General features: G+C 42.7%; 2 protein-coding genes and 2 pseudogenes across 2 annotated transcripts; 2 read left to right on the top strand and 2 right to left on the bottom strand.

The window, feature by feature from the left end:
• Positions 1-2,743: 2,743 nt before the first annotated feature.
• LOC127207841 (uncharacterized) lies at positions 2,744-2,866 on the bottom strand (annotated as a pseudogene).
• A 15,610-nt stretch (positions 2,867-18,476) lies between these two features.
• On the top strand, positions 18,477-19,000 carry LOC127201396 (60S ribosomal protein L29-like; annotated as a pseudogene).
• A 5,319-nt stretch (positions 19,001-24,319) lies between these two features.
• Nsmaf (neutral sphingomyelinase activation associated factor) lies at positions 24,320-81,291 on the top strand. Its single transcript, XM_051159943.1, has 31 exons — positions 24,320-24,630; positions 36,466-36,555; positions 39,664-39,742; positions 39,890-39,957; positions 40,041-40,077; positions 43,168-43,218; positions 45,486-45,557; positions 45,906-45,953; positions 46,050-46,102; positions 51,597-51,726; positions 53,609-53,680; positions 55,915-56,023; positions 57,250-57,426; positions 59,034-59,113; positions 59,554-59,644; positions 59,754-59,817; positions 61,019-61,070; positions 61,164-61,284; positions 61,879-62,010; positions 62,533-62,575; positions 63,066-63,229; positions 65,400-65,508; positions 67,423-67,481; positions 72,268-72,335; positions 73,054-73,121; positions 73,506-73,629; positions 75,389-75,472; positions 78,787-78,937; positions 79,483-79,585; positions 79,705-79,814; positions 80,996-81,291. Exons 1-31 carry the CDS (start codon positions 24,572-24,574, stop codon positions 81,088-81,090), a joined length of 2,763 nt encoding a protein of 920 aa, XP_051015900.1. The 5' UTR covers positions 24,320-24,571; the 3' UTR covers positions 81,091-81,291.
• An 858-nt stretch (positions 81,292-82,149) lies between these two features.
• Sdcbp (syndecan binding protein) lies at positions 82,150-109,727 on the bottom strand. The gene is made up of 9 exons (XM_051159932.1): positions 109,675-109,727; positions 100,111-100,176; positions 96,960-97,038; positions 95,336-95,445; positions 91,107-91,268; positions 89,187-89,362; positions 84,918-85,089; positions 84,175-84,266; positions 82,150-83,250 (listed from the first exon to the last, which is right to left on the bottom strand). The coding sequence occupies exons 2-9, from the start codon at positions 100,159-100,161 to the stop codon at positions 83,196-83,198; spliced, it is 897 nt and encodes a 298-aa protein (XP_051015889.1). The 5' UTR covers positions 100,162-100,176; positions 109,675-109,727; the 3' UTR covers positions 82,150-83,195.
• Positions 109,728-144,179: the final 34,452 nt, after the last annotated feature.

Raw genomic sequence — 144,179 nt, 5'->3', positions numbered from 1 at the left:
TACCTACATGTATATGTGCATACACACACACAAACACTCTCTTTCTCTCTCTCTCTCTCTCTCTCTCTCTCTCTCTCTCTCTCTCTCTCTCTCTCTCTCTCTGTCTCTCTCTGTGACACACACACACACACACACACACATATACACACAGGCATGCACATACATATTTAAAAATCTGACCAGTTGTGTGGATAACAAAGACTGGTTTTAGAACTGTGATTTTCTTTAATTATATATGTTTTTATTGATTTAGTTGTTTATTTAACTTACACTCCAATTGCAGCTCCCTCTCATTCCCCCTCTCCTCCCAGTCTCTCCCTGAGTCCTCTCCTCCCTCTCTCTCTCCTCCCCCTCCCCCTCCTTCCCTCCTCCTTAGAAAAGGGGAGGCCTCTATTGAGGCTATGCAAGGCAGCCCAGTTATGGGAAAGGGATCCAAAGGCAGGCAATATAGTCAGAGATAGCCTCTGCTCCTGCTTTAGGAAGCCCACCTGAAGACCCAGCTGCACAACGGATACACATGTGCAGAGAGCCTAGGGCATCCCATGCGTGCTCTCTGGTTGGCGTTTCAGGACTGTGAGAGGTTTTTTGTTTTTGTTTTTGTTTTTGTTTTTGTTTTTTAATTTCTTCCTGAAATGGTAAACATGTCAGAATGCGGAGGCTTTTCTCCATCCGTTTGCCTGAAGCTTCTAGATCATAAAACTTCCTTGTGGATTTGAGCGCTCAGCACTTCTCAAACTTCTGAAGCTCTCTTGAATCCATTATATTTAAAACTGACTGAGAACTTTTTTTAAAACTTTGTGTCAGTTCTTTGTGAGTTTCACAACATGCATCCCAATCCCACTCGTCTCCCTCTACACACATACCTGCCCTCCACCCTTGCATCCTCCCCCGCAACAGAGTGGAAAAAAAAATCTCATTGTGGAAGCTGTAGTATGGTACAGTGTGTCCCACAGGACACCCTTTTCTCCATATTTCTCTACTTGCAAAGGTTCACTGCAATGATTCACTGGTCTGTATGAGGCCTCTGGCTTCTGCTGCTCTGTCAGTACTGAAACCTCACTGGGGCTCCTCTCAGATCCTGTCATTGCCCTGTGTCATGGAGATCCTGTAGTTTTGAATCTGTAGGACTGGCCCCTTTATGCACTCCAGCAGTACATTGATGGGTTAGATGTTGGGGTGGGCCAACTCAAAGCCCTGGATCTGGGCCTGACAGGTTTCCGAACTGGCCAGCTCTGATGGCCTTGGGGCCAGCTCACCAGCAACCGCCTCCCTCCAAACAAGGCCTGCTCTACCTTGCTGCCCAGGCGAGGCACAGGGCCTGCTCTCCTGAGGATTGCAGATGGTGAAGGACATGGCTAATTCTCTCACTCTCTTGACTCTCGGGCCACCTCTCTCACCGGTCATAGGAGTTGAGGGATAAGAGAAGGGAGAAGGGCATCTCTCCCTCATCTGAGCCATCACAAGCATCCTTCGTGCTGTTGGGACCAGCTCATCTACAACCCTCACACCCAGGTCCAACTCTACTGTGCTACCCAGGTGATGTTCTGGATCCCAATCTCCTGAGTGCTGCTTCTGTTGAGGGGCAGGACCAGCTCTCCTGCTCTCATGGCCCCATCAGGGCCTGCTCTCCTGTCTGCTATAGGTGGCAAAGGGTGAGGATGGGGCATATCTCTACCTAGGCCAAGCCATCGCTCAACAGACAAGTTGTGGGGCCAGCTCTCCCGTATTCACACCCTGGGGTTGGCTTCCACATGCCCTTACCACAAAGATCAACTCTGCTCTGCTGCCCAGGCATGGTGCAGAAAGGGACCATTCTCCTGCATGCTGCAAGGGGTAAGGAGTAGGACCAGCTCTCCTTCTTTCATGACCTCGGGGCCAAGTCTCCTGCCTGCCACAGGTAGTGAGGGGTAAGCAGAGAGGAGAGTATCTCTCCTTCATCTATGGGAAATGAGTGGTAGGGTCAGCTCTCCCACACACCCATCTTGGAGGCCAGCTCACCTGCAACTCCTGCAATTTGCAAGGCCCAATATCCAGAATCCTGCAGCTAGCTAGGGGTAGGGTCAGCTCTTCTGCTCCCATGCCCCCAGGGCCAGCTCCCCCACAATGCCCAGGTAATAGGTGGGGGTAGTTCTGCATAGCACGCAGACATCAGCATGACTGTGGGCAGCATCCCAGACCAGGGATGTCCACCTGGCCTCCGGTGGAAACAGACCCCTGCTTCTGCAGGGCTACTGACCCAGATGTAGCCTCCGGTGCTAACACAAGCTGGGACCATGGTCCAGTTCTGCTTTTCTTCATTGTGTTCATATCATTCTGTTTCTCTTTTGCTTCTATTCCTCTACCACTTACTTGCTCCTCTTAGTGGTACCTGGAGTCTCTGAGTGTCTGGGGTCAGGTAGTCTCAGGAATGCTATGCCCCACACATGCTTTATGGCACCAGGCAGGGGTTAGCTCAGGCATGGTCTTCCCTGCCTTCTTGGTGCCAGTCTGATGGTCGTCCCAGGCTAGCTCCCTGTCCAAGCCCCATGGCATTGGTCTGGTGGTTATCTCAGGCTCACTCCTTGCCCTGCCCACTGGAATGGCCCCACAAGACGGCCATCTGTCTGAGGCTCACTCCCACTTGGGGCCAATGGTTCCAGATGGGGTTCTTCTAGTGTCCTGTTTGCTCTGCATCCTGGGAGCCCATCAGGGCCTTTGGGGCACTGGACTGGTGGTCGCCTCAGGCTCATTTTTTTTTTAATGGAAAGTTAGACTTCTAATCATTCAGATGTCCATATCAGAACACTGAGTGAAGACATAGCGTCTCTGTCATTTACTGATGCACATGTGACACAGCAGCCACACCTGCAAGGCTTCTAGGGGCAGGTGACCAAGAGCTTTTTAAAGTGTGTAACATCTGTTGACACTTATGTGAGAAACAGTGAGAATTTAAAAATGGTATCTGTAAATGGCATTGGTTAAAATAAATATTTGTATTAATGTATCTAGACGTGTGTATACATATACATATATATGTAACAACAACTAAATGAAAGAGGCCATGAATTTGAAAGAAAGCAAGGAGTACATGGGATGTTTTGGAGAAAGGAAAAGCAAGGGTAAATGATGTAATTATATTATAATCTCAAAAACATTTAAAAATAAAAACAAATACATAATATATTAACATTAAGCACATGCTTCTAAAACAAAAGGAACTGGGAGAAAAGAATGTATAAATTTACTTCCTGGGTATTATTTAAGTCTGTCTTTAGAGAAGAAAACTGGATTTTCACAATTTGCTTCTGATATATAGAGTTTTGGTTGGGGAACAAGAAGAAAACCCAATTACATATGAATATTTAGTTAGAAAAAAGTGAAGTCTTTTTTACAGTCTTCCCAGCTAACTGGGCATTCTTCTTCTGTCACATTGCAGCTCAACTACTGGTAACTTCCAAAAGAGTGGTTGCAGTGAGGAAGTCAAAACTAGTCTCCGTTCTCTCTGTATGAAAATCCATTAGCCAATGTCGCACTTTAGATCCATGCATGAGTTCATAACTGCCTTGTTGGCAGATCAGATTAGAACAGTGTCAAAAATAACACGAGTTAAAATGCGTGTTAGTCTCACCTGCATTCTTTTATCCGGGACAACTAAAAAGCTCATGGTGGCAAATAAAGCATTTTCTATTTTTAATATTTCCTTATATCTGTGTGCATGCATGCACATGTGTGTGCCCATGTGTTTATGTATGTGTGCGCATGTGTGTTCAGAAGTTGCTATCTCAGAGTGCTTAAGGAAGAATTTCCTACTGATTATTCCATGTGTTGATTCCCACTATGGTTAACCTTTGAACCAGATCTTTTTTTTTTTTTCAGATAAATCATTCTTTTTTGTTTATTCCTCTTTTTACACAAAATAGTTTGCTATTATAAATCAGATGTGGCGTGTGTGTGTGTGTGTGTGTGTGTGTGTGTGTGTGTGTGTGTGTGTACTAGAGACATATCTCAGAGGTTAAGAGCACTGCCTGCCTATCCAGAGGATCCAGATTCAGTTCCCAATACCCACATGGAGTCTCACAACCAACCTTCTGTAACTCCAGTTCCAGGGTATCCAATGCCCTGTTCTGACTTCTATATGATGTACAGAAATACAAGCAGTCGAAACACCCATACACATAAAATAAAAATAGTTGATAGTTGTTAACAAACCAAAATTATGTGACATATGTTCACTGTATAAAAGCTAGGAAATAATGAAAAATCTATAATCCTAAGAGAAGTTAGATCTTTTCTGTTTTCTCCCTATTTTGCTTTACACAGCCATCACTCGGGCCTTCCTAGGAAGAGTGTAGGCCAAGATAATGCTCTAAAATTAGTTTACATGTTCCATCCTGATTGAAACTTTTAGTCAGTGGTTCTTTCTCTCTCTGGAGCAGTTCCATTACCTCTTTCATACTGGCCTATAATAGTTTCTTAAGGCTAACATACCAATCATCCAATTTTTAAAAGAATATCATTTGCAACTGGAGAGATGGCCCAAGGAGCGCTTTCTGTGCAAACACAAGGACCAGAGTTCATATCTTCAGAACCCACTGAAATATGAGGTGTGCACGGTGGCTCATTAGCAATTCCAGTCTCAGAAAGCAAAGATGGGATACCAGAGCAAACTGTGTATGTAGACTAGCCGTATATGTGAGCTCTGGGGTCAACTGAGAGACCCTGCCTCATTAGATAGAGTAGAAGATGATTGTCAACATTAACCTCCTGTCTCCCCGTGTATAAACACCTACAAGTGCATGCCTATGCACATGCAAACATGTATGCACAACACAAATGCACGCCACACACACAGACACAAAAAGGGCGGAAGTAAAAGCCACCTTTGTATAGGGTCTTCCTGAGCAAGGCTAGCAGGGCTGCTTCCCTTTCTGGAGGGTCTTAGGTACTAACTTTAGTCCATACTAGGTCTCGGCTTGAAGAGACTTCTTAAAGAATGGTTGCAGTGAAAAATTTGAAACTGTGTTGGGAGAGTTTCCTTCCTCTTTATATTAAGCTAAGGCTCTACTTGGTTTTCTCTCCTGACCTACAGAGGCTGCGTATGTCCATTGGCTCCTTTGCCATCAAAACCAGCTCAGATGGGGCACATCATAATGACACTAGCCTCTTGGGATTTTTCTCTCCATAATCTTTCCCCTTTCTGACCACAGACAGTGTGGGAGAGGGTACGCCGAGGGGGGGGACCCTCCTGATAAGGTCATGAAGATGGGTAAGGTTTGAATATGAAGTGCTCCCCAGAAGCTCATGAGTCGAACATTTATTCCCCAGTTGTGTTCTTTGTAATGTTTCAGCAACTTTATGAGGGGAAGTCTGCAGCCTACCTGAAAGGAATATTCTGTATTCTCTCCCTCTCTCCCTCTCTCCCTCCCTCCCTTCCTTCTCAATCTCTCACTTGTGCTTCTCAATCTCTCACTTGTGCTTTCTCCTTCCTGTCTTCTGTGCAGTAAACCACCCACATGTTCCTGCAGCCATGATGTTCTTGCTGACTATAGGCAACAGATATGGTGTCAATTAATTATGGACAAAAATGTTGTGAAGCTGTGAGTTAAAAATCATTCTTTCCTCTGTTAAGTTTTTCTCATGAGTATTTTGCTCACAGCTACACAAAAGTACCTAACTCACAGATATCTCTGGGTGATTTCCCTATATTAAACTCCTCAATTTAACCACATCTTCTAATTATTTCCTGTCCATATAAAGAAAATATTCACAGGCTATGACAGTTCCGACATTGACATTTGAGAAGCTATTATTCTGCCTTCTACAATTACTGGCTGAAGCCGGAGACAGCTTCACTGTTCTTGAAAGCAATTCAAAAAAGTCATATTTTATATTGGATAGTCTTCACCGGTACTTATTTATGAACCAGTAATAATTACATTTAAATGTCTGTTTCTGTCCTAAAGATGAATTAGGCCTTTGTTCTAATTTCTAGACCCTTGAGGTATCCAAAGACAGGTAGCATTTCATTTATCATCATGGTGTACCTACTATTGGCCAATTGCTTTTAGATGAATGAATATATTGAATATGTATCTTTATTAATAAAAAAGTATAGTTTAATATGCAACTAAAGTGCCCCAAACATTAGATAGATTATTGTTTCTCATCAACACAGCAACAAGAAAATCTGTTTCAAGACAGATTCATCTCAAAACCTATGAAAATGGTGAGAAACAAATGACGTGGTCAAACACATAATAAACGTATCCTATTAGCCGTTTTAAGTATATAGTTAGCCAATTGAAATGCATCCCATAATGTAATACAATCACTACCGTCACCCATCTCTAGAAGTCTGTCCGTCTAGTAAACAGGATAATCCATTCCCAGTAAGCACTCCTTACTCTGGCCTTTGTAGTTTCCAGTACAAATCCTGACCCTATTCTTTTGTTTATGCTCCATAGTGTATGTAAGTAGAAGCACTCACTGTCTTTCTGTGTCAGGCATAATTTATTTTGTATAACGCCTATCATGTTCTGACGTGTGCTGGAATTCCATGTGGCGGGATTACAATGCATGAATTATAATCATACAATTACAAATGTTGCCACATAACTCTAATATAGTGAATACTATATAAGAAACATGAGGAACACTCATCCTGTATTTGACAATGATTTCCTAGAGAAGACATGAAAAACAAAAACAACAAAAGACATATAAATTGGACTTCATGGAAATTAATAACCGTTTGCATCAAAAAGGCAACAGAATGAAAAGGAATCCACAGACTATAAGAAAATATCTTGTATAGAAAAGGGCAACAATAGTGGCTGGCCAGAGGAGGGAGAAATGGTATTGACAGAATAAATCACAAAATGTGGTCACCTTGATGTGTCGGGGTACAGACTGAAGAGACATCCTATACACGTATGCACCCTAACTCACTGTACAGGCTTAACTGGATCTGTTCATTGACCTGCTCCTGGACTGCTTTTGATGATTAGCTGCTATATAAAAATGTAAATGAAATAAACTCTTTCCTTTCCAATTTGCTTTTGGTCACAGTGTTTCATCGCCACAAAAGAAATACTAATTAAGACAATGACCTTGAAGTCCAGATGTTCTGGCCTCCCACTCCTGAGTGCTGCAATTAGAGATACGTACTACCCGCTTTGTGCACAGCTGGCTATTGGGCACAGGGCTTAGAGTGAGCTAGGCAAGAACTCTTGACTAGTGAGTTACATTCCAAGCCCTAGTACTTTAGGTTCTCATAGAAACCACGCCTTTTGATGTTCATTTTCTTATAAATAATCAAAAATGGCTTCCCTCCCAGCCAGCCCCATTGAGGCATGCAGGGACCTAATGCTCTCCCACACTTCTGAAAGCAGGAGGTTTTCTTTTTGATCCCACTGATGAATGCTGTACAAAGTTCTCAGGGTTCCTGACAGCACTCCTTTCTGCAGCAGTGTCGAAGTTTGCAGGAGGGAAATTTAAGGTTCTTAAAGTAACATGTATAATTATTCCCAATGTTGGGGTATGAATAAACCCTGCACAGCCTTGTGGGAATGTTCTCAGTAGCACAGCTCAGCTTTCCATCCTTCCTAGAGACTAGCCGGAAATTACTGTCTGCTGGGTGCTCATTTACCCTTTCAGAATAAATACTGGTATTTGTTGCTGCTGTAAACTTGAAATGCAGTACTTACAGCGCAATGACAACACCAGGAATCACCTAAACAAGGAGAGTTGACTCTTTTCCCTTCTTGTTCATCCTTTTCGTGCAAATAGGGAATGCCTCACTAGACATAGACGGCTTAGCTGTGACAAGTGGACCCGCCCTCTAAAAACACAAAAACAACCTGGCGTGGTGGAGCACACCTTTAATCCCAGCACTCAGGAGGCAGAGGCAGGCAGATCTTTGTGAGCTTAAGGCCAGCCTGGTCTACAGAGCGAATCTAGGACAGCCAAGGCTAACACAGAGACCCTGTCTGGAAAAGAAACAAAAAACAAAAACCTAAAGGGCAAGTCTGATAATTCTTTCCAAGAACACTTGGGAAATTAAAATTCCTGGATTCAGATGTATTTTCTGAGTTTGAAATACAAAAGGCTCATAGACCATAGAAGCAGTTGGCTTGAAGCTTCTGATGGGTGAGCCCAAGGTCAGGTTTTAAATTACAATTTGTGATCAAGGTAAGAGGTATCTCAGTGAAGAGTGAAATTTTACACAAAGATAGAAATTGAATTGTAGTATCTAACCATTATGTGTATAAGTTAAAATTTTGCAACAAATAGCTTTGAGAGTAGTGAACTTGTGAAATAAAGCGTCTGTCATGGTGGGAATTGGCAGCACCCTTATCCTTACCTGAGTTACACACTTTTATCTTATTTCAGCGTCTAAGAAAAATCTTTTTTTTTTTTTTTTTTTTTTTGAGTAGCATAGGAAAGCACAGCTGCAGAGAAGAGCCAAAGCTCCAAGAAACGCTGAAGAAACAGAAAAATCTGAAACTGGCTCTCAGAAGAGCAGGCCTTGCACCTCGCCGGCCACAGCACTCCGGAGCCCGGAGCCAAGCTTCACCTGTGCAGCACAATTGTGCTGACCCAGGTGGCACGAGCACAGGAGAGCTGGTGAGCTGACCAACTCCGCCCCTACCCAGGCCCGGATCCCGAGCTCTATCCACCCCATCTATAAACTCCTGGACCAGATGAAGGGACCAGTCCTGCAGATCCAAAGCGGCAGACCCTCCACGACCCAGGGCAGCAACAGGATATCCAAGAGCAGTCCCAGCGAGGATCCAGCATTGATAAAGCAGCAGAAGCCAGAGGCCTCGAACCAGACCAGTGACTCTCACTGCAATGAACATTTGCAAGTCAAGGCAAAAGGGCGTACTGTGTGACACACCATGACTCGCTGCAGTTTCCACAGGAAGATATTTTTTTCTCCTTGTTTTCTTTTGACGGGGAGGTTGTAAGAGCAAAAAGCGGATATGAAGGAATGAGAAGATGAATGGGATTGGGGTGCATGATGTGAAATTCACAGAGAATCAATAAAAAGTTTTTTAAAAAACCAAATAAAGTAAAATAAAAGGAGCCAGGCTCTTTCCAGGAGAAGAACAAAAGACAAGAGTGAAGAGGCGCGAACAGCTGGGAGTGCTGCAAGAGAAGCCACCTAGAGGACCAAGTGGCCCCAGAATTGGATCAGACTGACAGGGAAAAGAGTACAGGCACAAGATCAGAAGGTAACCAGAGAAAGCAGTGCAGGCCTTATCAACACACACATTTCAAAACGCCTCCCTGGCCATCTACAGAAAGATTCATGTAAGAAAAGATTTCAGGGCCCGAGAGATGGAGGGAAGACTCACTCAGTGGGTAAAGGCATTTGCCTTGTCAGACTGACAAGTGGAGAACCCACACGGAAGGCAAGAAGCAACTCCGCCAAGTCATCTTCCGACCTCGCAGGTACACACTCCTCGGTGCACACCCCACTTCTTATTTGCCCTCGTAAAGGAATTCACTGGCCTTGCTCATCTTGCAGGGTAAAGTAATGGCTGACGGTAACTGAGAGCTGGACAGCTCTGGTTTTTTTAAAAATATTTTTTATTTTTACGTATCCATTTATATTGTTACACATATATACAATAAACTACCTACAGCAAGAAGAACCATGGCACAATCAGGAATTATATAAATGTTACATTCTTAGTGTTTTGGCTATTTGTATTTGACAGCCTTGAAGAAGACATCTTTCCTACCTTGGTGTGTCTAAAATTCTGAATGTAAATCAGTATCTACCATACCTGGTCATAATCAACTTAAAACACCTATCTAGACCTAAAAACATTTTAAGCCCTAGACAACTAAGCTTAATTGTAAAACTAAACTATCTGGTCTTCAACCCCATCAGAGACTTGAGAAGGAACAAAATTGATTACATAAGTATACCTGGAGTGCAGGTTAGTAGCTTTCCAAATGAGAAGACAACAGAGATAGTTTGCTACCTGAAGAGTTATGCAAACTCTCTATAATGACAGCTCTATTTTTTCTTTATGTTTTTATTTAATTAATTTATTCAGATTACAACTCAATTGTTATCTCATCACTTGTACCCTCCCTCCTGCTTTTACCCTATTCCCCTCCCCTAGGTCTATGACAGAGGGGGACCTCCTCCCCCACTATATGGGCATAGGCTATCAAGTCTCATCTTGGTAGCCTGCGTATTCTTTCTCTGAGTGCCACCAGGCCTCCCCACCAAGGGGAAGTGGTCAAATATGGGGCACCAGAGTTCATGTCCAAATCAGTCCCCGCTCTCCACACAACTGTGGAGAATGTCCTATCTATTGGCTATATCTGAGTAGGGGTTTGATATTTACTGCATGTATTGTCCTTGGTTGGTTCAGTAGTTTGAGCAAATCCCCCTAGACCCAGATCCACCCGTCATGATGTTCTGCTTGTAAGTTTCTAGGACCATCTGGATCTTTCTATTTCCCCATTCTCCTTCACTGTTCTCACTTAGAGTCCCAATAGGATGTCCTCACATCTATCCCAATCTCCTGGTAAGTGAAGACTTCCATGGGACATGCCTTTTGGACTATAATTGGACACTAGTCCAATTATAAGTGAGTATATACCATGTGAGTCTTTTTGCTTCTGGGTTAACTCACTCAGCATGATCATTTCTAGTTCCATCCATTTGTCCACAAATTTCGGGATTTCCTTGTTTTTAATAGTGGAATAGTATTCCAGAGTGTAAATGTACCACAGTTTCTTTATCCATTCATCAACTGAGGGACATTTAGGCTGTTTCCAGGTTCTGGCTATTACGAATAAGGCTGCTTTGAACATGGTTGAGCATATGTCCTTGTTGCGTGGTGGAGTATCTTCTGGGTATATTCCAAGGAGTGGAATAGCTGGGTCTTAAGGAAGCCGTATTTCCAGTTTTACAACAGCTCTATTTTAAAGGGTGAGCTCTTTAAGGCAAGAATTCTGGCTGCCAGACTCTTCCTAGTTTCAATACATTGCTGAATTTATGAATAAAGTCTTCAGGGCCATTATTTATTTATTTATTGATGTATTTATTTATTTTGTAATCTCAGATGTTTCACTGTCTTCCCTACCACAGGGTTTTGGCTCACTGGGCAGCAGTTTGTAAAAAGTTTGACTCAGCATCTGAAGGGTTATGTTAATAGCATAAGGAATTGACATTGTTCATAGATTAGCTAAGTGCCTGCCCAGGTTCTGGATTACGGAGAGAATGTGCGGCTCATGCTTGCCAGAATTGTGTTTGGGATAAAAGTTTAATGTGTTGGCATCCTACTCCTTGTAAAATTAAGCCTCTGTTGACCAAAAACTTTTAAATACTTCTTGATTCTTATTTTTCTTTTCTTTCCTTTCTTTCTTTTTGTAAATTAAAATTATTCTTTCATTGTGCTCTTAGTATAAAAAAATATGCATGCTGTTCATTGTAATGTTTATACAATCCTGCAATATAAAGTGATTTACTTAACACAGCTGTTCTTTGATGTGAAAATATGTAGTCTTCAAAATACTTTACCCAATAACTAAATAATTGGTATTAAATAATTTTGTCATCGGTAAGCTCTTTGTGCATAAAGTTTTAATTATTGTGAATAATTTAAATTCTCATAATTAATACCTTAGGAAAATACATTTTGTTTTACTGAAAACCATGTCCACCTCCACTTTGCTTTTATACCTGTTAACCTGCATACTTATTAAGTCAATTCTTTTAAAATGCTATTTTAAAAAAAAATGTGATGATGATTAAAAGTTTTAAGTCATGAAAAATAAACATATACTTCCAATTGTCCATTATTATAAAGAAGAAGAGACCTTCAGGAGGTCCCAGACCTGAAGAGTGACCAGAGTGAACTAAGAAATTTAACATGGATTTCTGAAAAGTGTCCCAGGCTCTTGCTCACTGAGTCTGGAGCTTGAAGGTGGAGTCTCTGTAAACAGTTGCAGTGGCTTCTGTGCAGGCCGCTTGAGGGCTGAGCCAGGTCAGCCTTTCCACAGCAGAGAGCAGAAGGAGGGTTAGGGTCAAAGTTCACAGAGCATGCTCTGGACTCTTGAACAGCCACTGCTTGATTCTGGAATAGCCTGACCAGATGCAAAGACGACACCAGTCAGGTGGGGCTGAAACGTTGTCTTTAAAGTTCCAGTCAGTGGCCATGTAGATGCTTCATTCTTTGGTTTTATTATTAGAAAGAGAAGTCACCTGAAGGGAAACTCCCTAGCCCAGATGCCGTGTGGGTTGCTGAGATGGCTCAGCGAGTAAAGGTGGTTACAAGCCTTACACCCAGTCTGTCCATCCCTGGAACCCACATGGTAGAAGGAGAGAATTGACCATACACAACGTATGGTATAAAATACATCTAGAAAATAATGTTTAAAAGTATGTTAACTTACTATCAGTGTGTAGAAGAACTTAATTAATAATTTAATCACTAAAACAATGTTAAATTATTCCCACTTAGGAGCAGCTTTATTCACAATATCTAAAACAACAGACACAGCCTAGAGACATAAACTGTTGAAGAGAGAAACTTGGTTTGTGATGGCTAAAGAAGCTCCATTTTGTTCCAGACACCCTCTGCAGTAGACATTGGCCTTGGAACTGAATTTCTGAAAGATGAGCACCTGTCGACCTGCCCCTTCCCCAGGATGTGTAACTGCTTTGAAATGATTTAGAGCTTGTCTGGCTTCTGTGAACTCACTCTCACCGTGAGGCAGTAATGGAGAGTGAGCTGCAAACTCTACAAAAATGAAGTAATTGTCTTCACTTTTAAAAGCCCTAACCTTACCTGCTCCTGCATTGAATGTCTCTGATTTGGCTTGGAGACTATAACCCTGCTAACAGTTTTAATAAATTTGACCAATTATAATCTGTATTAAGTCTGGTGGTCTTTTCCTGGTTGTCTTGAACTTCCTAACACTTGGAGTGTCATTTCCAGCAATAAAAACCAACATACCTGTGTCCCACATTCCAACTGTGTGAAAATCTGCAAAAACAAGATGACCCTGATGGAAAGCAGGCCCAAGATGGCAGGGATTCCTTGCTGTAGGGCCCAAGGACACTTGCTGTGTATCACACTTGTGCTAGTTATAAGACTAAACACATCTACCAAAACCCATCCAGTTTACAATTAAAATTGGTAAAACTTCATTGTAAATTATGGCCCAGTAAACCTAATAAAATGGATTTGCAGGAGCTGGAGAAATGGATGGCTCAGCAGTTGAGCACTGGGCCTCTTTGAAGTTCAGTTCCCAGCATCCACATGGCAACTCACAACTTTCTCTAACTCCAGAGCCCCTCTGAAGATCCAGTGCCCTCTTCTGGTATTGTGGGTACAAGAAACACACAGGATACACAGATATACATGCAGACGAAACACCCATACACACATAAAATCTTATAAATGGATCTGCAAGCACAAAAGTATTCTAAATGGTTACTACAAGAAGCTCACAGCAAGAAAATATTCGGATTCATATCACAAATTAGAGCCTGCACTGTGCTGTCTCTCTTTCTTTTGGGGCTACTGTTTCCCAGAAGATATTTAAGATGAGAAAGAATAGGCTCCTACTCACAAGTTATTGAGACTTCCCTCAAACACACAGACAAAAGTCGTACATTCTCCTCATCCCCCAGGAGGCCCCTGAGTGTCTTACTGTAAGCAATAAATTCTGATTATCATCAGACTCTTTTAACCTCCGAACTGCTGCTACAAACAATAAAAGACCATGGGTTTGGCAGTCCTGGATCAAATAACATCGCTGCCACTTACTAACTGTAGACCTGTTATTAAACTCACAAAGCCTGAGTTGGCAACTTCTGATGACTGGAAATAACCACATGATTTCACAAAGTGACCTTAAGGAGTTGCCAACAAGCCAAGCCATTGCTAAGGAGCAGCCGGTGACAGGTGTTAGGGTAGCTGGTGAGAAGACTGTGGGTTTAAACCGATTTAGACCATCAGTGGCTTCTGGCAGACCAGGCATCAAAAACAACTTCCCTCAAAAAGTCAGCTTCTCTTGCCTCTTGGTGTATTGGTTTCCTATGACAAAAGCAAGTTAAGGAGGAGGGGAGGGTAGTGTTATTTTGTATCACAGTTCATCACATGCAGAAACACATGGCTGCAGAAGCTGGAAGCAGCTGGTCTCATTGTGTCTTCATTAGGAAGCATAGAGAGGTGACCCCTGGTTCTTGGCTTACTGTCTTCCTTTTATTCAATCCAGCTCTCCAACCTATGGAATGCTCGGCCCACATTTAGAGTAGGGTCTCTACTTACATCCATTAATCTAGTCTAGAAAATTCTTACAGACATGCCCAGAGACTTGTTCCTATGGTGATTCTAAATCCGATCAGTATGACAATCAAGATTAACTTGACAATCAAGATTATCCAGACACTCGAGTATCATGAGGTAAAATAGGTGCATCCTATGCACCTGATCTTGCCATGCCTAAGAGATGCCAAGGTTAAGAAAGCCTGACCTATGGAGAAGCTGCTGCCAAACTGCCCGCTGTGCCCTAAGGTACTGTGACCTTAGGGAAGAAGTATTGTATGTGTTACTTGGGATGTTAGCCAATGTCCCATGACAGCTGACATTTTCATCTTTGCTACCCTAAAATACAAGAAGGGAGAGAAAGAGTGATGGTGGGAGGGAGGGACGGATGGAGAGAGAAAGGGGAGGGGATGCAGAGGATACAGATGGGGACAGAGAGAGAGTGGGAGAGGGAGGGGAGAAAGTAGACTGGGAGAAAGAGAGGGACGCACCTGGAATATTAGTGAATCTGTACAAATTGTTGATATTTAGTCATGGAGACTCTGGGAATATTCTCACACCAGGATTAAAGGAGAAACAAATGAATGCAAACTATTGATCTCAATGGGTGCCAAAAAAAATATAATAGTAATTCCTGGGTAAATTCTGGTAGCACTGATGTTGATAATTACGAAACAGCTGCAAATAGGGGCATATCTTTTAAAACCTTGGGCCAGCAATCCTTTAAAGAGGCTCTTAGACTGATCCCATTGCTATAGCAGACTGCTTCTGGCTGGACAAATGACAGCAGCTTCTGGGACTCAAAGGATGGAGTAGAGCCCAGGCCTGGCTAGTGACCACTAACACCACTACCACCATGAGGTAGCCTCTATTAGGGGCTATGTCACAGGGGTTAATGCATTTCCTGTAATAACCATTCTATGATCTGGGTACTTTTATCCCTATCTTATAACTAAGAAAACTGAACAGAGTCATGAATCTGATGAGGAAAAAGTTATGGCTGGAACCAGGTGTATTTGGATCCAGAACCCAGTCCTTTAGAGACTGTAGCATGACCCTCCTGAAAACAGCACAGAGATTAAATGAATGGCGCTTTCCCTTTCTCCCTCAGTCTTGCAGAGTAAAAATTACAACATCCTTCTGCACTCTGCCTTTGATGCCATCAGTGCACCCAGGTGGGCATTTTCATTCTTTGTAGTCCTTGCTTACCACATAGAGATACCAACAAACTAAGAACACTTAAAATAGCTAGATCTGGTATGTCAAACGGAAAATTTTTGATCACTGAGAAATGGTCATCAGATTTACACAGCATTAGGACGGCTTAGCCCTTGAAGTGAATAACTATTCCCTGGTAGTTTCTCAGAGCCATGCCTGTTGAACTTCTTGCTGCATTATTGCTATTGCTGCTATGCCTAGATCTTAATGTACACCAGAGGCCATGTGCTGGATGCCTAGCCCTCAGTATGTACAGGAACAGTGTTAATGGTCGTTAGGGGAGGGAGACACATTTTTCTTTAGTGGTGTAGCCTTTGGTACCTTCTCCGCGCTCCTGTAAATGACCCTAACTAAACCCAGTGGGTCAGAAAACAGAAGAGAAGAAGGAGAAGGATCAAGATGACTGACAGTGAGAGGGGCGCAGTTAGGAAGAGGAAGGCAATCAGATGACGTGGAGAGGAACAGAACCCATTATGTCACATATGGAAGAAAAGACGTGAGACTGAGTGGCAGAGAGTTAGGTCACTGAGGACCTGCCCTGGAGGAGGAGAGATTGGAACCCTGGCGCCTTCTGCCTTCTCTTCCCAGTTACCACGAAGTGAGCAACTGGCATTCTCTCTCCTCACTCTGCAGCGTCTGGCGGGGTCACATATCCCAAAGCAATGCCCAATGGAGTATGGAGTGAAGCTTCTAAACCCAGAAGACAAAAATAAAACTTTTTGTCCTTAGAAGTTGGTTCTCTTGGGTATTTTTGTCTCAGTGACAGAAACCTGGCTAGCAGGATGGCCCACATGAGCTGGGTCCTTCCGTTCTAGCGCCCTCCCTGACTTACACACAGAACTGCATCTAGGGCTCATGGAAATCAGTGCTTTTCAACAGAGCCCTCACTTCTGCGAGACCTTCCTTTTGCATGACTCCTTCCCTCTTGAGGTCCTTACACACACACACACACACACACACACACACACACACACACGAATCCTATGTTCTCATAATGTGTGGGCTCCTCCCTAATCTCCCAGTGAAACAGGTTCTGCAAGATGGCTGTAAACCCAGGCTGGAATAGTATCTGTGCATACTGTATCCAAAAAAATCAACAAAGCAATTACTCTTTTACTCTCCCCATCTATCACCAAGGCTTCCTCATATTGTCTTCCCAGGAGTCCAGATCACATCTCTCGGTCTCCTCTCTCTCTCTCTCTCTCTCTCTCTCTCTCTCTCTCTCTCTCTCTCTCTCTCCTCTTTTTCCCCATCCCCTCCTTTTCTTTAGAGTGGTCACCTCACATTTTAGTCCACTCAGAATTCCTGCAGGGATGGTTCACATACAGATCACTGGGCATTATCACACAGCCTCTGGTTTAGAAGGACTGAGCGGGGCATGACACTTTTCCTTTCTTGTAGTTTTGAGAGAGGGTCTCATGTAGCTCATGCTGGCCTCAAACTCACTGCATAGCGAAGGCCGACCTTGAACTCTGAGCTCATCTTCCTTCTACCTCAGTGTTAGGGTTACAGATGTACACTGCCTGGCTATGATCTGCATTCCTATAAAGTGTCCAGGTGACTCTGAGACTAGTCTTGAGACCACATTTTAAAGAGTACTGCCTCGGAATGGAACTCAGGAAGACAGTGTCTGCCCAGCATCCGCAAGGCCCTGGATTTGAACTCCATGCCTGGACACTAAAATAAGACTCTCCTGCTGGGTCTCTGCTGCTTGCTATTGAAATGGGCAAGATTATGCAACCTGGGAAAGTGGTACTGGTCCTGGCTGAACACTACTCAGGACACAAAACTGTCATCATGAAGAACACTGATGATGGCACCTCAGGCTACCCGCATAGCTGGAGGCTGCAATTGACCACTATCCCCAAAAAGTGACAGGGCTGTGGACAAGAAGAAAATTGTCAAGAGATCAAAGATCAAGTCCTTTGTGAAAGTGTATGACTACAGTTACCTCATGCCTACAGGATACTCTTGGACAAAACTGTCTTTGGCTCTAGGTATACTTTTGTTTGTGATAGGATTGTGAGTTCTAGGCCAGCCTTGGCTAAAATACAAGTCCTTGTCATAAAAACAAACAAAACAATAAAGCAAAACCCACACCCTTTAGAACAAGAAAGTATTCTCCAAGTCTTAAAGATAGCAGCTCCCTTCCCTTTAGTATTGATATCAACCTAAGAGAGCTCTCCTTATACTGTTAGTGCTTAGCAACATTTGCCGTTTGCCGCAGTCTTCCCACCAGACCTTTTGTTGGAATCTAACTTCCATTGCTGCAACACTAAGAGGTGTGACCTTTAAGAGGTAATACGGTCTGTTCTTGTGGATGGATTACACGGGGGTGGATCAGTTTTGTGGGAGCTGATAGCTGATAAAAAGCATGGGCTTGTCACACTTGTATTGCTAGGTGCTGGTGCTGTATTCTTGAACTTTCCAAGTCCCAGGCCTCAGAAGGAAAAAAGATATCATGTGTCAATGTGTTGTGGAAAATAATGTAAAGAGAAGAACTTAGCCAAGCTAGGAGAAGCAAACTGTAAGGGATATGGCAAGTGCTGGAAATCACAAGACTGCAGAAGCCAAGCTGAATCCTCAAGCCCATAGAGGGAGAATCAGAGACACAAACATGTTAGAATGACCCTGAGGCACGGTAGTAACCATTGTGTGAGGGATTATCTGGAACCGTGAAGAAAAGAACAGAAGTTAAAGAAACACATTCAAGGGCTGGAAACTGACCAGAGAAAAATGGGTAGAACACACTGGTCACCACTACCACCAAATCGCTAATTTCCTGCACAGCAAAATGAGTGATAAATTCCCAAATCAGAAAAATACATAGTCTCGTGAAAATACATTGAAGAATAATAGAAATAACACAAAACCTTAATATTTCCATTCAAAGACAATTATTAAAAAAACATTTGCTAGCTTTCTCTTTCTCTTCCGGTCCCAGGCACTGTGGGAGCCGCGGGTTCCGGTGCAGACATGGCCAAGTCCAAGAACCACGCCACACACAACCAGTTCCACAAATAGCACAGAAATGGCACCAAGAAACCCCGGTCACAAAGATACAAATCTCTTAAGGGGGTTGACCCTAAGTTCCTGAGGAACATGCGTTTTGCCAAGAAGCACGATAAGAAAGGCCTGAAGAAGATGCAGGCAAACAACGCAAAGGCCGTGCAGAGGCCATTAAGGCCCTTGTGAAGCGTAAGGCCGTTAAGCCCAAGATGCCAAAGGGCCCCAGCCGCAAACTCAGCCGGCTTGCTTCCATCCCTCATCCCAAGCTTGGGAAGAAGATTCGAAGCTACATGAACTAGGGTAGTAGGCTCTACGAACCACAGCCCAAGGTTCAAACCAAGGCAGAGGCCACAACTCCAGCTAAGGCCCAGGCTTCAGCCCCAGCTCAGGCTCCCAAAGGTGCCCAGGCCCCTATGAAGGCCCCATAGAAAAGGCTTCTGCCTATGTGAAGACAGATGGACTGGTGTGACACACCTACCTACACACTATTTACAGATGACCAATGTCCTATGCTGTTTTTTACAAATAAACCTGAGGCAAGCTAAAAAAAAAAATTGCTATATTTTATCTATTTTTAAACTAGATTGATGGTATTATATAAAATAAGTGATGTCATGATTTTTCACAAATGCACAAATGCAGTCATTTGCTTAGGTAATTAAATCTTCATTAGAAAGAGACCTTTTTTAAAGTGGTCATATAACAAATATCCTATTGAATAGGTCATCAATAATTTACTTAACCATTGGTCTTTTATTAGATACTAGATCACTGTTAATTTTTCACACATCAAAAATAAAATGATAATGGATGCTTTGGTTCATAAATATTGGTGCTGATGAATATTTCATCAAGAATACATTTCTATACATTGCTTTGGGAGGCACAATACATTGATTATCATCTTGACAGAATATAAAATCATCTAAGAGACAAATCTGTAAGCATGTCTGTGAGGTATTTTCTAGGTTGTATTAATTTAAGGTGGAAGGTGGTTCACTCCTTGCACAATATCTCACTTGGGTTCTCAGGTTTATGTGACAAGGGGGTGAGCCATCTAACTGATGCTAAGTGTCTGTATTCGGAAAGATGCACCATATACCTTAAAAACTTCATTTATTTACATTTTATTTTATGGGTGTTTTGCCTGCACAAAAATCTGTGCACCATGTGCATGCCTGGTGCCTGTGGAGGCCAGGAAAGGGTGTTATACCCCCAGGAACTATAGTTACAGATGGCTAATGAGCTACCACAAACCCAGGGCCTCAGCAAGAACAGTAACTGCTCTTAACCACTGAACCATCTTTCCAGACCCCCAGTGTTTCATTTATAGTTTCCTTATTTTCTAACTTGTGCTAATCTCTAGTGAGCAATGTGCCTGTTTAAAAAATATTCTGGATTTATAAAGTACAAGGGCGAAGATCAGAAATGAAATATGATTCCAGAAAATGCACTAATGTTTGTTCTTGTGAGGAAGACAAGTTGTACAGATGACAGATACTAGGCATCTCTGACACCATATGTAATTCAAGGATTAAGGGTGGTGTGAAACGGACTCAGCACCCTATCCGCTCATCGATTGGTGAGCATCTAGGATAATCCCAGTTCTTTGTTATAGTGAAGAAAGCAACAACAAACACAGAGTGTAAATATCTCTATGGTAGTTTATGGGTATATGCTAGGAGTGAAATAGTAGGGTTATTTGTATTTCTATTTTTAAGTTTGTGAGCAACCTCTAAACTTATTTCTACAATCTCTGTATTAATTTGTACCCCACCAACTGTGAATGAGGGTGCATCTCTCTTAAGTTTTGAACTTAGGTTTTGAAAACTGATAATATGCATAAAGTTCCAAAAAGACTTGACCTATGGGTTGAATATAATACATTGCTAACAATGAGGCCTGCTTTAACTTTTTGTATAACTGCAGCCTGTCCTTTAAGACCTACTTTAGTATTTAACATAACTGTAGCTCCCCTGTTAACACCTGCTTTCATCTATAGCATAATTGAACCCATTTTATCTTTAGTCTCATTTTGACCAATTTGAACTCGGAAGTGAGTTCGAGTTCTCAGGCTCAGCCTGCCTGACACAATAGCCTTTTACTTATAAGTCAATACTTGCTACATAAAATAAAGCAATAGATGATAATGCGTGTTCTGTTTGAGTTAAAGATAACTATCTGTTCTGTTAGAGTTAAACTGTAACAACCTGCTATGCCCCTTTCTCCCAAAAAATTGGAAAGTCCCCAAAAGTTCCTCTACCCTAAATCCCAGCCAATCAGCTTAAAATGCTTTGTATAGCTACCTGGAATAGAATTAATTCTCCTTGCTTGGCTAGACACAGTGTACCTGGAATAGGATTGATTCTTCCTGCTATGTTATGGTCTTTTTCTTTTAAAAATGCTACTGAGAATGGCTCAGCTTCACAGTCCTGGTTCCTGAATCCGGACTGTGCCCCTCACTGGTAACACTTTGCTAAGTGTTCAATAAACTTCCATCTATTTGAGTCTGGTGTCTGAGTGGTCAGTGTGCAGCTATTCCTGGGCCCCAACATGAGGCGCTCCAAATGTACTCAGCAACTGTGCAACTCCCCAGAGAGCAGCAACCAGCATCTGTGGTAATAGTAGCTCAAACTGTAGTTGCCTACCATTAAAGATAAAGATAAGACTGAGGTAAACCTTTGCTTAGCCTTAGGAATTCATTTGTTTGTTTTGTTTTTGAGGCAGGGTTTCCCTGTGTAGCCTTGGCTGTCCTGGACTTGATTTGGAGATCCGCCTGCCTCTGCTCTTCGTACTGAGATTTCTCCTTGTGTGTGACCTGATAGCTAGGTATCCATGACAAAACCTTCATCTGTAGCCATTCAGTTTACTTTAGACAGTTAGCCAGCTTTCTGCTCTTGTAATAAAATACCTGAGGGAAGATCAACCTAAAGAGAAACAGAGCTCCTTTGTTTTAGAGTTTCAGTTCTGTGGCTTAGGGTCCTGTGGAAAGGCATCCATTGTAAGAGGAAGGAGAGAATGTTTCAGTATCCTTTCAAAGGCATCCCACTGTCTAGGCCCCACCTTCTACTGGTTCTACCACCTCCCAGTAATGCCATCAGCTGGGGACCAAACCTTTCCTAACCAAGACACACACACACACACACACACACACACACACACACACACACACACACACACACACCTCTTAAACAGACTTAGCCAAATCTTTTGAGATGTTTAACCTGAGTCAAAACAAACAGTCTAAGACTAGCAGATTTTCTGTCTTCAACAGCCCTTCTGTTCCTGTGTTACAGAACTGGTTAAGTTACCTGGTCACTGACAACAAATTAATCAACACTATGAAATCCAGCATGGGGGTGGGGCAAGCAAAGGGACCAAGCAATAGAAAATAAGGCAGGAGAAAAGCAAGGAAACCATGGGAGCTTGGAAGTAATGGAGTGATGTAGTCCAGACAGGAGGGAGGTTGAATTCCATTTCAGCTACACTGGCTTCTGCTGAGAGTTCAGAAAAGATGAAGCTGAAAGGGACCAGTGAATGTGGAGATTTGACAAGGAAGCATTGTAGAGCAGAGGCAGAAGCCCAGTCAAAATAGACTGAACAGACTGCAAAGAGAAAACTATGGCGACAGTATGTGCAGGTAAGATATGTCTAGGGGTTCTGTCAGAAATGAGATCCTAGAAGGAAATGCAGGATGAGTAAGCTTAGCTTTAAAAATCCACTACCCTCCCCTCAGAGCTCAGGAAACCCAGCTAAAGAGGGGGAAGGAAGTGTGTAAGAGCCAGAGGGAATGGAGGACACCAGGAGATCAAGGCTCTCTAAATCAGCTAAGCCCATAAGAGCTCACAGTGACTCTTTTTTTTTTTTTTTTTAAGACAGGGTCTCTCACTGAACCCAGCAGTCACTGATCGCCTAGAAAGGCTAGCCAGTTTGTGTTGAGAACTCATTGTCTCTGACTCCCCAATGCTGGGGTTACAGGCCAGATCTGCCATTCCTTTTGCCCCCCCACCCACCCACCTCCACCTTGGATCCTGGGATGTGTACTCAGATCTCCATGCTTATGTGCCACACACTTTGCTGACAGCTATCTCCCCAGTCCCATGAGGCCATGAGCCATCTTCAGCAAGTGCTTCAGCCTATGTAGATAGAGGACCAAAACAGTCAGTTAGTTCTCTCAACAGGTTTGAACAGGTCCTAAAAGGGGCTTAGGGCCATCCGAGGGAACCTTTAGAAATGATGTCAGCGCTTAAGCCTTTTAACGTGGAGAGGGTTCACGCTGGAAGTCCACAGGTTTTGTAAACCAAGGTCAAAGCCTACTTAAGAGGATTTGAAGGAACCCGGGTAGAATTTGGTCAAGGGGATACTCTTTCTTTACTCTCAAGCTACCAGGGCCACGTCTTTCTTCAACATTTCATTGAAAGACACGTTATAGTCTGGTCTATTTTTTTTTTCCTCACCTTATTCCAGCCAAATCAATCTCTCTCCTCTGACTTCATAGTATCTACTGTATTATTTCTCCTACAGAATTTTTTCAGGTGGTACCTCAGCAATTCTCATAACCTTATTCCATGGTGCACACATGCACACAATTACACTTCCCCAAGGGACCCACTGAGCCAGCGTCTCCCAGTTACAGGATCCATGCAGCAGTGGGGTACAAGGAAGAGATTCAGTGACACGGGGTTCAGGGATCTCTTCATTTATTATCCCCATCTCCTACCCCCCCCCCCCACACACACATTGACACTGACTAAAGCTAGGCAGCACTGCTACTTTGCCCACCATTGTTTGGTTTTGTTTTTTAACCCTGCAGAACCTGTTTCTTAAGTCAATGGTAGGAGTGTTTCACCACAGCTACAATTTGGAGGCTTACTGTCTGAGAGTCCCTCAAAGGTAAGCAATATCCAGTTTATTCTCAGGGTATTGAGAAATCATAGCCCCTAGGAAATATGAGTCGTAGTTGGTGGGATAGATTTAATACAAAAGATAATCAGTATTGTTGAAGATCAGAACCTTTCTTCACTGCTCGTGAGAGTTAAGTGGTGCAGCTACTCTGAAAGCACTATGACAGTTTCTCAAAGTTCAGGGTGGAGTCATTAGACAGTCTAGCATCTCCACTCCCTGATTTCAACGTCACTCAACAGAAATGAAAGCACCCACACACAAAAACGGGCACATGAATGCTTGTAGCTGTGTTATCCTTAGTAGCCAAGAGGTGGAAACACTGGCATGCCTGGCAAATGCTAAATGTTAATGGAAACGTAGTATGGAACACAATGGAATACACTTCAGTGATGAAAGGAGATGTAATGTTGACTTATGCTGTCTCTCAGATGAACCTTGAAAGCGTTATACAAAATGAAAGAAATCAGACACAAAAGATCACATATTGTATGGCTGTTTTGATTCGAAATGTCCTGGCTAGGCAAATTCACAGGGACAGAAAGTTAAGTAGTGTTTTCTAGAGTAAAGGTTTGTGGGGAGGCAGGTAGGAGAGTGATTGCTAAAACGTAAAAGTTTCTTTTTGAGAGGGCAAAAATATACTAGTACTGTGCTAATGTTGCACTTATCTGTGACTCTTCTTCCTAAGAACCATTAACTGCTACCTTATGAATTGTTTGGTGCTTGGATTATACCTCACTAATGCTTTTATTTTAAATAAGATAGAATGCCATCAATTATTTCAGCGACCGGAATTTGGAACTGAAAACCCCAAATTTCAAATCCCCGCCGCCAATAAACTGGATGGGGTCGGGTGGGGGTGCTCCCGGGCTAGCCTGGCATGTGAGGTATCCTCGCCGCCCGCCGCAGCAGCAGCAGCAGCGCTGCAGAGGTTAGTCGGGGACTGTGTAGGACGCGGCTCTCGCGGCCTCAGGTCACCGCGCGCCCCTCCTCCGGGCCTGAGTCACGGCGTCGTCCGAGTCCCCACGCGAGGATGCAGCGGTGAGCGCCGGTCCGGACGCCGCGGGCCCTGGGGCGCAGCGTGGGGGCTCTCGGCCGCCCCGGCGCCGCCGCTGGGGAACTGCTCGGGACAGTCGGCCGCCTGCGCGCCCCGGGCCTCCATGGCGTTCACCCGGAAGAGGCAGCGCGAGCAGCAGCTGCAGCTCTACTCCAAGGAGAGGTGCGCGGGGCGGGAGGCCGGGCCGGGCGGCCAGCACCGGGGCGCTCTCCCGCAGGCCGTGGCCGCCTCCCGGGGTCCCCAGAGCCGCGGGGTGGACCCGGGTGGCTGGGGTGTGCGAGACCCCGGGACGCGGAGGCAGGGCCGGCCCGGCGTGGGAGCGAGCAGCCGGCGGCGTCTCCCCTCCCCCGGCGCCCCGCAGCCGGCCTGCGTGGGAGGCTGTTGGAGAAGCGCGTGCGGCCGGACGGTCGCGGTCACCCGAGGCCCACGGAGGACGTGGGTAAAGCTCCGGCCTCGCTCTGCTCCCGTGCCCTTGCTGGAGAGCGCACTTCCGCCCTGTGTGTCCTTCCCAGCGCGTTTTCCTGTGGCCCACACGCCTGCGGGGAACCCAGCTGTGCTTCCAACGGGAGGGAATGAATGCGGGCTAAATCGGTTGCGCAAACACCGGGTTTGTTTGTAGGAGCCGCAGTAGGACTGTCACATTGTCGTTCAGTGGTTCCAGCAAAGCAGGCTATACCTGGAAACGCAAGTGCGGCTTTTAAATCTGGGTGGATTTGAGGAGTCTACACCTGTAGCTACTGCTCGACCCGCATGCTTCCTTCATCCATTCATCTCTCTTTAATGTGTAATGGGCTGGCCAGGTGTTCCGTTCTGAAATTGCTTTTTCTTCCTGAGTTTAAATGGGATTTCTTTGTCTGGCACCAACGACTTGTTGGTGCTCTATATTACATCCACACCAACGTTTTAAACGCTTAAATTGTTGTGTTCTAGGACTTAATAGCCATTTGTAACAATCCTGTGGCTTCAGTGATGAACAGGAAAATCGGGAAGGCGGTGTTTTGTCTTTTAGGTTCTGATTTATTTTAATCCTCCTACACTGTTTTGTAAAATTAGGGGGAATCTGCCCTTGTTACTGTTTTATTTACTTACTAATTAGGCTCGCAGTACCCCAAGGTAAGAGTTGTCCTAGCCCAAGCATTTATCAGCTCTCAGCATCAACTATTTCCTACTACTTCCTGATCACCCTAAATTTTTAATGTCTCTGCCAAATGGTTTTGCAATCTTAGGGTACACTTCATAGATATATATGAATTAGAGGGGGCATTTCTGACTGTGAGATTTGAACTTAAACCAAGCAGTTCTTTAAAAATCGTAGAATTCATTAAAAAAAAATAAACCGACCAACTTTTAAAAGTTAACCTTGGAAAACCCAACCTTATTGAGACGGAAATTTACCATTTCTGCACACGTGGTGTCTCTCGGCTTATCTGTTATTTGGCAACGTTGAGAACAACTGGGCAAGATGATAAAGGCTGCCAGCTCCAGCTATCTCAGAGAACTGTTCCTTCTTCCCCCCCACCCCCACCCCCCACTCCCCGGGGGATGGGGAGCCCGGAGGCTAGCTTCAGCAATAACCACAGGCCCTCACTGGCCCCTCTCATACTGAATTAGGGACTCGTAGATTTCAAGGCCAGCAAACAGTGACCTCAGAGAACTGAGAGAAACTGGAATTAACCTACTATGTTCCTCTGATTGCTGGTTCCACTGTGGTTCGAATACATTATATTTTCCATCAAAGTAGATGTAGCCCCTGACTGGGAGATTCTGCAAGGGCACTTTGTTTGGTGGGATGGAGGTGACGGGTTGGTGATACTGTGTATGGCATTTAAGAGGACTAAAGGAAGAAGGTCACTGTGATTGTTAGGTACAATATGAGACACTCGGTTAGATATTAATTTCATGGTTTTTTAGCATATGTCCCATGTAGATTTGGGAACATATTATACCAAAAATTAGTATAGACTAAGTATATTGTCTATCTAAAATTCAGCTTTACCTGGACATCGTGTACTGGAATTTGCCAAGCCACACAGCAATACACTCAGACTTCTGATTTGAGTAAGCAGGCACTGGTGCTGTTTGCTGAAGTTTATAGAAAAAAATGGTTTAGTCATTTTCAGGAGTAGAGAGCAAATGGATGGTTAGTTCAAATTAAATGGTCTTGTAGCCCTAATATTATATCCGGAGTCGTATTAATTTTACTGGTTATTTTAAATGCCATGACAAGATGTTGATGAAGGCAAATGAAAAAAGTAAAGAGACAATTCACATATTTGAAATAGTTGGGCCTGAAAGAAATGGTCAGTGGGTAAGCAAATGAGGAGGTTCTACAAACTGCCACTGATGTTACTTCTATTTATGAATATTGCTATTTAAATTTTTGTCTTCGAAACTCTTTTCATCTTAGGTGACGTAGCAGTTTAGATAGCCGAGACACCACATGCCTCGAAAGGGAGAGCTGTAGTTCTGTTTCTATAATGTAATAGAGTGAACAGCTTTGTGATTTGTAAGCTGTCATTTCAGGCTAAAACATTAGTGAGTCCTAATCTTCTGTTGTATGCCTAGATGCTACCTTAATCATTCACAGGCCTTCCAGACACTTCCACTTCCACACTGCTCCAGGTAGTGTGTGGATACATAATTCCTTGGTTATGCTGACACTGATTTTATTTTACTCAGCGTATTTGGTTATCAATTGAGTTTGAATTTATTAAAAAATACTTTTTCATAATACTAAGAGATTTGCTATTCTCCTGTGTGATCTTCCACTTCCAATGTGGAGCATCCAGCCTTCTATTTCCCTCTCATAGGCTATGCCAGGTATTGGGAAAGAAGAGACATTCCAGAACCAGCACCCAGTCAGTGGGGAATGCTAACGGATCACAAAAATTGTGCCTTTAAAGAAATTGGCTCATCTTTCCCGCATACAAGTCAATGAGAGAGAAAATGGACATTGCAAATATTTTTGCTAGCTTAGAATTTACATTGGCTTCATCAAAAATGTATAGGACCCCATCTCCTTATATCGTTATTATGTCAAATTAACTTATTCCGAAACGAGAACCTACCCACAAGTGGAACTTGGGGTTTGTGCTGCATGTTTGCGCCAGCTCTGTCTTTAAAGTGGGTTATAAATAGGAGTAGACGTGTAAGGACTCAGTGCTTCATTTTAGTTTCTTTCCCTCCATGCCGTCCTCCCGACCCCCAGCCCTATTCTTCTGAGAGATCGGGTCATCTATAGTGCAGGCTGGACTTGAGTTATTGGTCCTCCTGCCAGCACTTCCCAAGTACTGTGATTACAAGCGTGCATCGTACCCAATATTGTATTAACCACGGCACAGTGGTGCTTCCCTTTGTTGCTATGGTTGGTGTACTGGGGATGGAACTCAGGGCTGCATGCATGGTAGATAAACAACTTACCTCTGAGTTATATCTTAGGCCTGGGTTCTTTTAAATAGCACCATGGTCCCAGTTTTTACTGCCAGACAATCTAGAAATTGTGCTGACATTTAACTTGAAAGATTTTGGGAAAAATTTTTTTTTACTTATTTTTTTCACTAGTGCTAAGGATTGAGCACAGTGACTTGTAGGTGATAGGCACATATTCTATCCAGTCCTGTACTTACTATTAATTAGTATCTTAAGAGAAACTTTGAATTGTTATCTTTTTCCCCGAGTGAATCTTTTAGGAACATTTAATAACCTCACTGTTTCTAGTAATATTTTTTGGTCTGATATTAACATGGCTATGTTAAGGGGTTTCAAGTGATTTTCATTACACAAAATTTCCCATTTTTTAATTACTTCTATAACCTTGTTTTGTATATATTTCCTGTGAATAGTGTATTCTCTAACTTTAAACTTAAAAAATTACATTCTGTTTATTTATTTTGTGCACAGGTATGTGAGCACATGTGTGTGCATGTGTTTATGTGTGTATTAATGTGTATATGTATGCATGTGTGTATGTGTACTTTCATGTGTATCTGTGTGTGTGCATGTGTATATATGTGTGTGCGTGTGCATATATGTGTATCTGAGTGTGGATGCAGGTGTGAGTGGAGGTCAGCTGCAGGAGTCAGTTCTCTTTCTACCATGTGGGTCCTGGAGCTCAACCTTAGGCTGTCAGGCTTGGCAGCAAACACTGAGCCATTTGCTGGCCCCTTGTTGAGCTTTTTAGTAGTTCATCTCCAACCTTTGTCTTAAGAAATGTTCACTTATTATTGCTATAGATGTATCTCTGCTGTCTTCTTTGGCTTCCTCCCTTCCCTCGGCCCCTTCCTTTGGATTAAATGAAGTCCCTCTGTTCTCTTTTAATTTTTCTGCAGAGTATGGGCTTCTATATTCTAATTTCATCTTTGTTTTTTTGGTGCAGATGCTTGGAATTTTAATATTTAATTTGATACCTGAACCTAATCATTCTCCTTGCCTTCTCATCAGTCAATGTGCAGGCCTTGGAATAATTACTCCTGTTGTTCCCTACTAAATTATAGTCCACTGTTGTTCAGTTATACGTACACATTAGGCATTATGCTTGCCTGATTAATAATGGTGTAGCCTTATGTGCGTACTTGCTACTGTCTTTGATGGGTTTTCCTTCTTGCGTGTCATGTCTTCCTTATGGAAATTTTCTTTCTTAATAATATCCTGGAAAAGTTCCTCTGAGCAGGGTCTGATGACAATGAACTGCCTTTGTTTTTGCATGTCTAAACGTATCCTTATTTTGCCCTTGCTTTGAGAACAGTCCTGCTAAATGTATCGTTCCCTTAGCATTTTGAAAATTCTAAACAAAGACAGATGGACAAGGGATAGCCCCGGACTTGCTGGAGTGTCAGTAGGTCATGCTACTACTAGCAGAGACACGGTGTGGCACAGGTGTGCCCTGCTCTCTTCCACAGCACTGAGGTACCCCACTTTAGCACTTGAGATAGGGAGAAACTTGAACCTTGCAGAATGACCAGGGAGCAAGATGCAGCAGGTCATGCTTAGTCTCCTCAGGCAGCCCAGAATTTGTGGCTGTCTTTACCCTCACTGGGGACTGCCTAAATCTGTAAGATCTGGCAGGCTTTGGGGTATCCCTGGCTATAGTCGTCAAGCATGAGCATGTTCCCTGGCATCATCTGGGGGCCTAGGGTCTAACCCTGTGGACACCAGCATTGATGGCCTTAAACCCAAAGCCATAGCTGGAGTCTTGGCAGCTTTTTCATCTGCTACAGACCAGTAGTGCTGCTATTAAACTATTTATAAGCAGAATGTCTTCTCTGGATGCTTTGGAGGCCGCCTCTCTGTGGTGTTTGCTGCCTTATCCAGCCCTGCTGATTTCTTTAAACTCAGATTTACTTGGCCTGTTTTCTAAATGAGATCATCTAGTCAATATCCCCACTACATTTTGTAGTTGAACTTAAGTAATTAAGTAAATGATTTGACAAGATCTCATAGCTTAGTCGTGTGTGGTGGTTAATGTTGCTGCCTTGATTGCATTGGGAAGCCTCTGTGGACTCGTCTCTAAGCATGTCTGAGGACGTTCCCAGAGAAGATCAACAGAGAGCAAGATGCATCCAGAATGTGAACGGGCTTTATGTGGTGAAAGAGGAAAAGGAAAGGGCCTGTTAGTACAGGGGTTTTCGCTCTGGGTCCTCGAGCATTGATGCTAACTGCTGCTGCTGCCTCCCTGCTAAGGTAGACTAATACCTGTGAAGCCCTGTGTCACACGAGCGAAACTAACACACCAGGACTGAGTGCAAACTAGCATTAGCACCAAATCCTTGGGCCCACATTCAGCCTTTGTCCACTGTGACTTACTGATTCTGTTTTAAATTCAGCGCATGCGAACTGCTGGGCAACACCTACTGTTTTGGTCTCTGAAGTTTAAAATGAGTTGGGATCTTAGTCTCACTTCGCCCCACAGGTCATCAGCATGAGCATGCCTGGAGCTCGCTAGCCAGGAAGAGGTATGCGCGCCATCCCTGGTGCACATCAGAATCTCCATTTACCAATCCTTAGATGATTGTGTGCACTTGAAGGTGGGAGACGATCAAGATAGTGTCCCTTTGGCATCCAGGCTTTCTGTCCATTAGCTTGTTCTTTCCAACTATTTCTTTACCTCTATGATATCCTGAAGGCCCCTGAGATATGGCGGGGTGTGTGTGTGTGTGTGTGTGCGCGCGCGCGCAGATTGCGTACAGGGCCCCAAATATGCCAGGTAAGCACTCCACCCCAGAGCTCTATTGGCCAGCCCACAGGCCTGAGTCTTGATGAATGAGAAAGCTGAAGACTTCTAAACGCACTGGTAATACATCTACCTTTATCCTCACAGGTTGTGGAGACTTGAAATTAAAAGCACCAGGCTTTATGGGTAGCGTCAATGGAAGGGGTCATGTTAACTGGGCTGGGTTGGAGGTAGTTATGTCACCCATTGAGAAGAGAGTATCATTTGCTAGAGTCCAGTAAGGCATGGAGCGTTAGCCATGCTCTGCAGGGGAAGGGCAGCAAAAGTCAGCTGAAACAGTGAAATTGGTTTTGCTAGGGAACCACAGCTTCTGCGGAGGAAGAGGGACGGTAATTTACGTGGGGCAGTGGGTACTGGAACTAGACATACTGTTTCATCTCTCAGATATTTCTATGCAAATTTGTAGAGCATGGATAGCTCGACACTAATTAGAGACACCTGGGAAGAGGGTGCCTCAATCCAGGAAGTGCCTCCATCAGATTGGCCTGTGAGCATTTTCTTGCTCGCTAATTAGTGGGGGGTGGGGGGGCCTAGCCCACCGTGGGTGATGGTACCCAGGACAAGTGGTTCTGGGTTGTACAAGAAAGGTGGTTTTACATGAACCTGGAAGCAAGCTAGTGAGCAGTGTTCCTCCGAGGTGTTTCTTGATTTCCTGCCATCAGGTTTCTGCCTTGAGTTTCTACCCTGGTTTCTCTAAATTAGTGGTTCTCAACCTTCCTAATGCTGCAGCCCTTTAATACAGCTCCTTATGTTGTAGTGACCCCAACCATAAAGTTATTTTCATGGCTGCTTCATAACTGTGAGTTTGTTCTCATTATGAATAGCAGTGTAAGTATCTGTGCTTTCCAATGGTCTTTTATTAAAAATAAAGAAAAGAGGTCATTCAACCCTTAAGGGGAGCCTCACCCAGAGGTTAAGAACAATTGCTCTAGGTGAGCTGAGCAATCAGAAATAAAAATTTTCCTCCCTAAGTTGTTTTTGGTCTTGGTGTTTATCACAGCAACAGAAAGCGGTGAGTTCTGAGCACCAAGAAGCACAATCCCTGTCAGTCTGTGGATTCAGGACCAGAGTGGGTGGGGCCCACACAGAGAGGACCTTTTGGAAAGAGGAACAGACATAGCACACTTAAATTCATTCATTGCCGACCATGTCAGTGGATGGAAAAAAGTGACAGATGTGTACCTGGGGCAGAGCAGAAGACAGGAAGTGGCAATACTGACAAATGCCGAGAAGCTTCGTTGAGCTAATTACAGCACCTCACTTCCCCTTTTACAGTTTTAACTTATCCCTATGCAGAGAGCTTGGGAGGTTCACTTAAATCTGAACATTAAAGAGAAATTAATGAACCAACTAACAATGAAGAAACCTTCAAAAAAAGCAGTGATGCAAGGCTACCCATTTGATTCAAGGGATGGAGGCCTTACCTAAACCTAGATTGTAAAGAAAGTAGCACTGAAAGCTTCAAGTAAAAAAAAAAAGTGTGTGTGTGTGTGTGTGTGTGTGTGTGTGTGTGTGTGTACATATACATATATGTCCATTATTACTGGACAGTTCTGGAAAACATTTTCACCCAAGAAGTATGCACTATCATCAAAAATATAATTCAGTCCCTCTAGTCCAAATTACCTTTGCTGGAGAGTTGTAGAAAGCAAGGCAAGCAAACACAGAATGGCTTTATAATAAATAGTGTCCCTCCAAGCTGTTTTGCAGATCTGAGTCCAGAAGTTACAACCGGCTTCAAGAAAGTTGGGGGCTCCCCTGAATGGAGGCTTTAAAAAACTTTTGTAGGTTAAAAAAAAAAACAAAAACATTTCTTGAAGTTGTGTTTGAAATGAGAACGTATGTAGCTATTGGGCAGGACAGAGAAAATGGCTCTTCTTTTGTACTCTTTTCATGCCAATGGCCTTCATCTAAAGGAGACTTTCATAAGATGTGGAGGAGGAGGGTGCAGAGGACGCCGGGGTCTGCTGCCATAAGAGTGCAGGAGAGTTTGAGGCTAGGATTGCAGTTGACTGGGAACGTTGAGAGGCGCTGGAAGAGCGAGTGTGCATGCACTAGCTGGTGTTGGTTCTAGATGGACAGATTGGTCACACACCACAGAAAGAGGAAGCTGTCACTAATCTCCAGCATGAATTACCAGTGAAGTCCTGCCCTGGCACTCTAATCTCTGTTGGCAGAGTTCTGATTGGTAGGTAAAAAATGAAGTAGATTTCCATCACCTTCACTTGGGCCGAGGATAAAGTGTTTCCATTTTGTTGTTTATTTTTTTAGTGTGTGTGTGTGTGTGTGTGTGTGTGTGTGTGTGTGTGTGTGTGTGTGTGTGTGTATCTACAAAATTAAGATGGAAGATTTGTGTTCATATAGTTAGATGGAATCTAATTTAGGTAACTATTGAGAGTCTGAAAAGAATTCTGCAGAATATGGTCTTAGCATGCTGGGTGCTCTGAGCTAAGGAGCGGGATAGGCCTCAGAAGTGAGACCTCTGACCTCCTGCCTCTGTGCCCTTCTCTTCTGAAGTGAGTCATGACTCCAGAACTCCCCTTCCCCATGCTGTCTCTCAGTACCTAAAGCCCTTCTCCCTTAGCCAGCCACAGAAACTAGAAAGGCCAATTTCTGTTCCTCTCTTGAAGACTTTCCCTGTGAGGGTCCTGACTGTACACGCAGAGGCCAAGAGGACTCTGAGCAGAGCTGTTGTTGAGTTCCCTTTCCTGCTAGGACCCCTTTGTCCTTCGCCTTTCTGCACAGCTGTCTTCCTTGTCATGTCTCATGGACTTTACCATAAACGGGAGGCAGCTTTCCCTAGATCTTTGGAAGGCTCTCCTGTCATGTAAAACTTTGATTAAATAAAGTTGCCGCACTCTTCTCTCACATACCTGACTTTGTTATGGAGTGTTGAGTGTGACTATTAGGATGGACAAGGACAGATTTTTGGCTGTTTCTGCCCCTGTGACTCTCTTCAGACTTTGCTAATGTTTGGGGGTGCAATAGCATATCCAGTGTGCTGTCACCAACTGTACTCTTGCTTTGTATGTCTGCCTGTTTTCTTAATCTCCTCCTTACTTCAGAATCTAAGAAGGGTTTTGCTGTTTTGTTTTGTTTTAACAGCCAGTTCATTCACCCACCTCTCTAGTAGGAATAAGGAGTGAGTTTGGGTATTCAGGGTAAGGTTGGCAAATCCCGGACAGTGTGGCTTTCCTGTGTCCTCTGCGGTGCCACCCAGGCGTCAAAGCACTTTTTCCATTGAACTTGTGCTAGATTTACATGTGTGACCTAGATACAGATCTAACTAGTAAACACGTGGACCCACTATCAGCACGATTGGGAATAACTGTGGAGCCGCTGTGCGTGCCACGACTCACATCCCTCTGCCTGTCTGAAGTAAAGTGACTGGTCAAGTGTTAAGCATATGAATATGTCTTAAATTTCAGGTGATGTGAGGATGGAATGACATGTGTTTGTATATAATATATAATATGTTATATGTAATACATATATAATATATAATATATTATATGTAATACATATATAATATATATAATGACTTGCTAAATGAGGAAATGTATCTAGAAAATGGCCTATATTCTATAAAGATGGGCTACACTAATATTATCCATGGCCATGGGCGCAAGTCTCCTAGAGAATCTATGGTTTGCTATAATACCAATGTGCTAGAGCACAGAATCATGAAACTGCAAAAGAGTGACTTTAAGGTGTTTTAAGCGTTAGGTTTTTTACTTCATAGCATATTGTTTAGAAATTATAGTTGAAAGTTAATTGAAATAATTTTCACATAGGAAGTACTTAAAGCAGATACCAGTAAATACTTCAGGGAAAAACAGCAGCTCTTTAAACCAATAAAAGCAGTATGCTTTGGTTACATTCCTTCTCTGTAAGTTTGCATTTCTTGCAAACTGTAAGTATTGATAAAGGAAGAAAACCTTTAACTTATGATAGATTTAGTGCTAAAAAATGGATATGCATATCCATTAATTACTATGTGGGAGAAGAACTGTTTTGGAAGTACTCTCTTCCCTAGCCAAAAAATTATGCGTGTGTCTTGTTGAAGAACACGTACTCTGCTTTCCGCTTTCAGTGGGAGGAATGGGGACAAGAGGGGACAAAAGGACAGACTGCAGACCAGCCCAGTGGGTGCAGCCACAACTGTAGTGAGTTAGCTCCTGCCTAGTGCCTTCCTGGACCTTACCTGACACATCAAAGGAAGCCCCCCCCCACTCCTGAATCCCATGACTGTATTGAATCAGATGGACCAGGAGCATTTCTGCCCTATGTTCCATCAAGTTAAGCTTATGACTAATTTTTTTTAATAAACTGGAGACTAAACTGAATTTATGACTAATTCTTGTTCAGAAATTTTTAAATGGAGACCAGATCAATAAAACTTAGATGGTAAAATTAGCTCCTGCACTTAGTAGTTGTAATCTCACAAGTCAGTCTTATGGGTCAGGTTATCACTCAAGGATGTTGATTAGAGTGCTCTGACTTCTGTTCCTCGTGTTGTCTCAGCCCTTCAAGTATTATGTCTTTCCTACGTGTTTGGTTGTCACTCTGTCATGGCTTGTATTCATTACGTCTTGACCTTTCCTCAGACCCCGCATTGTCTCTGGTAACTTTGATTTGTATTCTTCTGCTGGTTTCCATCTTGTTCTTTCACGTTCGAAGCTACCGATCTGGGAGTGGCTTTTCCAGCTGACACCTGCAGGTACTGGATTTGAGGGAGTCCCGTGCTTGCACTGGATTTCTGATGTGTGGAACCATCTTGTGAGGCTTCTGCGCCGATTTCCGTGTGCAGCTAGGTCTCCCATCTGCTTCTGGCCTCCCACAGATTGGCTCCCATCACTTCCTTGCTTTGATATGTCTCTAGTTTGCTGTCCTCTTTGGGTTGTTTTGTTTAAAAGTGCTGTATTCACATTTTGATTTTGTTCCAGGAGGAAGCAAAATCAACAATATTCAGTGTAATCTACATTTAATATGGGCATCTTCCCCCAGGACAGCAGAACCTCTTATCTCTCTGAAGTCTGATGCTGTCAGAAAGTTTTCTCCGTGACCCTAGTTTCTTTCAGGGTGTCCTCCCCACACTCTGCAGCTTCTTTTCACTCTTTGGCCTTATGCTTATTTCTGTGGCAGTTCAACTAAATTATTACTTGAATATTTTAGCTGTGTGTGTGCTTGTGCACACCGTAGTGCGAGGGTGGACAGCTCTCAGGAGTAAGTTCTTTCCTTCCACGGGGGTTCCAGGGATCACTCAGGCTTGAGCAGCAATCACCCTTATGTGAAACATCTCACCACTTTACGTTTCTGCCATGTCTTCCTGTTAAAGTTCAAAGCACTTACAACTTAGGAACTGTACAATTCAGCCTATTTGTTTTATTTTACTTATTAGACATGAGGTGCCTAAAACATCGGGTTGGCTATCACCATCCTCACTCGTGTCTCCTAGAGCTCATTGCCTCACAGGGGTCATAAGAGCTGAAGTCAGTGTGGGGCATGGTGTCAGGGAAGTAGGGGCAGGGAAACCTGGCTTGTGCCATGGGGGAAGGGGGAAAGGGGTAGTGACGTGAAAATTCCATGGGGAGGAAAGCAAGGTCTTCAAAAACAATTTCACACAGTTAGGAACTTGTGTAAGGAGAAAGCATGTAGTTTGTGAAGGACTCCATGTGGGGATGTGGGGATGTGGGGATGTGGGGATGTGGGTGCGTTTTGTGCGCAAAGTCTTCTGCATCTTCTGTATCTTCCTCTTCCACGTTTAGGTTTTCCTTACTGCTGCTCAACTTGGAGGAGTACTACTTTGAGCAGCACACAGCTTCCCACGTCCAGCACCAGGGCAGCCATGAGGAAAGGTGAGCGACCTCACACAGCTCTGTGTGAAGGGTGACATGTTTAAGATGAACACAGGGTTGCATGGGGAGAGGGAGGGGGCCCCTCTCTCTCTCTTTAGATGGGAAGTGAGATGGTGGTATGACTTACAGTGGCTCCTTTGAGGCTATCACATCACTTTGCTCCTGTGTCCCTTTTGTCACCGGGTTGCAGTAATTATAAAAAAACCATGTGGCAGAGCAGTAAGGAGTAGCAGCCTCTTCACAATGAAGTAACAAACTACAGTGGGAGCCAGAGCACAGTCTGCTTTCTCTGTAACTACTAATTCCTCCTTTAAAAGCACAGAGTTGTGCATCAACGCACGTTTTGTCTTTGGATTTTTGTTTTCCTTATACAAATTGTACTTCAGTGTCACTAAATTGATGATTAATATGCTATGAAATTATTCTTGGGCTGGAGAGATGGCTCAGAGGTTAAGGGCACTGCCTGCTCTTCCAAGGGTCCTGATTTTAATTCCCAGCAACCACATGGTGGCTCACAACCATCTATAATGAAATCTGGCTCCCTCTTCTGGTATGCAGGTGTACATGCAAACAGGACACTGTATACATAATAATAAATAAATCTTAAAAAAAAAAAAGAAATTATTCTTAGTTGAAACGTTCTAGCTGGTAAATACAATGGAGTGATAGATTTTAAACCCCTGCTGAGGCAACGGATCTACGTGAGAGGGTCAGCAGACTACGTGCAGCCTTTGGGCCCAGTGAATGGTTTGTTTGGAGCAGGCACAGCCATTTGTTTCCGTGTAGCCCAGGTTTGATCACCCTGTGGCTGCCTCATCTATAAAGACATCTCTGTCTGGCTCTTCAGAGAGACTACACCGTAATCATGTGGTGCATCATAATCTTCAGGGGCTGCTAAAAACCATTAGATGGAAGGTTACCGGGAAGCTCTGTAATGGGCATGTCAGGATGCATCTCACCTCAAGTCCCTAGTGTCTGCTAATGTGACCGTGTCTCCCTGCCACGAGGTTTTCTCAGATAAGGCAGCAGAATCTGATCTAATCTCAGAGATAATGTAAAGGCACACCTTTAATTCCAGCACTTGGGGAGGCAGAAGCAGGCATATCTCTGTCAGTTCTAGACCAGCCTGGTCTAACAAAGTGGTCCAGGACAGCCAAGGCTACACAGAGAAACCCTGTCTTTGGTCTAGAGAGATGGCTGACAGCTTAAGAGTACTGACTGCTCTTCCAAAGGACCCAGGTTCAATTCCTACAACCCACATGGCAGCTCACAACCTTCTGCAACTTCAAGATCAGACACTCTCACACATACATGCAGGCAAAAACACCAATGCACATTTTTTTTTATTTAGAAAAAAAAAGAAACTCTGTCTCTGTTCCCCCTTCCCCCTTCCAAAAGTGAGTATACCAATCAAATGTAATGTGGACTCTGGATTTTGATTTGAGTAAACAAACATCAAAATACATTTTTGAAGTAAAAAACATTTTAGTGATAGACCCATTATTAAAAGAGTGCTTCCTGCTTCTATGACAACCCCTACCCCTCCAGCCCCCAAAAGTAACAGCCTAGACATGTAGTAGTTGCTTGCCACCTTCAAGCGTCTCCCTGTGTACCTACCACATCCGATCACGTTCAGCACTGAGCCTGGCTGCTTACATAATGCTTCACCCTCACGTACTGAGCACAGTGCTTGACGCACAGCAGGTCGTAGTTTTGTTTTTGGAACTTTCTAAAATAAAAAAAAAAAATCTGATTTGGTTGAATTTATAGAGACAGAACCTTGGATATACCAGGGGCAGCAGCAGTTTCCTCAGTTAAAATAGGGTGTTTAGCCCTGGCTAAACAAAGTGAAAACATTCACCCAGAGACCAACCAAGGACTAGAGGGGTGTCGACATGCCACTGAAATGATTTTAAAGGAAGCAAGGGCGGGGCAGATGGCTCAGTGGTAAAAGTGCTCAACGTGCCCTCATGAGGCCTAGAGTTCAGACCCTCAGAACTATGTAAAATACTGGCTGAGAGTGGCACTCTGCGTGCAACTCTGTCCCCGGAAGACAGGAGAGAGGGCTTCCCGACAGCAAGCTGGCTAGTGGGACTAGCCATAGCCATGAGCTTGGGATGCTGTTGGGAGATCCACCTCAAAGAGGAACATGCAACACCACCCATGTGGAGACATGCATGTGCACACATGGATCTGCACGCATGCAAACATGGCCACATACTCACATGCACATACACATGAAAATGGGAGAAAAAGGATGTGAGATCATAAAAATTGTACTTATATATAAATGTGCTTTTGGAAATTAGGGTAATTTCTCGTAGTTACATTCGGCATTCCGTTGTCTGTGTCAGACTTCCTAGTAAGCTGTGGTCTTGGTTTCATCACTGATAAAGTAAAGGTGATGCAAATTAACCCAACTCAACAACAGCCTCTGAGACACTTGCATTTTTTTTCAAAACTTACTAAAGCCATGTAAATGTCCTAGGAAACTGAGGATGTGGTCAGCCCCACAGCTGATTATATGGCATCACATTCACACAGTCTTTAATGTTGCTTATTGCCATGAAATAGATTTTCCCTGAATATCTCAAAATCATTGTTTATGGAATTTTGTATGTAAAATTCAAACTTTATTTTTCTGTGCTTTTAAAAAGCAAAAAAAAAAAAGGAAAAGAAAAGAAAAATGCATTTAGTTAATTAATTGTACCTGTTTTGTGTTGTCTCCTGAGCAGATTCTGAGAAGGAAAAGCCAGTTGAATTTGCTGAAAACATCACAGACTCAGTGTGTGTTGGTGCTTCTGCCCCTTACTTTCTTTGGAGAGCAGTTGTGAAGACTCAAAATAATAATATCATGACGATAATAACAATTAGTGGGGTTATGGGGCTGCACTCAGCAAGCGATGCCCTAACTTGAGCCTGTGCAGTTTCTGCAGCCCCCTGAGAGTGCAGATAAAGGGTCACAGTGGCTTCATCCTGCTACGCCCTTTCTCCAGTCCCCAAGCTTCTGTTAGCTGACCCCCTAACAATCCAGGTTCTAGTTAAAATAAATCACTTTTGTGATTGTCCTGCTGCTCATCAAATAATCTCTTCTCCTCTGGCTCCTAGGAAAATCAGAGGCTCCTTAAAAATATGTTCAAAATCGGTGATTTTTGAACCAGATGCTATATCTCAGCCCATTCTTAAGGTAAGGGTGTTTAAATGTGAGCAGAAACAGTCGTGTGTGTGTGTGTGTGTGTGTGTGTGTGTGTGTGTGTGTGCGCGCGCGCGCGTGTGCACGCGCTTGCTTTTATCTTTACGTATTTTCCTAATATTCCCTCTCAATTTTATCCAGATTCCTTTGAGAGACTGTTTAAAAATAGGAAAACATGGAGAAAACGGAGCCAATAGACACTTTGAAAAGTATGTCATTTTTCACTCTTAATTTTACTTCAACAGCAACAACAAAAAGTTGTATGCCTAAAGGCTTTCAATCTATATTTCAGGGCAAAACCTTGTGGCATTTCACTCATTTTCAGTCAGGTAAGTAAAAATATTTCCTGAAAGTGTCGGTTATGTATCTTTCCAAACTTGAGTGAAGATTTTTGTGCACGAATGGGTTTGATTGTTTTTGCGTGATGATATCAATCTCGTATATAAATCCCAACTGAAAGCTGTTGGAATAGATGTTTAAATGCCTTGAGAATTTAGTCATCGAGAATAGCCTTTTTTAAAAGATAAGATTTTCACACAGGACCCTCCCAATTCACTAAGTATAGGAACTGAGTTTATCTTCAAGAGCTCAATATGGGAAGGTTGAAATGAAAGCACAGCGCTTTATTCTGTGGCCTCCCGCTGCTAAAGACAGGAAGGTAGCACCAGGCCACATGTGTGACCTGAGGCAGGAGAGTCCCTCCCACCAGGAATGACCTGAGCTGTTGTGCTTTGTTCATTCCAGATACATGCGATATGCATTTATACATTCACAGCTGTACCAAATTCAGTATTGGCATCACGTGACAAATTAAAATGGAGTTTTTCTGCTGGCATCTCATTAATTAGTTTGTAGATTAAAAACAAACAAATGAACAGTTGAATAAAGAGCAGAGGTCTATCTTGGTTCTTTGGGTTTGCAATTTCAAGTTCTCATCTGCCAAAGGCCGTGTTATCTGGGTTGCCTGAACTCTGCAGAGCTCTAGTTCTGCATACTGTCAGGTTGTCCAGAGAATGCTGTGACTGCAGAAAGCTGCAGGAACAGGACAGCACTTGAGCTTAGGGCAGTGCCGGGAGCATGGGGGAGCTGAGTGGGAGGAGGCAGGAGTGACTCCTGCTGTCATATCACCCAACCCTTCGTTCATAGAACTGCTTAACATGCATTGACATTTATCTTATGAAGTCTGTGAGATTTTTGATTAAGTAACTTTCTGTTAGTACCTTTGTACTTTCGATTTTAAAAAAGAAAAGAATCATGAACTATCTTCAGCCCCATATTTTTTTTTAAAAAGAAAAGATTCATGAACTGTCTTCAACATCATATTTAATGTGCCAGATGAAAGCAGGAACTGCCTGCTTGTGAAGAGCACTGTTGTTGACCGTAGCCCTGTGCACGTGTATTTCTTACCACATCGTGAGCTTATCGAAGGCCACCCATATCTTGGAAGGGTTACTTGTTTTAGTTCAAAGTAGCATTTCCTTCAGAGGACTACCCATCGCATTACAGTTTTAATAGCTTAGTTTTCGAAGTAAAGCTCCAAACCCTTCCTCCTTAAATAACTTTAGGAAGAGATCTCAGACCCCACCAATTCAAAATCAAGGGTACCAAGATGCAAGCTACTCTTTCAAGCAGTATTTTAAGCTTCATATGTCAAGACTTTTACCAAGTCTCAGAAATAGGTTTTGGTACAGAGTTTTGCGTTCAGACTTTTTGGTTGTTGCTGCTATTAGAATAACATGTTTGTACGTGTGTTTGTGTGTTTGTGTAAATATTAGTTTGCAGCCGTATGTTCAGTAGGGGAGATGGAAAAAAATTCTCTCCTCCAGTATCAGTTAGTGAAGAAACTTGTGGGGCACATTAGGGAGCACAACTGTGCTGCCTTAGACAGAGGGAATCGGACAGGCTCATGGAGAAAGAGCCAGCAATAATATGAGAGGTAGGAGTTGAGCTATGTCACGACAGAAGGTTCAGGTCAGAGCACATGCTACAGGAATGCTGGTGTAGGGGCAGGGATGCTGTTGTGATGGCTTCTGAACCATGGTAAGGCTTTAGAGTAAAGGGCAGATGTGGAAAGCCACTGGGGGAGCTACATGATCGGATTTGTATGTCTTTGAGATCTTTCTGGTGAGGGTCACAGAGGAGACCCAAAGGGCATCCGTAAGCCCTGGTGCTTTGCATCAGCATGGAGAGCGCTCACCACTGTCCAGGTACATTCTGAGGAAAGCCTATGTGTGTGCTGACGACTCAGCTGCAGTGTACAAAGGAGAACAACTCAGAAAGACCTCCAACTAGCTGCACTGTGGTGCCTTTTACTGAAATAAAAAGTGGGGTGAGGGGCCGACAGGGAGGATTGAGAATGTGAGGTGCGGGCTGCTGTAGACCTCCCAGAGGCATGGCACGGACGCCAGGGTGCTCTTGTCTACGATTCAGGAGCCTGAGGCTAGAAAGACAAGTGGGAGACCTAGAGTGTGCAATGAATTGTTGAGCCCGAGGACTGGATAGAGCCCGCCCCAGGTATTGGAGGTTATGGACAGAGAGGTCTTAAAGCAAGACCCTGGCTTTTTAGTGTTGGAGACTGGGAAGAAAACCAGCTCCAGAAGGAAGGCAGAAGGCACAGGAGGGCAGTGAGGCACGTGGACAACGTGTCTGTCACCGCCGGCAGCTTTGTCACAGGCTCTGAGGACAGGGAAGGAGGCCTCCTGTGACCCAGAGGAGTAGCTTCAGTAGTTTAGTGGGAAGAGGGCCTGTTCAGGAAGTCACACATAGCTCTGTCAAGTTGTCTTGCTACAGAAAGGTCATACAAATGGCCAGCAGAGGGTGTGAGACAACAGGGTGGCTACCAGTGGCTAGTGTGAAACAGAAGAGCAGTTGGTGAAGCCTCACAGGGAGGGTGGGCTCTGCATTCTGAACCCTGACAGAGAAGCGCCCATGTGGTGATGCGGGCAGGGGTGGGGCGTCCATTGTGAGGGAAAGGCAGCTGATGCACTCTGGCAGATGGTAGTGTTGATTCTGCATGGCTGTTAACATGCAGATGGGATGGTGGCCTCATGTAAACACCATGTGGGGCAACGTCTCTTGATGCCATTGAATGGATCATACCACTGTGCATTTGCTTTTCCCATTTGTTAGGAAACTGGCTTCTAAACTGACAACTCTCCTTCCCTCACCTGATTGGCTACTTGACACAAATGATAACATTCACACACATCTTGTGCTCCACTTACTGATGATTTTCCTTTTAATGTAACATTTGTTATTTAAATGTCATTCTTTAAAACCAAAGTAATATAAATATGGGTATCTTTGCAAATAGAGATTGTGTAACAACAATTTCAACGCTGAGTTCATAGTATCTTTATAGGAATTCTTTACAGGGAGAACTTTTCCTTATTATTTTGGTATTGACTTGTCTTTCTCAGGTATATTTCATTAAAGAACACAATATTGTGGCACCATATAAGATAGAACGGGTAAGTAAAGTTTTTCACCTATTATTGGAAATTTATATGGTGATTTTGGGCAGTAAGATTTTTATGAGTCTGTTAATATCTTTAATCAAATAATTCAAAGTTTATTAACAGTTATTGCAAAAGTACCCAAATGACCCATACACCTTAGCAACAGTTTAGAGATGATATTATAAGTGGGAGAAATTAAGTGGTGGATCAGGGATTAAGCACTGGCGGAGAGGACCAGGGTTTATTGCCTACATGGCACCTAAAAACCATTTGTAACCCATGCTAGAGGATCTGGTGCCCTCTTCTGGCCTCTTTAGGCACTGCACACACATGGTACCCTAACCATGTGCAACAAAATAATACTACACATTTTTTTAAAGAAAAAAAGAATGAATGAAACTGAAATAAAGAAACTGAAGTTGGGATGTCCAAATTTATAATCATATTTATTATGTATCACTGAGAGGGTTTTTTTTTGTCTAAAAGTACTGAAAATTTATTTTCAGGAGTATTTAAGAAATTCTTAGAGTTTATAATATATTTGATAGCTCAGTCTTTTACCAAGTCTTAATTTGGTGAAAGTTAGAAGGCAGCGTAGGCCTTTCTTTGAAGTCTCTTAGGCTTGTATTCTTTACACTGCATCATGCAGTGAGGTGACGATAACATTCCTACTAAAGTAGTTTTTAAGGGGCTAAGAGATTGTAATGTGACCAGCTCCTTATAACGACATAGTCTCTGTGCAAACCCAAGTCCACATGCTGAGTCAGCTGCAGTTGCTGGCCAGGCTGCAGTGTCCCACCCGGGAGCTTATGAAACACAAGCTGCATAAGCAGTTTTATAGACAAGAAAACATGCAGGCACAGCTCACTCAGCAGCTTGAGAGTCCACTGTCTGACTGCCCCTTCCTACCTGCTAAATGAGCCCTGCCTCATGCCTGCTCTCTGGTTGTGACTCTCCACTTTGACAAAGCCCCCATGGGCAGTAAACTACCCTCCTTCAAGATGAGACCTTTCCTGGGTACCCTTCCTCAGGCAGCTCTACTGAGACCATCCAAAGCACAGGGCCGTGTCTCAGGTCAAAGCTATCAATGTATGGGACAGGGGCCTCTGGGACACAGATCATTAGACTGTTACATTTATACATATGTACATACATATGTATGTGTGTGTGTGTGAGTCTGTGTGTTGTACACAGTGTGCGCCTGTGTATATGTAACACATGGGAGAGATTGAGACACAGAGAATGTTATAAGAAAATTATTACAAGGAATTGACACAAGAAATGATTAAGTAGGTGCCCAGCCTGTGGAGAGCCAACATTGTAAGGTCTGCAGGGAAGGGAAGCCAGGAGTCCCAGCAGGAAGACAATCACAAAGAGGAATTTATTTATTTATTTATTTATTTATTTATTTATTTATTTATTTATTTTTATGTATCTGTAGTCTTTTGTTCTCTTTGACCGACAAGACTCACTTACCTCGAAGAGGTCAGTCTGTTTTACTCAGTCTAGTGATTCAGGTGTCGAAACCACTCAGGTACTCCCTTACCAACATACGCAAACAATGAAATATGTTTGCGCTTTTATGACCCAATCAAGTGGACATGTAAAGTTAGCCGTCATGTACATGCATTCCTGTCCTCAGAGCACTAAGTATATGGCGCGAATATTGGTGTATCTGAAGGGACATCTAGACCTCAACACAGAGAGAGACAGAGACAGAGACAGAGAGCGAGAGTGCAGCACACCCAGAGAGAGCGCTAGCCAGGAGCCAACATCACAGGCTAGGTGAACTCACGGATGTAGCACAGACCATACCACCCACCAGTGGCACACATCCCGTGTCAGGCACAAATCAAGCCATAACAGAGGTAAAATTGTGTGCTCCACCACAGCATAGTGAAAACAGAGCAGGAAAGCCACAGATAATGCATGCTCTCAAGCTTGCCGTAGATCAAAGAAAGGAGAAACTTGAAACCATTGCATGGCAAGTGAAAGCAGAAAGAGAATGCCAGATTATGGGAGCAAAGCAGCAGTAAAAAGACAGAAGAAAGACTCAACATAAAACTAACCCCACTCCTCAGGGAACGAGAAGAGGAAGACCAAATCAAGTCCTAGCGCACAGAAGGCACCGAGTGACAAAACAGCTGTGGGTCTTGCATGTCGCTCGCTGCAGCTCTCCGTTCTGGGGACGCTGCAGACACGCACAGGGTTGGCAGCTGCTGTGCAGACAAAGGCTCTTTAAGCATCGGGTTGACATGCCGCGCTTCTGTCCTCATCAGGGAAAAATGGAGTATGTCTTTGAACTGGACGTTTCTGGGAAGGTGGAAGATGTTGTGGAGACGTTGTTACAGGTAAGCCAGCCGTTCACTCTGGCACCCACAGAGTGCAGAGAGGCAGGGGCTTCTGTAGCTGAGGCTGACCTCCCTCCTGCCTCTCCCTCTCTGGTCCTAGGATTAAAGGCGTGCACCACCACATCAGTTTTTTAAGCCTCATATTTCGTATTACCCGAATAATTGTCACTTTACTAAATATACTGCAGATTTACTTGAGTATGTTGAATTTGGAAACTTAAGTATGAAAAGGCACAGACATCTCAGAGTTTCCACTGCTACTAAGTGATCAGTATTTTCATTGCTTCTAAAGAACTACTCACTGCTCTCTTCAAGGATGACTAATTATGTGTGTTTGCAACATTGTAGCTGCACAGGGCATCCTGTCTTGATAAACTTGGGGACCAAATGGCCATGGTGAGCATCCTGAACACGTGCTGTGTTGAATTAAGAGTTAACTTCTGTGATCTCTCTCAGACTCACATCCATGGTTTTTAATGCTTCTTCCCTTAGATCACAGCTATCTTGCAGTCACGTTTGGCCAGGACATCGTTTGACAAAAACAGGTAAAATTTCAAGGTTTTGTTTTCTGATTAGAATGGAGTGAGTGGCTCCATCTGTAGGTTTCTTTGAGCGTGATCAAAACTGATGTGGGTTGGGGTGTGGGAGAGCACTTGCCTAACACATGTGAGGCTTTGGATCCTGGCCCCAGCACCCCAAACAAACACAACTGCTGCTTTCTCCATTGTTGTTGTCATCCCCCATTCCTCCCTTCCTCTCTCTCTTTCTTCCTCCTCCTAAGAACGGGAGCTATCAGAGCTTTCTCCTCCCTTCTCCTTCCTGCCACCTGCCACTTAGAAAGCCTATGCATTCCCACTGCTGCCATCGCTCCAGTCTCTTCACTGGGCGTCTCCACTGAGATTGCCCCAGTACACCGTAGCAACCCTTGGTCCATCTGCACAATGCTACTATTCCCTCCGCAGTTCCTCTTCTCCGCTGAACCTAACGACGTAGTAAATTATGTCCTGTACAAAGAACACGTTTATCACTTGGCTGTTGGAAGTTCCAGTGTACACGATAACCTACTGCCATGGCCTCAGCCTCTTCCATGGCAGTGCTCACTCACTCATTGCTCACTGCTCCAGATGGACGCTTGCTTCCTGAGTTCTGGGCTCTAGCTGATGCCAAGGGAGCAGTTCCTTCTGGACTCGAACTCTCTGCCCTCTAGGCCTTTGTCATGGTCTCTTGTTCCCCCGTGTTCTCTTTCTTCTGCTGCTTCATCTTAGCCCCTTGTTTCCTCCTGCTTAGAATGTGTACCTGCCTGTCTTTTGATCCTGGCTAACTGAGCTTTCTGATTTTAGCTTAGCTGTCAGTTCTTCTAGAGATTCTTTGGCCCCTCAAATTGCACTGAGTACTTTCCTATCATTCTCCACAGGGACCAAGAGAGCACACTTACTGTTCTAATGGCTTCCCCATTGATTTTCTTGGCTTATTAAGCATGCAGTACATTTTCTGAAAATAATGGTGCTTTTTTTATTATCCTCATCTCTTGTTTATTTCTTGCCTTATATTAAGTAGATGTGGGCTATTTGTCAATATGCTCATGTCATATTCTCCTGTATTACTTTGTCTGTATAGTAACTATTGGTATCAGGTGATGCACAACTGTCCATAACTCCAGTTCTAGGGGATCTGCCCTCCTAGGGCACCAGGCACACACATGGTGCACGGACATACCTACATGTAAAACTCATACACATAAAATGAAATAAATAAATCTTAAGAAAATGAAAAAGTGGTTCTCTTTGAAAGTTTTAATTTATTTTTCCAGAACCCAAAATGTTGTTCTGGGGGCTTTAGAGAGGAGTCTTGGTGGCGTAAGATGAAATAATTCCAGCAATGTGCATTCTTTCTAAAAAGTAAAAGGAAACTTGCAAACATAAGCTTTCATTATATTTTTTGAAGAAATGTCTCTTACTGACGAAATAGAACTATACTTTCCCCACTTTTTATGTTGAAAAGATTCAAATTCTGTTAAGTTGAAAGAATAATACAATGAACACAGCTATCGTATGGGTTCCTGGTATGTGTTTGTTAATGTATTTCCAGTATGGCTTTAGATAGTGCCATGCATGTCACTGCTCTGCTGTGTGCTTGTCATTGTCCCCTCAGTAGCGCAGTACGGCAGCTTCTAGGCACCACTTGGAGGGCATTAGCTATCCTGAGTCATCTAGTTTGGCCAGTTCATCATGCAGAGGAGGTTGTTGGAGCTCATGTGTCCTTGTAGATAGGGAACTTAGGCAACTGCAGATTTAGGGGAGAGGAGAGAGGTGGGGGGAGAGGGAGAGAGAGAGAGAGCACGCAAGCACATGTGTGTGCATGCATCTATACAGTATATATGTGTGTGTTTGTGTGCTGAGTGTAACTTTCCAATTGTTTGACACTGAGCTACAGTGCTTTGAGGCATAAGTACTTAGGCATGTATGTGTTAAAGGATGTTCTTGCAGCCCTGGCTATCACTGTCATACCCAATTAGCCGCAGCAGCTTCTAACACATAGCTCCAATTTATATTTCCTCAATTGGACCTCAGAAGTTCTCTAAAAATTGTTTAATTTAGAATAGTTTTAGGTTTTTTTAAATGAAGTGTTCTATAAACTCCCTTCATCTCTCACTGAGCTGCCCCAGTGTTGGGTATTTGTTGTATGGGTGCTGCCGTCCGTTCTTGGGCACACTTCCTAGGTATTTATTTGCTTAGTGCCACTGAAATTTTCTTGTCCAGATGTTTGTTACTGGTATAGAACTACAAGAGCTTCTTTAATATTAGCCTTGTACCCTGCCGTTTCCCAATTCATGCATGAGTTAGTCCTAGGTGTTTTGTTTTAGCCTAATCTATATTATATTCACGTTTATAATCGTTGCTAGACATGGACACTTGCACAGAAATTTCTGTTTATTTTCTACTTGCTGTCTCATTGCACCATTTTGTTGATCAATATCTTGGGAGCAGATGTCTTACCTTATTCTTGATATTGCGGGGAAAGGGTTTAATGTTTAAGGAATGATGCTGGCTGTAGGTTTTCATAGATACCATTGTCACTGTGAGGAAGCTCACTTCTACTTTAGTTTGCTGAAAGTTCTTCCAGTAAAAGGGACAGAATTTTGTCAATTTTTTTCTACACTTAAAGACATCGTTTTTCTCATTTATTCCATTAATATAAATTATATTGATTTTTTAGTATTAAACTTTGCATTCGTGTAAAAATATTATTTAAGGTCATGGTGTGTGACCCTCTCTATTGCTTTGTTGGCATTGTGTCAAATGCTTTTGCGTCTCTCTATGTGTGGACATTGCTCTGGCGTTCTCTAAGAGTTGCTTTGAGGACTTGGGTGTGTTCTGTGGTCCCATGTTTACAAGAAGAATGGGTTTAGTGATATTTTTCATACTTTTAAAAATAATTTATAGAGAAAACTTTATAAATATGATGTGTTCTTAGGGATTATACTTAATGTGGTTTGTTTGTTTATAACTACTGTTATTTTGAGAGAGAGTTTGGCTCAAGCTGGCCTGGAACTCACAGTTACTTTGCTTCTGTCTCCTCAGCATTGTGAGATTAGTGTAGACCACCACACTCAATTTATCATGCTGGTTTAGGGGTTTTTTGTTGTTGTTGTTGGTTATGTATGTGGTTGTTTTGCCAGCATGTGTGTCTGTATATCACGTGCATTTCTGATACCCACTGAAAGCCTGGCAGCAGCTGCAGTTGCACATGTTTGGAACTGCTGTATGGGTTCTGGGAATCAAACCTACGTTCTCTGCAAGAGCAGCAAGTGTTCTTACCCACTAAGGCATTCTCTCAGCCCGAGTCATTCATTCCTTTTTTTTTTTTTTTTTTTTAATTTAGATGCAGGACTATTTCCTTTGCACGCTGTTTCTTGTATTTTGTTCATTTGTGTATTTCCAAAATGTATCCATTTTGTCGCACCTATAAACAAGTGTGTTTCTTGGTGTCTTTTAATGTTTGTAACTTATTTGTGTAGTTGGGGGTGGGCTGCAGGTGTGTGCATGCCATGACACACGTGTGGAGGTTAGAGGACAACTCTCACAAGTCAGTGGGTCCCGGAAGTGACCCATGCTGGCAGACGGTAGTTGTGCATATTTCTGCCTTCCTTGTGTTGACATGTTCTGTTCTCTCATTTTGCTTGTGTCAGTGTTGCAAAGGGATTACCAGTTTTATTAACCTCAAGTAATGACCCTCGTGCTGGTTATTTTTCTAGTCTTCCGTTTTACTTAAGACACATGTCCGCTTTTATGATTTCTTTCTTCAGCTAATAGAGAGCAAAGAAGGCTTCCTTTAGGGCTAAGCGCAAAGCTGCAGTCGCAGGCGGCAGACTTTCGTTACAGCAGCACTTCAGTTTAGAAGGGCTCCCCCTAGGGAACGGCTTCAGCGCAGATTTCTTTGTCACCCATTTTGTAATTTGCCAATCTTTGTTTTGCCCACAGGCGATTACAAGTATGTTGTTCAGTTTTTACACAGCTGAGGATTTTGTAGTTGTCTTTCTGATTATTAATAATATTTGATCAGAAAACATGCCTTCTGCTTAGAAATGAATTTGTCTCAATGCCCAATATATGGTTGATCTTGGTGAACATTTCCTGTTTTCTGGTAGGAAATATCTGTAGCTCTTGAAGCCAGTGTCTGTGATAGTGCCTCCCTTTCAGCTGGCTCGTGGCTGTTCCCAGTGTGCACACTGCAGTGACTGCTTTGTTCGCTTGCTTGTTGTTTGCTGGACAGAAGTGAAACACTGACAGTGATAATTGTGCAATGACAGAAGCTCTCCGAGCCTATGGATTATAGTGAAGCTGCCGACCTCCTGCACTGAGCTGTTGGTCTGTTCTTTTCCTTCTTGCAGTCAAGGTCATTTAAATGTCTGTGCTCTCGGTTTCTGGTTGGTACTGAGAACTCATGAAGGGCTGGAGAGATGGCTCAGACCTCTGTCCACTCTTCCAGAGGTCCTGAGTTCAGTTCCCAGCAACCACATGGTGGCTCACAACCATCTATAGTGTAATCCAATGCCCTCTTCTGGCCTGCAGGTGTGCATGCAGACAGAGCACTGTATAAATGATAATAAATAAATAAATCTTAAAAAAAAAAAAAAAAAAAAAAAAAGGCCCACGAGAATTTTTCCACTTTCCAGTTGATTTTGATCGTTAGGTGAGAACTTTGGGGTGTCTTCCAGTTTCCACATTTTCACTTAGAGAAAAGTTTGTCCTGGTGCCATCTCTTGGGATTAAGAGATGTTTTTCATTGCTTGTCTTTGATGCCAGGATTGAACCAGGACTTGTGCGTAATAAGTAGGTGCCCAGGCACTGTGGCACACTTCCCAGCTCATGAGAGTTACGTAACTAAGTAACTGCCCTAAAATGTTGATAATTTAGTTGTTCCTATGCTACTTTTTAATTTAACACAGCAGACATGGAGCTGGATTTTGTTGTTTGTTTGTTTGTTTGTTTGGTGCTGGGGTTTTTTGTTTTGTTTTTAATTAGCATCTTAGAAGTAGAAAAAGGCATCTGTTGAGTGGTTTTACACAGATATCAAACTGACTTTCAAGTAAGTGTAATTACATGTTCACAACCTGACAAAGTGAATCTGCTAAGGATAGGGTCTTGCTCTGTAGCCCAAGCTACTCCGGCATTCAGGGTATCCTGCCTCAGCCTCCCTAGTGCTGGCATTAGAGGTGCACACTACTCCTTCCAGCTCTAGACGTAGGTCCCAACGATATAAATATGGGAAGTTAGATGATATACAAATAGCCTCAGGACTGCTCTTTTGGGAGAGTTTGTTTCTGGGATATGTAACCTCTCCTGTTAATAAAAAGCCAGGCTTCCATTATGCCATCTAAACGAATGTCAACTTCGTTTAAGCAACCCACTCATATTGCCACCTTTTTCATACTAATTGTCGTGTTTAGACAGATAGCAGGCAAATTTACAATGTGGTTAAGCCTAGGATAGATCAGTTTCTGACTTTTCTTCCTTTTGCTGCAAAATATCTTTGCAGGTTCCAAAATGTTTCTGAAAAGCTGCATATGGAGTGCAAAGCAGAGATGGTAACACCTCTGGTGACAAATCCTGGACACGTGTGCATTACAGACACCAACCTGTATTTTCAGCCTCTCAATGGGTACCCGGTACGTAGATCACAGAACCACATACAGTGGCTTGTCTTTCAGCTCCATTTTCCAAGAACCCGACTTTACAATTATGGTGCCCTCACATCTTGGGGGTGTCAAAGTCCTTTGGCGACCCTGTGTATCAGTGTGACTGCCTAATGCCCTGTGTAGTCGGGCACTCACTCAGCTGAATTTTAACCATTCCGAAGGATCTTGTTCCTAGTCGTCTGTAAAGAAGCTCCACCCCTCCTGACCATGATCAAGTCAGGGGACATTTATCGTTCTGCCAGGAAACACGGGAAATGACACAACAAAAGTGCTGTAATAGTGAAAAATTGATCCCTGTGGCCACTGGCCTGTGTCTAAGTGTGTGTGGCTCTGTTAGTTTCTCCCTCATTACAGACGGTGGCTCTAAGCCTTCCATGAGTGGTGGTGCAGGGTTCTCCAAGCCAGTGTGGAATCATGCAGAGATGGCAGACCCTGGAGCTATAGGACCCTCCTGCAATGTAGGAAGCCATCTTCACTTTGAAAAGAACTCTAGTCTTAAAGCTGTGCCGGGAAGTAAACGGGAACTCAGATTTCCACACTAACTCGTGTGAAGACTTGCTGCTTACCCAGAGATGGTCTTTTGGAGGGAGCCACGAAAGGGGCACAAGCCCTCTCCCTCTGGACACAGACTTGGACCATTTGCCAGGGTACCTGACCCCACAAGGAGTGTTTTCTGTGGAAGAAGAGTATGCCCTGCGAATCCTCCAGGCTTAAATCAGACATGGTGTCATAACAATTCTGTCCACTAGGTGGTGGCACATGGCTGGCTGGCATGGTGTTCTCCGACACTGCCTATTACTGTTACTGTTTTGGGTCAAAACCTTGTAGGAAAATGTAAGGCACAAAGCCTTGGGACATAGTGAGCATGAATATATTCCCAAAGCCCTGGCCAGGCTTCTCGGTTGCCTTAGGGTCTTCGAGGCATTTCTTGCTGTGCATAGCCTGGCTCTCCTGTAACCTGGGCGCACGGATGTTGAAGCTTTGCCTCTTAGCTGAGCACACACCGTATTTTCTGATTTTGATTCTCTCTTACTACAGTTTTCAAGTTTCAGAGATTCAAAACAGTTTTTTCTTAAAAAAAAAAAAAAAACAGTTTTTAAGGTCTTGGCTTTAATTGTACTTTATGAACTTTAATACTCTTTAATAGTAAGGACATGAAAAACATAATTCTTTTTTTAAAAGATGTTAGAAATGAAAAACATAATTCTTAACATTAAAAAGAAAAGCAAACCCAAGAGCAAAACTTGCTAGAGAGATGGGTCAGTAGTTAAGAGCATGCTCAGTCATCAGTACCAGAGCTAGGATCCTAGCACCCACAGAGCACGTGGCGCCCCCAACACACACCAGTATCCTCAGCTCTGAGCCTGGGAGAGACAGGGCCAGAGAGAGACCCTGCCCCAAAGAATAGGTGGAGAGAGATTGCAGACATCACCTGTCTTGGCCTTTATATGGATGTACACAGGTACATGTAGCCCCACACGTAGGTATATGCATACATTCATGTGTGCTCACACACACAAATAAATAATAAAAATGTTTTAAAGGAGCAAACTTTTTGAATAGATATTTATGCAGCAATCTTTGGAATAACCTAAAAGATGAAGTACCATTATCATCTGACATTACTTAGGAGGGTTAGAGGAAAGGAAGGTCAGGAGATGTGTCAGAGCAGACTGGGAAGCCAGGTATGATCTGTTCCAAGGTCTCTCCTAAGTGCTCACTGCTGCAGCACACCAGGAAGGCAAGGCTTGTGGCTCTTCCCCTCCCTGCTGTAAGACACAAAAGAACAACTTCTCAACTGTGAGCTGTGTTAGAACAGAGATGCTTGACACTGTCTTTGTACTTTTTAAAGAAACCTGTGGTCCAGATAACACTCCAGGACGTCCGGCGCATCTACAAGAGGAGGCACGGCCTCATGCCTTTGGTGAGTTCAGGTGCAGGGCAGTCGCCTGTGGGTGATTGACAGACCTGCAGTACAGCCCGTGATTGACCTACAGGCCCCTGTGCAGGCCTGAAGACATAAGTATGCTGTATATGAGCACGTGGAAGCTAGAAATTGGTAGAAGAGTAACTTTTTTTTCTGGAAATAAGAGATTCTGTTGCAGAAAATATTTTTTGTTCAAAGAGCAGAAAGGCTACATGATCCTTGAGTTTCTCACCCCTGGGCCTTCAGAGCTTCAGGGCTGAGGCTGGAGTGCGCTTGCAGAGCAGTCCAGCTTTCCTCCCACCTTGCACCACTGCAGCCAGGTCTCACAGGAAGACTTCAAAGATCCTCTACATCCTTAGTACAGTGAGGGAGTCAGTCGTACAGCCACAGTGCTTAATCCAGCTTCTCCGCTCTGTGTGTGTGTGTGTGTGTGTGTCTGTGTGTTTGTTTGTGTCTGTGTGTGTCTGTGTGTTTGTGTGTGTGTGTCTGTGTGTTTGTGTGTATGTGTGTGTCTGTGTGTGTGTGTGTGTGTCTGTGTGTGTGTGTCTGTGTGTGTGTGTCTGTGTGTGTGTGTGTGTGTGTGTGTCTGTGTTTGTGTGTCTGTGTGTGTGTGTAAGGGGGGGGAAGATAACCACTGAAGCCTTTGGCTGGCTCTTTCCACCACTTCCCTTGCTAGGCACACACCACACTTACATTTATTTCACATATTCCCCCTTAGAAATTAATCACTATTGATGATTCCAAGGTGTTTTGAATTGATGTCAATATAAATTCATTTTCTTTTGCAGCTTATAACTAGCTCATTTGTACTTTTGGGAAATTCAAGCACTTTGCTACCGATTTTATCTCCATTTCTAATGGTGGTAGAAAATCAAGGAAAACAGATACCCTTTTTTGTCCATGTGGAATGATTTACTAAGAAAATGATCATTACATATCTAAATATTTTATAAAGGTGAAGTTATTTAAAATACAACAAAAACCAAATTAACCATTATTTCACCCTAAAGGTGTTGTTGCTTTTAGCGGCAGAAAAACCTCAATTAACATCATAAAATTTAGGTGTAGGAGGAATATAGAAAACAGATACTTTTTGTTTGGTTGGTTTCTCTTTCTTGATACAGAGGTTTTTTATTTTTTTATTTTTTATTTTTTATTTTTTGCGTGTAGCCCTGACTGAGCTGTACTCACCTTGTAGACCAGGCCAGCCTTGAACTCACAAAGATCTGCCTGCCTCTGCCTCCCAAGTGCTAGATTTAAAGTTGTGTGCTACCATGCCTGGCCAGGAAAATAGATACCATTAAAAATCTTATACTAAAAAAAAAAAAAAAAATAGCCAGGCAGTGGTGATTCCAGCACTTGGGAGGCAGAGGCAGGTGGATCGCTGTGAGTTGGAGGCCAGCCTGTTCTACAAAGTGAGTCCAGGACAGCCAAGGCTACACAGAGAAACCCTGTCTCGAAAAATAAAATAAATCTTGTGCTCTTAGCACAGAAGAGCAGTCACCAATGCGAGGAAAGTAGCATTACTCAGGCTCACTCCTTCCCATCATGGCCCTGTACGTTACACAAAAGCCAGTTGTGAGTCCTGGGATTCTCTCCTAACTTCCCTAACTAGTGAAAGCCATGAGACCAAACCTGAAACCAGAGCTCAGCTGGACTCTTCTTGTTGTTTCTTCCCATCTTACTTTGCCAACACAATGCCCAGAAAGCTTACAGTTTCCTTTTCTCTGCAGCTTACTCTGCAGCTAATATGGCCCGGAGCTCATGATTTCCTGCCTCAGCCTCCTGAGTGCTGAGAAAATAGACATTTAGCTTGCAGTTTTCCTTAAAATAACCATAGCCGAATAAGTTATTTTATTTTTAATTTGTTATGCGTCATGGTTATTTAATTCCTACAAGAAAGCAAAACATTTTTGTCCAAGAAAGAAATGTAGGTTCATTGGTCATCTAATTTGAAATTTCAGAATAATAAATTCATAAGTGCTATTGTCAATAACAATATGTGGTACTAGAGAGAACTACATTGTTTGCCCAAGGTACGTCTCTCGTTTTCAAGAAAGTTTGTACGATAGCACATATGAATATAGAGACATGTATCCTTAAATCAGATTATAACTGTCAGCAAAGTCTAAAGCTCAAGCACTTACATGCTTAAGTGACTTTAAGATTGTGTACTCTGTGATCTCAGGATGAACACGGTGCTATTTGTTCTATTCTTTCTGAATTTTTAGGGCTTGGAAGTATTTTGCACTGAAGACGACCTGTGTTCCGACATATACCTAAAGTTCTATGAGCCTCAAGACAGAGATGACCTCTATTTTTATATTGCCACGTACCTAGGTTTGCTGGCCTCACTTTGTGTCTGTTCATGGATGGTAGTTCAGCTCCTAAGAAGCTGGGACAGCGAATAAGAGAAGAAACACTGCTTCACCATAGTTAAACTTGTTCTGTTCTCTGATATAATAGCCTCAAAACCAGGGGAATGTGAATTCATTTTGGTAATAGTTCATTTGTGTGTTTTAAAACTCTTGATGAATATGTTCAAATACTTCCCTATTGAAATGACCTCCAACTTGAATGGTTACAAAAAGTCTATCCAAGTATTTTCTGTGCAGTCATGTCATGATTTAATTTACAAAAACCAAGACCGAGTTTTTTTTTAAAGTGGGAGCATATGTTTGTGTGTAGGTGAATGCTGAAGTTGCCCTCCAGCTGCAGCTCCCTCTATCTGAGCTCATTTCTAAGTTTGCTCAAGCTTTTCCAGAGGGTTCCAAGAGCTAAATAAAGAAATGAATTCTGTTTTTAAAGCCTTTCCTGATAGCTAATTAGAAACCTGGTTAAAAAAATAAATAAGAATTCATAAATAGTGCAAGAGCATATGAGTTAAGTTGCTTGATACACCCAGTTAAGAGTTTTTACATCCAGAAAAGCAGAATGTTCTAAGCCAAATCACCAATCCACTGGTTCATAGGACAGTTGAGTTGTCCCAACCTTTCTACATCCCAAGCTTTCTCACCAAGAGGCCATTTTTCCAGGGAGGCCGGCCTTCCTGGTTGTTCTGGCCTGACAGTTGGCCTTGCTGCAAAAGCCCCCTTTTTATTTGGCAGTTCTGTTTTTCTCGAGATCACAGATAGCATGTAGCTATTGGTAACCTGGCAGGAGTCCACCTCTTCAGAATCTAAAAGAGAAGCTAGTTAAGTACAATATGGTTTTGTTCTGGCTTCATGAAAAAATAAGGGGGAAGTGGCCATGGTTTTGAAAAATGTGCCAGAACTCAGCACATTTGCTAGAACTTCGTGTTGTTTGTTGTGTAATTGCCATCTGTTGCCACATAGCACTTGTATGTTCACTCCACATTCTTATATTTGTTGAAGTTATGTGATACCCGGTTTGGTAGTAGTTCAGTATCTTAACCAGTTTCTTACCTGGATCCTTGTGAAAGCAAGTCAGCACTTCAGAGGCTTGTGGAAGAGTCCACACTAAAGAAACTCCTTCTGCCATTTTAAGTAAAAGCTAGCCACTCCCCTGTGACGTGCAGTGACCACTCAGGGCCCCTCTCCCCTCAGAACACCACGCTGCAGAACACACCGCAGAGAGCTACATGCTGCAGTGGCAGCGAGGGCACCTCTCCAACTACCAGTATCTGCTCCACCTCAATAACCTGGCCGACCGCAGCTGCAACGACCTCTCCCAGTACCCGGTGTTCCCATGGATAATAAGTGACTACTCCAGCCCAGAGCTAGGTGAGCGCCTTTGTGCGTGAGTTCTGGTGGGGATCTGCTTCCCAAGGGGAGGGAGGCTGTGCTCTGTTCTATACCATACCTCGTCGTAGGAACAAATTAGAACTCCAATAAGTTTTCTCACCAAAGATTGTCTATTAGACAAGTGTTGTACTGTACTTGGTGTGCATTTACTACTTCCTGAAGGTCATACATAGAAAATGCATGCATAATTTTATTTCAGTCTTCCTGTTACTATGTGTAAGTGCCAAGTTTTGAAATATTTAAATTTCTCAATAAAAATTTCAATTTGGTTTATTATTTTAAATTCACATTGAAATTTTGAATACCAAAAACAAAGAACAAATTAAATAAAATAAATCAGCCATCCACTATAGAATATTTAATCACAGGAAGAAATGGAGGCCATCCATAGCCATAGTATGGAGGTAATTGTACTCCTCAGCCTTTTGTATTACTGTAACAAAATACCTGAGAAAAACCAAATTATAGGAGGGAAAACTGGTCCAAAGGGTTCCAAAGCGTTCCGTGCAGCATAGAAAGGAAGCATTAAACAGAGCCAAAGAGCATGGCAGCCAGGAAGCAGAGAAAGAACAGAGCAGAGGGTTAGGACAAGGTACAGCCTGGCAAACCTGTCCCACTGACCTCCATCCTCCAGAGGCCCTGCCTCCTACCTCTCACTGACTCCTAATACTCACGTCATATTATGAATCAATTAAAGGGTCAGCACATTCATTAGGCAAACAACGTCATCTGATCGTCTCAGGAAATGCCAGTAAAAGCACAGGCAGAAGCGTGTCTTACTAATGTGGACATTTCTCAGTCCATTCAAGTTGGCACTTGCATTTTTGTGGCACCAGTACTTCTTTCTTGTTCCCTTAAATAGTGTTTCTAGAATTTGGTAATATTGTAATTTTCTATCATAACACTTTAAGATGACATAGTATGAGAAAATAGGATTTTTTTTGACAGTTTAGTTAATGAGTAGGACCTTTGTCATTTAAAGTGATATCATATTGTCTAGGTATAAGAAGGTTCAAATCCTTGATTTTTTTTCAAATGTTGCTGACATCACAAGGTAATATTCCCTATAATTTAGACGTAGGACATAAACCTTAGTAGATGAATGTGGGATTAATATCTGTTTTTTGTAGTTTTACTTGGAATTGGACTTCCTTTGTTTTTGATGAGAAAGTAATTTAAAAATGGTATTTATTCATTTACTTGTATGTGTTTGGGAGTTGGGATTGGTGGGTGCATATGTGCCATGGTAGACCCCTGTGGCAGTCAGAGGACAATTTGGAGTCTGCTCACTCCTTCTACCATGTGGGTGTCAGGGCTGAGCTCAGCTTGTCAGGCTCCGCGTCAAGTGCTTTTACCTACTGCAGAAAACCATTCGTTAGCAGTCTGTATTCAGGGTTATCTCACACTACAGATCTTACTTGTAAGTGGATGTAATTTTGTTGTGTGTTTCATAGCTGTATAAACAACATAGGTGCCTGCTACTTGTGGATTTATCTCGGTTTTCAGAACTAATTTGTAGAAACAAATGTGAACTTGGCTTATTTCAGGAGAGGAATGGTGTAAGGTCACTGTGTTTATGTTTACAGATTTATCAAATCCTGGAACCTTCCGAGATCTTAGTAAGCCTGTGGGAGCCCTAAATCCAGAGCGGCTGGAGAGACTGCTGGTATGTGGGGGAGATGGGGGCGTGGCTTCTAAGCCACATTGCAAGTCATGGCCTGTCTGTGCTTGCTCAGGAAATGGAGCTCAGCCTCTAGCCCTAGAGGGTGTGTCAGGATGTCGTCAGCCTTTTCCTGCCATGACCAGCTGCTCACTGTTTCTGTATGCTTTAGCTTGGGAAATAGGAAGGGGACCTGTTTGAGTCATTTTCATGTAGATATTGATAAACAGCATTGGTTCTGTCTTCTTGGATATCAACACCCTAAACCTAGAAAATGAGCACACACAGCAGGAGCGCTGCTCATCACGGATGCACGGTCTCGCTGGCCCTCTGCTGTTCCTCAGAAGCATGAGGGACACAGTACACAGGGTCTCTGCTAAGGGTTGACTCTTTGAGCCAGGTACTGTCTCACAATCAACACGTGGCTGTTTGTTCTTATGTTGCAGACTCGATACCAGGAAATGCCTGAGCCTAAGTTCATGTATGGGAGTCACTACTCTTCCCCAGGCTATGTACTCTTCTACCTCGTTAGGATCGGTAAGCGCTAGCATTGGCTGCAGCTCCAGCATTGGCTGCAGTGCGTTGTTTCACTTGGGGTCTCAGGTCATTCTACAGTCTGACTCTACCCTCATTTCTCCCCCTCTAGCACCAGAGTACATGCTGTGTCTACAAAATGGAAGATTTGATAATGCAGATAGGATGTTTAACAGGTTTGATACATCGCACCTTGTTTAACACTTTCTGATTATATATAAATGTAATGTAAAGAGATGTAAAACCTAACCAGATCAGGAGGCGTACACCTTTAATCCCAACACTGATGAGATGGACGCAGATGCCGCCTGATCTTCATAACAAAACTTACTTCTTTTAAGCTTTCTTTATAATGTGTGTGGATATAGGGAAACATGTTTTTAGTTTTTGAATTGTTTTTATTTTATGCATATGAGTGTTTGCCTGCATGTATGTATGTGCACCACATGCTCACAGGACCCAGAAGATTTTTCTAGAACTGGACTTACAGACAGTTGTGATCTACTATATGGGTGCTGAGAATCCAGCCCAGGTCTTCTAGAAGAGTAGCCAGTGCTCTTAACCACTGAGCTATCTCTCCAGCCCCAGGAACAGATTTTTGTTTGCTTTGTTTTATTTCAAGACAGGGTTTCTCTGTGTAACCCTGGCTGTTTTGGAATTCACTCCATAGACCAGGCTGGCCTCCAATTCTGAGATCCACCTGCCTCTGCCACCTAAGTACTGGGATTAAAGGCTTGTGCCATGCACGTCCGGTTTAGGAACATATTTTCAAATGCAGATTTTTCTTCCACCCTATATAGGCTGAGCAGGTTTTTTTTGCACATACTATGAGTATTTTGAAACAATGATTTATAAAATTACTGTGTCATATTTTAGAATATGCCATAATTTACTTAAATTGTTATTCTCTATTGAGCAATTAGACCTGTCTCCCCAAATTTTCTTCTTAATAATTTTGCTATGGTGAAAGCATTAAAGTTAGCTTACACATTGATATGATTAACAGTTCCCTACACAGAATACAAGAAAGAAGCAAAGTCCCCTTGTGTCCCATCGCACGTTTGTGATCTGATCTTTTCTGGAGCCACCAAGCAGTTGTACTAGATGCCTAGGATGTGCATGGGCAGTGTGCCGGTGTGAAGCGGTGTGGGTGTGGCTCACTCTCTTGGGGGTCTAGTGAAGTCTCACCAACCCCCTGGGTCGTACTCTTTGTGGTCAAGGGGCCTCACACGGCTCTTAAAAGCTGTGTCAGTGGGAAGACAAGAGCACCAGAGCCTGGAGTGGTAGGAGTTAGTGGGAGGGTACAGAGCAAAGCCTGCTGCTCTTGTCTGCACGGCTCAGGCTCATCGTGAACACAGTGCCCTTTTCTATGCCTAGTATTGCAGAAACCTGGAAAAACTGTCTGGATGGTGCAACGGATTTTAAAGAGGTAAGTAGTTGAGGAAGCTGGTGAGCCACAGGGCTCTGGTTTCTAAATGCTTTAAGAACATCCGTTGTACACCTCCCTCCCCGCAACTTGCAGCTGATTCCAGAATTCTATGATGAAGACGTCACCTTTTTAGTCAATAGTCTAAAGTTGGACCTGGGAAAGAGACAAGGAGGGCAGATGGTCGATGACGTGGAGCTTCCAGCGTGGGCCTCAAGTGAGTGCCTTCTGAGGCGTGGCGTTAGAGTTTGTTGCATGCTTTCCCAAGTAGACAGTTGTGATGCCATTCGTTGAATTGTATTGCTTGTGACTTTTAAAAATACTTACCTAATTGAACTAGAATCTGTTTTACTCCAGCCAGAAATGTGCTGGGACTACCCTGTAAAGACCTCAGTATGTTTGACAAACCTAAATGTTGTAAAAGTGGTCCATCTCACTTTTTCCAGAAAAAAAATTATGTAAGGTGAATAATTAAACTCATTAGAAATATGTATGTTGCCAGGCCTAGTGGCCCGTGCCTTTAATCCTAGCACTCGGGAGGCAGAAGCAGGCGGATCGCTGTGAGTTCTAGGCCAGCCTGGTCTACAAAGCGAGTCCAGGACAGCCAAGGCTAACACAGAGAAACCCTGTCTCAAAAACAAAACAAAACAAAACAAAACCTATGTCTTTAAAAGTAAAAAAAAAAAAAAGAAAAAAAAAAAGTATGTCTTCTATTATCTCCTAGAAATCTATGCACACACGGATAGGTACAAGAAATGAAAGAAAATACAAAAGAGACAGCCTAAAACTCTGATGACATCTACTCTGACAGGTCCCCAAGACTTTCTCCAGAAGAACAAGGCTGCCTTGGAAAGCAGTTACGTGTCCGAGCATCTGCATGAGTGGATTGATCTGATCTTTGGCTATAAGCAGAAAGGGAGTGAGGCTGTAGGAGCCCAGAACGGTATGTCACACTGCCATTTCCTTAGTGGGCTGTGAGAATGCGGGCAGAGGAACCAGCTGGAGAACCAGGGCTCAGGAGGCTGAAGGAGGGGGCATGAGTTCAAGACCAGCCTAGGCTACATGACCAGGTCCTGCAAGCCAAACAGGAAACTCTGATCAACAGTGACCTCGATGTTTTTAAGTAAGCAGGAAGAAGATGGCTTCCATCTGCCTCTGTTTCTTTGTCAGTAGCAAGGTACTTGAGCTGAAATCCAGAAATGGCTAGAAGTGCAGTCACACCAGGACTGGGACTGCTACTCCCCTAAAAGCGAAAGTAATGCTAACCAAGGAAAAAACAATTACAGCTTTACTCACCAAAACACAATAAAACAAGTTAATACTTACTCAGATTGAATACTAATCTGTTTCACAAATGAAAATGAATTTCTTTGCACACAGTTTTAAGATGAATTGTTTACATTTCTGGACAGAGTATTTATAACCAAATGTATATTTTCCAATAGTGTTTATATTTCTCCTTCAGTGTTTCATCCCCTGACCTATGAAGGTGGTGTAGACTTGAACAGGTATGTACATGTTTCTGTTTCCCTACAAAACACTTTTATCTGAATTATTAATAAACTTATTGAGAAGTTAAGGTCTGAAGTGATTTATATCTTGCTTTTAAAGTTGCTAAAACACAGAAAATAGGGAGCAGAGAGATAGCTCACCTGGTAAGAGCACTTGCTGCTCTTCAAAAGGATTTGAGTTTGGTTCCTGTCATCCATGTTGAGCAACTCAGAGCTACCCGGAACACCAGCTCTGAGGAATCTAGTGCTGTCTTCCGGCCTCCAGGCATGCATACGTGTGTGACATTCACTCACACACATACATAAATAAGTAAAAATAATAGAAATAAATCATTTGAGAAGGAAAGGTATATGAAGAGGTTTAGTTCTTGCCCATGTGGCTTTTTATTTGTGGTTTAGTCTCCCAGTTGATCTGCACTGTTTAAAGCTCATGCTTTGGGGACTTAAAGCAGGTGCCCTACTGTATCGTTTGTGTTTCACCCTAAAGCATTGAGGATCCTGATGAGAAAGTAGCCATGCTGACCCAAATTTTGGAATTCGGGCAGACACCAAAACAGTTGTTTGTGACACCACATCCTCGAAGGATCACCCCCAAGTTTAAAAGTTTGTCCCAAGCCTCCAGCTATAATGCTTCCATGACAGACTCCCCAGGTAAGTCTCGTAAAGAGTGACTGTAAAGGCCTCTTGTTTGTCTTGTAAAGATTCTGAAGCATGAACTGCTGAGCTGCCTAAAGATTTAGAAGGCTTTGTGTAGAAGAATATTAATTCAGACCTGGGTGCTCTGGCAAGAGATCACATCCAGAGACCTTCCAGGGCTGTGTGATCCAGCAGGAATACAAACACGCCTTTAATCCAGAAGATAGGAGCAAGCAGATCTGAGTTCAGTGCCATCCTGGTATAGAGCAAGTTTCAGGTAAAGAAAAGCTAAGTTCCAGGTATTGTGGTACTTGCCTTTAATCCCAAACAATGTTAGGTAAAGTTAGTTTGTAGAAGAAAGCACCCATGTTTGAAAGTGATGTTTAACTGAGTGGCAGAAAAAGTGACAAATCGGAGAAAGATTTGACAACAGGATATGCTCAACTCTCATGACAACACAGAGGAAAGGGAAACTACTTAAGGGAGCAACACAGAGAATGAAGAGGAGGCAGTTTTACCAGGACAGTAACAGAGAGACAGGTTGCAGAGAGAAGAAGCTAGAGTCAGGTGAAGATCAAAGGAGCCAGGAGATTACAGCAGATTGCTGCAGTTAGTCTGAGACCAAGCAGAACAATTCAGGGAGAAGCCAGAGAGAGAAGGCAGATTACATAGCTCATCTGGGAGAGGAGTTGGAGCCAGAACAGCTGAGTTGAACCAGCCAGCCCAGAGAGCAGAAGAACAAGAAAGGGTGAGCTTATTAAGCAGTGTCAGAGGCTAAAAACATTCTAAGGCTAGGTTAGATTGTATGGAGGCTTGAAGCTTCCAGAACCAGGCCTAGGTTAGCAGGAGGAGGCAGTGAGCCTCTGAGACAAGCATTGAAACAGGTGAATAAAAGTTCCTTTTACAGCTTTGACTGCTTCAGAGGCAGAGCTCCGCCTCCCTGTACATTGTGTCCCAACTGCAACGAAACAAACAAACATATTTGTTCTTTTCCTGGTTTTGTTGTAGGTTGCTTGTTGAGAGAAATGAAATCACTTATTTTCTGGTTATTTACTATGACTGTGATTGCCCTGGCTCTCTCCTTTTCTGTGGGTTTGAAGCTGCCACTCAGTGTTTAGCAGTGCTGTCAGATGTATGCTCCCAGCCGTACATGCTTCCTACAAAAGACTTCCCCTGGCCTTGACTCTGCCAAACCCTCATACAGTTCTTAAATTGAGCTCAAACTGCCTTGCTTTCTTAACTTGGTTCTTTGCTATTTAGCACGTGGCAAATGTGTGTATTTGCCTCTTCCATCTAGGCCATGATGGCTGCTAAGATAAACTTAAGAGAAGGAAAGGTCATGTACCTCCATCCATTTACCATGTTTCTTATCTCATGGAGACTCCCAGGAGGAGCCACGCGGTGACACACAGCATCTCATCAGCAAAGCATTTCCTTTCCTTTCCTTTCCTCTCCTTTCCTTTCCTTTCCTTTCCTCTCCTCTCCTCTCCTCTCCTCTCCTTTCCTTTCCTTTCCTTTCCAGTTTTGTCTCCTGACACCCAGGCATGCAGAGCCTTTCAGGCATGCTGCAAAAGGAGCTAAACCCTCTCTCCAACCTCCTCTTATGAGGGCTTGATGGGGGCACCCTCAAATACCATGTACAGGGTTAAGTCAGGTTACTGTGTTCCTCCCTCAGTCCCCAGTCATAAGCACCATCATGTGGCCACTTTACACAGGGTAATTACTCCGGCTTTTCTTCATGCAGAACTGAGAACACTGCTTATGTCCAGAAACGCTTGAGGAACTAGAAGCCTTATTTGATTTCTTGTTTTCTTTCTCCTCGAAACCAAAACAAAGCTTCAGTGTTCCTAGGCAACTGTCAGGTTCTACAAAGGAAAAAGCTGAGAAGGAAATGGCCACTTAGACTTTATTTCCTGTGATTTTGTTTTTGTTTTTTCTTTTTCTCTAAGCAACTGGTCAAGTCAGGACTTTGCAGACACTAGGAAGCCTGGAGCTCTCAGTAAAACGTTCTATGTATAGTTTTTTTTTTTTCTTGGCTAATATTGGACTGTATAAGTACCTTTGAAAGCATATTTTGGTGGGTGGCTTGTTTTCTTGGTTCCTTAATATTAATAGAATATGCTACGATTCTGATACAGTTGCCTTTCTGTACTTCACTGATGCACTTAAATCCAGTTTCATGTAGTTTCTCCAGGGGAGGAGTCATTTGAAGATCTGACTGAGGAAAGCAGAAGTCTGGCCTGGAATAATATCACCAAGTTGCAGCCGCAGGAGCAGTACAAACTCCACAAAGAGTAAGAGTGCCTGCCCCTTCCGCTGACCCAGCGCGTCTCAGCCTGGGGTTGCACATCAGATGCTTAAATCACGATGCTATGCATCATAGCAAAATTACAGTTATGACGTAGCAATAAAATAATGTTGTGGTTGTGGGTCACCACAGCTTGAGGAGCTGTATTAAAGGGTCTCAGCATTAGGAAAGTTGAGAGCCACTAGTCTGTGTAAAGGCTGGGGTTTGGGCATGGAGTTAACTGTATAAGTCAAGCCACATGGGAAAGTGTCCATCCAGTGTTGCCTTCAGTGGTTTCTGGCCTGCAAAATGTTTGTGATGTGAAGTTAGTGTAGCAACGGAAAATGTGGCATGAAGTGGTTAGCTTTGCTTGCCTGCTCCCTCATGATATCATTTCTGTCACATGCTGTTTACAATGAGATTGGGCTGCAGACAGCCTGCAGTTTTGAACCTCTAAACTGTATATGCCACCACTTTAATCTTAAAAAGTAGGAAATTATGGGTCAAGCATGTGTGTCGATAAGCAAGCACAGTGGCCACCTGTAATCCCAGAAACCCATGTGGAAGCTGGGCAGGTACAGGGGCCACCTGTAATCCCAGAACTCAAGAAACAGAGACAGAGGATTCTGGGAAAGCTGGTCAGCTGGAGATTCGGTGAGAGGCCCTGCCTCAATAAAGTGAGTGGAGAGCCATCAAAGAAGACATCTGACATCAACTTTGGGACTCCACATGCACACACACACAGAGACACATGTTCCCACAGACATGCAAATGCAAACACACATTCACACACAAAAGATTATAACAGATGTGGGTGGGTGGGAGAGTGGATACGTGGGAAATCAATAAAGATCTTGTGTAAGGATAACACATAGATGGAAAGAGAGAAAGGCATGATAAGAAAATAAAGTCGGGCTGTAGAGATGGCTCAGTGGTTAAGAACACTGACTGTACTTCCAGAGGTCCTGAGTTCAATTCCCAGCAACCACATGGTGGCTCACAACCATCTATAGTGTGACCTGATGCCCTCTTCTGGCCTGCAGGAGTACTGTATGCATAATAATAAATTAATTAAAAGAAAATGAAATCAAGCATGGTAAGAAAAAAGGGGGAGGTGCAGAAGTGGAAGATAGGGAGAGAGAGGGAAGGAGAGAAATAGAGATATATACATTATAAAATCCACATGAATTTTTTTAATAACCTGTAGCTTCAAGAAAATTGAGTTTATGAATGAAAGCCTTCCACGTCCCCTCTGTTCGGGATGTTCGTCCAGCATGGTCTAGCCTGCTTCACAAGGAAAACCCAAGCTTAGGCCCTGGTAGAGGTCCATGGCTGCCAGCAGTCTCAGACAGGTGGTGGCCATGTGTTCCATCAGTCGCGAGTGGATTTGGATGTGCTAATGCCTGGCTTTATTTGGGGTTCGTAGCTCAAAGCAGAATATAGCACATTGAAAATGGACAGCTAGTTCTGCCTTCTTTAGAATAGTTTTCTTCTACTTCCCAGAAAGACATGTAGGAAGTGACTGAGACAAGACAGTGAAGGAGTGAAATAAACCTCTGGTGCTTATACAAGTAACATTTAGTGATTGACCTTGCATGTCCTTTAAAAGGGCCTAGTGGAAGCACACGCGTACACCACTGGCAGACATTAGGGACAGTGCATTCGCAACGAGGCAAACGAGGTGCTAGTGAAGAGTAAGAGTCATCACACTTGTCAGGGACAAGTTCAGTCTTGTCCGCTGCAGCCTGGAGAGCAAAGGTGGGCATTGCCAAGGAATGGCTTGTAATGGTTGCATCATGCAGAGAACAGAGCAAGTGAAGAAGCTATTAAGACAAAATGCAGGAAGCCTAGTAAAAATAAAAGAGAACAGGTGTCCTAGCACATGCTAATGATCATTTATAAAACTTTGATTTTTCAACAGGGCGGTGACAGGGATAGCAGTGTCTTGCAATGGGTCTTCAGTCTTCACCACGTCACAAGGTATGTTTTCTTGCTTTAAAGAGGGTTAGCTAGAATTGCAGTGTCTGAATTTTATTTTACCTGCATTTGCTGCTTCTACAGAAAATAGACTTAGAAAAGCTTTGCTGCAGTTTGTTTAAAAGGAAAAGTTTCCTGTTGCTGACAAGGTTTCTTGGGTGAAGACAAGAGGCAGGAGGAGGCCTATGGCCGTCCCCTTGCTTACTCCAGGCTCTTACTGCAGGGGTTTGCAGGGCTGCTGCATGGCGTGTAGAACTCAGCATGGCGCGCAGGAGTAGCCGGGCCTGAGGCAGACCTGGGCTGCCAGGGTGCTACACATTGCTTTGTGGAATGCAGGTTTGCTGTTAGATTTTACCTACCTGTAGAATTTTTTATATTGATAACACACATATGCCCCCTTGATAAGACCTGTATCTTTTTTTTTCTTTTTTTTTTTTTTTTTTTTTTTTTTGGTGAGACAGGGTTTCTCTTGGTAGCCTTGGCTGTCCTGGACTCACTTTGTAGGCCAGGCTGGCCTCGAACTCACAGAGCCACCACACCCAGCTTAAGAACTATATCTTAATGATACATTAGAACTTGGCTATCATCTCTAAAAGCATTAGCGCTATTCATCTCTTATGGCCCATGTGTTTTCCTAGAGCTCTGTATAGCATATGGTCAATTAAAGCGTGTCTCAGTGAAGGAGGAATACACTTGTTTATCTTTAGTGTCCGGACAACCAGATCTGACAAAGCTAGCAACTGTTTTTCATGAAGCTACTCTCCTTCAGAATTAGATTACCACAGGAGACTGTAGTTTCCACATATATTTAGAAGTGATCCTAGACAGCTGACCATATCCAGGTAGACGAGTCGCTGCTACCACACTCAGTTACTGGGCTGTGCTAGCTGTAGCGTTTCATTCTTGTCCCTTCACATACCACTTTGGATTCCATGAACTAGAATTTTCCAGAAAGTATACAAAATGACTGTGTAGGGAAGGTTATATGCAGGACCCCACACTGGACACACCAAGGCACCTACAATGCTGCTCGGGAAGGAGGAAGTCACATGTGTTCTGCCAAGGATTCTAGCTGCTGTGTTGACTAGTGAACAGCCAGCAAACACTTGTGTCTTTTAACAAAGCCTCTAGTGTAGTAGTTCTCAACATTCGGGCTGTGACCCCTTTGGGTTGCATATCAGATATCCTGAATATTACAAATCATAACAGTAGCAGAAATATAGTTATGAAGTTGCGATGGAATAATGTTATGGCTAAGATCACCACAATGTGAGTATCCATATGAAACAGAGCCTCAGCGTCAGGAAGGGTGAGGACCATTGCTCTAGTGGTTAGCAGGCTTTCTCTGATGTGGTTTGTCAACTCTTCCGAAACTCCATACTCATGTGACCTTGTAAACCATGAGCTTTCTTGCCGGAGTCCAGCCCTGGTGGGGACTGGGGGTGAGAGCGTTGGTTCAGAACCCAAGGGAGGATATGTAGGATCCATGGAGGAAGGCTCGGACCAAGAGGTGCAGTTCACACTCTGCACTGAGGCAGCTCAAACCACCTTTATTTATACGTCTATTTTTTCACAACTGAAAAGGCTTTACATTCATTTCCCCATGTACAGGTTCCTTTAAGAACTCCTACATTTAACAGTGATGTGCACACTGTGCTTTTCCCCGTCCTTCTCTTCAGTCCTCGTGGCTTCCTGGTAACCCACGAACCACGTCAACAAGAAAACAGAGCTTTAGCAAGCAGTTAATATCTCACCCAGGCACACTGGGACATAACCAAGTGACCGTGGTTGGCAGCAGTTGTGGTTACAGTATAGAGATGTGATAGACTACAGATTGAATTGTTGGCTTTTAGAGTCTCCTCACATCCTACTTCAGAGATCCAGTTCCTCTAATGCCCAGGACTGATCGCAAATTAGTAACCTGGGTCAACTCCTCATCCTTGCTTGCCTCACCCCTGAATGTTCCTATCAAATCTTGGGACCAACAAACCAGCAAGCCCTTCCTAGCCTTTTGGTAATCATCTAGCTGTTGTTTGGAGCAGGTAGGTGGGCAAATAGTTGTCAGAACCAAGTTCCCATCGGGACAGAACATCCGGACGTTAGCTGATGTACCCAGGCCAGGCTGTCGTGTTGAGTCAACCACATCATCATTATTCCAGGCAGAGGAGTTGTGGTCTGTTCTGCCCCCACAATCCTCAGAGACAAGTAAGACTGAGTCACAACCCAAGCTCTCTTTTTTCTACAGAAATGTGTGTCATTGACAAAGTGAAAGTAAAAACTCTTATTAGCAAAGGCAGAAGTACAAACGCAAGGTGCAATGGCAAGCCGGCATTCCCTCGGGAAAGGCCAGGAGATTCTGCAGGAACATCCCCATAAGTCCTTGCCATGTGCGGACCAGCCCCTGAGGCCTTTCCACACGGAGAGCTGTCTGCTTTACACTGTGGCACTGCTCCCAGGAGAGGCTTGGCCACCGCCGTTTCGTGTTATGACCGTTAGGCTTCAGATCTCCCCCAGTATGTTACATCTTACCACTGCTTTGTGAATTCGCTAAGTAAAAGAGGGGAGTTGTTGAAGTCAAACAATTGTGTTCATGATTTGTATTACTGGCTTATAAGCATAGTACTAATTGCCTCAAAGGTAAAAATTTCTTCCTCAGATGCACTGTATGCTTAGTTTTGTGAACACTCACAGAAGTACCACCTGTGAGACTGGTACTTGCTGCTGTCTTTAACTGGCAACTTCTAGTAGAGGAGAGCATCTTTGATTTTGAGACAAGGGACTTGGCTAGTTCATGGTTCTGTAGAATGGTCAGTTAGTCTTCAGGAGACTTCGTGGTGAGCACTCAGAACTGCCACAGAATCAAAAGCAAACTGCAAGGATGGTCCAAGATTGATGTCATCCCCTCAAGGAAAGGTCCAGCACTGTTGTGTTTTGACTTCTGTGTTTGTTCCCAAGTGCGTGATAAGGAAAGTCTCACTGAGGCTCCTGGTTATAAATTGTCATGAATTTATTGCAAACTTCAGTGTATATACATGTTTTCCTCCCATACCCCAGCTCCTGAAATAATGACTGAGGCAGAAATATATTTACAAAAGCCTAGGCCAATATAGCTAGGCAAATTCCCTGACTTGCTCATAACTAATATTCCATTTATTCTATTCTTACGTTCTGCCATATGGCTGCTTACCTCTCCTCAGTTGCAGATGTCTATCTTCTAAAGACTCCCAGGGCGAATCTCCTGCCTCTGCCTGCCTCCCAGAGTTCATGACTCCCGGAACTCCCACCTCCTTATTTCCTGCTTCAGCTGACAGGCCACTAGCTTTTTATTGACAGGTGATGCTACCATACAGACACAAGAGATTCCTTCTATAGATTAGGTTGAAATGTGAAGTTTTATTGTAGGGAAGAAATTTATTTAAAGCTCATTCTGACAGTTGGGTATTTAGGAAATAGATTATATGTGATTGGGTGTCTATAGGAACAGAAAAGTCCGTTGTGAGTCTCGGGGTTTTGTTTGTGGTGCTGGAGGTTCTAACTGAGGCTCTGCCCCATGGCAGGCGAGTGCTATTTCACTGAGCCTCTCTTCTGAGTTTTTAAGAGTTTGTGTTGGTGAATTTGTTCCATATGTCTTAGTGAAGGAAATTAAACATCTGGGTATCTTAATTCCTGCATCATTATCCTCTTATAAGCTGATGTCTCTCACAGCCAGTGTACACACTTGATTGGCCTCTGTTCTGCTGCAGAGACGAAAAGCACACTTGTGGCTTTTATCACTGGGTCTGCATCCACGCTCCCTTCCGGTTTTATCTTTAACCCCACCTTTCTTTTCAACTCCAACTCTGCTTTATAAAACAGGACTGTGTTGTGCTGAGCTCAGGATTCCCAGTGCCTACCTTAGGCACCATTCCTTATAAAAACAAAACTGTTTTCTTCCTCAGTAAAAAGGAAAAATAATTAAAAATAAAAGTCTTGTCTATAAGTAGTTCTGACAAGAATGCCACTCTCAAAAAAAAAAAGAATGCTATACCACTCTCTGATTAGGCCATTCCCTTAAGAAAAAAATTACTTCTATTGCCAAAATCTTTGTTTTCTTAAAATAAAAACCAGGCCTGGAGAGATGGCTCAGTGATTTAAAATACTTGCTACCCTTTAGCGAATATGGGCTTGGTTCCCAGCACACGCATGCTAGTTCATAACCATTGAGAACCCAAGTTCTAGGGAATCCAATGACCTCTTTTGGCTCTCACAGGCCGCAGACACACATGTGGTATACATATATGCATGAGGGCAAACCACACAAACACTTGTAAATCTTTAAACATTTTTTTGTTTTGCTATCAAGATTTCTGACAGCTGGGTATGGTGGCACATGCCTTTAGTCCCATCACTCAGGGAGGCAGAGGCAGGTGGATCACTGTGAATTCAAGGCTACCTGGTGAGTCTAGGACAGCCAAGGCTACACAGAAAAACCTTGCCTTGAAAAAAAACAAACAAAAAACGTTCTGCCTCCCTCCCCTGTAACTTTGCACTCCCTTATTGTCCATGCAGGCCCGTAGAAATGTCAGTGGTGTGCTGTGTCTGTGCTGGCATTGTGGGCTTTCAGCTGATCTCCTTGTCATGAAGTTATAGACTCTTAATGGTAGCGAGGCCGCAGACTACTCAGTCTGCATATCCTTGGTATTCTGGAATGGCACTGTTGCCCTCAAACAGTGAGTGAGTGAGGGAAGCGTCTGTCCTTTGGCATCTGTAATGCTTAGGAAGTCTTTTGTGTCTGTGTTCTAACTCTTAGATTCCACTTTGAAGATGTTTTCTAAGGAATCCAAAATGCTACAAAGAAGTATATCATTTTCAAATATGGTAAGCTCATTTTACCAGTTATGGTAGAAGTCCGTGGAGGCCGAGATGCAGTTCAGGGTTTGTGCATTAGCCTAGCATGTGCAAGGTCCTGCCTGGGCCTCGGAAGTGGACCAGGGAGGGATGGCGGGAGGGAAGGAGGGAGGGAAGACAGGAAGGCAGGAGGGCTAGTTTCTACTTGCTTCTTTCGCATACTAGTGTGATTTCATTTTAACCAAAAATCTTGAGTACCCAGTAGAATTCTCCCTAATAAGTCTATCGGAAAAGAAAATTTCTGTGCTACTTAAGTAATTTAGGCATTTCTGATTACTTGGGGCAATACAACCAGTTATTAAAGAATGTGCCTTATTTTTAATGTCACTCCTCCAAGAGTTTGTGAAATTTCTTCAGGAACTTTGTGTGTTTCCCTTAGCCACATGTCCACCAAGCAGAGAGGGTCATTTCATTCCTAAGAATTATCCTCCTGCCATGATCTCGTCCAGGTTATCAGCCTTCCTCCTACCCTATGGGAGCCTAAGAAGCATCAAGCTGGGTCATAATGTGAGCATTTTGGAGAAGACTATACCCCTGAATTCAGCCAGCCCTCAGGCCTGGGTGGTTAGGAAGAAAGCCACTGTAGGAAGAATCTGGTATGAGTTTGGCAGGAATTCATAAGAGACATACGCCAGTGAAGGACCTACTAATTATTGCAAATCACTGATATCAAGTCTTTTTATTTCAGGCTTTATCTTCTTGTTTACTTTTGCCAGGAGACACCACTGTCATAAGTTCTTCTTGGGATAACAACATGTATGTATCCATGCCTGCTTCTTTGTAATTAATTCCATACATGTGGATGTGAGGGATAAAAGGGTTCCCGCTAGAGGATACATGCTAGATATGAGGACAGTATCGTTGGATTCAACTACCATTATTTTAGTGTAATGATCTCTCCAATTAGAATCTATTTTTCCAACTTTTAAACTCAGGTGAAATATAGCTAAGACAGTTGGGAAATAATCTAATTTCAAGTTCAAATTTTGAATATTTTTCACTAAATAATACTAGAACAAGAAATTTGTAACTCTAGTAAGCCTTAGTTTAGAAATAAGCAATATTTGTTTCTTAAATGCATGTTTAAACATCTCAAAACTAATCGTGGGTATTATTTTAATGGTTGTTGTTATCTTTTAGCTATTTTTATTCCGTAGCATTCGGAAGACGCCAAGACACCCTGATGGGGCATGACGACGCCGTCAGTAAGATCTGTTGGCACAATGACAGGCTGTACTCTGCATCCTGGGATGCTACCGTGAAGGTTCACATATACTTTTCAACTGAAATTGTTTGCTCATAACATATTGCGAGCCATTCAGCTCCCTATCAGTATGTTCAGTCACTTTACGTTTTCAGAAAGTAGGTAAATGATGTACAGGATACGTTACTATTGCCTTTTCTTAAAGTTTGTATATTGCACATTTTTTCCAAATATCTTTTTAATCCTTCATATAATGTATCTTGATCATATCCAACAGAAATCTCCCCTCCTTTCACCCGAGACTTGCCCTTCTACCTTCAAATCCTCTTCTTCCTCTTCTTTTAAACCCAGGCTCCAAATAGCATTACTTGTATCCACAGGCGCTTGAGCAAGCCATCAGATGCCATACCCTTGAAGGAAAATGGCATCCCACCTCACCACATTGCCAGTAGCTTTTTAGCTAGGGACAGAGCCCTCTGCTCTCCATGATGGATGTCAGGGAGGTCTTCCATAGGTAGCCACAGCTGTTGTGAGTTCATGAGCAGGAGCCATGGCGTATGGAGAAAACAGCATTAAATGACACCCCTCCACATCCTACGGACTGTTAGCTTCTCCTCCATGGTGGTGTTCTCTCAGCTCTGGGGCAGTGCTATGAATGTCCCCAGGCCTGAGCTGTCAACAGTCACTTGACCAGATGGGGGCCTCTCTGTTGACTGCTTCCTGCTTCAGGAAACAGCTTCCCTGACCAAGGCTGACAGCAGCACCCACCTATGGGTCTAAACATAACATATTTATAAGGTGGATTCAGCAGAACAGCAGTGATAGGCTTTCATCCAAGGCCTTGCACTTGCCCAGCTCTTGAGCAGGTTTATAGGACAAGACATGAATTCCCTCCGGTGAAGTAGGCTTTAGATCCATTTGGAAAGCCAATGTTTTACAAAGCGGGCACATGTTGGCTGGCAGGTCAGTCTAATAGCACACAGGGTCACTGTTGGATGAATCCGTTCATGCCCACCCAACCCCAGTGACTGACACTGAAAATTAGCCAGCAGGGAAGAAATTTCTAGGTCAGTTCCAGCTTGATTTCTTATGTCCTTCAACACCAGGGTGCTATGTCTCAGGATACGGTCTCGCGGCACAGTGTATTCACCCAAGGTGTTGACAGGCTATTGCTCTGAAACAGAATCGGAGCCCTTCTCGGTTGATGACTGGAACTGCTAGTTGATCAGTTAATCCTAACAATGCAAGTTAAGTTGAGGAATCTTTGAAAGACTAGTGTGTTGAGATGTGAAACAGGCATCCGTGTACTCAGTGTTGCTGTGCTGCAGGCCACAGGCCTCTTCTCTTCAGACTCCTGTGTGGTTTCCCCCATACAAGCCATCCCAGTGCTCCTCACCTTACATTGCCAGTTAGATTCTCTGTACAAGATAAAAAGAATCAAATCTTTTATGTTCCTTGCCAAGTCTGTCAGAATTTTTTTTTCTCCAATCTTACAGATAGATATGTTTGTTTTCTGTACATGATTTTAGTAGTTTGAGGGTTTGGATTTCTTACTTCTTGAAACGTTATTAGACACCACAACACTTGTGCGTTCATGCTCCCTTGATTTGCACAGTGCTTAAACGACACAGAGCGCACATTCAAGGGCATGGACCGAAGCAGCTGTGTCCTGGTGGGGAAGAGCCCCATGAGGAGAAGCTGGACCTGCCCCAGCTTCCATTGGCAGGCATGCTGGAAGTTTTTTTTTTTCTTTTTTTTCAAATGTGTTGAGCATTTTGTATTAAAGTTTAAAAATACCTTCTGCAATGTGCTGTCCTAGGTGTGGTCCGGTGTTCCCGCAGAAATGCCAGGCACCAAAAGACACCAGTTTGACTTACTGGCCGAACTGGAACATGACGTCAGTGTGAGTCCAACAGCAGAGCTCTGGGTCCAGAGGAGTAGGGGACGGTTGGGATGGGGAGGAAGGGCTTGGGTTGTGTAAGTTTTTATTTCCTTTGTTTTCCTTTGCATAATGGGGATTATAGGCAAGGTGTTTGGGCATTCTTGTAAAGTATTTGATTCTGCCTTCCTTTCCCCCTCTCATTTGTCCCTTTGTTCATTTACCTGAGAATTAATTTCTGTCCCAGTTAATTTTCAAGGTGTTAGTTCTGAAGTGGGACCCACTATTTTCATGCTTTCTGACCTAGAAAGTGAACAGACCATCTGTTCAGGTGACACCCATCCCAAAGCTGAGAACAGCGACAAGCTGTCAGGGATGGCCAACAACGCACAGCCTGGTGGCAGCGCCAAAGGAGAATTTGTTCCTGGTGGGGTTGAGTCATGCTGCTGTGTGCTAGGCTGTAGTTTACAGTATGGCCTTTGTCCAGCCACTGTGACTTGGTGCTAAGTTTGCACAGTCTTCAGATTATGACATTAAAGATACTTAGTATGCAATTCAAGATGGCATTCAAATGGAGAGATCCTTGATTTCACAAATAGTCATGGATCAGCCCTGCTTCAAGCACCTCCCTATGATATATTACTCAGTTAAAGTTTTAAAATGTTTTGAATTGAAATAGAATTGCATCACTTTGTATCCTCCTTTTCCTCCTTTTAATCCCCCTACCTAGCCTTTTTTTGTCCCCTACCAAGTCCCCCCACTCAAGTTGATAGCCTTTTTAAAGTTATTGTTACGTACACACATGTATATGCACAAAAATATATAACCACAGCCTGCTGAGTCTGAGGTGGTGGTGTGCAGAAAGTTTCAAGGCTGACTGCTCTGCACTGAACACCCAGTAAGGCAGCTCATCACTGGGAGAAGCTAATGCTCCTCCTCAGAGTCGCCACAGCTGCCTGTAGTTCTTTGTGTAACGGTAAGACCCTATAAACATTCCATTTTCCACATTAACATGTCCATTGATACTGCCACTGTTGCAGTCTTGCTTATGTAGCCATTTCTGAGATTAATTTGCTGCCAACTTCCTGGTATCCTGGCTCTTCTGCTCTCTCTGCCCTCTCTTCCTTGAGCCATAGATGCAGGAACTGTAATGTAAATGTATCCGTTGGGGCTGGGTTCCCTACAATCTGTTAAGCTCAGCATTGTGTTGTTACGGCTTTCTGTGATAGACTCCATACGCTGTAAAGAGAGCTTTCTTCGATGAGGAGTGGTACAAGGATAAAATTTAGAATGTAGTAAAAGATTGTGCTGGTCTAGCAAAGCGGCAGTAGTAGACTCTTCTAAAGTCTATGGCCTAGGAATTGCAGACGAGAAAGCACATGCAACATCTGACCTTCTGGGTTTCCTCACTCAATAAAATCTTTTCTAGGTCTATCCATTTGCCTGCAAATTTTACTTTTCTTTACAACTGAATAGTATTCTGTTGTGAATAAGGACCACAATTTCATTATCCAATTATCTGCTAAAGGATGTTTTAGATTGTTTCCATTTGCTAGCTATTGTGAATAATGGAGATGGCTGAGCAAATATCTGTGCAATAGGATATTGAGTCATTTGGGCATATGCCAAAGAGCTTCCAGTAGATTAATTTTCAGGTTTTTTGAGGATTCTCCACACTGATTTCCAGAGTGGCTGCACCAATTTGCATTCCACCAACAGTAGTGGCAGGCATTTTTGCTGGATACAGTAGTCTCCTTGGCAGTTGGTTGGTTCTAATTTGGAGTGCATTGCTCCAGGCTCTTCGGGCTTTCAATTTCCATTAAGAAACCAGGAGTTATTCTGACAGGCTTTCCTTTGCATGTGACTTGTTCTTTCTCTTACAGTGCTGTTCTGCACAGGAGTTTTGACTGTCTTCTACTTTGAGGTGTTGGTCTTTGGGTCTTGACTAGTTGAGGTTCTGTGTGCTTTTTGTGTCTGACCGTTCTTGTATAGTTCTGCCTTTCCTTAGCTTGAAGTGTTTCCTTCCGTGAGCTGGTTTAGTCTGGGCCACTCTCTTGAGATCTCCCTTCTTTATGGCTATGATTTGAAGATTTGGTCTTTTGATGTATACCACATTTCCTGTAAATGCCTTTCCTTATGTTAAAAAAATTTATTTTTTTTCTTTTGCTTGTATAATGTAGATCCTCTATTTTCAAGTCCTGATATTCTATCTTCTGCTAGATTCAGTCTACTTGAAAGGTTTTCCCAAGTTTTGTCATTGGGTTATTGAGTTTTTACAATTCCATCTTCATCTTGGCTGTTTCTTCAGTGTTTTTATCTCTTTGTTGAATTCAGTTTTCAAATCCTAAATTATCTTTACTGAAATTTCTTGCATGTCATTCAGGTGTTTGATATATTCGTGGACCTCAATGAAGTGTTTGTGTCTTCATTAAATTCTTTAATTTTTGGGGGGGGGTTCTTTGATAAAATTTATGATTGTTCTTTTAAAGTGTGTCCTAAGGTTCATCTAGGGAGTTCTCTAGAGAACACCTCTATAGGACTAGGGAGTTTAAGGAGACATGCTGCTTTTGCCACTCTGTTTATTTTTGTATCTGACCTGGGCATGTGGACTTCTTCGGTTGTGTCTGGTGTGCTGTTCTGGCCTCCCTTAGATTGGGTCAGTGCAGGAGATACATCACCTGACCTGGGTCAGATAAGGCTGAATGAGCTGTTTAATTGGTCCAAGGAAAGATGGCTCCCAAACCACAGTTCTAGAGGTAGGCCAGGAAAAGGGGGTTGGCAGATGAAGAGTGCATCACTGCAGGTCTAGAATTACGATGGTGAGTTAGCAGGTTGGAGGGAAGGAGTTAACTTTTTTAAAGAGTGTGTGTGTGTGTGTGTGTGTGTGTGTGTGTACACGCGTGCGCACACGTGAGCGCACATGTGCATGCGCATTTCCGGAAGAGAACAAGGCATCAGATCTTCTGGTGCTAGAGTGAACCACTTGATATGGGTGCTGGGAACTGAACTCAGATCCTCTTCTAGGAACAGTGCATTCTATTAACCACTGAGCCATCTCTATATTGACAGGACAACTTTTTCTTTTATACTATTTTAGGCCACTTGAAAACAGCATTAAAACTCTCTATAGTATTTCATATACTTGTGTTTTTCTAGCATACCTAGAATTTTACTTCATTTTAAAATAAAAGGTCATTTGTTGAGATGCTACAAAATATAATACAAAATATAATACAGCACACTGCAGTTTTTATTTTTGTGGGTGGTTATTTTAACAAGCCTGGAAAAAGCATAGTTAATGAGTAATGAGCCAACTACTTATCACTATTTCTTCTTAGGTCAATACCATCAATTTAAATGCTGTAAGCACACTGTTAGTTTCTGGCACCAAAGAAGGCATGGTGAATATTTGGGACCTCACTACAGCCACTTTATTACACCAAATTTCATGCCATTCAGGGACAATATGTGATGCTGCTTTTAGCCCAGGTAGGTATTATCCTTTTCAATATAAGATGACAGCAGTTCAGCTAGAACACTGAAATTAAAAGTTCAAAACAAGCTGGGCATGGTGGTGCATACCTTTAATCCCAGCACTGGGGAGGCAGAAGCAGCCAGATCTCTGTGAGTTTGAGGCCAGCCTGGTCTACAAAGCGAGTCCAGGACAGCCAAAGCTACATAGAGAAACCCTGTCTCGAAAAACCAAAAAAAAAAAAAAAAAAAAAAAAAAAGTTCAAAACAATATTCCTCACTGATGAGAGCTTCTGCCTATAGCTAAAGCTGGTTCATGTCTGGATACACATATTTTGGCACTGGTAAATCTATAAAGTGGATACTGCTTTTAATTCCACAGCTGGAGGAATCAAGATGTGTGATGAAACTCATATCAAAGGGTCATCTCATTATAGGGTCTGAGAAACTAGAAAATTCCAAGAATACAAGGAACTCAAGGAAAATGAAGCAGGGGGTAGATTTAGAAGTCTGAGCGATCAGAACTACTTTCTGAAGCAGCTCCATGTGTGTCTCTCCGGCAGATAGCCGCCACATCCTCAGCGCAGGGGCAGACGGCTGTCTAAATGTGATCGACGTGCAGACGGGCATGCTCATCTCCTCCATGGCCTCAGAGGAGCCGCAGAGGTACAGTTGCCACGTGGCAGCCATGTATTTACAGTATGTTTGCGAGCGTTTCATTTGCTCATGCCTGTCCAGGGTTACATACTTCCTTTTTAATAGACTGCCTCCCATCATGCCTGCAGGTGCTTCCTCTGGGATGGAAATTCTGTCTTATCTGGAAGTCGGTCTGGTGAGCTGCTTGTCTGGGACCTTCTTGGAGGGAAAATCAGTGAGCGGATACAGGGCCACGCAGGTACGTAGAGCGCAGCTATCTTCATCTGCCGAGATCTTTATCAGGCCCGCATTTTCCACAGGGAACATAATGTTCTCTGGGCTGTTAACAGTTTCCTTTTACATTCTGATTGGCCAGTGGTTATGCCTTTTAAGTACCTTAAGATTTATATTCATTTTGTCCTCTGAAAGAAGTGTTTACTTCCACTGGGTGGTGTATGCCTTTAATTCTAGCACTTGGGAAGCAAAGGCAGGATGAGTTGGAGCCTGCCTGGTCTTTAGAGTTCCAGGACAGCAAGGGCTGTTACACAGAGAAACCCTGTCTTGAAAAACCAGAAGGAAAAAAAAATTGTTTACATCCACATGGTGAAAAAAATTATGGCAAAGCTGTATAACTGATTTTTAAAAAAATAGTGGTTACCGAAAGACAACGCAAAATAAAGTACAGTGGAAACTAAGGTGTCCTCCTAGTGTCAGGCTGCAACTCCAACATCCCAGTCTTGAGGGCATGTTTGCCAATGAATCCATGTGGATGGTGAAGCATCATGTGGACAGAACCGCGCATACAGTGCTTTGCACGGCTCTCCCGCTCCCTTTCCACCTGCGGACTCCTGGAGAGTCAGTGTCCTCTGCTTATACCTGCAGGCAGGCAGACCTCCTTCCTGGTCACGTGTTCCTCCTTCCTGATCACGTGGGGGCTTTCGGTTACCGCTTCCCGCGGGGAGATCTAACTGTCTACCTCAACTCTTTTCTTGTCATACAATTTCATGCGTTCTTTTTAAACACATTATCTTAAAATTATGTAGCTATGCTTTCCCCCTCAATTTAGTGGGGTTTTTTGGGGGGGCAGGGGAAGGCGGGTTTTAAACAATTGCCAACTCATGTGAACCTTTCGATGGAAAAGGCATAAATCCGCAAGCCTGGCCACAGGCTGCCCGCTTCCCTTTCTATAATCTCTTGACTTTTCTTGTACCATTCGCCAAGGTGTACATTTGCATCAGTCATTTTGCTTTTAGATGAATAGTGAAATGGTTCATTGCTTATAAGTTCTTCGTAGAAGCAAGTGTTTTTAAACTTCTAGACAGATTTTATTTTAGAAAGGCAAGGTGTAGCGGTTCCTTCTCTCTTTAAGGGCACAGCAGCCTGCGTTGCCCTCACTGTGTCCACCCTTGGTTGCACTCCTCCCTAACTAATGTCTTTCAGGTGCTGTGACATGCATATGGATGAACGAACAGTGTAGCAGCATCATCACAGGAGGGGAAGACAGACAAATTATGTTTTGGAAATTGCAGTATTAAGTGCCTTTTCCTCTCTCCTAAGTTCAGTTCTATTTAATGTATTTTTAAGCCAAACTTTGAACTGGTGAAATGTGCAATGATAGTACCTACAAGTTTTACCACATGAAAAATGTGTGGTTTCGACTTCCTAAATCATGGAGACTTCATTCAAAGCCATTTGTTGTCATCCATTAGGGCAAATAAAATATGGCAGTGTTAGAGAAAACACTGGTTCTAAGACAGGACCATCCCATGTGATGGTGATTAGAAGACTGTATTGGGTGGGAGAGGACAAAAAGAAATACCCAGTTGGAGTGAGGAAACATTGGACAATGCTGGGCAGCTCAGGTCACCAAGAGGAGGTGCCAGAGCCTCTAATCTGAGTTGCCCCAGTTGTCACAAGGTTCTTGGATGTGTTTTCATGGACTGGTTCCTTTCTGCAGTGCTACAAGCCCAGATTCTAAGAATCTGGGAGAGGAATAGCAGTTCTTAAAACAGTAAGTCTACTACTGTGTATAGTAATGGTTTATATTTCATTACGCTACTAAATGTTCATCTTTTCTACATTAAAAATATTTTTCTGTAATGAAAGCAGTTTTCCCTTTTCTTATGTAAGTAATTTCACTTAATAATCACAAGTATTAATCCTCCCACAAAACCACATTTAATTTCTTTCGGGCCTGCATTCAGAACCGGGGTGGATAATCAAACTGGGAAGTGTGCGTCTCCAGCAAGGTAAGCTATATAGCTATGGCAATGATTTTCTTTTAGATTCAATCTCTGAACAACAACCATTATGATTACAAATTTTCTATGCAGTTGAAAGCATTGTTATAGTGGAATTAAGAGGACAAATTCCCCAGGCAGCTTTAAGTGACAGGGAATACACGCAGTTGCTTCTCTAGCTTCTAGAGATGCAGCAGCCTCACCAGGATCTCCAGCACCCACACCAAGTGCACAGGGGCCGCACGCCTGGCCATCTAGAGCTCTCAGCAAGTTATTTCCACGCCCTGTCTTAGCTTAGAGACCCTGGATGTAAACCTCCCAGTGAAAGTACTGAAGAAATAACAAACACCCAAATTTAACATTTTTATACATTTAATAGGATAATACCAGATAAAGTTATAGGATAGTCATAAGAAAACAAATCAGGATGAAGTGTCATTGCCGGTTTTGTTTATAGGGCGGAGTCAGAAAGTGGAACAAATTAAAATGACATTAAGGAAACATCCGAAAATCACCCAAGGTAGCTAAGTTACATAATACTAGGATTCAAATGCCAAATTAAACATTACCCACTTCATCTACAAGTGAAAAGGAGGCTCCTAAGTTTGTTCTATAACAATGTTTACATGAAATATATAGCAATTTGTTTTCAGAAAGCGATGCAGCAACTCTTAGGCGTTTCCTTTATGCAGTGACTAGAAAACCTTGATACAACTAGGCAGCACTGCTTTCCAAGAAGCTGCTCAGGGCTAGCACAGGCCAGCTTAAAAGAGAGCTAATATCTCAGGTTTCAGAAGGCAGCAATAATTCTATTTTGGCTTTTATTCTAGATGCTTACTGTAGTTAAGGCGACAGTTGAAGCGTATTACTTGAAGGTAGTTAAAATCTAGTAGTGACAATCATGAGTCTCTTGCAACCTACACACACTGTATAATGCTTTTGTGGAATGAAATCAGTGTTGATTAATTGAGATTTTACATACTCACACACAGGGGAAAAAATGGCCATCAAAGGCAATCATCCTAAAAGTACTGCACTGATGTCCTAAAATCCAGGTATGCCACAGAGCTGAAGCATATGGCTCGCACTGTGTTTTGTCTAGGAGAAAGCCGACCAGTTCTCAGACACAGCTAAGCCTACATGGTCATCCTGGCCACAATGGCTTATAAAGCATCAGGTTCCCAGTGAAGTCTCACATCTGTAAACCAGGATAAGGCTACACCTATGGTAAAATCTGAAGAAGACGTCAGGTAGTGAGGTTCCCAGCCATGGTGGAAGATAGAAAGGTCTCCATGCAGCATGTTCAAACCCTGGCTCCAGGAAAGCTTTGTGTGCGAAACAGAGAAGTTGCCAAAGAGGAAAACTGGAAACATTCAGCTGTGATGCACTGTACAAGGTGGTTAAACCTCAGGAATGGTGTGATCCATCAGGCTTTTCATGATGCTTGGTGCCATCCTACAAGAGAGCCACTCATATAACTGATGCCTATTTTCAAAATTTCCTATGTTAATAGCCCATCCCAGTTTAGCACCTGTGGTCATCCATGAGTTTGAGGGAGAACGAAAGGTCTTTAAATGAACTCAGATGTAAGGAACTGATAACTAAGTTGTCAGAAACTGTCTGGGAAGAATAGATATTTGCATCAAGGATAGACATGCTAGCAAATGTGAAAGTCCTTTAACATGAAACAGCAAGAGTGTGATGAGACAGGAGAAAAAAGGGGTGTAAGGCTACCAAGCCTTTAACCGCAGATCTCTGTTGAGTTCGAGGCCAGCCTGGTCTACAAGTGAGTCCAGGACAGCCAGAGCTACACAGAGAAACCCTGTCTCAAAAAACAACAATAAAGAGAGAGAGAGAGAGAGAGAGAGAGAGAGAGAGAGAGAGAGAGAGAGAGAGAGAGAGAGAAGGACCTACCAATAGTTAAAAAGAAAAACCAAGTCTTCACAGCATTTTCCCCCTCTGAGCGTAGCTAGCTGCATTCTCCCCAAAAATACAGAAAATTTTCAATACAAAGGTTATGTTTATATCCATTATCTTTCATGTGCTGTATCAGGGTTCTGAAAGAAAGGTTTCCAAGATAGCATGGTAAAAGCTATCAGAGAAGATAGGAGTTGAAAATCTGTGGATAGAATCACCCCTTGCTGAGCCTTGTTAACTCCAGGAAACACGACTTCACACTCCTCAGTTCCCAAGGACAGACAGCAAGCACCATGCACCTCTCTACTTCCAGACACTGGAAACAATAGCAACAGCCACTCTTGGTACCTCACAGCAAGAAATTCCCTCCATGAACCACTGTGGGTAGACTTCGAAAGAGCAGAACTGCCAGCCAAAGTTCTATTCCCACTTATGTCAGGTCACAGAGAGCATGCCACTTACCGTTTAATAATGTGTTCGAAGATAAAAGCTGGCATGATTGTGATGGTAACTACGGTCCCAGCTGTTGAGAGTATATCTGCAATCTGAGCATCCTAATGAAACAACAGGATTTCATTTCATACACATTTTTAATACACATACAACTTGTTAGGTGAGAAAAACACTATACTTTGCTGTTGTCTTGCTGGTATCTCTGGAGTCCCAATCCCTACCTAGTATGTCTGAGTTTTAATTTTAGTCGTACAGACATAATTTTCTTAAGCTAGTAAGGAAGGTGAAGGTACTGAACAAAGTCCTTTCCTTATTTGAAAAAAGCTTGACCCACACAATTAACTATTCTGGAATTTATAAACTAAAGTCTTGGTCAAAATCTGTAAAAGCAAAGTATTAATATATACCAAGACTTTATCCCTTTTCTGTATTTCTGGACTGAAAGAAGTTGCACATTCATCTGTTCGGAATGTCTAAAAATTTCCCTGCCCATGTCTCCACCAAAATGTAGCTTAAGGAATGCCAGGAATCAGTATTTAGCCACCTTGGTATGGGGAGACAATTCCAAATACCACCCTTGAGTTATTTCTGTGACGGCCAAGACCATAGCTAGCTAGAGCCAGAGTCCTGGCTCCTACACTTACCTTCCACCCAAGTTTCAGTATCTGGGGGTCATCACAAAAGCCATACCACCTAAATCATGTTTTCTAAAATAAAACGGCACCAAAACCAGGCTCCAGTGAGTGGCTTACCTTCAAGCCAATGACATTCTGCCCGTTGATCTCACAGATGTGATGGTCAGTGAGAAGGCCATTTCTGGCAGCAGAACTATCTTTCACAATGGATGTGATTTTCCCACTTTTAAAGATGAAGCCAACATGCCCACTGCTGTCCTTATGCATAGTGACTGTCCGCTCAAAGGGCCTGTAAGCGTAAGGATTGGGTTAGACACAAACATCAACAGACAAGACATCCCACCAACTCTGCCCCCTGGAACATTTAGTTACAGTGCATGCTGAGTGTGTCCGTTACTTTATTATGCTTTGACACTGAACCACACGGACACCTTAGTAGCCTTTGTTAGTCTGATGATTCGACTGGCCCGCTACCAAGACATCCTTCTGTTTAATATGATAAGACAAAACGGAGTGCTTCCTAGCGTTATCATACACTTCTTCCTTCAGCCCACCATCCTTTGCATTAACCATGAGATGGCTTAGAAGTAAATCGCTCAATGCCTTCAGCACTTCTGGGAGCCAGCTGATCTTAAGGCACTAAAATTTTAAAACTTGACTGTATTTTTCACATCGCAATTTAAAATTTCTATAGATTTTCTTTTGTTTCATTTACTTATGTGTGCACATGCACATAGTGTAAGTTGCTAGAGTCAGTTCTCTTCACCACGTGAGCCCTGGGAACCAACCCAGGTTGTCAGGCCTGGCTGTGGCCTCAGCCCCTGAACCACCGTCCTGGCTCTGCTGGTTTATGAGACAGGGCTTCTTTGTGTGTAGCCTGATCTCCCCAAGTGCTGGGATCATAGGCAAAGCTTGGCCCTAATTCAAAAGAAACACCAGAGAAGCAGGGAGAGGGAGGATCCTCAAGCCTGACTGAAAAGTAAGGTACATGCTACGGTTGAAAAGGCAACGAGATGTCAGCCTCAGGAGCTGCCGCGCCACTTAACACTTGCTCACTTTCCACAACTCTGAAATCCTGTTACTGTAAGATTATAAGGCTACTTGGTTTGTTTACATTATGAAAAGTCTGCAGCTGTGCCCTCCTATTGGTCCAACTCTCTTTAAAAAGTAATTTCACTCAAAATAACTTTTAACATTATTTAAGAAGAGGAAGAAGAGTCACCACCAGGACAGGGGCGGTGAAGGAGCAGCCAGGCTAGACTAAGATAACAGGTAATGGGCCACGTGGCAGGACACAGGCCAGGTCAGAGTTGTCAGGTCAGAATAGCTGAGTATCTGCCCAGCTAGAGTGCCTGAAGCTTTTTAATAAATATAAAGGTCTCTGTGGCATTATTCAGAGCAAGGGTGGGCATAGAAAGTCCTTACTTTTACAACTTTTTATTTAATCAATAAAAATATTTAAATAAAAAATATATATGTAGCCAAAGAAGTAAAAAAAAAAAAAAAAAAAAACAATCTATATAGTACAAGACCTCTCCCAATGCAAACTTTAAGATACTGAAAAAGGAAGTCACAGAAGACAGTTGAAATGGAAAGTCCAGGCAAGTGGATTGGCAGAATTAATGTGCAAATAGATACATTAAATAAAATAAATAAAATTTAATAGAAAATACTAAAATAATAAAATGGCTATAATAAATATCAATTTATAGACTTAATGCAATAACTATCAAAAATGATATTGGATTTCACATGCTTAGAAAAATAAACCAAGAATTCAGTTGGAACCTTCAAAGACCAGAAGCTGCCAAAGCGGTGCTAAAGAGTAATGGGTACACTGCTGGGGCTATACTCAACCGCAGGTCATTCCACAGCTCCAGTCCTGGGGAAACAGCAATGGAACAGAACACAGGGCCCATAAGTAAGATGGCAAAGCTGTGCCCAGGTAATTTTTGGCAATGGAGGCAAATGGGGAAAAAACCTATTCAATAAATAGTGCTGGCAAAACTGGATTTCTACTTGCAGATGATTGAAATTAGACTCACTTTGTGAAAAAAATAAAATAAAAATGGACAAGAATTCTAATGTAAAAACCTAAAATGTTCCAACTTCTAGAAGAAAGCACAGGGACACCTTCAAGATAGTGGAGTCAACAATAACTGACTAGAGCCACCAACAGCAGAGGAACTAACCCCACGTGTCAGCAGATGGGACTACATGAAAACAGGGTTTCTGTACACCAGGGGCAACAATCTGCAGTGCACACAGCCCAGAGCATGGAGGACGTCTTAACCAGCCACACTTCAGACAAGCAGCTAGCATCCAGAATTTACAGAGAACTGCAGAAATTAAATACTAATCAACAAATGGGCAAATGAACTTAATAAACATTTTTTTCAAAACAATTTAAAATGTCCAGTAACTATTTTTAAATGTTCAACTAGGCAACATCCCTTTAATCCCAGCACTTGGGAGGCAGAGACAGGCTGATCTGAGTTTAACACAGGTCTGGTCCACACAGTGACAGGACAGTCAGTCAGGGGTATACAAAAAAACCCTGTCTTGAACCCCCACCCCACAAGAAGTTCAAAATTACTAGCCATTAAGGAAATGCAAATTAAAACTTCTACAAGATACTACCCTGCTCGTCAGAATGGCTATTATCAAAAAGCAGGGGTGCAAATTACTACAGCCATTGTGGAAATAAGTGTAGAAGGTTCTCAAAAAGTTAGAAGAATTATCACATGACCTCACTACTTCACTCCTGGGCATACACTACACCCAGAGAACTCCATACTCTACTGCAGAGACACTTCTGCACCTATACTCAGTACTGTTTTACTCACTTTAGCAACTAATTGGATTTAGCCTGGATATCCTTATCAAGAGAAGAATGGATAATGAAAATTTGGTATAAGTGTGTGTGTGTGTGTGTGTGTGTGTGTGTGTGTATACTATTCAGCTCTTAAGAAAAATGAATTCATAAAATTTGCAAGAAAAATGGATGGACTAATATATACAGTATTATTCAAAGTCACAAAATCTTAGGAAATAAGCATGTTCTTTATACTCAGAATCCAGCCAATAGTGTATTTATATAAACAAAGGTACCAGGTGACATAATGTAAAACTGAACAAAGGAAAATATTAGGGCATGAGAAAGGACTGAATGCAGGTAGTGAACGTGAGTTATAAAAGAATATAAACTCATTTCTTTTTCTGGTTCTAACTCATGAATTTGCTTATAGTGGTGCTTAACTGTCAAAAACTATATTCTATAGTGAAAATATAAAATCCAGTGTGATGCTCCACAGCTTCTGTCCCATATAGTTTCCCTAACAGTACAGGGATTCACTGATACCTATAGTCTTTGGGTCTGATTAATTTCAACATGTGATATCTTTTTATTTGCAACGAGATCTCTCTTTTTTTTTTTTTTAAGTGACATGGGTGGGTCTGTGCATGTGAGTGCAGGGGCCTATAAAGAAAAACGGTGTTAGAGCCCCTGGAACTGGAATTACCGGCAGTCGTGACCTGCCCTACTTGAGTGTGAGAACCAAACTTGGGTCCTCTGGAAGAACAGTGTATACTCTTTTTTTGTTTTGTTTTTATTTTTTCAAGACAAGGTTTCTCTATGTAGCCCTGGATGTCCTGGACTCACTTTAATCTGCCTGCCTCTGCCTCCCAAGTGCTGGGATTACAGGCATGCGCCACCGCATACAGCCAGTGTGTACTCTTAACCAGAGACATCTTAACAGACCTGGTCCAATGTTATAAAATTCTACTTACATATTAAAAAAATTTTATAGACTTTTGCATTTTTAATTTTTGATTATAATTAGAAATTTAATAAACATTTTTAGTCAATGTCATTTTTATTTTAAGAAATCCCACTTCCCCAGGTTTACTCTTAACATTTTGGGATCTGGGAAATAAAGGCACATCATTTTTTTGTACAAAGTATCCAGTTAAAATTAGACTACCCACCATACAGAATGACTCATCCTCTTTTACTTAATTGCACAACCACCCCAGAGACAAGATTTAGTTTCAAAACTGAGTTCTTAGGAACTATTGAGACCATTTCAGTCCTCATGACAAGAGGCTCTGGCGCTGGACACTTAAGCCTGGCTGCAGTGAGCCTGCCTTACTACATCAGTTACCTCTGTAACATGTACAGCCTTCCAGAGACAGACAGAAAACCCTCGCTTAGAGGACAGATTCCCATAAAATGTGGGAATGAGAAATGAGAAAAAATCTGTAGCACACACTGCAAGACTAACAACATTTTCTTAAAAAGGAAAAAAGTAGAAAACCGTATTTACACAACCACAAAAACAGTGGTATAGGCTTGAATTTCAACCTCACTGTTGGGTAGCAGCTCACCTGTCACGAATGGTCATAGTAATCTTCTCTCCAAACGCCTGCTTGAGCACCTTGTGAGCCTTGTCAGAGCTCCAGCCCGCACAGTTTTCACCATTGATCTGGAGTACCTGGTCCCCAAATCTCAGCCCAACCAGGGAGGCTGGGGAATTAGCCTGGACTAGCTGAACAAATATGCCCTAGATAAGAAGAAAATATTTCATCATTTGTCACTGCTATACCAAAACAAAAACAAAAACAGGCTGGCCACTGCTAGTAGTGTATGGTGTGTCAAGTTACTCCTTAAAAAGAAACAAAAATGTATTGAAGCAGTAACATCCAAAAACCAAATGGGAAAAAAATAAGTAAGATCTCAGTGGGAACCTGCCTGACCAACCTCAAGCACCCGCCCCCCTTTGGAGTCAGGTGACAGAAACAGCAACTTTACCAAATGCTGACCTCTGCACTGAAGGCCCTGCTCACACTGAACACTGAGTGTTTGCAGAGTTATTTTACTGCTTTAGAAAACCAGTCTGAGGCCTGGGTAAATGGCTCCGCAGTGAGCAGCCCTGCTACAAAAGACTGGGGCTCAGCTCCCAGCACTGACATGGTGGCTCATAGCCTTGTGTAACCAGCTCCCAGGATCTGGCATCACTGTCTGACCTCTGAGGATACCAGGGATGGATGTGGTGCATGTACGCACATGCAGGACAACTCTCAACACATAAATAAAATTTAAAAACAAACTAAATGATAGTTTGGGTAATAATTCCATTTTTTTTTTTTTTTTTAGCTCAAAGACCACTTTATTCATCTCTTAAAATAATCAAACTGGGTTTAAACAGGCTAAAATGCATGTTAAACATAACAATTATAAATAATCTATTATAAAATTCAGAAAGTACCTCTAACCACTAACAGGACATTTATACTCATGTAAATCCAGTCAGATGCTAAACCAAGCAAACACAGGAGAAAGGCTAGGAACAGGTAGACACACCTATACGGTTAGACCTTTCCTACAGACTGCGGTGGGCCAGTCATGATTTCTGCCATGAGGTGGTATGAACATTGACCAAACAGACAAACTAGAATGGTGCCTAAGGCCTAGATCATCTGCGCTACAGTGTACTGCACTCACACTTCCCGGGAAGTCAGGGTATCTTGAACATGTGTTGAGGGTTACACACAACCTGCCCTCAGCCTTTTGGGCAGAAAAGCGATGTTGGCATTTCCTGCCAGCATCAGCCTCATTCAGCTCGACAGTAAGCCACACTTATTTTGTAATGTGGAAAATTGGACTCACTGAACTAAGGAGCCATAAGACTGACACAGAATCCAGTATGATGAGGATAAAGAAGAGGAGGAGGGGGAGGAGGAGGGAGGGGGAGGAGGAAGGGGAAGAAGAAGAGGAGGAGGAAGAGAAGAATGACAAAGAAAAGAAAATCCCAAGTTGAGGTAAAGACTCACCATGCCCCTAACATTTTAAATGTATCTGAGAAACCTGGTTTCATGTCCTTAGTGTAGCAAGGAAATTGAGTCACTGCCTGAATTACAAATGTCCTATTGAGTTCAAATTTTATGAACAGAAACAACAATCTTGCAAAACCATCTAAGAAATAATTCTCACTGGTCAATATTCCCTTTCCTTCCCATATGCCTCCCTATGTCAAGCCAAGAATTTAATCACACATACTCTGGTATCTAGTTATGTAAACCCAGTGACGTCTTCTTCATTTCAATAAAGAGTATCAAAAGAAAAGCTCGTGATGTTTGCAAGTCCCAGCACATCTTCAAAACAGGGTGTCTCCGAGTAAAAATTTTAGATTTGCAATACTCCCCATTGTAGATGTGTTGTTACAGCTAGCCAAACTATTTTCACTTCTAATGATGACATTAATACTCTATGACTATTTAAATAAATTTAAAAATATAAGTACTTACATTATCTATTGACTTAAGTCTAAGGCCAATTTTTCCATCTTGATCCTTACACAAAATGACTTCACGAATCCCTTGCTTAATTTCTGCTCTCCGAATCCCAGCATCATTGCCTGTCACAGGTGCTACCATGTAGTTCACACTGGATGGTCTTGCTACCAGTTGCTGGAAAAAAAGACACAATTTCTCAACATTTAGAAACACTTTTTTGAAAGTAATCTACAGTAAGCAACTAGAGTAATTACCAACCAGTTATAATTCTTATCACTCCATAAATAAGTCCCCTCAGGTGAATTCTGGTTTCTACAATGACACAGGATTTACTTCCTCATTCCTCTGGTAACCTACTCCCACATTATCCTCGGGTAGATAAGACTCAGTGACATGCTCTAGGCTTGTTACGCCTGTGTATGAATCATCACCTACTGCCGGACTGCTTCAACCAGAAACCATGTGAGTGGACAGCAATCTCAAGGCTGCATTGCCCAATGAGGTCACAGGACCTCAGACTATGTACATACACTACATGAAGTTGGTTCAACACTGAAAGCAATGCAGGAATCATTTCTCAGAAAATATTCCCATCTATGTCACCAACTGCACTGGGGTTCGCCTTTATTTCAAACATAATTCCTAGGACTTAGACATCACACTGGACTTTTGCAACATGCATCTTTCAAAGATTTTCTGTAGTATAATAATAAAATTACCAATTTAAAAATCAATATGAACAAGGTCTTAAATCAAGAATGAAATAAAGAGACAACATAAAAATATTTGCACTAAACCACTCTTGACAAAGTTTCCACGTATGTCCAATGAGATCAGAAAAAACTGGAGGCAAGAGCAGGGCAGTGGAACTGGGGATGATCTTATCCAGGGACAAGCCAGCTCCGAATGGACTCGAAAGCCTTAACTGTTAAGATCTGCTGAACACTAAAGCTAGGAGAAACCACAAGACAAATCCCCTTGATAATGATTTTGACAGTAAGTTTTTATTTAAACTTTCACACCAGAAGCATTAGAAGAAATATGTTAAGTAGGACTACATCAAACTTAAGACTCTTCCCAGCTGGGGTGGGGCTGGATAGTGCACCCCTTTCGTCCTAGCAGAGGGAGCTAGATCTTGTTAAAGTTCAGGCCAGCATGGTCTACACAGCACGATCTTTGTTGAGGCCAGCCTCAAACTCTGCCTCAAAATGAACAAACAAACAAACAAAAAAACAAACAGACCAAAAAGTTCCCAGCAAAAGAAGCATTCACCAACCTGAGAGTAGCCCACAAAACAGAAGTTATTTACACTATGTTTTAAGGGGCAAGTATCCAAATGTATAAAGAACTCAGAACTCAACAGCAAAAAAGCCAGTAACTCGATTTTAAAAATGGGCAAAATACCTACATACATTTTATCAAAGATGATAAACGGGTATGTGAGACGATCATTTATCATTAGGAGACACACAGCCAGAAGACTGACATCAGCATCTCACCTGTTACTGCATCTATCACAAAGACAGCAGTAGCAGTGCTGGTAAACTCTTGTGTACTGTCAAGCATGCAATGTTCTTAGAAACTAAGGCACCAGCCAAGGACAATACAGGAGGTAAACTTTAAACCCCTTCCCAGATCTAGCCAATGGTTAGAATATTCTCCACAGTTGAGTGGAGAGTGTGATACGACTTTCTCACGTACTCTGGTGCCTCACATTTGACCATGTCCCCTGGAGGGGGAGACCTGGTGGCACTCAGAGGAAGGACAGCAAGTACAAGAAGAGACTTGATACCCTATGAGAATATACAGGGGGACGTAATCCCCCTCAGGAACAGTCATAGGGGAGGGGAATAATGGGAAAATGGGGGGAGGGGAGGAATGGGAGGATACAAGGGATGGGATAAACATTGAGATGTAACAAGAATAAATTAATTAAAAAAAAAAGTTAAAAAATAAATAAATAAAAAATAAAAAAATTAAAAAATAAAAAAAAGAATAACTATTATGGCCGGGCGTGGTGGCACATGCCTTTATTCCCTTGGGAGGCAGAAGCAGGCGGATCTTTGAGGCCAGCCTGAGTCCAGGACATCTAAGGCTACACAGAGAAACCCTCTATCTCAAAAATAAAATAAAATAAAATAATAATAATAATAATAACTATTATGGAAACAGTATGGAGGAGCCTCATAAAATGAAATATACATTTGCCATGCAATCAAAGTATCTCCCTTTCTGGGCATATATCAAAAGGGAGATAAAATCTCTGTATCCCAGTGACAGCTGCATTCCCATGTTCACTGCAGCATGATTCATAGTGGCCAAAGCATAGAAACAAGAGTCTGTCAACAGATGGATGAATAAAGAAAATGTTTCTGTAAATACACAATGGCATATTACAAGCCATAAAATCATTACCATTTGGACAATATGAATGACACTGAAAGACATAATACTACAGGAAATATGTCCGAGACAAAGAAAAATAGTACAGTGAGATGTTGATATGTAAGCTCTATCTAGTCTTAGCAGTGGAAACCAGAAGGGCTCTTGTTGGGGGTGAGGGGTAGGCAGAGGAGGAAGTTGTTAGGGGCCAGTAATAAGCAGAGGAGGAAAGGGAAGATCGGAAAAGTATACAAACTTCCAATGATAAAGTTGTCTGGAGGTGTTAGGAACAGCGCAGTAACCATGGCTACTGATGCTGTGTAACTGAACCGTGCTAGTGTTGCAACCACATACAGAAGAAGCTGTAACTCCTGGAGGGGATGGATATGTTCAGTGGCTTGACTGTGCAAATATTTCACAACTTACACGAATTGGTGCATACTATGTTGTATTCCTTCAATATATAGAATTTTAATAAAGCTGAGGGAGGGAACTAAACAAAACACAAAAACATAAAATATATGATATGTGAAATGAAATATTCACTAAGTGGAAGAGTTAACAGAAATCCCCAGAATAAACTAAGTAAAATGAAATGATAGAGTAAGAAGTGAGCACACCAAAGTCTTATAAACGTAGATACTTGTAAAAGAAGCTTTGGATTACCTTGAGGCAACATATGTACAAATTGGGGAGGGGACACTGGTGTGCTGGTGACGTTAAAGGGAACAAAGAATGCAGACTTGGGCAAAGGAGGTCAGAAACCGTTACTAAAATAAGAGATATAACTGGCTTTTTTTCTTTTAGACACGTTTTCTATAAATATAGCAATTAACCTTTCTGTTTCTCCATATCTCCTTTTACTTTAGCATTGGTTGATTTTGCATTTTTCACTTTAAAAACTTTTTAAAAGATTTTATTTGTATATAATGTGCCTATATGTGTATCTGAGTATTTGTCACGCCTATTGATGCAACAAGGGGGTCAGAAGAAGTCAGATCCTCTGAAAGAGCAGCAAACACTGTAACCACTGTAACCACCTCTTACAACTTGCCTAAGCCCACAGGAGCCACAGCTCCCAAAACCCCTCCCTAGGTCTAAGCGGCAGCAGGCCCCATCCCTAAGCATGTGTAGGCTACAGCAACCCCTCCGCTCCATCCGAGGACAGCGGCTGGCTTTCTGCAGTTCTATTTGAGGTCTACTTTTTCCTTTGGAAATCTCTGACCATTTATCTAATTTCTTATATTACCTGAATTGAAATACTGTTTTCTCAACTGGATCTTGACTAATACAAGTAGGTTTTCAATAATATTAAATTTTCAATAAATAAATGCTAGGTACTGTATTAAACACTAGCAGAAGGACAGAAGTAGATTCAATTTTGAAGTTCATAACTATAATTACAGCTAGAGCTATATGTTATAGTTTAGCCTAGAATCTCAGTCAACTTGGATTCTAATTATAAGAGGAATATTAAGATTGTGAGCAAAATAATTTGGCAGACATATACTTCAGATGACTAATCCATCAGCGATGAAATACTGTTTGAAATAAGAATTGCTATGAGATATGTAAGAAATGACTGTACTAGTCTATGTTGGAAGTATAAAAGTCAATGCAGTTATATAGCAAGAAAGGAGAAAACCAACTTGGAAACATGGCAGAGGCTCAATGACAAGTCTTAGGGAAGGACAAATATAGAAGACAGTAGATGACAATGTTCAGAAATGTATCTAGAAAGAAATCTAAAACATGAGAAGTCAACACTAAAGTTATAAATATGTGAATTCGCCACAAGTGAGCGTTTACACCTATGTATAAAGCACATTTTATAGAATTCAAACTTAGACTATACATACCCCTTGGGCTGGTACTCCAGAGACCATGGGCATATTTGCACATATTTCTTCTTCATTTAAAGTCAGTCCCATATACTGAGAGAGCTCTGGGTACAGTTTAGGGTAGAGATCTAATATAAACAAATGAAGAAAAAGGCATTAGCAAAATATTCAAAATAATAACTTACTATTGACCTAACTGTATTTTATAAAAAATAAAACAAACATTTAATATACAAAGATTTAGATGTACTTAAACACGCCATAAAAATGGAAATAACATCTCCCCATCTTTGACACAATTAGAATGAGAAATATCCAAAAAATTTTAATGTCCTAAAACATAAATCCACCTGAAACAGCCTGAGCTGTCTAACCCAGTCATCCTTTTGTGGCCATAAGGCACTAGTTTCAGGACCCACCACAGATCACAGTCTGCCGGTGTTCAAGTCCCTCATTTAAAATGGTCTAATGCTGGCCATGTTGGCACATGACTATAAACCCAGAGCTCCACTTGGAAGGCAGAGGCAGGACTGCCAATACATGAGCCCAGCCAGGGCTAGACAGCAGGACTTCAACAGTCGAGATACTCCAGGAGATACAAAATAAGGCCGTCTAGCCATCAGCAGACCCCTGCAAATCCTCTGCTTACTTTTGACCCCTGCTGAAGACTCTTTATACACAATGTCACCCAACACTGATGGGTGTTGCATTTCTCTAAGAAAAATAAAGAAAAAAAGTGTATGTGTTCACAGTGTAAATATAAACATTTAGAATTAGAAATAAAAGATACAGAGGGATATCTACTCAAAGGTAAAGATAATTTTCCAAATAAACAATCTTGCCCTTTGTGTTTCATAACATCCCCTAATGCATTACAGCTCCTGGATTATGACACAGATTCTTCAGAACACCCAAGTGTTTACTATCGCAACTGCTTAGCACACTCGAAGCAGCTATGGCATATGCTGGTTCCTCTCAACAGTTCACTGTCCCTACCACTTTACAAATGACGTCCATACTTCAATGAAATCAGACAGTTTTTAAACATTAACAACAGTTTTCCTTTAAGCTAACAGCTAAGCTACTTCCACAATCCTTTCCTATCATCTACTTTGACCTCAGAATACATTCAATCCAAAGAATAATGTTAGAGACGGCAGCACAGGAGGCGAAAGGCCACAGAAACGGAAGGGTTTGCTGTTTACTTTGTAATGTCTTACAAAGAGGCTCTCTCCTGGAGCCCTGGGACTCAAAGGGGAAGGGACAGATTATGGTTTATGGAATCTAAGAACAACTCTTAGATTTGAGGAAAGTCTCAAACAGAGATACTTGGAAACTTCCCAAGCTCCCTGGCAAAGGTAAGAGGCAGTTCAGAATGGCCGAGAGCTGCGGCAGCCAGGAAAACTAGCTCCCACAGAAGAGTGTTTTTCCCATTAATGCCCTGAAACACATCATTTTCTTGATTAAATCCAAGTCAGTTCTTTAGCAAACCATTTTTCCTTGTTGCTACTAGATCGTTAATCACAATTTCATATAACCTGTCAAAGCAAAACCCTAGATTCTGAATTTCGGGGGGGGGGGTGGGGTAGAGGCTTCATATGTATTTCTGTCCAAAGGAAAAGAGGCGGAAATATAAACCTACTTCCATCTGAAGGGAGAGCAGCAGAAACATCCATCAAGAGCCCCTGGTTGGCAGGGTTGGCAGAAAAGGCATTTTGAGCCTGGAAAAGAAAGAAAATTCTAGCAAATACCAAAAATGCTTGCATATCTTTCTTATATTATTTACCTATTAAATCTAGAACTTGCCAAAATTAACAAATGAAGTTTTACTCAGTTTCACTTTAAACACTTCAGCAATCATTTCCAGCCCTCCCAAAAGGAAATCTGCAAATTAAAATTTTAGGAGTACCTTAACCCTGAATGACACCACTTTACACATCTGATAGTCTGTGTTTAACAGTGCTTCTGCAAATACATCAACTGACTGGTATTTGAGCCAGGGCCGAATGTAGTCCAGGCTGGCCTCAAACTCGCCATTTAGCTGACTATTACACTACCATCATCATTCTCCTGCCTCCACCTCCCAGGTGCTGGCATTAGAAGCAGGTGACACTCTGCTCAGTTTACTTAATGCTGGGGATGGACTGAATGCATGACTTTATGCAAACCAGACAAGCACAGGCTGTTAAGAGTTTGGCACTGAGAGAGGTTCTAGGATTGCTTATGTAGTGCTAAAGGCCACAGCCTAATGGCTACTGTAAAATAAGTCACAAAATGGGATCTGCCAGTTGGCTGAAAAGGGCCAGAACAAGAAGGAATGTTACAATCCTCTGTAACTTTTTGCCAGAGCATGGCAAGATGAAAACCACACATGTCATCCACCCGAGGAGATGAGGGAGAACAGCTAGCCTGAGTGGCTGGATGAGGAATGTTTTAAATCTAGTAGGAACAGAAGAGCTGTTTGCCACTTTACCCTCCCCCATTCCATCTCCTAGCAGCTAGGTCTCTGCTCTGAATACTCAAGGTCCTCCATGGGGAATCGGCTTCCCTTATAGAGGTCAGCTGACATAAGCGAGGCCTTTTTACAAGGAAACATTTGTCAACATCATCAGCTTTCTGTTCCCAAAGTGAGAGAACTCACTTACTGAAAGCCAACTGTGGTTAATTAAGTTCAATTCCATAAACAATCAGTATGAGAAACAAGGACAAAGGTCATCCTTTCTAATCTGTGTATAAATCCTTAGTGTGGGACTGGAGAGATGGCTCAGAGGTTAAGAACTGGCTCTTCTTCCAAAGGTCCTGAGTTCAATTCCCAGCAACCACATGGTGGCTCAGAACAATCTATAATGAGATCTTCTGTCATGCAGGCACACATGCAGGCAGAGTTCTAATAAATAAATCTTTAGAAACAAATCCTTAGTGTACTGAAATAATATCGTTTTTAGGATGAGCATTTCAGATAAAAGCTTTATGAAAAAGCACTTATTCAGATAAACTTTGTGGAAATTACCACAGGAGTGGGAAACTGAACACGATAGAAAGACATGGCAAACATTTAAAATGTAGACTGAGCTTGCTGCTCACAGCTTAGAAGAATCCCTCCCCAGCAGCTCAAGTGTGCATTTCAGATGTTGAAAGCCACATTTTAATATTCTTCCTGGACTGATGCTGGAAAAACTAACTGTCCAAGGAGCAATTTTCCCATAGCCACACCTCCGAGGCCATTTCTGCTTTGTTCATTTTCCTCTCACCATGGAGTAAGGTCATGGAGACATGAGTTCTGAGATTCTACGCAGTTTAAGCAGCATCTTCATATTTGCCACAATGAAGACACAGGCATAATCATGAGGAACTAAGAGTTTAAGTTGATAATGACAAGATGTGATGGAGACTGATTTAATTCAGAATTTTAGACACACCAAGATAGGAAAGATGTTTTCTTCAAGGCTGTCAAATACAAATAGCCAAAACACTAAGAATGTAACATTTATATAATTCCTGATTGTGTCATAGTTTTTCTTGCTATAGGTAGTTTATTGTATATATGTGGAATAACATAAATGTATGTATAAAAAACTCTATAAATGCATCAACATTGTGAAATAATGTTAGTAGAATGAGAGGAAATATATTTTATTTAAAATTTTCAAAAACGTTTAGCTTTTCTTGTGAAATTAAGAGAATGAATCATGGCTAAAAGATATTCCTAGATCTGGAGATCAGGTGGAAAGCGAACTGAAAACAGATGGGTTCGTTATATACTCTGCGTGTCAGCATTCAAAAAGAGCACCACATATTTCCACAAAGCAAGTATTAATCCCAACTCTACATTGTTGCCTTAAGCTCAGTCACCAGTCTGCAAAGTTACCACTTACTGCAGGTAGGAAGCTCCATGGCACTGGAACGCCTCCACAGAGCTCTCCACACACCCTTGAGCTTGCCCTCCTGCTCTAAAAGCAGCACTCACCTCACTGTTTCTATAAACTTTATCCTGAGAGGAGGCATATTTGTTCTAAGACTCACCATACCTAAAGACACTAAAGAAAAGGCACCAACTTTACACAAAACTACGACTATCTAAAGGGCTGACGTGCATATTATATACTCCAACTTAGGTACTAAGAAAACTAAGCTGTCTTTGAATATCGTAAAACAAATTTTAAATAAATATTATCTGGGGCTGGAGAGATGGTTTAGTGATTAAGAGCACCAGCTGCTCTTCCAGAGGACCTAGGTTCAATTCCCAGCATCCACAAGGCAGCGCACACCTGTCCATTACTATTTCCAGGAGATCTGACACCCTCTCACAGACATATATGCAGGCAAACACCAATGCACATAAAATTAAAATTAAAAATAAATAGAAAAGAAATACTATTTGGAGGGAGAGGTGGCTCAGAGGTTAAGATGAAGCACAGTGGTCTTGAAGCAGATCCAAGGTCAGCTCCCAACACTGGAGTCTGGCAGCTCACAACCACCTCTAACCCCAGGTCCAAGGAGAACCCTTCTGGTCTCACAGAAGTCTGTACTCACATGTCTATGGTACACATAGACACAACACAACACACACACACACACACTCACTCACTCACTCCCTTTTTGATTAAAAGAGAAATACTATGCCAGGGCAAATAGAGACAGAGAAACAGAAAAGACCTTCCATTCTTTTTTTAATGTTTTCGTCTACAATAAACCTAAATGGACTTAAGAATACACAAACAAATGAATGCTTCCCGTTTCGTTTCACAAATGAAAATGTTATGAAATATTTTTAAAATGAAAAGCAAACATACCTGAATTACTTTGTCTACCTTCAAATCTTCAAGAGATGGATAAAGAGACATTTTTGCAGGTGTTTTCTAAAGAAAGAAAAAAAAGTATACCTTCAAATGTCATAGAAATCTATTACACAGTATACACAGCCAACAATATACATATAAACACATACAACTGTTTAATACAATAGTTCAAAACCAAAAAAACCCAAGACTATTTAAGGCATATCATAGTTAACAGACAATTAATAGTAGTTACCAAGCTTCCTGTTTCCATAGCTACAAAACTATATTCAAGAGAAACTCCTTTCCTTTCACAAGTTGTGAAAATCGAAGAAGAGAAGCATGTGGCCTCTGCAGAGTGGGCACAGTGCCCCTCAGCTCAAGACCAGGGTCAGGAAACGGCCTTGCACAAGACACTATTGGGCTATAACAGACACATTACCTTTTAAGCAGAGCGAAGAACAAATCATATCCAGCATCAACATGTAAAACAGCCCTGGAAAACTACTCATATGTACAATGGAAAAACAAACACATGCCACCTGTTTTTAGCAAAGGTCTAACCTTGAGGAAATAGATGCAAGAAGAGATTCATCAGCTTTCATTTAACATTTCTATACCGTTCAGTTCTTTTAAACTACCATGAATTGTTTTTTGCAACAATTTAAAATAAAATTCCCTGAAATATTACAGACATATTTTAAACACTGTTTAGCTATTCTGAGACAAATGCCTGAAACTTCCACTTAGCCAACTAAAACAGAATGTGTCCTAATTGTTAAAAGGTTGACAAATTACTGAGCCAGCTCTATCAACCTTCCACTTCCAAATCTATTCCTAATTTCCTGTTCTCCAAAAACAGAGATGAGCCTTTTAGATGCTGCGCTGGCACAGGAGGAGGACGCTGGGTGCTCAGCAAGGGCTCTCAGCCCCTCTCCAACCGGGCTCCCTCAGAAGCTGCTTCTCCACCGTTGTGCATCACAGGGAGAAGACTCAAGCAGCTTAGCCCAGCCATACCGAGCAGAAAACAAGCGATACCATCAAGCTCTCTCAGAAGCAGTTCACCCAGACACCCTCTCATATGGATTTGTAGTAAATTCCAAAATGTGACGCGGAAGAGTAAAATCTCATTCTAAGGAGTACCTCACAAAGTCTGAAACAAAACTACCAGCAGGCAATCCATTTCTGTTGTGCACTCTCCAAGTCCTATAGTGGCTACTAATCTAAACAAAAACCCCAATAACAGTAATGACAAGCACCCTTTTGAGTTATTAATCAGGGCTGTCTAAGAGACTGGCAAAACATACCCGCTATTGCTACTGCCCTAGAGATGGGAAGGCATGTCACTACTACTGAAGGCACCATGCATTTCACAAACAGGGCCCAGAGACCTCTGAGCTGGAACTGACCCAAGCGCCTCCTACCCGAGGCTTAGCTTTTATGGTACCAGAACACACCATGCAAGCTTCCAAAGGAGGAAGGCAACCGACATCCTACCCAGCTCTGATGCCTATGAAACACGACAACCACTGTGGTGTGATGACAGTCTCCTCCTTTAGACTGTCTTTCAGATTGAGTGCCCTTTGTAGCACCAAAGGTTTTTGTTCTGATAAAGTCAAATGTGTTTCCCCTGGCTATTTGTACATTAAGTACAACATAAAGAAACTAATCCATGGTCATTAAAACATTCATCTAAGAATTTTACAGATAGCCGTGAGTGGTGGCACATGCCTTTAATCCCAGCACTCGGGAGGCAGAGGCAGGTGGATCGCTCTGAGTTTGAGGCCAGCCTGGTCTACAAAGCAAGTCCAGGGCAGCCAAGGCTACACAGAGAGACCCTGTCTCAAAAAAAACCAAAAAAAAAAAAAAAAAAAAGAAAAGAAAAGAAAGAAGTTTACAGATTTAGCTATTATATTTGGATCTTTGATCTAGTTTGAATGCTTCCTGTACACAGTTGAAGCAGTGTTGCAATTTAATTCTTTCTACCTCTACATCAAGTTGCCGGCTCTAGAACTATTTTTTGAAAAGAGAAGATTCTGAAAAGAATTGAATTCTTTTTTTAAAAAACAGTGTCTCTGGCAGGCCAGTTGAAAGTCAACTGACAGTTATATATATATCATCACTGCTGGCTTCTACTCCGCTGGTTTATATTTTATCAGCCCCAGTTTTGACTGCTGCACCTTTGCATTAAGTTTTGAGTATGAATCCACTCCACGCCATCCATTTTCAAAATTCTTATGGTTATTCTATATCTGCTTAGTTTAGTTTTAGAATCTGGTTACTCTCCCCAGTCCTTGCCTTTTAACACATTTTAAGTATAGCGTTGGCACTTGTACGCACAGACATAGACCTGGGGGACAGAGCGACAACTGTAAGAGCCCACACCACTTTTGCGGAGGATCTAAGTTCAGTTCCTAGCACCAATGCTCAACAGTTTACAACTGCCTGAAACTGCTCCTTAAGTTTAAAGACACTGTATTTTTTTTTGTCACCGATATTTTCTAGTTTCCCCTTCGATTTCTTCTTTTTCTGTACGAAAGTGTTTGAGTATATTTTTATTTCTACTTTTACGGCAGTGAAAAAGATGCTTGATATTTCACTATTTTAAAAATTGTTACAACATGGTGACCCAATAACTGACTTTTCTCATGAGTACGCTGTACAGAGTTGAGACAAATACCTTCAGTGAACTGGAATGTGCTGCTATTGTCTACGTCACCTGGTCTACAGTACTGCTCAAGTCCTCGCAGTCCTGCTAATGCTCCATTCGAATGGCCTCTCCACTATCAGAGCTCTGATAATAAGTCTATTATGCTGCTATTTGTCCTTTGCCTGTATTTATGGACTTCAAGATGTGAGCTTATATGTGCATATAACTGTTGTCTACTGAGTGGATGCTTTTAGCATTACAGCACCACGCCTTTGTTTTTGGAGTGTCTCATCCCTCCTAACGCTATGACCCTTTAATACAGTTCCTCATGTTGTAATGACTCCTAAGCCTAAAATTACTTTCATTGCTAATTCTTAACTATAATTTTACTACTGTTATGTATCATAACATAAACATCTGTAATTCAAAGGTCTTATATGACCACTCTAAAAGAGTTGTTCAATCCCCAAATGGGTAATGACCCACAAGCTGAGAACCACTGCTCTCATGCTTACCACAGGAAATATGCTCAACCCACCATACTATAATACCACCTATGATAAACTGGAAGGACAAGTGGTGTTTTGCTGGGGTTTGAGTACTTCTGTCAAATTACTGAACTTGGAGAGGTCAGAAAGAAAGGTTATACCTTGGCTCATGCAGACAACAGATCAAAGGTCAAAGGCCTATAGGGGTCTCAACCTGTGTGTTGCAACCACACTGAGTCACAAGGCCCACACTGCATATGAGATAGTTACCTTACAATCTAGAAAATAAAAGTACCTTTAACCTATAAGCCCCACTTGCCCAAGGACAGATAACTTCCTAGAATTCCTGGTTTCACTTCTGTAAACAAGGTTGGTTGCCCCAACTGGACAGGATGTGCTTGATCCCACACGGGCAGGAAGTACATCAGGATTATGCCTGCCCCATTGGGTGAAGGTGGGAAGTGTGTGGTCTTGTCGGCTTTGCCTTTATAAGTACCTGAATAACGTAACTCACAGCCATTCTCTGTGAGTCTCAAGTATAAGCCTGGCCAATGTCTATCACTCTGGCCAGTGAAAGCTTGCTTCAAATTTGGCTCAAAATTGTGGTTGTTCTTACACTCCCCCAGTGGGATTAACGAGTTCTATATCAGCTTGATTTGACAGAACTACTCAAACCTCAGCAAAACACTACTTTTCGTTCTGTTTATTATAGAGCTTACAAATGACATAAGAGATGCACTTAGTGGATGAGGCAGCTCAGGAGTGGCTAGCTGATCTTCACAAATAGTTATCAGAAACTCTCTCCCATCCCTGTGCTCTTCCTGTCACTGCAAAGAAATACCCTCTGCATTATGTATGACAGGATGCTCTCGTGTTTTAAGCCAACCACTGACTCCAGTTGTGTCCTGCTTCATTTCTCCATGTAAACAGTGAGTCATTTTCTTTTTTAAAAAAACATTTTTTAAAGATGTATTTATTATGTAGACAGTGTTCTGCCTGCATGTACACCTGCATACCAGAAAAGGGCACCAGATCTCATTATAGATAGTTGTGAGCCACCATGTGGTTGCTGGGAATTGAACTCAGAACCTTTGGAAGAGCAGACAGTGCTCTTAACCTCCAAGCCATCTTGCCAGCCCCCTTGAGTAATTTTCTTGTTGGTGAACAGAAAGTATACTCAACCTTTGCTTATACCACTCTTCCTTCAAGCCTCTGAACTTTGATCTCAGCTCAAGCCAAGGGTTATCACTTCTTCCTGACCCCTCCCCTCTAAGAATCAGCTGACTTCTGACTAGGATTTGCCACTCTCCCTCCTGCTTGTCCCCTCAACTTTCTCATCTTATTTCTCCTTGGTATAAAAGCCAGCAGGCTTTTTTAGCCTACACAAAAATGAGATGATTTCTTAGTTAGGGTTCACAGTTTCACTGCTGTAAAGAGACACCACAACCAAAATAACACTTATAAAGGAAAACACTTCATTGGGGCTGGCTTACAGGTTTAGTCCATTCTCATCATGGCAGGAAGCATGGCAGTGTACAGGCAGACACGGTGATGGAGAAGGCATTCAGAGTTCTAACTCTTGATCCACAGGCGGCAGAAGGAGACTGTGTGCTAGCTCCACTGGAAGAAGCCTGAGCATAGGAGGCCTCAAAGCTTGCCCCACAGTGGCCCCTCCCTCCCACACGGCCACAGTTCCTCACCGTGCTCCTCTCTATGAGCCAAGCATTCAAACACGAGTCGATGGGGGCCGTACCTAGTCAAACCACTGCAGATGTTTACAGATCTCACACATGGCACTTTCTGCTCTAACAATTTTCCTTTAGTATAAAGTCACTTGTAGCCTGAATCAACTCGACAATCTAGAAGACAGCACAGGACAGCTACTGTGACCCCTTCTTCCCTCGGCAATCCTAGCTGCCTACATTTCCACCCATGCACCATCCCCAAGCAGCCCATCCCCACTTCCCCACCCCCCCACCCCCCACCCCCAGCTTCCCAGCTCTGCATGAAACCCCTCCCACAGCTGACAAGAGCAGGAAGGGACACAGCCAGGAGAGGCTCCTTGGAGAGAACTGAGCCTTCAATGACCTCCTTTTGCAGGATCAAGAATGGCTCCTCTCTGCATCCCCTAGGTTTTTAGTTTTATAGAAGAAACAGTACTCTAGAAATGCAACAAAACCTCTCAAGCTCAGTGTTGATCATTCTAGGAAGATGAAATCATAGGCATTTATTTATCTTCTGTACCACAACTGGAAGAACAAATGGATCCCTTTCAAGTAGAAATGGGTCATTTAGTTGCTATTTCCACAGCAAAGTCAATCACTAAACACCCTATGTGACCTGTACTGCATCTCGTAAATTGAGACTGAATCTGGTGTTCAGACTAAAGGATACAGTACAGTTGTTACCTTTGCCACAAGTGGTTGCTGAGCTTTCCTCCACCCCCAGTCAGGGGGCTGAGGGAAAGCCCTGCACTAAGTCTCTGATCTTATTCCAAGTGAGTATTTAGCTCTTTCTGTAGAACCATGAAACTACCCTTGACTGGAATTTTACAATGACCAATGGGAATTATGAGAATTCTAAAAATGTTCCACCAGTGAAGCGTTCTTATTTTAATCCTTTACAATTCCTATTAAGCCATCATGTGCAGACCAAACCACAGAATTCTGTGTCTAGGCTTTGCCATTCAGGAGTGCTGGCATACTACATTACCCAATGCTCCCAAAATCAAACCAGTACCCAAAGTCCTTGCCATCTGTGGGGTGTGACTGCAACCTCCCGGATCACAGCAGCTGCTCTTATTCCTTGGAAAGAGCCTATGCTATCAACAGTCAGACCCAGAGGCAAGCCTACACCAGACATGTTGAAACCTCAATAGTCTGCATGTCTCATGAAAAGCCCTGAACCCAATGCATCATGGGCTTTAGAAAAACTCCCAAAGGAGGTTCTTTTAAGACTTATTTCTAGTGATTCAGATAATACCAACGTCTCTTCAAAACATAAAGACAACAAAAAAGGACTACAAAAACGTTATCTACAGACCTGGTGCCTTCTAGAAAGGACAGTTACTTCGGGTGGGACAAACAGAGTGATGCTGGATTTCACTGCTGCACTGCAGTTCTGAGCAATCTTATTATTCCTGTACACATCTTAGGGTTTTGTTATTTTAAATGTAGTTTGGAAAAATCAGTGTCTGATGAAGGAACTTCTAGATTGATAGGGATTTTCTATCTGTCCCTCCATACCCTCAGTGCAATAATATGTTGCTTCCTTGGGCCTTTGGCCCACACACAACTCAAATAAGGGAAGTAATATTTTTGGAAAAACTAGGGGTTTTGTTCTTGTTATCGTTGTTGCTGCTCCTGAGCGTAATAAGAAATGTATAAGTTTGCTCTTTCAGCCAGTTGCAGAGAAGAAAACTACAGGAGAAGGGGCCACACTAAGACCAGCTGTTGAGTCTAGGTTTAGTTGAAGGATCTAATCACATACACTGTGAGGTCTCAGATGCTACTGTCCTAACCAAAACTCTTCAAACCTGAGAATCAGTGGATATACAACATATTTCTACTTAGCAGGAGAAACAAAATTCTTCAGTCAATAGGAAGCACTTTGTCCTGCAGAACTTTTAGAAAAGTCTAAGAGTACTGTACAGTTTTTTTCCACTTTTATTTGTATCCAGATTTTCTATGCATCGTTTGTAGAGGCCAACTGCAGACAAATATGTAGGAAAGATGACCAGTAGGAACTAATAATGTAGGCAATTAAAAAAAAAAATCAACTGCAATGATTATTCTACTTAATGTTTATAAACCTAAATGAAAATTCTCTTTAAACAAGGAACAAAAATGGACACTCCCTCACTATAATCCTAAGCCACTCGAGTTATTAAAGATACTACATTTGACCATGGAAATAAAAAATTAACAAACAGTACTGACAGAACCCACTGAGAGTTGAGATATGGATACGTATTGTGTTGTGATGACCCATGTACAAGAAAAACCAAAGGCAATGAAAGGCTGGAACAAAGATAGAATTGAAGTCTTCACAATTAAATGACAGGGCCATACATTCTAGTTGAGAAGTGGAGGATTCTGATTAGCCACTGAGAACTGCAGCTATATGTGTCATAGGATTAGTAAAAGATGCTACGGGGTCTGTAGAAAGGAAGCTAAAATGAGTTACTCTGCATAAGAGCTGTTTGAAGAGCCACTGTGGTATGGCAGGAGTCTCTCAGGGGGCAAGAGCCTTCAGCTCTGAAATATAAAGGGAGTTTCAGCTTCTTCTTGATTACGAGTAGGGTGCGAGAGGATTCCAACCATGTAAGCTAGGAGGGGATGCAAAAGAGGCAAGAGAGGTAATAATTTGGAGTTGACGAGGCTGGGCACCAGGCGCCTGGGTTTGCTGGAGCTCTATGTGTGAGGAGCTCCAAGGAACATGTGCTGCTTACCGAATGACTCTGTTTTTCCAGGGAACTGCAGGAGTGTATGGCCTGATCTAGAGAAAAGCACAGCCCAGAGGCGATGACCTAACAGTATGACGTGTACTCCAAGAACAGTGCTCTACCTCTCACCTAGCAAGACTAGCACACACATGGGCTGCACAGATGGCTCAGCTGTTAAGAGAACCGACTACTGGCGCACAGGATCCAAGTTCAGTTCCGGGTTCAGTTCCCAGCACCCGTATTTGAGCAGTAACTCCCAACTCCACAGACGGGGGTCTGATGCCTCTGGTCTCTGTGGGTCCCCCACTACTTACATGCACATACTCACACACAAACACAAAATTGAGAAAAAAGAAAGACTAGCAAAAATGAAAAAAAGCTGACAACACACTTGTTCAAAGCCTGTGACAGCTTCAAGAAAGTCGAGTATAACAGAAGCAACTTGTACGATTTATGTACCTGCTACAATTATAAATCTAGACACTGGAAGACCACTTCATGTCCTTAGTTGACATGTAATTGCAGAGGGCAACAATCATACATACTAGTTTATTCACTGTGACGCTGTCTGCAAACAGCCAGACTTAACCAAGTTTCATATAGACACGGAAACTGAAAGAGCTCCAAAATACTATCACTAACTGGAAAAGTGGAAGCATGCAGTAGAAACACAAGCCATCCCTGGGGTTAAACTGAGGGAAACATACATGTCTGTCCACAGAGATATTACCTGAGGGAATACCCAAGATCCTTAAAACAACTGGCTTGACAGGGGAAATATGGCTGGCTGATGGGCACAACCAGAGCCTACACAGGGGAGATACACCGTATACTTTTTAAATACTTAAGTTCTCAGCCGTGTGTTTACTTACGTCTTTAAAAACTAAAATTTCCAGATATTGTTGCATCAGTTGGCAATTAATAAATACGACGAGAACTACTACTAAATGTGTAAGTATTTTAAAGTGTATGAGTGTCTTTTATAGTCTCTTAATGTCTACTGCCTAAGACAAAATCCCCAGATCTGACAAAAATTGGGGGAGGGGGGGTATGTAATTATTGAGTCACATTCATTTTAAGGGACTGCTTAATTTAAAAGTGCATTTGTCAATCAATTCCTTCTTGTTCATGATACTCAAAGCCTCTTTAATGGTTCCAGCACACAGCCAAAATCCGCTTCCAAAGTTAAGAAACTTAGACTATAACGGAGTAATTGTTTACCGAACCTTTTAGTCATCGCACTTCCTCATTTCCCGGCACAAACCATCTGGTCAGTATTTACGTACCACGTAAGACTTAATTTAAGGAACTAAGTTGTTAATAGACTGGAAAGGCACGTTTTCAGTTTGTCCTCAGCCTTAAATCAAGAAAAATGACAGCACAAATCTGTTTAGCATTTCACCTTTACATTTAATAATCAAGACAATTTACCAGGCCAGCAGCTACTTTCAATGTAACTTGCGTTCCTAAGCAGTTGTTCTCAGTATAACGCGTGCATGTTAAGAATTTCAAACCCTACACTTTCTAAGTAATTTACCTAATGGAAAAAACAAGAACAACAACAACAACAACAAAAAAAAAAACCCCGCTATATGTCTGAAGGTAGGACAAATACAACAGCCGATCCCACACTGCACGGCTCCATAAACTGCACTTCTGAAACTGGAAACTTTCCACGTCCATCGCCTGCCTCCGCCCGGTATTACAAGGAAATCCTCAAAGGAGAGCTGAGTCACCAGAACTCCAGGGACTGTTCCTTGTGCACACACCCCGATGCAAGCCCCGTTCCTCCCTGCCCCCTCCAAGTGCAGAGCCTTGGCCGCTAACCGTTGTCGCCTCCGGTCGGTCCCTACCCGGCCGTCCTGACGCCGCCGGGGACGCGCCAAGGACGGCTGGGTGCGGCTGGGGGCCCGGCGGGGCGCACCGGGGAGGCCGGAGCAGATCACCCGACCAGTTCCCGGGACCTGATGGGACCCAGGACCCCCGCAGCTACTCACCAGCTCCAGGGACAGCGCTGCTCCCGCCGACCGCTCAGGTACCACACAAGCGAACAGCTGGGCCCGCCCTGCGCGTCATCACCGCCCCCGCCTTCCGCCGCGCAAGCGCATGCGCAGGCGCCGTCCCCATGACAACGCGGCGCCGCCCGCGCGACCTCCGGGCCCAGCCTCCTTCTGCGAATCCGCCCAAGACCCGGCTCCCGCGGAGTCTCCCTGGGAGCCCCTGCCGCCTTTTACTACCCTTTGTTCCCAGAGTGAATGCTCATTGGCTGCTGTCGGAGACTCGCGGTTATTGGGTGGGGGAAAAAAAGACACATTCTAATCTTAAAAACACACACTGTGACTTCCCAGAGTTGGTGACGCTGATACGAAAACACAGGGATGGTTTTGGTCTGCATTAATCTGCGACATTGACAATATCTGCAACAATCCGTGGCTGAGCCCATTACCTGAGTGCTTCCTGGTAACAGAATAAGACATCAGCAGCATGCAAGCAATTGTCTACCTAAATTATTTAGCGTCACGGTAACTTCAAATTTTATCTCTTGTAACTAGTGAAACAATAAGCATTTAAACCCATGTCAAATAGAATGAAAATGTGATTGGGGGGTAGGAGTTTATGGATTAACATAAAAAACTTGTAAAAAAAAAATAATTACACGATTGAAAAGCAAGATTTTCAGTTCTGTTCACAGATGGCATGATTATGTAAACAAACTAAAGACCAAACACCAATCGACAGCTACAGCAAGGTTGCAGGGATACAAGATTAATATACAGGGGCCAATTGCTTTCCTATCTGCCCAAAATGAGCAATTGGAATTGAAAATTAAAAACACACCAAAATCAAATACTTAGCTACAAGCCAAGTTGATTGTATATCTCTGTGAAGGGTCAGGGCTGTGAAGAAAAACTCCTAACGGAATGACTCTGTCTCTGCAGAGACCAGTTATCTGATAAGAATTTCAGGGCGTGGAAAGGTTGGAATGTTGCGGGTCCAGAGGATGGTCACCTTATCATAGGCTAAATTCTGGGCCCTTCAGAACGGCCATTCCTTGCCTCACTGTATCCAAACTAACATCATGTGAGGATAGATAAAAAGCCGTTTAGAATCTACTAAATTAGCAGGTAACTACCTTCTACCACTCCGAAACCTCAGAAAGCCATCAGATAGCATGGTGGGCCTTCCTGCTCAGAGGAAAAGGTGTCCTGGGACTCAGAAGCCCAGGAACCACACAGCTCCAAGAGGACGCCTCATCAGAAGTGTTGCAGCTCCCAAGGAGGGTATCCCACCTGAGCTGAGCTCAGGAGCCTCAAGCTGGCTCCTCCGTTTCCCTTCTTCTTTGCCCTTGCCTTCTTCCAATCAGAGAACTCCAATCAGCAAATCTCATACAAGAGATTTATTGGGAGGGTCCACGGTATGGAGGGACAAATCCCAGGTTGGCTGCCTCTACTCCCAGGAAATGACAGCAGGGCACTGAGCCGACACAGCTTTTATACAAGACTTCTTAGGGGACACAGCTTTCCAGGACGGAGGTTTCCACAGCAAGAGTTGGTGGGCTTTCAAGTCCTAAGCTTGAGGGAGCCCAGGGATTGGTGGGTTTTCCTGCTCAGAAATCGGTGCGTTTCTGTGGCAAATTCAAGGATTGGTAGATTTTGTTCAGTCTTTTCCCCTAAAATTAGCATAATCTGCAAAGGGTTTTATTGAAGGGCTGGAGATGACTCTTGTGACAGTTTATACAGAGGCTGGAAATGACAGTGACAGCTAGAAAGGTCTGGGGGAGGGGCCTGGCCGCTGGAGCTCAGCCACTTTCCTGCCCTGAGGGTTTACAAAGTACCTTACACAAAGTTTAGAGTTTACAAAGGGAGTCTATTCCTTGCTGCTTGAATCAGCCTGACTAGCCAACAGAAGCCGCCACACACGCACACAACTCCCCCTACCCCTGTCTCCATGTACCACCTCTCTGATGTACCCACCAATGTATTTTTAAACTTGCCTTGATTTATGTCTTCCTATGTTCTGTAAAACTATAAAATATATGTGAAATTATACATGCAACCGGTTCCACATTGGAACATGGAATTTGGGGTAACCTAAATCTGGGTTCCCTGGCCATGATCACTCAAAATGGCTTCAAAATAAACTGTTATTCCCTTTAAGATGAGAGCTGAGATGTTTGACAGGGGATTCTTAGTATATTGAAAGATATTGCATGCTTATAAATAGGAAGAATCCATTTTGTAGAAAGAGTTCTGTCCATTATCTACAGATTCATACAATCTTAGTCAAAATCCTACGAAGTTATAGATACCAAGAAACCAATTCCACAGGTTAGAAGAAAAACAAAAAGAACAAGGCTGGCAAAACAGCTTAGTAGTGTAAAAGCGCTTGTTGCAAAACCTATCAACCAGAAAGGAGAGAGATGCTGTCCTCTCTGACTTCACACTCGTGCTGTGTGGCATGAGAACTCCTGTACACTTACACACTCATGCATGTGCAAACGACAAATAAAACAGTCTTAAAGGGACACCGAAGAAGACAAAATACGTAGCTTGACACGGTTTTACTTTGGCTACAAGAACAAACTACCAAAGGCTGGGTGGCTGGAGCAACAAAAAGTTTTCCCTCCCAGTTCTGGGGACAGGAAATGCCTGTTATATCTTGGGTCTAAGATAAAGACCTTGGGTCCAGTAGGGACCCACCTTCCAGTTTGCAGATAGCCATCTTTGCATTGCATCTGAAAGAAAGTAGAGAAAAATGATGAGGAAAGAAGAGAGAAAGGAAGGGAAGAGAGGCGAGTTCATGAATCACAGGACTAAATGGGCTTCCACTGTAGGAATTTGGGGTTAGAGACACATTCTCTTCATAGCAGTTCTCAAGACAAAACTCCCTTTGACCCTGTAGTAATCAAGAGAGAGGAGATTTGACAGACAAATGAGGCACGGAAACAGAATCAGCAAATACACTGAATAGACCTTTGACAAAGAGGCAAAGCCTTTCAAAGAGAAAGTTAAAAAAAAAAATCTTGCTCAGTGATAGAGCGCTTGCTTTGACTGCACACAGCTCTGGGCTTCACCCACCTCCCTCATCCCCCACCATCATAAAAGAGAAGAAGGAGAAGGAAGTCTGACAGCAGCCATTTTACATTGGTGGAGGTGGGGTGGGAGAGTTGGAGAGGGGGGGTGGGGGAGGTGGGGGGTGGGGAGGTAGGAAGAGGAAGAGTGAGAAGGGGGTAGAATGGGTAGGTCCTTAACCAGTGGGTTTCCTCAGGTAAATATGAACCTAGACATGGACATCAGACTTTTATAAAAATCATTTTGAGCCTGACAGTTGGTGAAGCACATCTTTAATACCAGCACTCAGGAGGCAGAAGCAGGCAGATCTCTGTGAATTCCAAGTCAGCCTGGTCTACAGGGCACCCAGGGCTACACAGAGAAACTCTATCAAAAAAAAAAAAATCACTTTGAGATAGATTATGATGATGAAAGTAAAATGCAAAACTATAAAACTTATGGATGAATTCAAAATGTAAAACTATAAAACTTACAGAAAATAATATAGGAAAAAATCTATGGGAAGTTAGGGGGGAAACGTTTAGATGCAATAACAAATTGACATTCCACGGAAGGAACACTTGACAAGCTGGCCTTCGTTAAAAAGAAAAGTACTTGAGATGTAAAAAGATAGCACAGAAAAAACAGACTACAGACCATGAGGAAAAAAAAAAAAAAAAGAAGAAAGGAGCAAGAAAACACATCTGAGAAAAGATGTATATTCCCAAGACATCAATAACACTTAAATCTTAACAATAATAAAGTCAATGAGACAAGAGATGCTGGTGCACAGCTTTAATTCAAGTACTCAGGAGGATCTCTGAGTTCATGGCCTACCAAGGGCTACATAGAGAATGAGAAACCCTGTTGTCTGGAAGCTAATTAAAAGTCATTAAAACTGGATAAAAGGTCTAAAAGATGATACAGATAGAGGGCAATTTGTGAAGAAAAATTTAGAATCCTATAAGACTAGGAGACTACAAATTTAAAAATGAGATCACAACGCACACCTATCAGAATGCCAACTAGAAGGGCGCAACACTCCTGAGAAAAGCCACTGGACAGCAATCTAGATCTTTCTTACAAATCTAACAGTAATTTTGTTCTGTGAATCATGCTTCAGAAGCATTAGCCATGCTTCTGGGCACTTACGTTAGCTGAAAAGTCATGTTCACAAAGCAACTGCACATGAATATTTATATCAGAGTTATTTATAATGATGGTCTTCAGTAGGTAAACAGAGAAACAATTAGGCAAGGGAGATGGCTCTGTCAGTAAAATGCTTGCCTCGTAAGCACAAAAAGCTGGGCGTGGGGCTGGGCCTGATGGCCATATGCCTTTAATCCCAGAACTTGGGAGGCAGAGGCAGAAGGATCACTGTGAGTTTGAGGCCAGCCTGGTCTACATGGTGCATCCAGGATAGTCAAGTCTACACAGAGAAACACTGTTTCAAACAAACAAACAAAACAACAACAACAACAAAACCCACTTGGCATGGTGGGGTGGTGGTGCAAACTTGTAAGCGGAGCTGTAGGAAAACAGAGGCAGGTGGATGTTAAGGCTCACTGCCCAGTCGGCTTAGCCCAGTCAGTGAGTTTCAGACAGGGAGAGTCACTATCTCAAAAATCAATGTGGGCAATATCTGAGGAAGGATAGGATAGCCCTGGTTGTGTACTCCTGTGTACATGAATACACACACACACACACACACACACACACACACACAGCACATAGTGAGGGCTGAAGCTTTCAGCCACAACCACCGACACCCAAAGAAGAAAGGTCCGAGGTCTGAGTTCGTACACTTGATCAAACCATGAAATCCCAAACAAATTATTTGTATGCATCAAGACTCCTGAAGAGCCTCTGGTTGGTAGAGAGTGATACATTTGGGCCCCTCTCCAAGAGGAGAAAGGCCTTTGCCATTGCAGTCTCCAGACCTTGGCCTTTGTACCTTTCCATCTGTCCAGCTGTATCCTCTATAATAAAACTACACTCAGAAGCACACTCCGCTCAGTGAGTCCTGTGAGTCATCCTAGCTAATCATTGAGCCAGAAGGAGCAGGGAGGCAAATACCTTCAAAATGCGTGTCCTAGTTAGAGAACTGTGTGTGCGGCACGAGGGCAATTTTGTTGGTGATCTCTACCTGATGGGGTGTGCTGTGAACCAGAAGCGCTCAGTATCAACGTGGAGTTGAGTACTGGCACATGCGGTTGGTGTCAGAGAGTTGTTGACAAAAGAGAACAACACACTTTACAACACAGAGAGGGCTCTGACGAGCACTGGGATTTTCAGTTACTAATGCATGAATTATACAAAATGTATTACTGCATAAACATATGTTTATAGTATGGAGAGCCGTGTGCAGAGTTGTGGAAATGCAAATGAACTCTCCATACTACTAGGTCCATTTTCCTGTAAACACAAAGGACTATTTTTTTGTTTGTTTCTTTGGCTTTTCGAGACAGGGTTTTTCTGTGCATCCTTCACTGTCCTGTATCTCACTCTGTGTACACCAGGAGAGCCTCATATTGTAGTGGAAGCTTTGGTTTCTTGAAAAACTCAGTTATGTCACGTAAACATGTTTTTGTTTTAATCCCAAGTATGGTGTATGCGACTGCCTTAGTTTATCCGCAGCTGATAATTGCCTTCTGCAGCTCAGAGAGGGCAATGGTCTCCCTTGCCAGCTGGAGACAGGTTAATTCGAGAGGGTAGAGAGAGAAGGAGAGAGGGTTTTGAGGAGACAGAGGGAAGAGGAAGAAGGCTGCACAGATATGCTTGGCCATATTTAGTGGGAACAGCAAAAGTCATAAATGCCACACAGCTATTTAACAAACCTCCAGCAAAGCTGAGCCAAGTGATGCTATTGCTATGGTAATGGTCCCCCACTTTTTGGCCTTGATCTCTACATGTCACATGCTTTGGGGGCTTTTATTATTTGTACACTGAGGATATTGGATTGATGGAAATTTTATTTTTTTCTTTTTTAAAATATTTATTTATTTGTCATACATACACAGTGTTTTGCCTGCATGGACACCAGAAGAGGGCACTGGATCTCATTATAGATGGTTGTGAGCCATTATTTGGTTGCTGGGAATTGAACTCTGGACCTTTGGAAGAGCAGGCAGCACTCTTAACCTCTGAGCCATTTCTCCATTTCCCATGGAAATTTTCTTATGAATCATTTATGCCTTCTCCAAGGAGCATTGCTTCTAAGCTTCCCCAGGAATGTCCAGACCATACTACCCTCCTTCTTTTAGGGAGATATCCTTAACTGCCTCTAGTTGAAGGTCTTCCTTATGCCGTGGAGGCTGTGACTCAAACAAGTATGCCAGAGACCTCTTTATGAGGCTCTGACTCAAAGATACTCTTCTGCACATCTGCCCCTGAATGTTCCTCACTCTGGAACAAGACAATCCAAACAAAATAAACTTAAAAAGGTAAACAATATAGCCGGGAGTGGTGGCGCGTGCCTTTAATCCCAGCACTCGAGAGGCAGAGGTAAGCGGATCTCTGTGAGTTCGAGGCCAGGCTCTGTTACACAGAGAAACCCTGTCTCAAATGAAAAAAAAAAAAAAAAAACAAAACAAAACAAACAAAAAAACAAAACAAAAGGTAAACAGTATTCTGCGGTAGACTAGAGAAGTTGGCAGGAGATAAAAAGCTTCTTCTTTATAATGATGAACAAACAATGGGGTGGATAAATGATTAAAAAAATATTAAGACCTCCCTTTCCTAGAAAAAGTTAACTCACACAGGGCCACTGTAGCATTGTACGATATAAAAAATACCAAGATTACACCTATAAATAATGTCTGCAAATACATAAAACATATACATTGTACTCTGCAAGAAATTGAATAATAACTGCAGCAACTTTGGCCTGAAGACTTTTCTTGGGCCTAATTAGCACTCTGACTATTAAAAGCTGATAATACACTCTTGGGACATGATGACCTGCCCAGGCTGGCTTGGAGAGTTTCTTTCTGTCTAGTGCCCTTGAAATTGCAAGAGCTACCAGCTGGAGATCAGGCTGTCATGCTTTGGCAAAATATGCCCTTCAAACTGCAATATTGTTAACAGTTGGGTTATGGGGTTAATGAGGAAAAAAATGATTATAAAAAATAATTCTGCTCTGCCATGGTTTATTAATGATGACTAAACTTATGGCTAAGCGGAAGTTAAAACAAGTGTTCAGGGACAAAAGATGATATGGTCTGTGTTTTGGAACAACATGCACCCATCCTTGCCTACCGAGTTCTGTGTAAATAAAAAAGCACTCTGACTGCCAGTCAGTCAGGTTGCAAAACTCCTCCAGATCCCTGATTCCCTATGCCTCCTGGCTCATTCCCACCCTTCCTCAGGGCCTGGCCTCACTCTGGGACTAGACCCCAGCACTTGTTTGTCCTTCTGTGTTTGCCATTGCTCGACTGCTGGATATGCTGACAACTGAGATTGGTATTTCCCCCAAAGAACCCGATGACCCTAACCAGCCAGAACTAAGTCTAAAGAAGCCTACATTTCCTTTTCCTTCTAACATTATTTCTCTCCTACCTAGGTTGAAGGGTTCAAAGGAAGATAGAAGCTTAAGGAGCCCCAAATAAAAGAGAGTTTAACAATAGTGCCTACTACACCAGCCAAGGAGAATATAGGCAGTAAACTTAGAACCCCTACCCAGACCTAGCTGATGAACAGGATATTCTCCACCGTTGAGTGGAGAGTGAGATCTGACTCTCACACAAACGCTGGTGCCCCTTTTCTGACCATGTCCCCTGGATGGGGAGGCCTGGCGGCACTCAGAGGAAGGATAGCAAGTTACCAAGAAGAGACTCGATAGTCTAAGAGCATATATAGGGGGAGGAGGTCTCCCTCAATCACAGACATAGGGGAAGGGAGAAAGGGGGAAGCAGGAGGGAGGGAGGAATAGGAGGATACAAGGAAAGGGCTAACAATTGAGATGTAATATGAATAAATTAATAAAAAAAATAGTGCCTACAGCAAATAGATCAAACTAGTCTCAAACTCAGAAATCTACCTGTCTCTGTCTCCTGCGTTCCGGGATTAAAAGGCATGTGCCACTACACCTGGCTCAAAACACTGTTTTAAAGAACAAAAATAATATGAACTAAAATAACTATACTAGGCTTTGATAGACATTTGGGGGGGAAAAAACCTCAGGCACTACAAAATGCTATTCCAAAGGAATCGATATGAACCTAGAAGCTCACTAATGCGTCCTTGGAGATGTAGCTTTCAGCCTGGTAGGGAGGAATTAGCCAAGTGACTAATGGAGGAAAAGTGTCCTAGGCAAAGGGAAAAGCTCTGCAGTTGATGAGCTGAACTTTGATGTACTTAGCAGCTGGAAAGGCACTGTGGGTAGTGTAAAGTACAAACTTTTCTTGGCACACCTTAGCTTCAGAATAATGACCTGAAGGCCTTTATACGTATTAAAAGCTTCAGTCAAATACTGAGCTATTTGAGCCTGACTATGCTGGCCTGACCTGCCATATTTTTGGGGCCATAAGATGCACCTGACCATAAGATGCAGCCAGTTTTTTAGAGCAGTAAAACAAGAAAAACAGTAAAAACAATAATAAGACCATAAGGCACATCCTAGTCCCCCCCCCCACCCGCCGCCTATACACACACTTTTGGGTGTAAAAAAAAAGTGTGCCTTATTGTCCAAAAAATATGGTACTTCCAAGACACATGTCTATTGTTTTTGAATTATTTGTATTATCAGTATGCCCACCTAGCAATCAATCAAGACACTGACACTTGTTTGTATTTTAAAATAGCATTAGTTAACCTGGAGCATGGCAGATATCAACCCTCTAAACTACTTCCCATAGTAGGGCAGCTATGAGATGCCTGCCCCAATTCCATGCTGTCTGTTTCTAATAATTTCTATCAAGCTGCCTCCCATTCATAATCCCAAATACTTGTCAATGTTCTTTATCTGGGCCTAATCTTCCATCCATGCTGGCCATGTGCTTTTCTGCCACCTAACCCATAATGGCCTTCTTTTCCTCTTCTTCTTCTTCCCAGAATTTCTCTCTCTCTCTCTCTCTCTCTCTCTCTCTCTCTCTCTCTCTCTCTCTCTCTCTCTCTCTTTCTCTCTCTCTCTCTCTCTCTTTCTCTCTCTCTCTCTCTAAGCCCTGGAACCTTAGCCACACCTATCTCCTTTACCCTCCCAGGTGAATGCCCATTATTAATCAAAAGGTGGGTCACAGACACAGCAAGCAGTAATTAGCATCAAAATACATTAGACCATCCCCCAATATATGGTCTGTTACCTGCCATCTTAGTCTTGTCCTGGCTGTTCTTTTCCATCTGTGTCCTCATGGCAACTCTTCAGTCACCACCCGAAACAACTCTACCCACCTCCACTCCCCACCTAACCACCCACCCTCAGGCCCTGGAGGTCCCATCTTATCTTCTCTTGCCTAGTTATTGGCTGTTCAGCTTTGTTTTAACCAGTCAGAAATGATAGGGAACCATTTTTCCACAACATTGAAACAAGAAATGCTTCATAGGAATGCCAATGCCAATGTCCAGCCTACAACCTGATCTCTGTGTACAGAAATTGGCATTTGAATACGCAGTCCACAAAACCATCCTCCAACAGGTTAGAATACTAGGATAAGAGACAAATGGTTAAGATGAGGCTGAGGTTCAGGAAATGGTCCCTGAACACAGAGGAGCACAGTCAGGTTACTACTCCTCCTACTCCCACTATTGCATGAAGGACAGCTTACATGTGAGGACAAGTCTGCATTATGACTTTGAAGTGGTCTGGCCCCAAAGGCTCATTGCTGATCCCAATATAGTGGGATTAAGAAGCTTTATTTGGAAGCTTTAAGAGGTGGGGCCCAGCTAAAGGTCATGGATCATTGGTGCATTGTCCTGGGAAGAAATTCATACACAGCTTATGGAATTAGTTTAGTTGACATAAAAGACCAGGAGTCCAACTGCAGCCTGTGTTACATAGTGAGACTTTGTTTCCAACTTTTTAATATCCATGACTCGTATTTGAATAATCTTTATGTAGACATAGTAAGATTAAGGTGTTGTTAGCTAACTTCGGCCCAAACATGATCATGTTAGATTAGCAATGAAAGTTCATTAATGGAACAATCAAGAGAAACAGTCAAGAGAATAGGGTCTCCAGTCTAGGTGGAGGCCGAACATTCTACTTGGGTGAGTCAATCACCTCGCCAAGGGGCCACCACTTAAGAAGATGGAATTCCTCCTGGGAAAGTGGGTTTACTTAAGCCAGGCTAAAGAGACAGGCAGATTTATTCTCCTTTAATGGGCTTTAACACACTTATAACTTTCATAATTCCTACCCCAGCACTAACTCTCACAGAGCACAACCATGCTGTTTAAGCCTGCCTGAGTTTCTGAATTATTCAGAAAAATATAAGTTTTTCTTTTCTTCATTCTATCACTTTTCAAAACACGCTCCCCTAGCGTGGTTTGGACTTCACTCTTTCTCCAAATTGCCCCATCTCCTCCATGTGTCTGCTTGTCCCCTGCTGCTGACACCATGTTGGCAGTTTCCTTCTCTCTTCCACTCTCCTCCTCTGAGTAGCCTTGAGCTTTGTAATTTTCCTACTGAATAAGAAAGAAAGAAAGAAAGAAAGGAAGGAAGGAAGAAAAAAGAAAGGAAGAAAGAAGGCAGGCAGGCATGACTGCTGTAGGGATGGTGGAGGAGAAAGTTTATTGTATATATATGGGAGAACATAGGCAGAGGCAGGGACATCTGGGAGAGTCCAGAGTGGACATGGGATCATGTGGGGACAACAGGGGAGGGGAAGGGAAAGGAGACAGGCAGGGGGTGGAGTGGGCGTGGGGGTGGGGACAGGGGAACCAAGTGCAGCAGCCAGGAGGCCCAAAGGAGAAGGGGTAACCAAAATAATTGTATTATATATGGAAGACCAGCTGCGGGAAGAGCAGTCCAGTCCCCCTTGGGCTGGAGAAGTTTAGGGTAGGAAATGGGGTGTAGTGGAAGTTTTTGTTATGTTGTGTGGTTATATTCTTGTTTTGATCCCAAGTGTGGGAGGTGAAACTGCCTTTAGTTTGCTCAAAGCTGATAAACAGCTTCATGAGAGGGCGTGGGTTTTGGCAGCTGGAAAACATTCTGTGTGGACTCTGGGAGGGTATAAAGAATAGTGCCCAGACAGAGAGAGGTCACTTTGCATTGCTTCAGGAAGCTCCTAGAGAGAAATGCTGCAGGGAAAACTTCAAAGATGGTGCTGGGTTGTTCCCTGCTGCTGTGTTTGTTGTTGCTTTACTGGACTGCTGAAATCCTGACAATAAACCATGGAATTGCCCCAAGGAACTGAGTCTAAAAAGGTCTAATTCCCTTGTCCCTACTAACCTATTTTCTCTCCTACTTAGGGTCAGTGGGTTGAAAGGGAGGTAGAGGCATTAAGGATCTCCAAATAAAGTAATTTTTTTGTTGTTTTTGTTGTTGTTGTTGTTGTTGTTTAAATCAACGCCTACAGCAGGGTATGATAGCCAGGAAGGTCCTATAATAGGTAGAGACTAAGGAATACAAGGAGAAGCTGGGACCAGGTTTGCTTTGATATGTTAAATAGGCACCAAGGTTTGAAACCTAACTCCAACCCTGAGTTATTTTCTTTTAAATTCTATTAAAATTGTCACATGCTTTCGTTTGATCCTATTTTAAAATTATCTCTCTTTTTAAAACTTATTATTATTATTTCATGTGCATAGAAATTATTATTTTCATGCATGTATGTCTGTATGAGGGTCACTGGAACTGGAGTTACAGACAGTTGTGAGCTGCTATGTGGGTGGTGGGAATTGAACTCAGGTCCTCTGGAAGAGCATTCTGTGCTCTTAACCACTAAGCCATCCCTCCAGCCTTCTAAAATTCTTTCTTTAAAAAGCAGGATTAAAAGGTGACCCTGATTTCCTTGGTATCATCTGGTGACCCAAAAGCAATGCTCAAAATATCCAGTAAAAACCACAGGTTAGCTACAGGTACTAATTTATTTTCCAGAACAAGTTTTTATTTAGGATTTTCAGTAGCTTGATGTAAAAATAGGTCCATACATGTATGTGTGTATGTATAGCTATCACCTTGGTAAGGCGTGACCAACCAAACACACAGCTGCTTGTAACAATCTCTTTCAGTATCTTATGCTATGCTTACAGTACTATTTATTTGACTGAAGTAAAACTGGAAGCAGTTATCATAAAAACCAATCTTCATAACTGATGATCTCCCCATTTCAAATTGCCTGGAGCTCCTAAAATTAGCGTTGCTGCTTTCCTAAAGGTTTCCTTTCACCACAAATCTCAGAGGAGTTCATCACCCGCCCTGCAGATCACATGTTTTGCTGAGTGATGTAATTTCCTCTGGTAAAAAGTCTCAGCCACATGACAAAACAGCTTCCCGAAAGGCCTTAGGACAAAAGCCTTTGTTCTAGAAGACACACCCTTTAGAGCACTAGTTATAGCCCCAAGATTGTAAGCATTTTGTTATATTAGTGAGGCCACCTAAAATACTCCCTAGCTGCCTTCCGCAGAAAAAAAAAAAGTCTGGTTCCTTTTGTTTGTTTGTTTTTGTTTTTTGAGACAAGGTTTCTCTGTGTAGCCTTGGCTGTCCTAGACTCACTTTGTAGACCAGGCTGGCCTCAAACTCACAGCGACTCACCTGCCTCTGCCTCCCAAGTGCTGGGATTAAAGGCGTGTGCTACCATGCCCAGCTTTCTGGTTCCTTTTTTAAAATATTTTTTATTTTTTATTTTAATTAGAGCTTCTCATTGTTGGGAATGGGCAAAAGAAGTTTATTCTAAGTACTACCATTTAATCATAGGGAGAAACTAAGTTCAAGGTCCTGGCCCTAGGGAAACTGGAGAATTCCCAAAAGCTGAACAGCTTCTGTTGTAAACAGTTGTCTGAGTCCACACATCTCAAGGACGACTTCTCCATCTTGCTGCCTGGGTCAAGCAAGTTCGTGTTCCCAGGCCCAGGGACCTATGCCTACCCTGACTGATGGAAACTCCCTTGCTCAACACTTTATGCCAAAATATGATTGAACAATGCTACAGCCTCCCCACCCCCTTCTGTGTTTTGCATCCTTTAAATATGCAATACAGCTTCCCCTCAGGGACTGGTTCAAATCCTGAGCTGACCACCTTCCTGTGAGAGCAGACTATAAAGCGTGCATTTTAAAGCTTCCATCTCTGAAGAACCCAACTCTATAAGTAGATGGGTCTATGGCCACCCACTGAGCAAGGGCAACTTTTTTTTTTTTTTTTTTTAAGATTTGTTTATATATTATGTACACAGTGCACATCAGATCACATTCTAGATGGTTGAGAGCCACCATGTGGTTGCTGGGAATTGAACTCAGGACCTCTGGAAGAGCAGTCAGTGCTCTTAACCTCTGAGCCATCTCTCCAGCCCCGAGCAAGGGCAACTTTACCAGGTCACATTCTTTAAGAAAATTCACTCTTCCTTCTTCTGGTCGTCATTCAATAACTGCTAATAGTTGCCAGCTAGGGGCGGGGCCTTGTGGGCCTCCCTGGAATTATGACTGACTAGGTCATGTATAGGTCTTGTGCAGGCAACCGCAGCTGCTGCATGTCCTAGAGAGGCCCATGGAGAAGAAAATGTGTCTCTAAAAAGAACTACATCATGTTGTCAATTGAATGGTGCTCTAAATGCATTAGGGTGGCTCCGCATTTAAAAAGAGCATTGGAGATTGGTAGTGAGCGCTTGCTCACCACATGAGAGGCCATGACTTCAGTAAACAACACACAACAAAAACCATTGGAGTAAACCATTGTATAAAGCCTAGGGACTTGTGAAGGTGAATAATTAACTCCTTGATGTCATTTAAAATGTGGATTTAGTAGAGATGGTACATATGTAAATTATAAAGTGTCCATTGCTAACCCGAATATGTTACAAGGCTTTTTTATTTGTTTGTTTGTTTGTTTGTTTGTTTGTTTTTTGTTTTTCTGTGTAGCCTTGGCTGTCCTGGACTCACTTTTTAGACCAGGCTGGCCTCGAACTCACAGCAATCTGTGTGTGCCTCTGCCTGTAGGTGGAGGAGACACTCCTGCCAGGTAAGGTTGAGTGAATCCCCTGTTGGTAGCAACCAACCAGACCCTGAAAAGGGTTAAAAGGCTAGCAAACCACACAAAAGGTGTCAAAAGCTGGCTCTTTGAAGAAATACATATCAAGATACCCTGGAGACAAGCCCCATTCTCCCTCCATAGCTCTGTCTTTGTCTTTCTTTTATCATTAAGCTTAGTGAATTAAAAGCCAGCTCACCAACTCTTGACTGTCTTTATTTCAACCAAGTGAGGTCAGGTACCTGACCTTTTACAAGTCAGAGGCCTCCTTCCCTGCTGGAAGGTACTGATTCCCATTGTCTCAGCCCAGGCTAAGTGTACTGCTGCCCTGCACTTCCTGGAGCTGGGGGATCTGGCCGGAAAGCTCCCTCCCTGCCCAGGAGGCCTTCCTCGTGACATGACTGCTTCTCAGGACAGAGCCTTCCTAAGCTAGCCTCCAGAAGACTGAAGAAAACTCTGTGACCAGATTCTCAGCCCGGTCTACCGCAGAAAGGAACTCACAGCAACCCACCTGCCTCTTCCTGCCTGCCCCTGCTCTTCCCAAGGTTGGGATTAAAGGCTATTTTTAAAGTTTTCTATCATAGTATATTTTTTTCATCATGAAGTATTATTTATACTATAGCGGTAGTGAAAACATTGCTAATCAGTGCAATGCATGTTAAACACAATTTGCACAATATAAATTAATTTACAGGACATTTGAATCCCCAGACCTTTTAATTGAACCCTCTTTAAGAAGTAATATATTGGCTTCTGTCAACTTCTGTACCAGGTCCCTTCCACCTCGTGCCAGAGACTGACTGGAGTGGCTTCAGGTACTCTAGACAAACAGTACTGTATCACTTCACTACCTCTAGTCTGGCTTCTGCTTTCCTAAGAAACTAAAATAAAGTTTACTTAATTTTGAAGTGTCTCCCCTCTACAAACTGTATATTTTATTTTATTTTTTTTCAAACTGTATATTTTAAATAAAAAAAAAATGTATGAGGCAATGCTAAAGTGACTTGTGACTTTTTCTAAAAAGGGACTTTCAATTATTGCATGAATTGTTAGTGACTCAGCCACGGATTGTGTTTCAAAAGTGTCCAGTCTTCTTGAGCTGGCTGTCGTGAATAATTTTAAAACTTATTAGCCCATTTGGAACACGATTCCTGCAGGAGAAAGTGAAAAGGAAAGGATCAATAACGTGGGAGGACATATTATAATAGCTTTCATACTGCCATGTTAGTGAAAAGGATGTAATGCAACAGTGTTCCAGACAAATTTCACAGGAACACTACAATATTTTGTGGCCACTTGTACTCAGCTTAAATTTGAATCATCTCTGGACTATGTAAGAACACCTGAACAGCTGGGCAGTGGTGGTGCATGCCTTTAGTCCCAGCACTCTGGAGGCAGAGGCAGGTGGATCTTTGTGAGTCTGAGGCCAGCCTGGTTCTACAAAGTGAGTCTAGGACAGCCAGGGTTGTTACACAGAGAAACCCTGTCTCAAAAAACCTAAACCAAGACAAACAAACAACCTAACAATAATCCTCCCAAAAATAAACAAACAAATAAACACATGGAAAAAAGTCATTAACAAACCTCAGCACCTCCTTCCTTTGCCAGGTGTGTGCCATGTTGGCATTGGTATTGCTCTGTCCCTTCCTAGGACACAGCCACAGAACTCCTTCACTCTGCTGACCTTCTCACTTTCAACTCTGGAATTCTCTCTAGGACTCCACTCTGAGCTGTGAGTACACACACCCTTAGGAAAGCTGCCAAAGGCTCATTTCCAAGTTACTCAGAGCAGAAAGTGCTCCAGATGCTCAGATTCAACCACACACTCATTTACACATCGAGGGGAGTAAGTGATTTCTGATTACATTCGTATAAAAAGTTAGATAGTTCTTTTACTCATCAATTTCCCCATGTGTGGATAACTGAGCAACTACACTAATTCGGTCATCGGAGCTTAGCCTTCAGCTCCTGCTATAACTTTTATACAATTTTACATTTGATCAGGAGAGGTTTTTTTCTTTCTTGCTGTCTCTTGAGTATTAATCATCCATTCATCTGGCTGGGAGTGGCTTGAGAGCTGCACTGGCTTTTTTATCTTTGACCCTGGAGCAATGCCTGAGCAACGGAAAAGATCCGTGACTGTAATAATCATGTTTTCCTTTGTCTAAAGTCTATAGAATTCCCTCGCATCCTAACACTTCAGACCTTCAGACTCCTGTGGTTATGGTGTCTGGCCAAAAAGTAAGTTTGGATGCTTCTCTTTGCCTGTTCAAGTTCAGTCATGCACTGTAGTTGTCCCATCAGAAGGCAGTCCCCTTTCTGGCAACATTTGTAGTGACAGCATCTAACTGTTAAATTTTTATTTTAATTTGGAATTCCTTGTTGTCAATAAAAATGCATTAAGAAAAAAAAAAAAAGATTATACAATGAGGTATCTCAAGACCACGAAAGGCTACAAATGGAGGACAGACAGCCTCATGCTTCTGGCTTTTGTATAAAGAACTCATTTCTCATTAAGGGTTTTGAACTTTTCTCTGATAACTGTCCCTGTGAAGGAGGGCTGCATCCCAAAGTACATAATTGGGCCAATGCATAGAACATCTATGTAAGATTAGTAGAGAATCAACAAGTGATTCTTGGAAGAAATAGCTCTATGGGACTCCAGGAATAGAGAGACAAAAGGGTTCAGCCAGCATTTATAGCCAGAACTCTGGACGAGCATTCTCAGTGTGTGCAATGTGGACAAATCACCAGCAGTATGGTCACCGTGCTTTCTCTCTCTCTCTCTCTCTCTCTCTCTCTCTCTCTCTCTCTCTCTCTCTCTCTCTCTCTCTCCAGATTTTTGAGACAGCGTTTCTCTGTGTAGCCTCAGCTGTCCTAGACTCACTTTATATACCAGGCTGGCCTTGAACCCATAGAGATCCACCTGCCTCTGCCTCCTGAGTGCTGTGACTATGCTTTCTAATATAGAGATGGGGTTGTGACCATGTTTGGGGAAAGTAGATTGATTGGCTGAGCTGGGTCTCTGGTATAAAACTGAGATTGAATTCCATGTGTTTAGCATAAATAAACCTATTCTAAGTATAAGACAGGGAGCTAGAGTGAAGTGCTTGTCATGCTGGCCCCCAGCATGGTGAGGTGGAAACAGGAGGATGCCTGCTTCCTGCCTATCAACTAGCTTAGCCAAACTAGAAAGTTCTAGGTCAACCTGTGAAAAATCCCATCTCAAAAACAAACAACAAAAATCACAAGGTGGATTGCTCCTGAGGAAAAAAATGACACCTAAGGTAGTCTTCTGGTATGCATATACATGTGTATACAAATGGACACATGTACACATGTATTCTCCACATATATGCACAAAGCATTCTTCTTCTTATTTAAATCTTAAGAGCAATGCCTGGACCCATAATCCAGTCTACATGGTGAAGGGATACAAATACCCTCAACTGTCTTTTTTCTTTTTGGCAAATTAAGTTAGAACTAGCTGTTCGTATCCTCACATTTTATTTATCTCAGTGTCTACCCAAAAGTTGGGCGCTGCTTTTCTCATGCTCAAAACTATCTAGAGACACACTATGTCCCCATTATTGTGGTTTTGGTTCTTTTCATTTCAATTACTGATAATAGTAAAAATGTTAACAGAAATTTCTAGAAAAAAATAATTCACCAATTCTGAATTGTTCGGGTATGAGATGAAATCTCAGACCATCTATCTGCTCCATCCTAGTCTGTCCCATCCAAGACATGACTCACCCTTGTTCCAGGGTATCTGTGCTGCACCCGCCACTTACCTACTAATCCTTGGTAGTCATGTTGCTTACCAGACTGCCTGTGAGATACTGAAAAGTACATATTTCGGTCATCATTCCACATTAGTCCAACAAGACACCACAATGTCTACAGCGTTTATCTCACTTCTCACTTCATCTCAGCATGGGCAACCTGGCACTGGTGTGGCCATCCATGTGGCTGGGTATCCAGGGGATGGTGGGTAAGCAATAAATGTGACTGTTAAGTAACTTATTATGTAACCAACTCTGGCCGAAGCCACTGTTGTGTGATGCTCTATGAAAAGTCTCAACAAGACACAACTAAAGGCACGTGCTCACATCTGCCAGTGGCTCTGCATATCGTTTTTTAATCTCCCAGCTCCTCATGATTCTCAACCCCTGATCCCAAACTCAACCTCACCATTTGGAGTAGGCAGCAGTGTAGGGAAGGACCCCAGGAATGAATGAACCATCTTCCACATTGGCTGGAAGAGGCATGAAGGAGATATGCCTAAACGCAACGTTTTGTCTGCTTTTATGGCCTTTCTGGTCTCCTGGGGCCACAGCAGAAAGCTGGGATTGAAGGAACCAGGCCCCTTAAGGATCTCCATTAAGGCCAAAGTCTGGGAAAATGTACAAGTTGGCCTATCCAGTCCTCCGTTAAGGAGCCCCATTAAGGCCAAAGTCTGGGAAAATGTAAAAGTTGGCCTACCTAGTCCTCCTTTAAGGATCCCATTAAAGCCAAAGCATGTAAATTTCTAGAGGGTCCAGCTTAAACCAAGGACAGACAGATATCAGATTACACAGTGTGTGTGTGTGTGTGTGTGTGTGTGTGTGTGTGTGTGTGTGTGTGTGTCAGGGACAGGAAAAACCTTAAAGAGTCCAACTTGACTCAAGGTCTTAGTCTGTGCTAAGGGTCCAGCTGGACTCAAAGACAACCAGCTGTGTTTAAAATTTCTACTACCCCTCCCCAACTAAAATAGTTCCTAAACGCCCCCTGTGACTGCTTCAACCAATCTTTTCCATAGGTTAACTTGCCCCTCTACCCATTATCCAACCACAAACAAAATGCCAAGACTTGTAACTCCCTGCTTGCAGCTTTTCTGTCCAAATGCCAACCACTTACATACTGTAAAACTCATTTCTTTGTCTAAAACCTATAAAAGGCCTGTGCCTCTGCTTCTCGAGGTCTGCAGCTTGTAAGAGCTGGACAGACCCTGTCATGTTGGCTCAATAAATTCCTATTCCTATGCATTTGCATTGACAACGGACTCCGTCTCTTAGTGGGGATGCAGGGAATAGACTAGAGATCTCTCTAAAGGTCTCAGTCTTACAGGATGAGGTACACATAGTGTCCATATACTGGGGAAAGGCTCTGTGGGTCTTGGTGGATGCCCTGACAGCAAGAAATAGATAGAAAAGATATGTTGGCTGGTCATAAAGATACCCTGCTGGAGGACCCCAGTGAATGAGTTATGAGCTATGGAGGAGCTGGAATTCTGGGAATATGATTTAGAGCACCAGGTCCCTAGGGTCCATCATCCAACATGAGGCAGAGTATGAGGAAATGCCCCACCCTCTCTTGCAAGCTCCACTGGTACATAAGCAGAAGACAGAATAGAACGGCCCCTGGGGTCAGTGTGGTCAGGCCCATGGTAAAAGACAGCTGTAAACACACATCCCCTGTATTTCCTATAATCCCACAGACCTGGAGCAGCTGGGAATGCAGGACAGAGTCTGGGGAGGCGGTCTCTGCATGATTGCCGCAGCTCTGCAATGAAGGTGCAGGCAGTGAACAGCTGAGGGGTGGAGGAAGTGACCTCCATTCCCACCTGTCCCTCTTTAAGGAAATGTCTGCTGGTCCTGAGACCACAGATCCTGGGAGAGAACTCTTGGTAATGAGTTGGGTAACAGCTGGGCCTTCTCTGGTACGGTCTGATGCTGGTGAGTTACACTGTACACTGTACTCTGGACACTGTCTTTATTCCAATAGTAGGGCTATGTTTGACATCAACTCCTGTGGTCCTGATACAGAGTATTTCATCACCTAAATGAGGGGTTTGGTTCTTGCTACTGCTCTGGAAGTGTGTCTCTGTCTTGGGCTACAGGTCTATGTGGGCCAGCATATACAAGAGGTGACCACAGCCCTGGGCAACATAGAAGGGCAGAAAAGGGGGTAGAACTTTACGAGCTATCTGGATGGCCCCGATGGAGAGACACACAGGCTAAGGTACCCTCCAGTTAGAAGTGGGTAGAGCTCATGCTAGTTGGAATAGAAAAGGAGGTAGATCACTAGCCAGCTAAGGCACTACTAGCACTTAGTGGTATCTATGCTTCCTTAAGGGTATGGAAGTTTTGGCTATCAATAGTTCAATAGTGCCAGGGTTTTCTGGCACTACTGCAATTAGTTTACTTCGCCCTTTGAGCTACGGGTATGGCTGAGGTACGCCACTAGGGGGACTCTGGAAGACCAATGGGCTCAGGTTCAATTGTCCACCAAAGCATGGCCAGTGTTGGCCCTCGTTGATAGTGTATAGTTCACTGTACTTTAGTTCCTGGGAACCCTGCTCTGTGTCTTAGGCTGACTGCATACATAGATAGCTATGGTGGTCCCACAATCAAGATCAAGTCAGTTACTGTGACTTCGGCCATTTGGCTTCCTGGCCACACACAATGTCTGTGTCTCCAGTGGCTGAATATATGCTAGGGGAGGATAGCTTCTGAGTGCTTACAGCCTTCCCAAATTATAGCCAGTGAGTTTAGATAGAGATAGAGAGGCCCCTGGGTCAGTGTGGTCAGGCTACTGTGACCAGGGCTATGAGGCAGTGGTATGAAGTCACCCACAACCCTACCCACAAACACTGCCATTGTCCATAGGAAGGTTCAGGTATGCTAGCATCAGTGACGTAGGGAACTTGAAGAGATTACTCAGACTATTTAGCAATTAGGAGGAGCTGGTATAACACACAGAGCACAGTCTTTTAAGCTCCTCTGCGTGGCCATTGCAGAAGTCAACAGAATCTGGTGAATGAGTGTGGACTAAAGAGAAGTGAATTAAGCAATTCCAGTCATGTGTGCTGTGGTGCCACCACCATGGATTTGTTTCGGGGTTGATACCAGCATGTGGCAGATTTGGCAAAGACTCTTCTCTCTATTAGGCACAACTCTGGAGAGTGAAGAAGAAGTTGCCTTCCCCTGAGAGGGTGATTCATGGACACCCTCAGGCTTGCAGCTGCTGATTCCAAATGTGCCAGAGGACCAGAAGTTGGTACAGAATCATCAATATAATGATATAAAGTTATTGTCTTGGGCTTTTTTCAGGATCCTGAGTCCTGAGCCACCAAACTATAATAAATGGTGAGGCTAAGCAATTATCATAGACAAAATGATGAATGTTCACTGTGGGGCTACCCTAGGTGGGAACACCTTTAATTTGTAGGAAAGCAAACAGGAATCCATGATGGTCTATCATGTGACTGGCCATAAACCTTTATTCCCCAGAGAGGATGACAAGGCCAATGGTTAGCCAGTGTTGTGTGAATACAATGACTGGGGACAGAGAATACTGTTCTATGGCTGTACTGATAACTTGGACACACAGGAAACAAGGTCTTGCCATAAATAAATGCCCAATGGAAACTAGGCCTCTCTAAGGAAGGGGGCGTGGAATGCCTGTCAGCAATATTTTATATGTCCCCAGGCAATCACCAAACAGTAGCTACTGGCAACAGAGCCTGGTTGGATCAAGGGCCAGAAGTGCCCCTCAAGGCATAGCAAGTTGACTACACAGGTCCCCTCCTGTGTCTGAAGATTGTGCTTATGCCCTCACAGGTACGGGCATGATGACAAATGTCTTGTTTGCCGATCCTATTTCCCAGGCTGCTCAGAAGGCAACCATATGGGCCTTGACAAGCTCTACCTGGCTTATGGCTGGCCTTAGACTGTGGAGACCCATGATGTCTCATTTCACTAGCACCCAAGCTCCCAGATGAATCTGAAGTGGAAGTTGCATATGCCATGCTGCCCTGGGAAGCAGGTGTGCTGGTTAGTTTTTGCCAAGTTGACACAAGCTAGAGTCAGCTGGGAAGAAGGAACTTCAGCTGAGGAATTGCCTCCATCAGCTTGGCCTATAGGCATCTCTGTGGGTCATTTTCTTAGTGACTAATATGCAGGCCACAGTAGGAAGTGCTACCTTTGGCCAGGTTCTCCTGAGCCATCTAAGAAAACCAATAGAGTGATCCATTGAGAGCAAGGCAGTAAGCAGAGTTCCTCTGTGATTTCTGCTTCAAAGTCCTGCTTTGAGTTGCTGCCTTGGTTCCCCCAGTGGTGGACTCTAAAGTGCAAGCTGAAATAAACCCTTTTCCTTTCCAAGTTGCTTTTGGCCGTGCTGTTCATCACAGCAAGAGAAAGCAAGGCGGAACAACAGGGATTAGAGAGATGTGCAATGATCTGTTAAAAGACAGTTGTGTGTGGGAACAGATTCCCCTGACCCTCACGGAATAGAAGCGCCACACAATATATATCCTAAATGAGCTGCCTGGGAGGGCAGGCCACCCCCATGTGAAATTCTGCTGCAGAAAGCACGATCTTCTTTGAGAACTTCTGGAGGCGGAGAAGGAGGAGGAGAAGAAGGAGGAGGAAGATTCCTTTCTCATCTCATACTTTGGGCCTCATGGTCAGTTGTTGCTGGCACATACAATGATGAAAGAGGAGGACAGTTACACATGGAAATGGGGCTCAAGACAGATAGATCTGAGTACCATTGGCTGTGATTTATGACTCCTTTAAACATGGGAGTAAAGTATGGTGTGTAGATACATCCTAGTCTAGTGTTTTACACTGAATGTTTATACACACACACACACACACACACACACACACACACCAGACAACCAAATCATTGTAGCATCTGCTTTATAAAAATAGCCAGTGGCGCACAGGCCATCTAGCATTTAACTGGAGGTGCCCTAGAGCAATGTTAGAATACCATCTCCCCTAGCCTAAAGGGGACCATCCTAACCTTAGGATGCAGAGCCTGTCTACTGGTCCTATGTTGTTCTTCTCTACAGTGTTGCTGTGGACTATGGGTCCAAGAAGTGTTCCTGTGGGCTGTTCTACTACAGTGCCTGGTGTAGATGGAATGAAAGGAATAAAGACTGTAAGGGCCAGATAAAGGTGTAGACATGGCACCAATGTGGATATCCGGAATGACTTAGTTAAGATGGCTGCTACCGGATGTCTGTGGACCCATGAATAAGCAATCAATGTGAGTGGTACGCAGTTTTTTATGTTAACCCATTCTGGAAAGAAGCTACTTTGGGTTAATTTTTCTACAAAATGTCCTTGGGAGCAAGGGCACATGATCCAGCCCTGCATAATTTATGTCACATTTTCCAGGAGCTGCACTCATCTTCTTTAATCACTTGGCTCCTTACAAACCTCCATCCTTGGCCCTCAAGGTGGGCTTGTCAGCACTGCCTCATCTCCCACCATCACAGGATAAGAATAGGTGGTCTTTATATAGATAGTTCAGGAGAGAGGAAAGAAGTGTTCCCATAACTGTTACTCCGGTCTATTGTGATTGTCCTGTGCTATTATTGGCTATTGTTAGTATCTTACTTATACTTACTATGTCTAATTTATAAAATAATTTATGCTATAGGCCTGTATGGATAGAAAAAAACATAGTATATAAGGGGGTTAGTGTAGGCTCAATTTTCTTAACAATTGTACTTTATTATGAACTCACTAACAGAGCACACCTCACTTACAACCCGACTAACCCAAACAATAGGAAAAGGAGATTAAAGAACACAATAATGAAACCTTAAGGATATCAGTTCTGATGAACAGTTCTCCTGGAGTAGTCAGCAGGACCTCAGCAAACTCGCAATTCAAGCAAGGTTGCTGCTGGAACCTGGAACAGCAGCTGAGGCCCCAAAGCCTTGAAGCCTTCTCTGGAGCACTTCTCTCTAGGAGAGTCTGGGAACTGTTGATGAACAGCCAAAACAATCCCAAGTCCTTTCTCCAGCCTACTCTTTGGGGCTCATATATCTCCTCTCTGAGTCTCTACGAGGATGTTTTCAGCTGGCAGCTGGTTTGGCTTCTAAGTGGGAAAACATCCTGCTCTCTCACTAGTCTGTTTCCCATCCCACACTTGGGTTCAACACAAAAACATGTTTGTCTCTCCTACAGGTTAGTGCGGTCCTGAATTTTAGAGCATTGCAGTGCCTTGGAATGTATCCTCTGCATAAGGGGGGAACTGCCATGATCCCTCAGTTCTGAGTTCCAGTCTCCACCCCTCTCCTGCCAGCTACCTCTCTGACCTGGGAAGAGGTGGGGGAGGGGAGCAGATGGACAACTTTGCCCTCTAGGAGGCCACATGGCCACCTGCCTTTGACTTTGCTGTCCATCATCCTAGGCTCCACCCACCTTCCATGGCCCTCTTTGTTGAGTTGGAGAGTCCCACTCAGTGTTTAGACTGTGCGTTGTCTAGCAGCTTCTTCAAAAGGAAAGAACAAAAGAGAAATGCTTATGACTCTGTCTGTAGGGAAATTTGATTCTAGACATTAAATAAAATGAAGTTGTGGAAAGAATGAAGCAGGGAGTGAAACAGGCTAGAAAGCCGACCTTGGCTGAAATGGTGCTAAAATGTGAGAAGGGGATGTTGAGTCAGTTCTACTTTCCCTTGAAGCTATTCTTGTTTTCTTACTGTCATTTTTTTTTTTTAAACAAAACCCCATGGGCATAGCAATACTTCTCCCCTCCCCAAAATCTACTATAAACAACATGGCAGATGGCACACGCAGGCTGAAAGAGAATGCATTGCTCATCATTCACTCAAGAACAGCAAGCAAAAGCAAGGCAGCTATTTAAAAGCATGCCTTTTATATTAAAAACAAAACAAACAAACAAACAAAAAAACCATGCCCCTACCTCCCATTCCAGTCTTACTCTGGGATAGCTTTGAAAGCGGGGCTTGTCTCCTCTTTTTCAAGGTGTGTGGGTTGTTTGTTTGTTTTAAACAGACCAGCTTTATAAAAATTAAAAACGAGTAATGAATTGTCAGCATTTTTTGAAACCAAGAGTGATTCTCTAACCTGCCCCGCCCGCCCCCCCACCTTCCATGTCTCCAATCATCCTTTGTCTGTCTTACAACTCATCCTGAGTTAACCCACACCCAGAAAGATACACATGGTATAAATTCACTTACAATTGGACACTAGCCCAACAGAGATGTCCCCTGAAAGTTTTCACTTAGCCAGAGATTGGAATAGACACTGGGACCTCCTATTGGGACTCCAGGTGAGAGAGGTAAGGGAAAATGGGGAAATAGAAGGATCCAAATGGTCCTAGAATCTACAAGAAGACCAATAAGGCTAGCAGATCTGGACCCAGGTGGGTCTGCTCAAACTACTGTTCCAAACAAGGACAATGCATGCAGTAAACCTAGACCCCCTATCCAGATCTAGCCAATGGACAGCACATTCTCCACAATTGTGTGAAGAGCAGGGACTGACTCAGACACGAACTCTGGTGCCCCCTATTTGACCACTTCCCCTTGGTGGGGAGACCTGGTGACACTCTGAGGAAGAGTAAGCAGGCTACCAGGAAGAGACCTGATAGGCTATGATCTTATAGTGGGGGATGGACAAGGTCCCCTTCTGTCACAGACCTAGGGGAGAGAAATAGGATGAAAGAGGGAGGGAGAGGGGAACGGGAAGATATAAGTGAGGGAATAACAATTGAGATGTAATCTGAATAATTTACTTAAATAAACTAAATAAAAGCATAGCAACTCCTGAAAACACTAACTTAGACTTTCATTCACTAAAGGAAGGGTTTTTCTTATGGCTTGTATCATGTTGTCACTTGCTCTTTAATTGTGGAGAAAGATTGTCACTGCTTGCAGGGAGGTAGCACACTGAGACCATCCCATGCACATGACTGAAACTGCTTTGCTATTATTACATTGTATCATTTCCCCATTTATTAATTTCATGTGAGCTAATTCACATGATTTAAACACATGCTTTCCTGTGGTTTCCATTTGTTGTAAAGAGAAATCTTCTTTGGTGAGGCTTGGTAGCTGGGAGAGAGGGTTTCTCTTTTCCTAGGGATGAGCTCTCTCATTAGTTGTACCGTACAAAGTGGTCAGTCCTGAAACTATATATACACAAGCAACAAAAACAGACTCAGCAGGTTGTATTTATATATTTTGCACACACACACACACACACACACACACACACACACACACACACACAAAAGGAAAAGAAGTTATCGATTTTGGGAGGGACCTGGGAGGGATTGGTGTGAAGAGAGGGAAGGGAAAAGCAATATAATTCTGTTTTAAGCAGATGGTAATCAAGGAAACAGAAAAATTTGGGACCTGTACTCCGGGTGATGCACTCTGTCATGTAGGAAACCTTGTTTTGTTGCTCTCTGTCCATTCTTGCATGTTTGTGTACATGTGTGATCACAGATAATCATGGGTACATGTGCACATGTGTGTGTATGCATGTGGAGGCCAGAGAACAACTTTATGTGTCCATCCTCACGTACTGTCCACATTTTATTTTATTTTTTTTGGCAAGGGTCTCTCTGGCCTGGAGCTTCTCATGTAGGCGAGGCTGGCCTGCCAGTGTGGTGTGGTTATTTGTGGCATCTGGGCTAGAACCCAGGAAGTACTTTACCAACTGAGTTATCTTCCCAGCCCTCCCCCATGAACTCTAATATTACAGCATATGTGTCTGTCATGGGAGGAGGCAAGTTTTCTAGGTCTTTGACTTTTCACTACTTTAAAATTTTTTTTTGTGTGGTATAATATAATCATACTTTTAATAACAGCACGAAACACAGAAAGCCACTTTCCTCACAAACATCTGTTCACCTTTCTTCCTTAATACCAGGAGCCTGGCAACTCTGTCGGACAAAGCAGTGACACTTGAGAAGCTTGACAGCTAGCTCCAGCTCCTGAGATGCAATCCAAGTGCTTGGAAGCCTCAAGGAGGTTCTGGCCTCATCTGACTCCCTTGCTACTTGGAATGTGGGTGTGGTAACTAGCAGAGCAGGAATTTTTTTTAAAAACAGATTTTATTTATTTATTACTTACACAGTATTCTTCAGGACAGAAGAGGGCACCAGATCTCATGGTGAGCCACCATGTGGTTGCTGGGAATCGAACTCATGACCTTTGGAAGAACCACCAGTGTTTATGACCTCTGAGCCATCTCTCCAGCCCTGAGCAGGAATTTTTGTGTCCTGAGATTTCACTTCTATATTTCTTTTTGTGTAACAGCAGCAACAACATGAACAACAACAACAAAATGTTGACCTTTTATCTTAGCGTTTTACTGTAGTGAGCAGACACCATAACCAAGGCAACTTTTATAAAGGTAACATGTAACTGGGTTCGGCTTACAGTTTCAGAGATTTAGTCCATTATCATGGTAGGAAGCACGGAGGCACACAGGCAGACAGACACGGTGCTGGAGAAGGTGCTGAGAGTTCTAATCTTGATCCCAAGGCAGCAGAGGGAGAGTATGCTACTGGGTTTGACTTGAGTATAGATGTGACCTCGAAGCCTGCTTCCACAGTGACACTCTTCCTCCGACAAGGCCACACCTCCTAATAGTGCCACACCCTATGGGCCTAGGAGGGCCAATTACATTCAGACTACCACACGTTGCTTGAGTTGCCTTATCTTAGTCTTCTGTAAACATCTGAATAAAATCCTAGCTAGATCAAACATGCCTTCCCTTCGCTTGTTGAAAAGAAAGAGCTACAGGGAGAATTAAAAGCATCAGGGGAACTTTTTTTCCTCTAAAATATGACAATCTAAAATGTGCTGAGAGCATGGGATGACATAGCAAAGTATTCCAGGCAATAAAACATCCTATGTCAAGGGATGTAGGAAGCTTCTAGGACTAGAAAAAGCAAAGAAACAAATTCTCTTCTGAAGAGTACAGAAGAGAACCAGATCTGGCAAAACCCTTGGCTTAGTTCATTGGCTCCATTCCACAGTTCTGATTTTCAGAAGGCAAAGTAATGCATTTGTGTTGTCTTAGGACACTGAAATAACAGCAATTTGCCATAGCAAAGAAGGAACTAGAAGAGTGCAAATGGTACCTTTCTCCCTCAGTGTTGATGCGCTGGGTTCGGATCATACATCCCTCATGCTATGTTCAATGACATCCCATTGAACTTAAGCTCACTGGAGTTCTTCACATAAGCCCTTGTTTCTTTACACATTTTCAACTGCTGAGGAGGTATATTGCAGGGCATGTATCTTCATTCTGCTATCCACGACACACCTGCTGAAGCCATCCTCTCCGTAGCTGCCAGACACTGAGAGAGGAGTAGGAACCAGCAAAAGGAATTCCTTCCAGAGATACTCCGAAGCACTCAATGCCCGCTGTGCTGGTGAAATGGTTTCTTTTGAAATTTCTCAGGGCAAACTCACCGAAGGGAATTTTATTTAGCATTATGTATGGGCAGAAGAATTCCAATTTGGATGGTGTCTGTTTTAGACCAACTACAACCGGAGATTAAGTACAGAAGGAAGCAAGAAATAGAGTATTTGTAAGGATTTGTCTGCGAAACTGGCTGCAGGTGGGACCTACCTAGCCTCTCCCCTCTTCTTTGGGTAAAGAGCATAGGCAACCAACTCAGAGACAGAAGCTCAAGTGAAGAAACTTGGGCCACATAAGCTGCAAATCATTTCTGGTGACTGGTTTCTGGAGAAAAATGGAAACCCTCAAAGACACACAAGGAGAAAGTGCCTACACACTCTTCTGAAAGACCTGAGGTTGTACCCTACCAAAAGAAAATGCAGACTAAGCAAGCTAAAAATGACTATAGGATACAGGATAAATGTAAGATTTTTTAGAAACAGTGGTTTCAAAAATACGAGCAAAATCTGTAGTTAAATCTAATGGCTGGTATATAATATGAAAAAAAAAAACCACCACAATATTATCTCTATATAGTTTCCAGGTGCTAAGAATGAGGAAATGCAAACCCTGCTCAACGTCTCTCATATTAGAGAACGGCTTTAAGGGGCACAGGATATGTCTGATGCTGCTAGAAGGTTGCACATGAAGTACATAGATTAATGATATGAGTACATTAAAAAAAAAAAAAAAAGAGGCAATTCCAGCCTTCAGGAGATTGAAGCAGGAGGGTTGCCAAGAGTTCAAGGCCACTGTAAAGTGCAAAGTCCATATTGGGCATCAGGTAAGCCTTGGTGGCATAGCAAGATCCTACTCTCCAAGTCAAAAGGAATGTGAGTCCAACTGCCATATTAGCTCCTTTCCTATTGCAGTGAGAAGACAGCATGCCCAGTGCAACTTGAAGATGAAAAGATTTGTTTGAGCCTAAGATTTCAGAGGGATAAGAGTTCTTCATGGCAGCCTGGTGTGGTGGTGCACACTCAGCACTCAGGAGGCAGAGGCAGGCGGATCTCTGTGAGTTCGAGGCCAGCCTGGTCTACAAAGAGAATCCAGGACAGCCAGGGCTGTTATACAGAGAAACTCTTTTTTGAAAACCAACAAGAACAAGAACAGCAAAAGAATTCTTCATGGCACTGAGGCTTGTTAGCAGTCAAGAAGACAGCCAGAGCAGGAAGCTGAATGCTCACTCTGTCAACTGCACGCATCAAAAACAGAAAGAAAGCTGGAATCGGGGAGGGGTTTTCATTCACAGATGGCCCTCAGTGACACAGCCCCTCCAGCAAGGCTAGAGTTCCCAAACCTCACTACACAGCACTACGACTACAGATCAAGTGCTCAGAAGCACAAGAATATGAGCATTTCCCATTCAAACCACCACAACCCCTATTTTTTTTAAATGTGTTTTAAAGATTTATAACACCTATGTCACAGATTAAAAATGAATTGTAAGTGAGAGCTCTCTGGTCCAACACAGGCAGGAAGAAACGAAGATTGGTAAACAAACAAACAAACAAAAAATAGGATGAACACGTGTGACAACCCAATAGAACCTGAGAATAATAATTCCTTTCTTTTTCTTTTTCCCCTGAGACAGGGTTTCTCTGTGTAGCTATGGCTGTCCTGGAACTACTTTGTAGATCAGGCTGGCCTCAAACTCAGAAAGCTGTGCCTGCCTGTGCCTCCCAAGTGCTGAGTCTAAAGACATGCACCATCACCGGTCAGCTGAACATAATAATTTTATGCTAATAGACAGAAGCTCTACTGTAACATCAAAAACAAACTGCATCTCTTTCCCTCCAAAAACTATGCTTTAAAAAATTTAGAATCAATTCGTCCAGCATTTCAGGCTGTCCCACACAGGACTCTAATTCAGCCTGGAATTTCTCAACATTTAGAAACTGGACCACATAGCTTGTTTAACCATTTTCCCAATTTTATTTAGGCCCCTATAAAGATATTATTTATCCCAAATCAGCAGGAAGAAACCTTAAGAGAATGAAACCCCATCTCCCTTAATAAGGGTTGGGTAGATTTTTGGTTGCTTTCTTGGGCTATAGAGGGTTGATAATGGTGAGATAAGGTAGATATTGATTTATATTTAGAATTGTAGATACACCAAGATAGGAAAGATGTTTTCTTCAAGGCTGTCAAATACAAATAGCCAAAACACTAAGAATGTAACATTTATAAAATTCTTGATTATGTTATGGTTCTTCTTGCTATAGGTAGTTTATTGTACATATGTGTAATAATATAAATATATATGTAAAAAAATAAAAAATGTTTAATTAAAAGTGAAAAATTTAGAATCAAAGAAGAACAAAAAGAATGTTTGATGCAAACACAAATAAGCATACATGTGTAAGAATATAAAAACAAATTCAGCTATAAGGTAAAAAATTTTATTATTGATAGAAATGGTGACTCCATATTAACAAACATATGCATACCTTCAATGCAGATTCAAATATAAAGTGATCAAAAGCTGAAAGGTTTACAGAAAGAAAAACAATTTCCCAAACATAGTAGAAAAGGACACTAACACTCATAAATTTAAACTGCAAAGGTGCCAAAAGCTCAAATACAAGCAGTAGTTCCACCATAACCCAAGTATGTAGAGCTACACATCTACCTTGGAGAAATAGATAACTTACTTTATATAACCACAAAGCAACTGTCAAAATCTATTAAAGCCATTGTATAATTATGTACTGTTAGACCATGTTGAAGAAAACCCCAAATCATTGAAAAGCAAAATCCACACAAGATCATCCCTTCTAAGCATCATGTAGTAACTGGAAATTCACAAAAAATTCCTGAAGTCAAAACCAAGCAAACCCCTTTGATCTGAAAATCTGTAGCCACTTTTTGGCTGAAGATAAGCCTTAAACAAAGTCTGACATTAACTGCCTTAGAGTATGGTTTTTATACTATACTATACTGTACTAACTGTACTATATATAAAAACAAAGCATACCAATTAGAAGGACATTCTCACCATTTTTGGCGAAGTGTATTTGATTGTTATCATTCACCCCTTTGATTAGAATCAACTTATTTGTTCACTCTATTTTATGAATTTCTATTTCTACAAGCTAGGGGAACAATTTGATAGTAATCTACCAAAATAAATCAGGATAAGAACTCTCAGTTTTTTTGGTTTTTGAGAAAGATTTATTTATTTATTATTATGTACACTGTGCTCCGCCTACATGTATACCTGCAGGCCAGAAGAAGTCATCAGATCACATCATAGATGGTTGTGAGCCACCATGTGGTTGCTGGGAATTGAACTCCAGAACTCTGGAAGAGCAGGCAGTGCTCTTAAACACTGAACCATCTCTCCAGCCTTGCTTTTGTTTTTTTTAATGTGTCCAAAAGGATTCAGCATACTAAGGAAAGTTGACTTTATTGCAATGTACTACTCAGGAACTGAACCTATGAGAAGAACATAAGGACAAGTGGATCTGGACCCAGGGGCGTCTGCTTAAACTGCTGCACCAACCAAGGACAATACATGTAGTAAGCATTGAAACCCTACTCAGATCTAGCCAATGGACAGGGCATTCTCCACAGGTGTGTGGAGAGCAGGGACTGACTCTGACATGAACTCTGGTGGCCCCTATTTGACCACTTCCCCTTGGTGCAGAGGCCTGGTGGCACTCAGAGAAAGAATAAGCAGGCTACCAAGATGAGACCTGATAGGCTGTGGTCATATGGTGGGAGAGAAGGTCCTCTTTTGTCATAGACCTAGGGGAGGGAAATAGGGTGAAAGAGGAAGGGAGGGAGGAACGGGAACATACAAGTGAGGGGATAACAATTGAGATGTAATCTGAATAAATTAATTTAAAAAATTGGTGGATCAGTGAAACATTCAGAGAAGGAATAAGTGGCTAGGGGAAATGGGCAGTTAGAAAGCTCTAGGCACATCACAGCCATGCAGTGTTCCCAATTCAATGCCCTGGAAGAACCAGCAGCACTCAGCAATTTTCATGGGTTCAGTTTTTCAAGCTAGCACCCTTGTCCAACCAATTGACACCACAAACTAAGTAGAGGCAAGCAATGGAATGCTGAAACATCTTCGCATATTTGGAAAGCAGTATTCATTATAAAGGATGGTTTGTTAAACATGTTTGTTGCATAGGAAACAGCAGCAATAAGTTCAGAATAATTGACAAGAGACCCAAAAGCATGCATCTGGAGGATGCTGTCAAAAGCTGTGCTAAGATATGAGATCTGCCCAGGCGGTTTCTGCCTCTGCTCATGTATCCATTCTCTGTTTTTCTCCCAGTTTTCAAATTTTAACCTCTTTAGCTGATCCATAGCCTCCCTTCCTGTGTTCCTGATTCTACGGGAGTTCACAGTTTATTGTAAAAACACTAGCAAGCAGTCTCAACCGTTTCTGCAAAGTATATCTTTCCTTTAAGCCTAGCAGGCAGTAGCAGCCATAGCTTAGTACCACAGCTGCAGAAAGTTCAAAGGTCAAGGACTATCAGGCTAATGAAACCATTGACTGTCATTATTCATACTGCTATGAAGTCACTACCCACTAAACAATGCAAGAGGGACTGAGAAGATGAATTTGATGTTTGGATAAAAACTAATGACAGGTAGAAATTATATCATTGGGGCCATAAGATTAAATGTTAGATGATAACCTATATCAGTTTAAAGTCAAGTAAAACAATGATCTCAGTAAGTAGAAGACCAATATGCTATAAAGAAGCCATTGATGTGGGGCATGCATCCTATGATTTAATCATAGCACTTGGAAGTTTGAGTACTACCTGGGTTACATAGGGAGACTGTCTCAAAAGAATAATAATAAAAAGAAGAATAAGACTAGGAGGAGGAGAAGGGGGAAAGTTATTGTTGGTTATGTTTAGTCATTAATCGAACCAAAAAACTGGGTGGACGCATTACATAAACAATTCAGAACTTACCAATACTGCTCTCTAGAGAACTGGATGATGCCATTTGTGGGTGACAGCCTTGCTTTTGAGTGGTATTATTGGATTAATTTTATGTTCTAGCAGGAACAGACAACATTTATCTTCTGTCATTTTGCCTTAAATAATGGCCAAATACAAGGGATGTCATGGTCTGTTCCACAGGTGCTGAGCCATAGAACATGGCTAGAGACATATGAAAACTGGAGGAAGTATACAAGTATAGACAGTATGCCTTTTAGGCTAAGACATCTTGCCAATTTACCACACCATAATGCTTCATTTGAGGAAGAGAGAGAGAGAGAGAGAGAGAGAGAGAGAGAGAGAGAGAGAGAGAGAGAGAGAGAGGCCATCTTCACTGTTTAGAGCTCTGACACTATGACAACATCTAAATACAATCTGGTTGGGAAGTCAGAGCGGAGATATCTGACTACTTACATGAGCTGAAAGTAGAACCATGTGGAATGAATTAGCTTGAAGAATGATTTCAGCGTGGCCTGCATTTTAATGTTCTGAGTCTCATTGCATTGCGAAAATAATTGATTTGCTTATTATGAAACTAATCCCTAATCTTGAGTCAAAATAAGGGCTAAATGAGATTCAAAAGAAAATAGAGCCTTAAAAACAAATATTAGGAACAAGAAGTGCTGGGGATCTCTGTGACCTTTACAGACAGCAGAGAGGAGGGGCTATGGGGGAGGGGGTGGAAGATACAAGGAGGCAGTTTGGCTCAGTACTGCTCAAGTAGCCAGTGTTGGTTCAAACTTTGGGAGTCTGACCCTGAGTGGTTTATTTTAGGAATATTTAAGCACAACACAGTTTGGTGAAACATATTCTGATGCTGATTGCCTCAATACTGCATGCATAAGAAAGCATACACAAATCTCTTCAGGAACAAAGTGTTGGAGTCATAAATGTCCCTATACCCCTGTACAGAGCACTGGGCAACTAGGAATACTAAATGCACAGAAGGCATTTCTCAATGGAGGAGATAAAATGGCTGTTTTCCTGCCTAGAAGCTGGGAGTGGATACTGTTAGTCACCTGGTGACCTCTTTGCTATTTGTGGTGGGAGACCTCACCCACCTTTTGCTAACCTTCTAGGTAACATGTATTGCGTTACTTCCTTTGAAAGAACAACCCTGTGTGCTTAGCA

The sequence above is a fragment of the Acomys russatus genome, chromosome 2 (assembly GCF_903995435.1).
Source record: "Acomys russatus chromosome 2, mAcoRus1.1, whole genome shotgun sequence".
Taxonomy (NCBI): Eukaryota; Metazoa; Chordata; class Mammalia; order Rodentia; family Muridae; genus Acomys; species Acomys russatus.
This window is presented reverse-complemented; position numbering and strand designations above follow the sequence as displayed.

Excerpts from the sequence above, each read along its gene's own strand:
- Sdcbp (XM_051159932.1), bottom strand. The coding sequence starts at position 100,161 with ATGTCTCTTTATCCATCTCTTGAAGATTTGAAGGTAGACAAAGTAATT. Across the intron at positions 97,039-100,110 it reads AGGTAGACAAAGTAATTCAG|GCTCAAAATGCCTTTTCTGC; the intron begins GTATGTTTGCTT and ends TTTCTTTTCCAG. Across the intron at positions 83,251-84,174 it reads TTCGAACACATTATTAAACG|GATGGCACCAAGCATCATGA; the intron begins GTAAGTGGCATG and ends GCTCTCTTGTAG.
- Nsmaf (XM_051159943.1), top strand. The coding sequence starts at position 24,572 with ATGGCGTTCACCCGGAAGAGGCAGCGCGAGCAGCAGCTGCAGCTCTAC. Across the intron at positions 62,011-62,532 it reads GGCTGTAGGAGCCCAGAACG|TGTTTCATCCCCTGACCTAT; the intron begins GTATGTCACACT and ends TTTCTCCTTCAG. Across the intron at positions 79,815-80,995 it reads GCGGATACAGGGCCACGCAG|GTGCTGTGACATGCATATGG; the intron begins GTACGTAGAGCG and ends AATGTCTTTCAG.